The sequence below is a fragment of the Panthera tigris genome, chromosome A3 (genome assembly GCF_018350195.1).
Source record: "Panthera tigris isolate Pti1 chromosome A3, P.tigris_Pti1_mat1.1, whole genome shotgun sequence".
In the NCBI taxonomy this organism is placed as follows: domain Eukaryota; kingdom Metazoa; phylum Chordata; class Mammalia; order Carnivora; family Felidae; genus Panthera; species Panthera tigris.
Genome location: NC_056662.1, coordinates 112,162,217 through 112,306,395, shown reverse-complemented (window position 1 = coordinate 112,306,395; position 144,179 = coordinate 112,162,217). Strand labels below are relative to the sequence as shown.

The 144,179-nt window shown below is 40.2% G+C and overlaps 1 protein-coding gene across 8 annotated transcripts; it reads left to right on the top strand.

The window, feature by feature from the left end:
* Window positions 1-28,231: 28,231 nt before the first annotated feature.
* On the top strand, window positions 28,232-134,941 carry RASGRP3 (RAS guanyl releasing protein 3). Of its 8 annotated transcripts, XM_042982182.1 has the most exons (20): window positions 59,221-59,479; window positions 71,380-71,462; window positions 84,040-84,199; window positions 89,915-90,047; window positions 93,861-94,055; window positions 95,040-95,142; window positions 96,339-96,401; window positions 96,966-97,097; window positions 98,349-98,496; window positions 99,943-100,116; window positions 100,498-100,614; window positions 102,616-102,891; window positions 109,233-109,310; window positions 113,111-113,227; window positions 117,505-117,620; window positions 120,700-120,847; window positions 123,788-123,824; window positions 126,778-126,903; window positions 127,229-127,593; window positions 130,942-134,941. In XM_042982182.1, the coding sequence occupies exons 5-20, from the start codon at window positions 93,986-93,988 to the stop codon at window positions 130,948-130,950; spliced, it is 2,079 nt and encodes a 692-aa protein (XP_042838116.1). In that variant the 5' UTR covers window positions 59,221-59,479; window positions 71,380-71,462; window positions 84,040-84,199; window positions 89,915-90,047; window positions 93,861-93,985; the 3' UTR covers window positions 130,951-134,941. The 8 variants fall into 8 exon arrangements, with proteins under 8 accessions (XP_007082490.1, XP_007082493.1, XP_042838116.1 ...); XM_007082428.3 differs by lacking the exons at window positions 59,221-59,479; window positions 84,040-84,199 and adding an exon at window positions 28,232-28,387; XM_042982183.1 differs by lacking the exon at window positions 84,040-84,199 and having other exon boundaries at window positions 89,915-90,043.
* The last annotated feature ends 9,238 nt before the right edge of the window (window positions 134,942-144,179 follow it).

The window sequence follows — 144,179 nt, the reverse complement described above, 5'->3', positions numbered from 1 at the left end:
AATATTTAATTTGTGCTTGCTACTCCCTATTTTATTTTTCTTAAAATTATTAGATAACATAAAGAAATTTTGATTAATTTTTCCATCAAGCTCTACCTAGAAGCCTCACATCCCCTCCCTTTTACCCTAGGATGCCAAATGAATCATATGAAATAAGCATTTTGCAACATTTGAAAAGCACTGGGAAGCATTATTTCAGGGTGTATCCCTCTGGGTGGAACTGATTTTTTTTTAAATTTGTTTTAATGTTTATTTATTTTTGAGAGAGACAGAGCCCGATCGGGGGAGGGGCAGAGAGAGAGGGAGACACAGAATTAGAAGCAGCTCCAGGCTCTGAGCTGTCAGCACGGAGCCCGACACGGGGCTCAAACCCACAGACTGTGAGATCATGACCTGAGCTGAAGTTGGATGCTCAACTGACTGAGCCACCCAGGTACCCCTGGAACTGATTGTTTTATTTAATACTCATGCTTTCCCCCACTGATCTGCACAGGTAGCTCTGTCATAGATCAAGTCTCTTCCTACACAGGGGTCTATCTCTGAGCTCTCTGCTCAATTCTATCACTTCTGATCTCTCTCTGCATCAGTATCACGTTATTATTAGCCTTTTCTTAATCCGTCATGTCTGATATCAGGTAAATTCTTCCACATTTCTTTTTTGGGAATATATTCACCTTTTGGGGGGGATATATTCACCTTTTTTTTTTTAATGTTTATTTATTTTTGAGACAGAGAGAGACAGAGCATGAATGGGGGAGGGGCAGAGAGAGAAGGAGACATAGAATCGGAAGCAGGCTCCAGGCTCCGAGCCACCAGCCCAGAGCCCGACGCGGGGCTTGAACTCACGAACCGTGAGATCGTGAACTGAGCTGAAGTCAGACGCTCAACCGACTGAGCCACCCAGGCGCCCCTCACCTTTTTTTAAGAAAACAGTAGCCTTTATTTTTTGAGCAGCTTCACATTTATTGAAAAATTGAGGGAAAGTTTGGAGAGTTCCCATAATACACCCTGACTTCCACCCCTACCCCAGAGTTTCCCCTTTAACACCTAGCATTAGTGTAATACATTTGTTACAGTTGATGAGCCACTGTTGACACCTTAAGTCACTTAGTTTCATTAGAGTATCCCCTTTGTGTTATGCTTCCTAGGAGTTTCGACCAATGTATGATGACTTGTATCCTCTATTACAGTATCATGCAGAATAGTTTCACTGCCCTAAAACCCCACTGTGCTCCACGTATCCATCCCTCTGTCTTTCCCCCTTAAAACCCTTGGAAACCACTGATCTTTCTACTATCTCTGTAGTGTTGCCTTTTCCAGAGTGTCTAGTTGGAATCATACAGTGTGTAGACTTTTAAGATTGGCTTCTTTGACTTACTAACACGCATTTAAGTTTTGTGGCTTGGCAACTTATTTCTTTTTAGTGCTGAATAATATTCCATTTTATGGGTACACCACAGTTTGTTTATCCATTCACTTACTGAAGGATATCTTGATTGCTTCCAGGTTTTGCCAGCTATGAATAAAATTTCTGTAAACTTTCTTATAAAGGTTTTTGGGTAGATAGTAAGTTTTCAACTCATGTGGGTGAATATTTATCTGATTTCTCTTAAGAAGTGCAATTACTAGATTATATAGTAACAATGTTTAATTTTGTAAGAAACTGCCAAAGTGTCTTCCAAAGTGGCTATACTATTTTGTATTCCCACCAGCAGTGAACGAGAGTTCCTGCTGTTCCACATTCTTGCCACAATAAGGTATTGTCAGTGTTTGGGATTTTCCACATCCCAACAGGTGTGCAGTGGTATTTTGTTGTTTTATTTTGCAATTCTCTGATGACATATGTTATTGAACATTTTTTTCATATGCTTATTTGTGATCGATATATCTTCCTATGTATTCTTCTTTAGAATTTTTATCCATTTTTAATTGGGTTGGTTGTTTTTTTATTGTTTGCTTTAAAGATTTCTTTGTGTGTGTGTGTGTATATATATATATATATATACATATATATATACACACACACACAAAGAAATCTTATATATAAATGTATATAATATTACATTATTATATATTATATTATGTATATATTATATTATTATATATATTGATGTTTATTTTGAGAGAGAGAGTGTATGAGCAGAAGAAAGAGAGAGAGAGAGAGAGAGAGAGAGAGAGAGAGAGAGAGAGAATCCCAAGCAGGCTCCACGCTGTCAGCTCAGAGCCTGACGTGGGGCTCTGGGATCATGACTTGAGATGAAACCAAAAGTCAGATGCTTAACCTACTGAGCCACTGAGGCACCCCTGTATATTTTGGATATGTGTTGTCAAAGATTTGCTCCCAGTCTGTAGCTTTCTTTTCATTCTCTTAAAATCATTTTGTCAAGTTAAAACAAAAACAAAAACACCTTGTTAGGATTTTAATTTAGAATTACATTGATTCTATAGATCATTTTGGGGAGAAATGGCAGCTTTGCTGTATTGAATCTTCTGGTCCATGACATTTATTTAGATTTTTTTTAATGTCTGTCAATAAAATTGTATAATTTCCTTCATTCAGGCTTTACAAACATTTTGGTAGATTTTCCTTAAGTATCTTATTTTTTGTTGGTATTTTTCTGGAAATGTTCTATTTTTTAAAAGTTTATGTTTAGTAGTTTGTTTCTGATGTCTAGAAATATAGCTGACTTTTATATATTGATGATAACCTTGCTAAATTGTCTTCTTAATTCAAACAATTGATCCTTAGATTATTTTAGGATTTTCTTGAATCTTCTACGAATAATTATTGTTTTGTTTCTTCCTTTCCAGTCTATATTTTTAATTTTCTTGTCTGAATGGTGATGGTGATAGCAGGCATCGTGGGTTTTAAGAAAATCTTTTTATTGTTGCCATATTAAATACGATACTTATGATACTTAAGTGTTTTTATTATTTTTTAAACTATTTTTTTAAAGTTTATTTATTTGTTTTGAGAGAAAGAGAGAGAGAGAGCCCACAAGCAGGGAAGGGGCAGAGAGAGAGCGAGAGAGGGAGAATCCCAAGCAGACTCTGCACTGTCAGTGTGGAGCCAGACGCTGGCCTTGAACTAACAAATTGTGAGATCATGACCTGAGCTGAAATCAGGAGTCAGACTCTTAACAGACTGAGCCACTCAGGTGCCCACTTATTATTATTATTTTTTAAGTTTTTTATTTAGTTAAGCATTCTCCAAACCCAGCGTGGGGCTTGAACTCTTGACCCCTAGGTGAAAAATCACAAGCTCTTCTGACTGAGCCAGCCAGGCACCCCAATGCTAAAGTGTCTTTATGTATGCTTTTATCTGCTGAAGGATATTCCTTCCTGTTCCTGATTTGCTAGTGGGCCTAATATGAAAATAAATATTGAATTTTATTGAATTATTTGCAGCTAAAGACAAATTTTTTAGTTTTGTTGCCTGCAGAAATCTCATGTAACTCAAGAGTAAACCTCTAAGCTGAAATATGCCTGAAATGGCCTCTGTTGGGGTGGAATACTCAGTGCATCATCCAAGAAACCCAGGTCACTTAGGATTATTAAAAAAAAAAAAAGTTCATTGATTGATTGAGATAAAATCTTTGATTATCCCCCCTTTAAGCAGGCAGTTAGCCAATTACTGGAAATCATAACTTATCTTAAACAGTATACAACTTCAAGCGCATTCCTTGGTACAAAATTAAAACCACAAGTATATTGTATTTCCAGAAGGTTTGTCTAGGAAATATTTGGTTCAAAGGCATAGAACAGCCAAATGCAGTACCCTCAAATTTAGAAAGGACAGTTACTTTATCTGCTCTGGCAGGATATATCCCCCCTACCCCACCCACCAGTGTACCCATATTAAAGATGCAAGTCCCAACAATATGGAGAGAGGGTAAGGAAGAGAAAACAGGAAGACAGTGCCAATTATGAGATCCCCTAGTGATAGAGCATAGTGTCACCCAACATCAAAGCAAAGTGAATGTTATCTGTGAGCCATTGGAGGCATTGTTATAATCTTAGAATCAGATTTGTTTGTATTAGAATCCTTTCGTTTTCTTTTTGTTGTTTACCGTATGCTACATTCACTGAAATAGTAGCTTCACTCTTTGTATGAGTATAAAATAGGTATTCCTTCACATTTATTTCCTTGTAAGGTTTATACCAAGTTTTTCCTGACTCCTTTGGCTACTGTATAGGAAATTGTTCTTAGGCATTTTGTTTTGCTAGTTGATTTGCATTAGTTTTTGTAAAACATAGTCGGCATCATTTCGCGTTGTGACTTACTTTTGGCTTCTGGGATTCATTGGAAGTGGTGTTGATATTAATTTATACAGTATTCCGTGTGGGATGTGGGATTTCATTTACCAGTAAATTTGTTTTGTTTTGTAGCCTACTTGGTACCAAAAGTCACTAATGTGTTTCTTTTTAACCATCTGATTTTTTTTTCAGGATTAGTAGAATATTATTGTATAACTATAACCAATGATTTTCATCTGGACTCCTGTATATAGCATACTGTATCTACAGAACCACATTAAAATCTCTTTAAAACAAGTGAAATGAGGGGGTGGCTGGGTGGCTCCATCAGTTAAGCTGTGCTGACAGCTCAGAGCCCGGAGCCTGATTCGGATCCTGTGGCTCCTTCTCTCTCTCTCCCCTCCCCTGCTCGTGCCCTGTCTCGCTCTCAAAAATGAATAAACATTAAACAGACTATCTTTAAAAAACAAACAAGTGAGATGAAAACTATTTCAATTTTTTCCTCTACATTTCCCTCCAAAATTTGCTTGTAAAATTGGCCTCTTAGCTACCAGTGAATACAATATTTATTGACATTTCATTGGATGCCAGCTTTGTGCTTTGGTCTTCATATCCTTATGAACGGTTTAAGCAGAGCTTGTATAGCATTCTCAGGAAATGTTTTTTTGGTCTGGGCCAGTCCTCGGAAGCCAGTTGCTGAAGCCAGGGGGCACAAGCAAAAACCCTGTGGTCTCCTGATCCCCTGCCCATCAGCACCTCTACAATGGACAATGAACCTACAGGGGAAAGGAAACAGAAATCTGGGTAGTGTTTGTTTTCAGTGTCAGGGAATGACATCACTACCAGAGATTATGACAAGATTATTGGAGAAGCTGGTGGGTGGGCTTGGATTTACAGCACAGAAAGGTCAGACCTTGGTTAACAGGCCACATCATTAGAGCACAGAGAACACTATATGTATGTTTTAAAAGTAGGAAATATTAACACTTTTATGAGCTTCATGTGAACTTCGTAATGTGTGTCAAGGCCAAAAAGTGTGCTTTCTATAAAATTTACATGATGTGCTAGGGCCAATTTTTTCTTTTATTCTAAATCATGATAATATTCTCCCCGCCACCGCCCCCCCCCCCCCCCCCCCGCAGTGGGTTGGCCCAGGCTCTTCCTTGGTTAAAATCATCAGTGAGTTGGGGTTTGGCCAGTTTTTTCTTTTGTTTCCACGGACTCTAAACAGTCTGTCATTCCTGGATCTCACAATTATAAGAGCACAGATAACAAATGACTTGGAAATGTCTAGTATGGACTAAAAGGTGAATCAGTGATGATCACTCTCCATAAGGGTCTGTATACAGGGTGGGCTAGGGAGAACAGGGCAGGGGCTTGGTGTGTCATCAAGGCAGGGGCTCTGGAGCACCTGGGTGACTCTTTGAGTTAAACGTCCAACTCTTGATATTGGCTGAGGTTCATGAGATTGAGCCCCAGGTCCGGCTCTGCACTGACAGTGCAGAGCCTGCTTGGGATTCTCTCTCTCCCTCTCTCCCACTTGTGCACTCTCTCTCTCTCTCTCTCTCTCAACATAAATAAATTAACATTAAAAATATAAAAATATGAGGGCTTTAATGAGCCAGATTCTCCCCACATTGAGTATATTCTCAAAGTAAACTGGTTGTTAAGGATCCTCTGATCTTCTTCAGGACCGCAAGAGACCAATTGAAGTTATTACTTTGAAAGCAGGAAAATATAATACGATTTTCATGGCAAGCTAGCACTATTGGTTAATTCCTATGCTAGAATGAATGGCATTTGGGACTTTGTGCAAAACAGAGATTAACCATGGGTTTAGTACCATATTTGTCTGAGATACCACCACTGGATGGCAGTAAAAATCCTTGGATTTCTCTCTATTCTTTTTCTTTCTTTTCTTTCTTTTTTCCCCCTTCTCATTAACTAGTCCTGCTTGTCCACTTAAAAATGCCATGCTTTTAGAATTAACTTTTGCCAGAACACCTTAATATGAAATGGCTATGACATGTTGTGCACAAGTTCAAGGTGAAAAAAAAAAAAAAAAAAAAAAGAAGGAAAAACAATTATGTGTATTGTGATCAAAACAGGATAAGGAAATTTGTATGACCACAAAGTCAGGCAATTTCCCCCATTAGTTAAGGTCAATATTTAGTCATTATGTCATTTTAAAATCAAATTAGGTCCAAAGTGATGAGATATTGATTAAACAAAGTCTCATGGGGACTTCAGACTTCTAAATACTAGGGAGAATGATGGTCTCAAAATAAAGATACAGGAGTTATCTTTCCACTGTTTACCTTCAGAATTAAATGAAAGGTTATATAGTCCCCAGAGTGGGCTTTCAAAAGAGGACTCACAGAGACACATCTACAGAGTAGGGCTGAGTGTTGGGAATATAACAGCACCCACTATGGACAAGGCCCCTGCTTCCATGGAGCTCAGATGTTCCCTGACTTATCTGGTTGTCCAACCTACAATCTGAAAGGCACCCTTCCCTCCCCCGCACCCCATCCCCCACAGTCAGTCATTAGCAGGTATTATTAAACTTTTTTTTTTTAAGGTTTGTTTATTTTTGAAAGAGAGACAGACAGAGTGTGAGCAGGCGAGGGGTAGAGAGGGAGGGAGACACAGAATCCAAAGCAGGCTCCAGGCTCCGAGCTGTCAGCAGAGAGCCCATGACAAGGCTCAAATTCGCTAACTGTGAGATCATGACCTGAGCCAAAGTCAGAGGCCCAGCCACATGAGCCACCCAGGCACCCCAGTAGCAGGTATTATTGATTCCACATCCTACCTATCTCTGGATTCCATCCACTTCCCATCTCTGTCATTTGCACTGCTATGGTCTAAGCCATCTCCCCGTCTTCACAGTCCACCTGACTGGTCTGCCTGCTCCTATGCTCGCCACCCTGCAATCATTCTCTGCCTGGTAGCCAGAGAGATGTTTCAAAAATATAAACCTGATCAAGTCAGTCCCCTGCTGAAAACCATTCAGTGACCTGACTTTGTCTTCCAGTTAAATCTCCACGTGTCCTCCGCTGACCTCCTCAGGCTCACCTCATGCCATCTCCAGTCAGCAGTTACCCGCTCCCACTTAACTTATTTTAATTCCATGATGGTAACTCCCTCTTTCTTCCTTTAGGACTTTCCCATAGCCTGTTCTTCTTGCTTGGAATACTCCCTCCTTCTTATCAATACTTCTTCATCTAAGTGGTCCTTCAGGTGTCAGCTGTCACTTTTCTAAGGATACCTTCCTTGACCCAGCTAACTAGGTTAGGCCCTCTTTGCATGTTTTCTTTTGATACTCTGTACTTCCTCTCTCATTAACACTCATCACATTTTATTTTATTGAAATTATTTGTTTCATGTTGACCTTTCCCATGATGGTAATAGTTCTAAACCCTGGGGAGTTAAAACAACAATAACCGAAAAACAAACAAAACAAAAAACAAAAACAAAAACAAAAAACTGAAACCACTAATACCAATACCCTACCAAGCAAATCAACTACTAGGACTTAGGTAAGGTCTGGTCATCCTATTTTTGTAACTTTTCATTTTGATATAAAACAAACTTACAGAAAAGAAGGATATAAATAACTCCCCTGTATTTTCTACCCACATTTCCCAATGTTACATTTTACCCTGTTTTCTTTAATCTTTAACTCTCTCTGACCTTCCACCTCTTCATGTACAATTTTTTCTAAATTATTTCAAATTAAGTCATAGATATCTTATATCTTTACCCCTATTTACTTCAGTGTGTTTCCTAAGAACAAGGACATTATCTTATATAAACTCAGTATGTGGTCAAAACTCAGGAAATTTAACATTGACACAGTCCTATTATCAAAGGAGTTCATATTCACATTTCATCAGGTATCCCAATGATGTTGTTGAGGGATGGGTATCCCAGGAAACAGACTCTGGGATGGAGAGTAGCGTGCAGGAATTTTACAGCGAGCGCTCTTAGGATCAACACTGTAGAAGGGAAGAGAAGGAAGCAGTCAATATTGGAGAGAGGAAGAAATTGATGCAGTCTCAGAAAAGATGAGGCCAACTTTGGGAAGCCCTGAAGCTCTGCTGAGCTCTCAGTGTTGTCCTGAGATAAGATGAGGGATCTGACTTAGTAATACACTGACCAGTTATTGGATCTGAGCCGCTCTGGGGAAGGAGGCATGTCTTTGCACAAGGCAGAACTCTCCAGCCTAGGGTCATTTCTGAGGACTGTCAGCCAGTCACACTCTCAGTGGGTGAAGGAATAAGCCCTTCGTTTCAGTCTTAAAGCAGTCAGAATGGCACATCACAGCTTCTGCTCTGATCTACCATTTGTGCTACTTTGACCCAATTCTCCCTGTCAGTTCTGGGAAGAGTTCCTCCAGGATCCTGTTGGACCTCTTTTCCTAGAAGAAACAGATAAGAAGGTTAGCAGGGTAAATGGCAGCCCCAGGTAGAAGCAGTTGGAGCGCAAGCAACTGGGGCTACAGTCGCTCTCCACCGTCTACCACCAATTCTAGATTGCCTCCTTCTCAGCCACCATCCTTGCTGAGTAGATGGCTTGCTTACTTGTTGGCCTCTGAGCTCCTGATCTCCATGCCCTTCTTCAACACAACTGTTGTGTTTGTTCATTTATCATCAAGATGAGCAAGGAAATATCAAGAGGCATCCCATTGGATCACCAGGATGCCATCGTTTTCTTTTCTGTCCCATCATGTAACAGCAACCCTCCTCCTTCTGATGATCAGGATCCTCACTGCAAGCTGGCCTGTGGGTGGCAGATTCAGAATCCCATGTGAATGTCTGTTTTGTTGGACCTGCCAGGGTTACAAGTTGCGTTTCCCAGGAAGCCGACTCTGAGATGGAGATCGGCATACAGGAACTAGGTTAGGGAGTGTTCTTGGGACCAGTGCCTATGGAAGGGAAGGGAAGGAAGCAGAACTGGGCAGAAGAAGAAAGTGAGTCATAATGCAGTCTCAACAGACTCGCTGTCTCATTATGATCTTGTAAAGTTCTGTTTTTAAAAGTTTTCGTTAAAACTAACATCAGTGACATCAGGTGGCATGATGTGTGGCTCCCATATCAGTTTCTTTGCTGCCCTGCCTGGAGAATGAAGCATCGGGTAAAATCACGGAGAGGAGCATCCCTATCAAGGTTTCCCAAAGTCTTCCTTTATTTCCTCTGCAGGAATACCTTTCATTCTTCTGACTTCAGTGGTTATACTTCAACAGTTTTCCCAGAAATCATTGCTTTTATTTATGAAATCATTTATCATTGGGATAGTCTTTGGTAGGATTTTTCTTTAAAAAGCCTCAGGGGAAGCAGTTCTTCGGGAATGTAACCATCAAAAAAAACAAAACAACAAAAAAAACAAAAACCAGAATCTAACAAATCCCATAAGCTGAGACATGTTACAAACATTTGCACTTTCACCCAAATGCATGGCCAATACTAAGGAATCTGTTTTAATATTTGTTTCTTCATATCTTCAGCAGTGTTTTATATGTGACTTTCCAGAAAATTTGCTGACAAAGGAATGCCTTTTAGTTTGTTAGTCTTTTGTTTTACAATTATTTCAGCATTTTTTTTTTCTTAAACTCCTGCAGGATGAACTAGGGACCCTGAGGGTTTGTGGCTTTTTTGTTCCTCATTACAAAGTGAAAAACCTCAAAAGAAGCTTCTTTAGAAAAGCAATTATCTGTATATTTTGTGAGCTTTGTCAAGAACTGGGTTTGTGCCACATTATTTTATTTTTTATTTTTGCAATTCTGTGAAAAGCCTTAATGATTTTAAGATTTAATATAATGTTAATTATATATCAGAGTTCCAAGTTACTTTCAACGTCTCTGAAAAACTAAAGTTTGTCTTCCTGTTCTGGATGCTTAGCTTTTAGTTGTCTTGCTCATCACCAAACTTCCTGTTATTACTCGGTATCTCAAGACATAATATGCTAGCCAATTAAGAGAGAGTTTTACCATTAATGGCAGTGGATGTAAATCCGTATTTCAAATGGCCTTCTTGATAGTTTTGTAATTGAAGGCGTTATTTACCCATAGTGTGGCTGATGAAGTCTTTGTAGTCCGAGTAGACGGGTTTGCTCTGCCATTTTCTTTACATTCATTTTGATTTTATCTTTCTTTCGCCTGCAGGAATCTTTTTAAAACATTTTTCTCCAATATGAATGTTGCCTTAGGTAAAATGAGAGAATTTCTAAAATCTTTCTGGGCACACATTAATGGAAATGTCTGAAGACATTCTAGAAGCAATCAATTGACTAAGCCAGCATGGGCATCCCTTTGGAACTTTTTCCTCCATAGAATATTTTAAAACCACAGAGGCTGGGGAACTGTAATTATAGCAATTAGCTTATCCTGATTGACATAACATCAGTAAAAAGTTTGAAGAGTATGAGCTCCTGTTAAGTTGGAGCTCTCCTTTCTGAACTTGTGCAAGTGGTTGTTTTGGACGATGCATTTACGTTGGCTCCAATTAACTTCACCTCTCCCATTAGTCCCTTTACTTTAGCCTGTCAAGATCTTTTGAGATTCTGATTCTGTCATCCAGTATGATTGCTGTCTCTTTCAAGTTTGCATACCTTCTACATCTTTAGTCAAGGCCTTAACACAAATTTTAAGAAGGATATCTCTTTAAGACAAAACCAAAACAAAACAATAAAACAACTTCCTTTTGCTCCCGTTGCTCAGCCCCTCTTGGGGCTGACAATGGCAGGATGGGTTAGTCTGTAGTCTCCACAGGGTTTCCTGCCAGGGGACTTCTGCACTTCAGAATCAGGCAAAAATCAAACAGCGGCATAGAGTACTTTGTTCTCATAGGCCTCCTGCAGATAAGAGCTGGAGATCTTGAGATTTCTCTCCCCCCATGTTCCTAATCATCAGTCCTGCTCCCATTTTATCACTTGCTCATGACTCCCTTCTATAAGAGACATTTGAATAAAAAGTCTTCCTCATATTTATCTTTTACTGATTCTCTTCCCCCCCCTCCCCCCCGCCCCGCCCTGCCCAACTAGGCAACAAGACTTCATCTTTTTCACTGATATGTCAAACACATTTTCCAAATGGTCTGAAACCAGGAAGAGAGAAGGAAGAAAGAAAGATTCTAGGATGATGCTAGATTTCTGGTTTGGGTGGCTGTGTCGAAGGGAGCTAGTGCTTCGTACCTACGTCCCATGGGGAAAATTAAAAAGAAATGGAATCCAATCTTGGACGTGGTGAGTTTGAGATGCCTGGGAACAGTCACATGGAGATGTTGAGATTCCATGATATAGACCAGTCTGAAGCTGAGAAGCCTCTGTGATGAGTACCTGACAATGTTCAGATAGCAATTCTGAGTACACACTGATCAAGTGCTCTCACGACTTTGGCCTCAAGGCAGTTTTTGTCCTTGGAGTAGATGTGGTGGGCTAGGGAAGAGCCATGAGACCAAAAGGACTATTTTCCATGTCTCTCTGATACTATGATCATAGACAAAACACACTAGGAATCGTTTTGCAAACTTCCCTTGGAAGTTACCAACCCCAAATCTAGACAATTTATGTCCACTTTGCTGGGATTTTTAAGCCAGTCCAACAGCCTACCCCCTGATAATGAGTTATGCCCCATAGCAATGTAGTCCTTTGGGGGTGGAGTGGGTTAATAATCAATCATCTTCATAGCAATTACCCTGAACCTTCTATCTTGTTCCTGCCTTACTGTTATTTTGATTCTGTCTCTGCCCAGTTTCAACCTTCTGGTGTTTTATTATTACTTCTCCAAAGCCTGTATCTTGTCCTCACATTTGGTATTTGTGCTTAGTCTCCCTGGTATTTAAACCTCAGTTAAGTTACTATCACAGATTATTTTTGAAAGGAACACTTCTATATCAGCCAAGATCCATTGAGGAGGCAAAAACCACACCAGATATGTGACCAGGGGAATTTTAATATAAAGAATTGCCTGCATCTATACTTTGGCTCATGTAAATAATGCTGCTATAAACATAAGCATGCATGTATCCCTTTGAATTACTGTTTTCATTTTCTTTGGATAAATACCCAGTAGTGCAATTGTTGGATTATATGGCAGTTTTATTTCTAACTTTCTGAGAAACCTCCATACTGTTTTCCAGAGTGGTGGCCCTAGTTGGCATTCCCACCAACAGTGTTAAGAGGGTTCCCCTCTCTCCACATCCTTGCCAACACGTGTTGTTTATAATGTTTTTGATTTTAGCCATTCTGATAGGTGTGAGGTGATATCTCACTGTAGTTCTGTTTTGCATTTCTCTGATGATAAGTGATCATGGGCATCTTTTCATGTGTCTGTTAGCCATCTGGATGTCTTCTTTGGAGAAATGTCTGTTCATGTCTTCTGTCCATTTTTTAATTGGATTATTTGATTTTTTGGTGTTGAGTTTTATAAATTCCTTATAGATTTTGGATACTCACCCTTTATCCGATATGACATTTATAAATATCTTCTCCCATTGTGTAGGTTACCTCTTAGTTTTGTTGATTGTTTCCTTCTCTGTACAGAAGCTTTCTATTTTGATGTAGTCCCAATAATTTATTTTTGCTTCTGTTTCCCTTGCTTCAGGAGACATATCTAGAATAAAGTTGCTATGGCCAATGTCAAAGAGGCTGCTCCCTGTGTTTTCCTCTAGGATTTTGATGGTTTCCTGTCTCACATTTGGGTGTTTCATCCATTTTGAATTTATTTTTGTGTATGGTGTAAGAAAATGGTCCAGTACCATTCTTCTGCATATTGCTGCCCAGTTTTCCCAGCACCATTTGTTGAAGAGACTGTCTTTTTCCTATTAGATGTTCTTTCCTGCTTTGTTGAAGATTAATTGACCATATAGTTGTGGGGTTATGTCTGGGTTTTCTTTCCTGTTCTGTTCATCTATTTGTCTACTTTTGAGACTGTACATACTGTTTTGATTACTATAGCTTTTTGTAATGTGACTTGAAGTAAGTCAGAGAATGACAAATACCATATGATTTCACTCATATGTAGAATTTAAGAGACAAAGCAAGCGGGCAAAGGGTAATAAAGAGAGAGAGAGAAAGAGAGAAACCAAGTCTTTTTTTTTTAAATGTTTATTTATTTTTGAGAGAGAGAGAGAGAGAGAGACAGACAGACAGACAGCATGAGTGGGGCAGGGGCAGAGAGAGAGAAGGAGACACAGAATCTGAAACAGGCTCCAGGTTCTGAGCTGTCAGCACAGAGCCAGACGCGGGGCTCGAACTTGGGAACGGCAAGATCATGACCTAGGCCGAAGTCAGACACTTAACCGACTGAGCCACCCAGGCGCCCCAAAACAGAGTCTTAACTATAGGGGACAAACTGGTGATTATGAGAGGGGAGGTGGGCAGGGGGGATGGTTTAAACAGGTGATGGGAATCAAGGAGTACACATGTTATGAGGAGGACTGGGTGTTATACAGAACAGTGACTCACTGTTTTGTATACCAGGAACTAGTATTGCACTGTATGTTAAGTAACTGGAATTAAAATAAAAACTTAAAAGATAAAATAAAAAAAAAAGAATCACCTGTAGAGTTAAAACAATCTCTGAGGATGTGGTATTGGTCCACAGGGGCTGGTGTCTCTGAAGGGGTATGGTTATGTACCCTGGTTATGGAAGTGGGACGTAATTAAAAAGTGGATTCAGCTGTTGCTGGGGGAGGTGGTGCCTCTGGTGGGGTGAGAAGCTCTGCTGAGGTGACATCACAGGGGTAGGGACAGGAAGCAGCGAGTCCTCGCAGGCTCCTTTGAGTGCCCCCTACAGACCATCAAAGGAATCCAGCTGGAAAAACAGAAATGCCTTTTGTAGTTTCATTGCCAGCAGCACAAAGCAGGGTATGGAAGAGCGTTTGGACTTAAAAGATAAAAACTTAAGATTGTACACCCTCACTCTACAACCCTAGCCCTAACCCTGACCACTTGGCCAGCTCCTCCTCCTCCTCCGCTAACCCCTCCCCACCACTATCACCAGTGGCAAATGACATTTTTAACATTTCCCGCTTCGGTTCTCAGAGACTCTGCCCTTGTCCGGGCAGTGGTGAGCAAACTGTTAGCATCACCCCCGTTCCCGGTGCCGTGATGCTGCAGGAGTAACTTACAGAGTCTTCAGACAGGAACCCTCCTAGCTCGTATCAGCATGGTGATGGCAGACACTAGCTCTCTGCTACTGCATCTTTTACCCACCTCCATGCCCTTCTTCAGAAAAACTTGTTTTTTTCCCGGAATCTTGGGGGTTTTCTTAAGCAGTTTGTTATTCTCAGGCTCTGGTCTGGTTATCGAATGCTGCATAATAAATCACCCCAAAACTGAGTGGCTTAAAATAACAAGCACTTGTTGTCCCTCATGGCTTCAGTGGGTCAGAAGTAGAAGCAGCTTGGCTGAGCATTCTGGATTGGGGTGTCTCCTGACCCTGTCATCAGGTGGTGGCTGAGGCTGGTATCATCTTGAAAGATTCTGGCACCTGGACTGGGGAGACTCAAATAGTTGGGGGCAGGAACAGTTGGAACTCCTTAGGTCTCTCTCTGTCTCTCTTTGTCTCTGTGTGTGTGTGTGTGTGTGTGTGTGTGTGTCTCCATGTGGTTCTTCCACATGGTGGTCTTAGAGTATCTAGATTTGTTATATGGTAGCTGAAGATTTCTAGAGCAATTTCTAAGAAGCCAGCAGAAAAGGTCCTTCCTTTTTTAAATTTCACCTGGGAGGTCATGCATTGTTACTTTTGCCACATTCTGTTTTATCAAGGCAATCTTAGCCACTCAGACCTCCATGTATCTCCCTGCCTACCCTATGCTTCTCAACCTTTGGATCCTAACCACATCTAGTTCTTACCAGGATGCTTTCATGCTCACGAGGAGAAACGGCCTTACTCTCACAGAGCATCTTCACTGTGTTACACAGTACAGGACCCATGCCCTTGCCCAATGGCTCTGCTGGGTTTCTGAGTCTCCACTGACACAAACTTGTGTTGAGAATTCTTCGGACCCTCCACCTCCCGAGCAGAAGAACCAATGCCCTTTTTAATGAAGAAGAATGCTAGCTCCTCCCTGCTGACTACTGCCTCTAGAGAATTCCTCTCCAGACCCGTATCCATTTTCTAATCAGTGACGCTGAGACCTACTCTCTGGCTGAATCTCCATAAAATTATACGTTTAGAAAGTAGGGAACATTGTCTGGGTCTTGGAGAGCATTAACTCAATTATATCTCTGTGCCAAGTAATGGTTGTGGTCTTTGCATTTCCCCAAGCATTTCCCTAGGCATTTCCTGAACGTTGGTAAGCAGGATACTAGACGAACTCATGGGCCTGCATGATGCCATGCTTCCAGACAAGTATTTCATGGAGCTTCCAACACTTTTCACATGTCTGTACATTAAAAATATTCTTTGAAAAATAATAATGCTTGTGGCCTACTGGGGCAAACAGAAGATCCTGCTCTTCTAGGAGACAGCCGACCTCAAACCCCACCCAGCTTCCTGTCCAGAGGGCTGAGGGCATCTCTTGCTTGGTAACCTGAAAGCCATTCTTGGTGCACTTGATAGAAACTGGCATTGGGCTGGGCCAGCTGTAACAAATTACCACACACTGGGTACCTTAATGTAACGGAAGTTTATTCTCTTTGTTTTGGAGGCTAGACATCTGAAATCAAAGTGTTGGCAGGGCTGTGCTTCCTCTGAAGGTTCTACAGGAGAATGCTTCCTTACCTCTTCCTACCTTCTGGAGGCTCCAGACGTTTCTTGGTGTTCATTGAGTTGTTTCTTGCTACATTACACCAGTCTCTGCCTTCATCTTCATAGAGAGTTTATCTCTGTGTGTTCTCTTCTCTTCTTAGAAGGACACCAGTCATTGGATGTAGGTCCAGTCTTAAATCCAGGATGATTTCATCTTGAGATTCCCAAAAATTACATCTGCAAAGACCCTATTTTTAAATACGGTCATTCTGAGGTTATTAAACCTATTAAAATAAGGTTTATTTTTAAATAACCTCATTCTGAGGTTCTGGGTGAACATAAATTTTGTGAGTATATGATTCAGACTCAGATCAGTAGATCAGAAATGGGATTCTCAAGCTAATTTCTGTTTAGCTAATGCAGTTCATGATTTTAGTCTTGGTAGAAACTCCCTGTTCAGGCCATCAGGTAATTCCCAGATTTTTCTAGACCTAGAACTTCATTCCTGAGCTTTCTTACTCTTCATGTCCTGTTAACCAACCCAAGAAGGAGAAGAGTTATCTTTGCTTAGATTCCAGCCATCAGGCCTGAATTCTGAGAACTGAAAATTTGTCATCTTTATTTTGGTCTACTTTGATCTAGAGTTTCCCCCAGGCTTTGGGGCCAATGCCTTTGGTACTGAATGGGAATGAATGGCAGGCTCTGGATCCCCACTGTTTTGCCTGTCAAGATCCCTCCCCACTTTCCTCTCCAGCAGTCAACCTCTCTGACTCTAGGGATGGTCATGAGACAGCCTGGGCCAGTCCTATGACCTCATCTGTGGTCACAGTGATTTTTATAAGAAGTGGGCTTGGTACTCAAGCCAGTCAGAGTGCTGCCACAGAAGTTCTCTCATGAGAAGTGCAAGAAGGGAGCCCCTTTTCTCTCTGGTCACTGTGAAGATATGAGCCCAGAAGCACCACATTTCTAGTCTCAAGGAGAACCCAATCTGAGAGTTTGAAGTAAAGATTTTAGCCAAAGAAAGAGCCATGGTGATGCTCCAGGGTTGGTTTCCAGACACTCTAAAGGCCCCTGGTATTGCAGAGGTCTGACAATGTTTATTGTAATGTACATGCCTGACATTAGGCTTTTGATTGCAGAGCCATCTACTTCAAAAACAGCCAATTCCAGTAAACATACTGCTAGCAAGACAACTGGAAAAAGAGGCCATCCCACCCATGAAGTTTCCTTTTTTCAGAACCCTTAACTCCAATAAAAGCAGAACCCCAGGTCTTTGCATGCTCTCTCTCTACCCATAATCTTGCTCTGTGGCCCCAGGTTTGGCATGAACTCTCCAGACCTTGTGAGTAGTAAACGTTGTTGTTGTTGTTGTTGTTGTTTTTCCAGAACTCCCTAATGGTCATTGCTAAGGTGTGTCTTGCAATCATAATAAGAACCACATGGGCCAGTCCAGCCACAACATTGACTCCAAAATGGGAAATGTCTATGGGGCGTCTGGGTGGCTCAGTCAGTTGAGCATCTGACTTTGGCTCAGGTACTGATTTCACAGTTTGTGAGTTAGAGCACCACATCAGGCTTTGTGCTGATAGCATGGAGCCTGCTTCAGATTCTCTCTCTCCCTCTCTCTGTGCCTCTCCCCCACTAGTTCTCTCTCTTTCTCTCTCTCTCCCTCTCTCAAAAATAAATAAATATTTTTTAAAAATGGGAAATGTCTATGGGGGCTTGCCTTGGCCCAGGCAGTGCACCCAGGCATTACATCATTAGACTTGCTATATCAAGACACACCTGGATTTTTTTTTTTCACTTGCAAGGGCACAGAAGATAATAAAACAGATTTAATGGAATATTCTAATACTTAAAAAATCATGTTTAAGATATAAATATGTCACCTTTAAGGGCCAGACTTCCTGTGATGAAAAATCTGGTGGTTGGGGTCTACATCATTTAAGACAAAGCAAAAATGAGCCTGTCTGCCTTCCTTCCTTCCTTCCTTCATTTCTTCCTCCTCCCTCCCTCTCACACTCTCCCTTTCTCCCTTTCCCTCATACCCTCTCCACCCCATTTTTTTCTCTCTCTCCCTCTTCCTTCCTTCCCTCCTCCATTCTTCTTCCTTCCTTCTTCCTTTCCTTTCCTTTCCTTTCCTTTCCTTTCCTTTCCTTTCCTTTCCTTTCCTTTCCTTTCCTTTCCTTTCCTTCCCTTCCCTTCCCTTCCCTTCCCTTCCCTTCCCTTCCCTTCATTCCCTTTCTTTCTTTCTTTCTTTCTTTCTTTCTTTCTTTCTTTCTTTCTTTCTTTCTTTCTTTCAATTCCACCTATATTACGGGCAAGACAGCCAAACTAGCTGAGGAAAATTTCCTATCCTGCACATTTAAATAATAGGGGGTGGCAGAAACCACTTTGCAGGCATTCTGATAACAAAAGCAAGGACACAACTTGTCACAATTGTTAATAGCAATAACCATTACAACCATTTATTGACTGCTCTTGGGCCAGGTATCGTGCTAGTATATTGCATAATTACTCTTACTTCTAAAAAGTAGGTATTTCTCTACTTTGAGGTATACATGAGGAAATGAATATTGACAGGGTTTAAAGGTCATCCAGATGTTAAGAGGCAGTCAAATTTGAAGCCGGGTGTGTCTGACTATAAAATCTAGGTTCTTTCTACTTTTTCCATGCTTCTTTGGATGAGATTAGGAGCCATCCAGCATACACAGTAAAAGAGGTGTCTAGTCCCTCAGATTAATGCATTGGGGAACACCTTCATCTAAGTCCTTGACTTGCCTCAGGCCAACTCCCCAACTCTGTTAGATCATTAAGGCCTATTAAAGCATTAACCATGGCCCTCCAGAACTTCTGATGGCTCTGCATTTGGAATGGTGCCTTTTGACACATAATACTTATGACAACTGTGCCCAGATCAGAGAGACCACAATGCCCCAAGGGCATTCTACCACTCCAAACCTAGCAAACCATCACAATGGGTTTTACCACTGATCTGACCATCTCCTAAGTCTGCAGCAAATTTTCAAAGTGGAAAATATTCTTTATAATCCCCAATCTTCATTACCTGACCTCCCTCCCACCTATTTTAGTCATATTCATTTGTTCGCCAAATGTAGGGGGAGTATCTGATAGCTGACAGTGACTTACAGTTCATGTGGCTTCAAAGAGCATGTTTCCATGGCACCCAACACCCATAGCCAGAAGGCCAAACTGGATCAACTCAGTTCTGGAAAATGCCTCTGGTTCCACGTCGGTCTGTCCGCTTTGCTTCTTCCTTCTGCTTTATGATCTCATTTCTTAAATGTAACCCCTGATTTTGATGTTTGGACTCAGCTCTCCTTGCTCAGATCTGGTACTTTGTCTTAGGATTGGGTTTCAAAAATGGTCCTCCCATCATAGAAACAGAAAGTAGAATTGTGGTTACCAAGGGTTTGGGGGAGGGTGAAAAGGGAAAGTTGCTGTTCTGGGGTATAGAATTTTAGTTTTGCAAGAAAAAGTTCTGGAGATCTGATTCACAACAATACGAATACACTTAACTGCACTGTGCACTTAAAAATTGTTAAGATGGGAAATTTTATGTTAGGTATTTTTTTACCACAATAGAAAAAAATACCAAAAAAATTTTTTAGTGCCCAGAAAAAGAAGTTCCCTCCATTCAGGTATTTTCCTAAGAGCTGCAAACTGACCTTGCTACCATTATGCACAAATTAGAGCTGACTTTAAAGGACGTTTACTCCTTAACATGTGTTCCAGTTTGGAACCTTGATGTTGGCTCCAGCTATAATAACAATTCACTCAGTACTTGTACTAGTAAGAATGTATGTTAAGATTGTATGTTTTAGGGGTGCCTGGGTGGCTCAGTTGGTTAAGCGTCCAACTTCAGCTCAGGTCATGATCTCAAGGTCTTTGAGTTTGAACTCCACTTCAGGTTCTGTGCTGACAGCTCAGAGCCTGGAGCCTGCGTCGGATTCTCTGTCTCACTCTCTCTCTACCCCTCCCCCACTCATGCTTTGTCTCTGTTTCTCTCTCAAAAATAAATAAACATTAAAAAAAAAAAGAATGTATGTTTTAAACATGGGATCCATGGTTCTCAAACTTCAGTATGCAGTTAACAATCACAGGCTTATTATAAATGTATATTCCAAGGCTTACTCCAGGCTTACTAAATTGGAAATCTTCCAAGGCTGAGGCCCAGCAGTCTGCATATTCAGTCAACTCTATGTTATTCTGATACAGGCTGTCCTTGTACCGTGATTTGAGAAATTCTGCTTTGGAAGGTATGCTGCTTTTAGGGCAAAGGCCAAATGTTTAATTTTATTTTCTCTTCTATGGCTCAAGCTCAGAGCTTTGTACTTAGTAGGGACTTACTTGTGGTTGAAAAAAACACAATAAAAAAAGTATCTGCTACCCTTGTCCAAATAAAATATAATCTGTAGCATGTGGTTTCTTTCAGAATTAATCGTGCATTAATACTTGGTATTTGAGCAAGCCATATAAGAAGGAGCTATAATATGATGCAAGTTCAAAATATGTGGCTTTAGTGTTTAGTGTTTTGAAATCCAGGCTCTCAGATCCTCTGATCTCATATAACTCTAAAAAGTCATTTCCTTCTTGAACTTTTTATCCCTCTTCAGCCTTTAAATGAAAATGAAGCATTCATTCCTGGTTTCAACCTGACTTACAGCTTTTTTTTTTTTTTTTTAATTTTTTTTTTTTAACCTTTGTTTATTTTTGAGAGAGAGACAGAGCATGAATGGGGGAGGGTCAGAGAGAGGGAGATACAGAATCTGAAACAGGCTCCAGGCTCTGAGCTGTCAGCACAGAGCCCGACGCGGGGCTCGAACTCACGGACCGCGAGATCATGACCTGAGCCGAAGTCGGACGCTTAACCGACTGAGCCACCCAGGCGCCCCTTACAGCTTTTAATCTATGTTGTTAATGAAGTATTAGACAGCATTATGATGTATTTCGTTGTGTAGTCTGTCCACACAAGAATAACTGTGAATATGTGTTTAAAGTTCCATGTACTTGAGAATTTAATTTTTTGTCTGAAGAAAAAGAAGTTCATTTATCTAGTGAGCAAAGCAATTTGGAATTGCCTCATTTAGATAAAATTCATAATTTTGTTTCTAGTGGAACATTTACATATATGATATCACAAAAATGTTCAATGGCAGCTTTTTACTTGGAAATTAATAAGGTAATTTGTTCTTCATGCTTGAGAGGAATTTTGCCTATGAGATGGGCGGTGGTCTGTGAAGGCTTTCTGACCCTGAGAGTCTGTGAATTTATGCTGCCAGAGTAATTTCTTGATGCACTCAATATTACTTGGATGTAATATGAAATGTAATTTGTTCCCCACAGAGGACAGAGTTTGTAGCTCAAAATTTGCCTATGCAAAGTGAATTTCATAATGGTTTTATCTCCATGTATTTTTAGAATGACATCATGCGGCAGAACTATAAACATTCAAATGGAGAATCAAAAGTTGGGTCAGATAGTAACACCCCAGTCGATTTGGCTTTTAACTTTTCTGAGGGACTAATATACATTCTCTTTCTTCCCTGTATCATTTTATTATGATGTCCACAGTAGCACAGAGGTCACCAAATGCTTGGTATGAATATAACCAGGATTTGTGGCATTCTGAAACATCTTGAGAGACTTGGAGGGTCAGGTCGAAAGTCACAGAAGCTTAGAACTAAAAGGACCTCAAGGATAGATCCTAAGGACATTCAAGTAACTGAGTTGCTCACAAGTGCATGATGGTAGAGAGATGCCTTGCTTCTTTCTCAAGGCCGTACACTTCCCACTGCTTTGAATGAAGAAAAATTAAGAAGTTGTTTTGTCTATTCTGTCTTTGGGTAACATTGTCCTAACTATTCTTTAGTAACATACCACACATTACATGTATTTGTTTCTTCTTTCTGTGTCTTTTATTCATTGTGGCAGACAGACTCTAGGGCAGCTGCCATGATCCCCTACCTCTTGATATTCACGCCCTTTGATCTCCACCCTCTGAGTTTGGGCAAGACCTGTAACTTGCTTCTAACCAACTGAATGCACCAAAGGTAATGGAATATACATGGTTATATGTATATGAGATTACCTTACATATGACTGTAAACCATCTTGATAGGAGACTCTTCCATAGCCTGCCTGGCCAGAGATGGCTTAGCTGGGTCCACTTCCTCAGAGTCTTATAAGGCTTCAGTCAAGGTACTGGCTAGAGCTGTGGTTTTATCTGAGGCTCAACTGGGGAAGGAACTGCTTCCAAACACATGTGATTGTTTGCAGTATCCATTCCTTGCATGCTGTTGGTTTGAGGGCCTCAGTTTCTTGCTGGTCAGTAGAAGGAGGCTACCCCCATGTCCTTGCCATGTGGTGCTCTTCAGAGGCAGCTCACAACAGGGCAGCTTGCTTTTTCAAAGCCAGCAAGGAAGAGACAGACTCTTTGTCATATTGGATATGGTCAGAAGACTCACTTATTTTAATTTTTTTAATATTTATTTATTTTTGAGAGAGACAGAGAGAGAGAGAGAGCAAACAGGGGAGGGACAGAGATAGAGGGAGACACAGAATCTGAAGCAGGCTCCAGGCTCTGAGCTGTCAGCACAGAGCCCGACGCGGGGCTCAAACTCACGGACCGCGAGATCATGACTGAGCCAGAGCTGGACACTTAACCGACTGAGCCACCCAGGTGCCCCAGAAGACTCACTTATTTTAAATTGCTGTATCTATTTGGGGTGAATTTGCACCCCATGATTTATGTTAAATTCTAAGGCTTGTGATCATGTTCACCTTGACCATATCAATGTAAACCCATTCTGAACCTTTTTCATTAGTTATATAATGATACGGTTCAGGAGATTGTGGAGCATATTGACTGTATTGTGAATTCAAACAAATGTACTATGTTTTTTTAAGTTTATGTATTTATTTTGAGGTGGGTAGAAGCAGAGAAAGAGGGAGAAAGAGAACATCCCAAGCAGGCTCCGTGCCCTCAGCGCGGAGCCCAACTCGGGGCTCAATCCTACGAGTGGTGAGATCATGACCTGAGTTGAAATCAAGAGTTGGACACTTAACCAAGTGAGTCACCCAGGCCAAACATACTGTATTTTAAGCAAGGAAATTGTATGCACTATTAAATTATCAACCAACCTACCACTTGGCCTTTACTAGACCAGAGTGACTATCAAAGCAATAAATTTTAATTTTTGCTTGGCAAATCAATTTCACTGCCATGTTCTTTCCCCTCCTTCCTTCCTTCCTTCTCTCCAAATGTTACACAAAAATAAGGTAATATTTGGGCACCAATGCTCTTGGAATTTATGGTAATCTCTTATCCCACCCCCCCCACCCCGCTGCTTCAGAAGTATGTCATGCTCTGTCCCTACAGTCATCTGTTTTCTTTTCTGCATATTTCTTCCCAGTGACAGCTTTGCTTCTCCCTGCTTCCAACAGTGATTAGCTCACAAACTACCTTATGGTTGAGTCCAAAGGCTTTGCCCAAAGGGACACACAACTGGCAGAAACAGCAAAAAGAAAGTGTCCCTGTTTCAACATTAATAGGAAAACTTTTACCACAGCACCAATTACAACTTCTTTAGTTACTATGACATCAGATTTTAGTCTTGACAAAACTGATAAAGCTCTAGGCATTTATTATTGGATAGTCTCGGGATCCTTTATTTCCCCCTTCATTACATGGAAACTAGCACTGTTTTATTTTAGGTGCTTGGCAGTGACAAAATACCAATAGAGGTCAAAGCCAAATCCAGTGAAGGAAGGCAATCTGGTTTAGATTTTCCCACTGAACTTCACCAAGGCTGGGCTTCTCCTGCGAGATAGTCTGAACTGTTTGATTTCTGCCAGCATTATTGTAATTTCGCAAAGTAACTCTAATATTATTGTTTACTGACAATAGTCTAAGTAAAAATAAACTACTGGTGAACACAATTCAATTTTAATGACCTTAATGGGAAAGTTTTATTTCTATCCCACTAAGTATTCTTGTTCCTTCAAAGAATGGTTAACTTTTATGTCTTATTTTTATAATGTAGAACTCCTTCCTAAACTTCAACCATCTTTTCAGTGTTTCAACTAGAATTTAATGTTAAAGTTTATTTTATTATTTATTTTTGTGGCAGGGAGAGGCAGAGAGAGAGGGAGACAGAGAATAAAAGTAGGCTCTGTGCTGTCAGCACAGAACCCGACACAGGGCTTGATCCCACGAACCATGAGATCATGACCTGAGCTGAAATAGTCAGACACTTAACCAACTGAGTCACCCAGGCACCCCATCCTACTACAGTCAGAGGTCCATCCTTTACCTGCGTCCTTTCAATTCATTCTTCCAGGAGTTCTCATTCATTTTCATTAGTATGATACAATTCAAGTCCAAGGAACACAGTTCCCCACCGTGTGGTCGTCACCTAGCACTTCTACACGTTGTGAACAAAGCCAGGCTTTTATTAAAGGTATCTATAAGGCATTTAGGTGCAGTACATTCAGCTTGAACAAAAATATGCAGATCTTTGTTGCATTTTGTTTGACGACTTTGGCTTGGGATTCCTCTGTATTGTATACACTGAAATTCTTTGTAGGTGACTACAATAAAAAAAATGTATTTTCTTCTACTTGCAAAACCCAAATAGTGGAAGAAAGCTGCACATTACCTTTCCCCATGAGGACTTTGACTTTTTCCCCTAATGCCTTTTGAGAGAATCTATCATTAATTTTAGATTAGGAGCACAGAGCCTCTCTGTTCCCATAAAATGTTTTAATGCTTCATTTCTAGAGATGGGCTATATGGGGAGCTCTGTGAAGCTGTTCTTTGTGAGAAGTAAAATACTTCCTCACAAAAAGAAAAGTAACGTTTCTGGTGAACAATGGAAGCCTGGCAGATGTACTTGGTGTTTGAATCAGAGTTCTTGCTTTGCACATGGGAGCATGGTTTGCTCCTAGAAACATACTACCCTGTGTCTGGCCATTTCTTGCCAACGTCAGCCTGTGTCCCCTTTAGCCGCTTCACTACACTGCAGCTGTTATATCCTGACCACCATGGACTTCTTTCATCCTTTCTGCCATTACAACAGGGCCATTCACTCCTCACTTTCTGTCTCTTTTTTAAAGAAATCTTTTCCTCCCCCTCTCTGCCTGGGAATGTATATGCTCTTGCTTTTCCCTCACCAGATCTTGCTGAGCTCATTGTTTAGCCTATTCTTTCTAATATACAGGACTTTGCATTAAGGCTACAAATGAACAAGAAATGGCTGGGTCCAAAAACAACAAATCACTAAACAAAAGCAGGGAATGGGACTTTTTTTTTTTTCATCTAGAGACTTAATTTCTTCACGTTTTCTTTGGTTTCATCTTTTTTTTTTTAATGGTTATTTATTTAGTTTGAAGTGGGGAGGGGCAGAGAGAGAGAGAGAGAGAGAGAGAGAATCCCAAGCAGCCTCCGCGCTGTCATCGCAGAGACCAATGCAGGGCTCGATCTCACAGACTGTGAGATCATGACCTGAGCCAAAATCAAGAGTCAGATGCTTAACTGACTGACTGAGCCACCCACATGCCCCTGGTTTCACCTTATTGCAGGCAACTTGTAATTTTCAAACATTCATATTAGTAAAGTTGGCTTTGACTTGATCCATTTTTATCAAGACTACCCCAAATGAGAGAGAGCTTTTGTCTCTCCCTTAAATACCATCAGCTTGTTTTTTCACTGCTTTTGCTTCTTCAGCTGGCTTCTCCACAGCAATAGGGAAATTAATGTGTCTTCTTAACATTGTATGTAAAAACTCTTCGAGTCTTCTAAAAGTTTTTTAAATGTTTATTTTTAAGAGAGAGTGCATGCACGTGTGCACAAGCAGGGGAGGGGCAGAGAGAGAGAGAGAGAGAGAAAGGGAGACACAGAATCTGAAGCAGGCTCCAACCTCCAGGCTGTCAGTGCACAGCCCAATGTGGGGCTCAAACCCCCAAACCATGAGATCATGACCTGAGCCGAAGTCTGACGCTTTGGCACTCCATCTTCTAGTCTTCTAAATAGGAGTCACCAGCATAAAAAGGATTTAGAAGTTTTCCTTATTCTTAGGTAAAACAAAATCAGTTGTCTAATCCTGTTCATTTTTATTTTTTTAATCAAAGTATAATGGACCAGTTTCAGGTTACCACATAATGATTCAATATTTGTATACATTATGCAATGATCACCACAGTAAGTCGAGTTAACGTCTGCCATCAAACATATTTGTAAAATTTTAGTTTTTATTCTGCTAAAACTCCCGAGTTCTACTCTTTTAGCAACTTTCAAATACACATCACAGGGGCGCCTGGATGGCTTAGGCAGGTGAGCATCTGACTTCGGCTCAGGTCATGACCTTGCAGTTTGTGGGTTCAAACCCCGCATCCAGCTCTGAGCTGACAACTCAGCTTCAGATTCTGTGTCTCCCTCTCTCTCTGCCCTTGCCCACTTGCACTCTGTCTCTCAAAAATGAATAAATGTTCAAAAATTTTTTTTCAAATACACATTACAGTGTCATTAACTATAGTCACCAAATCCTTTTTAGAAGGTGGGATATTAGTAAGGAGAATAATTTTATAGGCCACTGCTTCTCATACTTCAGTGAGCACCAGAATCACCTGGGGTTAAGACAGTTGCTGGGCCCTGCCCCTGAGAGTCTGATCCCTGTGCTACTGAGTCTACTGGTCATTAGACAGCACGTGCAGCACGCCGAGTAGCCCCTCCTATCAAGAGATTCTCTAGCTTCTCCTGGATTGCTTCTCAAAGTGTTCCCCTAACACAAAGAACAAATTGTTGATAGTAAGTGTGGAACGACTGACAGAAAATGATAGATAATCAATAGGTAACTAATAGAATCATGTGATGGATCTTAAGTAATAGCAGTTTTTAAAATTTTGTCGTTGGGGAGCCTGGATGGCTCAGTCGATTAAGCGTCTGACTTTGGCTCGGGTCGTGATCTCACGATTCGTGGGTTCAAGCCCTGCATCAGGCTCTGTGCTGACAGCTCGGAGCCTGGAGCCTGCTTCGGATTCTGTGTCTCCTTCTCACTCTCTGCCCTGCCCTTGCTCATGCTCTCTCAAAAATAATAATAAAATAAACATTAAAAAATTAAAAAACAATAAAGTTCTGTTGTTAAAATTAATAAGTTTTTACAGCAGGGGTGCACACTACAAAAAATAAAAGGGCACTAAATATGTATATCACAAACTGATCTGTCCCCACATTCCAGATCCACACTCCCACTTTGCCAAATCAACCGTGTTTAAGTATCTTGTTTGAGTATCTGAATTTCACATTTTGAAAGAAGTTGAGAACTGCCCTCCACATAGTTTGTGCCAGTTTATACTTCCATCAGCTGTTATGGGGATGCTTATTCCTCCACACTTGAATGGTATTAGGCAATACCAAAATTTTGACCTGTCCGTCTGATATGTGAAAAGCAATATCTAATTTTTATCTTATGTTGTATGTAATCATGAGAGAAGTTAAACATCTTTCAGTTGCAAAACCGTGGATAATCTTTAATACAGATGGGCGACCAGTCTATAAACTCAACTTCATAATTTCTTTTAAGCAAAAGTGTGTGCTTTTCTTGTTCACCTGTTGATAACTTCCTTTTGTTGAACCTTGCCTCCAAAAGTATTTCAACTACTTTTGAATAAAAAGAAATAAGTTTGGTGACCCCTGTGGTCTGCCCTATCCCTCATTTCCCCCAGGAAATTCTATTTATAAGCCATTCCTTTGGGAAATGAACGAGGTGACACATGTTTGCTGATGGTATTTTATACAGAAAATGATACATCTCCAAACCCAAGCTTTCCTTATGGAAAATGTCAATTTAGCGAAGTGTAGATGATAGGAAATTAAACTTTGACTCTGGTACCATTACGAACGCTGAATTTTCCTCAGCTTGTTTATTGGTATTCACTTGAAAGAAACACATACACACACACACACACACACACACACACACACACACACACCTCAGACTTTTTGAAATCAAATGCATTTCCTGCCTTCTTCTTTCCTCAGTGCTCTTACGACCAGCCTATTTATAGCCCAGAAAAGGAAAAAGCTCCACTGGAGGCAGGAAAACTAAGTTCAGAAAGAATAGGAGGAAGTGTGCCTGCCATTTAGCCAAACAACCTTTAATTCATTGAGCTCAAAGCCCAGCAGCTTCACTGTCGTTGTTAGGCGTAAACAGCTTGCAAATTTGAATTTTTTTTCTCTCCCCACTTTTGACCAGCACTGGGGCATTGAAGGTGATGGCAGTGTTTCAGAAGCCAGAACAGAAATCTCTAGGTGTTTGCACACAGGGAAGAGAAACTTGTTAGGGGTTGGTGAAGTGGAAAGAGAAAATTCAAGAGAGGAATGAGCTTGATATGATTCCACGTCTGTGAGTTAAGGTAAGTGTCATTTTTAAGACTGTCCATTGTTATGTCTATAAGGGATATCATAAGCAATGGAAGTAGCCAGAGACAGTATATATGCTTTGAAGGCAGGTCCTCATGAAAAGCTCATAAGCTTATTTATATTTCTGAAGAAATATAGAAATCAGTCTCAGTTATGACATATTCAGTCTTTAACAATGATATATATTTTTTTGAAATAGTATTTGTTTCCTTAAGATAGCTTTATCTCCATTAAGCTTTCTTCAGTTTCGTGATCACCAGGGGATTAAATAGTATAAATACTTTTGCTGAAGATCATTTTTGAAAAATGATTTCTAGGATTTGTCTGTTTATTCTCTTCAAAGTGCTGATTAATGATCATGTACCATTTCTTTGATCAATACTGGTTTAGAATATATTTAAATCAGCTCTCAAACTTGAGAAAAGTTACTTAACTAAAAGTTAAATTTTGTAGAAAAGTAAGTGAAGATAAAGTTGTTGTTGTTGTTGTTGTTGTTGTTGTTGTTGTTGTTGTTTTCAACACAAAGCTTCTTCTCTGGGACATTCATTTTCAGACAAAGGAGGACTTTCTAGAAGCACCAAAACAACACTGAACAGCTATGGTGATAGAAACTGTTCACCATAATTTATTTACATTTAAGTTAGGATTTCAAAACATTCAATTAGCAGGCATTTTCTGAGTGACCTGAAAAATGCCACTAGCTTTGGAAGTGGAAAGGTGGAAAGGTTAAATCCAAGAACAGTTGATGCTGCCCACAAAAACTTGGAAAGCTCCTAGGGACATTCCGAATTCTTTTAACATTCCTTGCCATCAGACAAGCACATTTGTTGAAATGATGCACCATATTTGCATCCACCACTGATAACTACCCCCCATTTGTGTCCTGCAGTAACTTGATTGATGTCACAATGACAACAAAGGGATACGTCTCTAGTGGTCTGTTGAAAAGAAAGAGCAGAAGGAAACGTTGGCTGTTATTTTGGCTTATCCCAGTTCGAGACTGGTATGTTTAGAATCTGTTGCAAGAAGATAGCAAAGCTGGAAGCCAGAAAAAGCTGAGCCAGCCAGATTGTAACTGGTGCAAGGAGCCAAGACGTGGCTGTGGCTCCTTGTGGGCTTGACTGGCTGTTCTCCTTCCTAGGAGAGTTTAAGCGTTATTAGTATTTTTTTTTTCTGTTTAGAAAAATTACAATCCATTCCTTGGAAACTGTAGCAAAGTGTAGTATTCTTGAATAGAGAGAACCAGTTTTCTTAGTTGCTCTGAAACCATAAAAATAAAGACAGAAATAACATAAATCTGGGTAAATATGATCGATCTGAAGAAACAAGTAAAACAAACTCTTAGCACTTGTTTCCAAGACACTCCAGTGCCACATAGTCAGTTCTGCATCCATTGTATTTTTTGCACCAAGTGAAATCCAGGGTAATCTGATTAATTTCCACTCCACGTGAGACTAGTGATAGAGGTGCTGCTTACAGTGGTCCTGGTTTCTGTGAGTGTTGAACTCCCTGCCCTTACAGTTTCAAAACAACTTTTTCATTTGAAAAATGTATATTTTTCTTTTTTTAAAACATATTTTTAATGTTTATTTATTCTTAAAGAGAGAGAGACAGCACAAGCAGGGGAGGGGCAGCGAGAGAGACACACAGAATCTGAAGTAGGGTCCAGGCTCTGAGCTGTCAGCACAGAGCCCAATGCGGGGCTCAAGCTCATGAACCGGGAGATGATGAAACTGAGTCGAAGTCGGTCGCTCAACCGACTGAGCCACCTAGGCACTCCCAAAATGTGTATTTTTCACTTGTATATTTACATTTTGAGAATAGAAATGTTTTAAATACGATCGAAGATTTAACTAATAGAGACAATTAGGAGTTATGTGTTTTATTCTAAGAACATATTTTTTTTTCACTTTGAGAAGTCTTATGCTTGGTCATTGGTTTCTGGATGCCCGCAGATGGTCATAAATGTGTTCCTGCAATGCCAGTTATTTAAAATAGATTTGGGGGGGACTGTTTAATAGTTTCACCAGTTTCTTGATTTTTTTTCAAGCTCCTGAGTGTATTTTATGTTAGAGTTAGCTAATTTTGAAAACAAAATTAGGAGCTTTTTTTTTTTTTTTTTTTTTTTTAGCTTTTCTATTAATCAAATAGAAATCCGTTGCTTGGTTTCCAGCATGACTCTTATTTACTGTGTGTTAATAGGTGACGTTATCAAGCCACCTCTGGCCCTCACATTTAAATATAAGTGAAATCAGATTACTGAAGAGATAGTGTGAAGTGGTGACAAATTGACATGTCACCATGTGTAACCCATGACTTGTAGGATGCGTTGAAATGGAGTGTGGGGCGAAGCATGCCAAGGTCAGGCAGCTGGACCCACCTGGCCTGATGCTGTGGGGATGGGGGGGTTGCATATTGGTTTTAGTGTGTCTGGGAGCACCTCAAATCCAGGTAAGTGGCCTCTGGAGGTTTTCTTTCTCCTCTGCCCTCATCCCTTCATGCCCTATGTTACAGGTTTACAGCAGCCCCACACCACACAAGCATATTTATGAAGTTTTCCTACTTGCACTGCAAACTTTACCTTTGATAACTCAACATTTACTCAGAGAAATGGAATTCTATAGGACACAAAGCATCTTATACCAAATTAATGATTAATATTAACCAAATTAGGGGCGCCTGGGTGGCTCAGTCGGTTGAGCGTCCGACTTCGGCTCAGGTCATGATCTCGCGGTCCATGGGTTCGAGCCCCGCGTCGGGCTCTGTGCTGACCGCTCAGAGCCTGGAGCCTGTTTCAGATTCTGTGTCTCCCTCTTTCTCTGACCCTCCCTTGTTCATGCTCTCTCTCTCTGTCTCAAAAATAAATAAATGTTAAAAAAAAATTAACCAAATTAGTGATGTACATAGTGGGTACCAGTAAGGAGGTTCTCCTGACTCAGGCAGGTTTCACGGAGGTATGAGGTTGAGCTGACCTCGCAGGCAGAAGATCTGATGTACTGTGAGAAATAAGTGTCCGAGACGAGATTGGAACTGTGTACGTGGGCAGGGATGGGAATATTCTTGGTGTGCCCAAGGAATAGGGTTGTCAGATGAAAAACAGGATTCCCAGTTACATGTGAATTTCAGACAAACAACAAACTTTTTTTGAGTGTAAGTATCTCCGATTGCACTGGTGTGTATGAAGCCTACTGCATGGGACTTACTTATTCAAAAATATTGTTTGTTGTTTATCTAACATTCACAAGTAACTGGGTGTCCTCTGTTTTCATTTCCTAAATCTGGCAACCATACCAGGGAGCTGTGTGTCAACAGCTTGACATAAGCAGGGGCAATAAGCATAAGGGGCAAGAGAGAAGCGTCTGGAGGAGGTTGGGGTCAGACTGTGGTGGGACTGTAATGCCAGACAGAGGGGTGCAGAATCTAATTTGAATCCCCTGGGAAGCCAGTGAGGGGCTTTGAAGAAGGAAATGACATCAGTGAGATCTGCCCATTCAAGGCAGGACCTGGTGGGTCAAACAGAGCAGGTTTCTGATGCCTGGTGACAACAGAGAGAAGGAAACCAGATGGAGACACATTAGAGAACAAATCAACATGTTTTGTAAACTAATTGGCTATGGTTATAGGAAGAGAGGAAGTGTTACAGAGGATGTTATGTTTTACTGTCTATTCTAAGAAATAGCCAATCAGAGAGGTAGCAGCAGGTCAGGGAGTTAGCGGGGAAGATGAGGATTTTGGTTTCAGGCCTATTAAATTTGATGCTGTGATGGCATAGTCAGGTGGAAAGAGTAAGTGAACAGCTGGAAATGGGAAACAGCTTAAGAGGGAGGTGAGAAGCAGAAGAGATAACGGCCAGCATTTCCTTTTCTGCTAAGCCTTTCATGTCCAGTGTCTTGTTGAATGCTTACAACCACCCATGGGCAGGTTGTATCACTGGCCTCATTTTATGAATGAGGAAACTGCAGCTCAGAAAGGTTAAGTAACACGTTCACCACCAGCTAGCTAGTGAGAGACAGGTAGAGAATGGAACGCAAGTGTGTAAGAGGCCAAAGCCCACATGCCTGCTAATTCCCATGGAGAACAAGGAGGATCTGCTCTGGATTCATTTTTTGCATCTGCAGAGATCTAAAGGAACCAACTTTCCATGCTGTTATCTGATTATTATTATTTTTTTTTTTTTTTTGAGAGGGAGAGAGAATGCATGAAGAGGGGAGAGGGGTAGAGGGAGAGAGAGAATCTTAATCAGCTTCCACACTCAGTGTGGAGCCCTCCGCAGAGCTCTGTCCCACAGCCCAGGGTCATGACCTGAGCTGAAATCAAGAGTTGAATGTTCAACCAACTGAGCCACCCAGACGCCCCACTGTCACCTGAGTTTTAACTGGATTCCTGGTCTTCAATTTTTTCTAAGTGTGGTAGCTCTCAGAGTTATGCACCTTTTAGTTAATCTCCCCGAGGAAAAGGGAGGAGGTTATACTCAGATTTTTGTGTTTATTTATTTGCACATTTATTTCCAAAATTGGTTTTCCCTTCAGTGCCTCATTTTTTACTTTTCGTCACCTACCTGGTGAATTAAAGATTATGCTGCAAACAGGCCAGAGAATGTTGAACTCCTTACTCTATCCTGGGTTGCCCTCTAGTGGCTGCCTTAGGTAACGACGCTCAGGCCAGGCAGGGACCACGCAGGCAGCCCCTGCTCCTTAGGAAACTAATAGTTGAGAGAATCACTGCAGAATCATCTGTGGGTTCCTCAGTGGTTTGGAGGCTAGTTGTGCTAGGAGGTTCTGGAAAAGGACTTCGTGGCATTACGTACCCCCTTCCAGCTGGCTGGCCTGAAGGGCATTTTGAATAGACCAGTGTTACATTTATCTTAAACTTTGTAATCATTAAAAAAAAAATCACTTTTTTATCTTGTTAGGAAGGCACATATTATCAAGTTTGGCTATTAAATAGCTTTGAATGCACCTATGTGATTTTGTTGTTAATAAATTTTCCTTTTATTCCAAATATTTACTTCAAGATACACAATATAGTTTTTAGTCAAAAGTGAATAATCTGTCTTTGAGGAATACAGCCTAAGGAAATATTCATAGATCCAGACAAAACTGAATATAAAAGAATGCTTACCTATTTGTAATGGACAAATTTTGGACAAATATACAGTAAAACCTTGGCTTGCAAGCATAATTTGTTCCGGAAACATGCTTGTAGTGCAAAGCGATTGTTTATCAAAGCGAATTTCAAGAACCGTTGGCACAGTTGTGATCATGTGATGTTTGGCGTCCCATACTACTCGTATTTCGAGACATCATTTGTTTATCAAGTTAAACTTATTAGAAATGTTGGCTCGTCTTGCGGAACACTCGCAGAAAAAGTTACTCGCATTCCAAGGTTTTATTGTACAAAAAAAAAAATAAGGAAATTGTTGAGTAGTATTCCACAATGTGGAATTTCATATAGGCATCAAATTACATTAAAATATTTAATGTTTATACTAAATGCTAAGTGAAAAAGAGAAGGCAAAAAAAGTATATACATGGTATGATCTCACTTTCTTAAGAAATATATATGTTTACATGAAAAAGCTGAGAGCTGAGCATTTATATACCAAAATATTAACAATAGAAGTCTCTAGTTGGTGGGATAATGGGGATTTTTATTTTCTACTTGTTTCCAGGATAAGCATGTTCCCCAAGATAAGCATGTACTACTCTTATAATCGGGAACAAAAAAACAGTTGTGTTTTGAAAAAGCGGAGAGCTGAGTGCCAGTGTTCTGATTTCTTGCTGTCATGGCTGACAATCATGTAGGTGCTAATTCAGCTCCATTTACGGCCTCTCTGCCCAGTCAAGAGCTGTATCCTGTTTGGGACAGCATAATTCATTGTAATGGAAAAGATGATGATGCACTAGCCTGGTCTATGACTTCACTATATTCATCAGCAACAGGAAACAAAGACACACACTTTTTTTTCATAATTGTTTTAGTAATAATTGACAATTGGAGGAAATGAATGGCAGAAAACAATTATGGGCAGACAAGATGGTCAGCAGATCAGACTGGGAAATGCAAAGGGGCCAGTCTCAGTTTTGTTCCTACAACGATTTCAGAACATTACAAAGATATTATTGTTTTGTTTTCAATCCACTCCTGAAATCACTGTTGTTTTTACCAGCAGTTACACAATTCTTTGCTGGCAGCAGTGACCCCCCCCCAATATGTTTTTGATTCAGTAATCCGGTAATCACACATCAAGGATTTGGAACTGAATTTTTTATGTATATCGATACTCAGGGCCAGTGTGAACTTCTCCCTGTGTGTGTCCACTAATAACGCTCCTTTTTAATAAGCTGGCCATTTGTGGCCCATACATGAAATTTTAAACACTTCATTTTCTATTAAACTTTAAAATATCAAATCCATATTTCTCTTTTCCGTGAAATGATCCCTAGTCTTCATTTGAACAGCAGGGGGTTGGGGGTGGGGGTGGGGAACAAACAACCAAAACTCAAAATAAGTGAATTCATGATTCACTCTCTGGTGGAATGAGCACAATTAGTAACCGCTGAGCTGAAAATGAAGGCTGCATTCTCAACTAGGAAAGAGCTAAGTAAGGCAGGTGTTACATACACTGTGGTAACATTTCTCCACCCTAGTGGCTTCTGTCTGTGAGCATAACTTAACTGTCCTGCTGGGCACTGTTAAAATTCTTAGCATGGGGGAACTACACATGCAGGGCGTGCTTTAACCTGTACTCCAAGTCATATTCTTCTCAGATTAGCCTGATTTGGAGTAAAATTCTGCAGCAGCTCTCGCTTCCAATCTTAAAAACCTCTCACTGGTCATGCTCTTTGTTGTGGAGACCTCTAGACCGGTGCTGCCCCATAGGAATATAATGTGAGCCACAACTGTCATGCTATGTTTTCCAGTTGCCACATTACAAAGATAAAAAGAAACGGAATTAATTTTTTAAATATAGTTTATTTTACCCAATATACCAAAACATTATCATTTTGACACGCAATCAATATAAAAGGCTATTACTGAGGTAGTCTACATTTTCTTTTTTCGGTACTAAGTCCTTGACATCCAGTGTGTACTTTGCATGTGTCTCAGTTCAGACAAGGCTCATCTTACATGCTGAATGGAGTCAGGTGCCTGGTGGCCACTGTAGTAGACAGTGGGAATCTAAACAGAAGACCTATAGTGCAGCCACAGTAATGTAAATGGCATCTGAAATTTGGGCTGTGAGATCCCACTGTCTGTCCAGGACTCAGCCTTCTCCTCTGTGATGTACTAGCAAGCCACTCGAACAGGGATCATCTGCAACGGAATAGTTGAATAACTGAAGAGCAAGAAAAGATGGCCAGTTTTTGACTTTTTGCCTATTAGATCCAACTATTTTCCCTGTTAGAACAATCCAGCTGTTCGTTTAGACTGTGTCTGTAATGGATTCCTCAGTTGAGGGTAGATAGGGGTAATAGAGGTTTTTAAAAACTCCCAATTTTTGAAATCTGGACTATGTAATTGTTAAGAAACTTTATTTTATAACAATGTTTTCAAGTGAAGTTAGGCATAGGAATAGATTCCATTACACAGCCTAAAACTAACTTCCAGAAAGCATTATGAACATCGTGTTTCTAATAATGCATGCAACTTAGCACAAAGAAAGAAATCTTTAGTAATACACACACATACACACACACACACACACGCACATACGCACTCACACACACACACTCCTAACATTGTGATTGCTTGCTGATGTCTATTGTGCATTCTGCCTTGTCTTATTTGAAGAGAAGGAAGTATGCTTCAACAATCTTGTATAACTACTATGCCCTGGGGACTCTCATGCCAGTCAGCTGGAGCGATAAAGATAGCTCTGTGTGCTAAATGTAGGGATCCAAAAATAGAACTAGTGGAAGTGGATAAAACTACAAGACATTGTAGGTTCTTGTGGCCCCACCAATGGCAGGAACCTGGACACAAGAGCCCCAGAAGTCCTGGCGGCAAGTTCCAGCTCCCTAGAACGATCGTCGTTTGGGTTCATTGCTTATTCCGGGAGGGTTTGTTTAGGAAAGCCAGATTTAAAGCAGTCAGAAAACTCTAAAATCAAATGTACATGATGACCATCCATCGATTTACAAATTGGTAGTGCTCCAAAAGCTTGTTTGTAAGAATTTTCTTGGCCTTCGGAAGTAACTTTCCATTTTCCCCATAGAAACAAAGTCATAAATAGTGACTGGGTATGTGCACCTAAAATAACATATATTCTCAATGAAATCGTTGCAATGTATTTACTATATATTTGCAATGTATTACATTAAGTAATTCTTCTTTATTAATCATTATTATTTTATGAATACATGTTAGTTCAATTATTACAAGGCATTACAATTTTTTTTGAATGCTTATTTATTTTTGAGAGAGACAGAGCACAAGCAGGGAAGGGTCAGAGAGAGAGGGAGACACAGAATCCGAAACTGGCTCCAGACTCTGAGCTGTCAGCACAGAGCCCATGGCAGGGCTCGAACTCGTGAACCGTGGGATCATGACCTGAGCCGAAGTCGGACACTTAACCGAGTGAGACACCCAGGCTCCCCTATTCCTATGCATTTTAGTGAAATAAAATTATTGTATCACTTCTACGTTACTATATCATACATTAATAATATGTTAATAATTACACTACATTAATCCATAAATAGTATATGAATAATTAAAACAAAAAATATGCTGAATTAACTCAGAGTCACCTTACATCCAAAACACTGAGCACTGGAAGAGGAGCTAGCAAATGTCTGGTGTTGCACCAGGCTCGGGAACAAGCATCAAAGATATATCCTACTTATTTTGTCCCTTAATGTTGGTAGGAAAGCAAATTCACCAAGGAAGAATGAGGAAATAGATGGAATTCTTTACTAAGGAGCGTGCCTTACCTATGAGACTCTTAGGGGGAGAAAGCCTTTACATTTGTATGTCTAAACTTAGGATTTGTCTTCTCCTTAAGGAAGAAGTACCCCTAGCAATGCTTTTAGTGCGGAGCCATAATTAGGATCCTTTCTCACTCCCAAATAGGGTGAGATTTTCCTGAGTAACATTTGGCCAAGAGGGAAGGTGGAGAGGAAGGCCACAGTGAAAGAGAATATGTGGGCACATGATACAGAGATTCGTGCACAAATGCCCCGTTCTCCTGCAGGGAAAGAAAGGCAGAGAAGGATGGACTCAACTTTGGATGGTTCTCTGTGCTTTTCCATGAAGCCTTCAGGGTGGGAAACAGGAGGGGAGGGAGGGGTGTGCAGGTGGTCTTTGCGTATTGGGTACGATTTCCAACTCAGTTTTTTGTATCTTCGTGAGTGCCATGAACTCTTGGATTCTGTGGATACCATTCTCTTTCTAATCACCAGTAAATGAAGAGCAGGTGGTGAAGTCAGGCATTAACTGGCCTTTAGGCAAGGTCAAGAAGTCTGGGCTGAATGGGGCCACTAGTTGGCTTGACAAATCAGCAAGAGAATTCAAGGGCATGTGGGTCAGTTGACATTATGTATGTAGCTCAAGAACAGGAGTCTGGGCCAGGAGAACAATGGATTCCTATGACTTCTCTCTTTCGGAACACCTTCCAATAATTCCTTCTGGCTGCGAACTGGGGCTGTCTCTCTGGTAACGGAAGGCAACTAACAGAGATCAAGGCATGTTGTGCCACAGGCTGCTCAAAGAGGCATGCTACATCTGGGGCACGCACATCTGTGTTCTCTGTATCCCAAACTATCCCTACCCCTCCCGACGGATGAGCCCATCCTTCTTCGAAATCCTTTCTCTCAATTTATTTTGCTTCTAGGACATTTTCTTTAAAACATCCATGATTTGGGGGCACCTGGGTGGCTCAGTTGGTTAAATGTCTGACTCTTGATTTCCAGCCTTAGGTCATGATCTCACGATTTTGTGAGTTCTAGCCCCACGCTGGGCTTTGTACTGACAATGCAGAGCCTGCTTGGGATTCTCTGTCTGCCTCTCTCTCTGTCCCTCCCCTGCTCATGCTTTCTCTCTTTCTCTCTCAATAAATAAATAAACAAACAAATAAATAAAGCAAGCAAGCAAGCAAGCATCTATGATTTTTCTTTGCTCTGAGAACTACGACTCAGACTACCTAAATCCACTGCCCACACTAGGTACTCATTTGAACTCTCAAATTCCACTGCTGAAATTCTCAGCATGTATTCTGGCACATACCACCTTCGTTTTCTCATTTCTCTTTCAAAGTTTTAAACACATAAAATCAGATACTCTGTCCTCAATCCCATTACACTGAAAATATAATGTCAGAAACTTTCTGACTGATGTGGGAAATGATCTCTTCCCATTTTTATTCCTCTTGATCCCTGTACCATTTAATATCCTACGATTTTCCTCTGTTGAAATCTGAGATGCCACATTGTTCCCGATTTCTTCCAATCTTGATAAGGGTTTTTTTTTTTTTTTCTGCCCTCCATTGTAGCTGTTTACCAGGGGTCCTTGTCATCTGTGTTTGTCTAAATCCTTTCTCCCTCAGAGATCTTATTCATGGCTTCCATCTGTAAATAACTCTGAACTTGCTTATCTAACTCTGAGGGAATTTTAGCCTCCATTCTAGGTGCAGGTCTCTGTCTGTCTGTTTCTACTTGATGTTCCATCATCGTTTCAAACTTAGCACGTCCAAAACAAAAACCCTACCCTGTTTCCCTTATCTACCCGGCCTCCCTGTGTTCTTTCCTTTGATGGTGACATCATCCCATCTGGGTTGGAACCATTTTTCCTCTAACTTGTTCTTCACCTCCAGGTAACCCCATAAGTAGATCATCCTTCCTGTTAAATGTGTCTCATATTCCATTCCTCCCTTCCTGTCACTACTGCTTCCATTCTTGTTTGTTTGTTTGTTTGTTTGTTTTTACCTCAATCAAGGACTCTGTGAGCAGCCATCCAGCTGATTTCCTTCCCTCAGGCTCTCCCCTTCCCTCACACCCACCTCTCCATACTCCTGGGAGAATACTCTGTCTTGGAGAGTGTTAGGACTTTGTTAACAATTGTTAAGTAGACCCCTGTTGCTGGATGGTGAACAAAACGGAAGTCCATACCAGAAACTGAAATAGATTTACTACTCACAGGTCCTGGAGGAGGCACTCTGCATACCTTGAGGGTCTACACGGGGAGGTCAAGGTAGGGTACAGGTACAGGACGAGGGCACATGCCTTTATTAGAGTCTGTGAGTGGAATGCTTTGGGGTTCCTGGGCTATGGCCAGATTGGTCGATTCAAACCAAAAAGAGTTTGGTAAGCTCCACCGGGGTCTTACCTAAGGGTAGCACGAGGGAAGGCCCTGGGAGGCTGGGGGGACTGTTTATCACAAGGGTCATTAGGGAAGTCCTGTTAGGAACTTACATGTACCTGTGACTCTGCAGGATATTATCCCCTCACATGAGGGGCTAGTGCCTGTGTAAGGTCCGCAGGCCACTTGGCCAAACAAAATGGATGCTGAGGCAGCAACACCGTGGAGTAACTTAGCTAAATTCCTGACAGAAGCCTGCAAACTGCCTGTGGTCTTAGACAAGCTTCAGTGAATGGAAATTCACTCAACGTAGCTATACTGGTTTTAAGAAAAATATGTCCTGGAAGCACCAGAAGTGAAGTTGAGAACGGCAAGGACCTCCCTCCAGAAACCAGGTGATCAGGGCCTGAGGCCGTGACTGCTGGAACCTGATGGGTTTTGCCATTCCTCAGAGGCTCTGCTCTCCTGGCCCTCTTGCTTTTCCTGTCTCACTGAGCACAGGAGGAAGGAGGATGTCCATCACCTCCTCAGTTTGAAGGTCCTTTTTGTTCAAGCACCGATAGAAATGGATAGATCTCCTGCTTTGAATTCCCAATTCTCTTGAGAAAGAATCTAATAATCAGACTGACCTAAACCTGCTTCAGGTGTATCAGTTCCTTGTCTGGTCATTTATGACCTTGAGAGAGGAGGCACGGTAGTAGTCCTGAGGACGGGGACAGTTTTCAGAAGAGAGGCTTGTGCTATGTAAACCATCTCTTACACATCTGGCCTTCGGATGTAATAGAGCATTTTATTTTATTATTTTACTTCTCTCTGCCAGGTCCTAACCAATAATGTGTCTCCTAACTTTGCCTAAACATGTCGTGTGTTTTCCCTCTCTGCAGATTTCCCTGTGCTGATCTAGGCAGCTCAGGTTCCACCACATCCCTTTTTTTCTCTCAATCCAAATCCTGCAGGCTTCCAGATGTGGTACCCATCTGCCATTTTTAACAAAGCCATCAGCAGTCTTCAGGGACCTTGACCTCTTCAGAAATGCTATAACACACTGTCTATCTAATATATTGAATCACAGGATGTTTGGTATATTTGGGATATTTCATTTTTTCAGTCATTTTATGCCTCCCTAGTTAATTTTCCAGGAGTTTCTCCTCTCATCAATTTAATTATAAATTCCATGAGGTATAAGTCATATGAGGGTCACTGGATACCATCTTTCTGCAGGTTATCACACATGTACATGAAAAGGAAGTTTAAGAATGGTGTGATGACAGTCGATCTTATTTTTCTTTGTGCTTTTCTGTACTTTGCAAATTGTTTGTGGTGAACATACATGAGTTTTGAAATCACACACGTACAAAGAACATAAGTCACTTTTTGAAAACTGCAACTATTCCAAATAGGATCAAGTCAACCCCCTGTGATACCTTGACATAAACTTGGGTTATCGTACTTTTCTAAGTTGGGTTGTATAAATAATCCTGTGAATTAAGGAAGTTGCCTGGGAAGAAGAATAGTTTTGAAATCTGGAGCATAAGACTGGGAAGGGTGGCCAAGGTAGAGAGCCTGGGGTGGGCCTGGCCCCCAGGGACCACCAAAGAGGGTTGCATATTATAGAGTGATGAGTGTATTATAAAGACCCTGAGCTTTTGGCTAAAGAAGGGTGTAACACAAAACTTTAAGTCTGAGATCCCATTCAAATGAGATCAGTGGGTTTTTTTTAAGTCACAAATGCACAGTGACAATATTTTGAAAGGTGGAAAATAGCTGACTAGTAACTCAACAATAGAAATCAGAAAATCAATCCAGTTTGCCCTGGAGAACCCAGGAATTCCCCTGAAACTGTAGGTGAAGATGAGGCTAACATCAGGAAGACTGGTTGAAAGTCTTCCTAATAAACAGATTCCCAGATCCCTTCCCTTACTTTACATAGTTGGGAGTTGCCCCCTCCCTTGGTGTAGCAGGACTCTGGAGGTTTTTTTCTCTCAAGAAGTTAAAACATGGGGTGTGTAGACTGGGGACCCTGGTCTTTGGATGGGGTCCAGCTGAAAGCATGGATTTTATATTTAAAACTAGAGGGGTACCTGGGTGGCTCAGTCAGTTAAGTGTCCGGCTTTGGCTCTGGTCAGACTTCGGCTCCAGTCATGATCTCACGGTTTGTGGGTTCGAGCCCCGCATGGGGTTCTCTGCTGTCAGCACTGAGCCTGCTTTGGATCCTCTGTCCTCCTCTCTCTCTGCCCTTTCTGTGCTTGCCCTCTCTCTCTCAAAAATAAATGCTTAAAATTTTTTTAGTAACTAGAGGTTAATTGAAGTTTGACACCAGATTTCTACTCCCACTTAGATCCTAGAATGTTATGGGCAGAACAGAAAATGTGATTGCTAATAAGTTCTAGGTTTTGTATCCTAAGACTTAGCGACAGAAAAAAGATGTTCTGGCTCCATGTCTGAAAAGCATGGGGAAGTGACTCATAGGTTAGGGAATCATCTGCCTGAATCAGATGTTCACCCCTGAAACACTCGAATGTGGCCAAAGCAAGAGAGGTACTAAGACTACAGCAGTTTGGATCACATGCCTCTCCCTGGACAATGAACTTTGCCCCAAATACCAAAGAGTTTCTCAAGGTGGGAGGGGTAGATGAGCTTGCCCTTGAGAGTGGGCATGTAGGCAGACATCACTGGAGATGTCAGCTGAAACTCCTCAGCCTCCCCTGTAGGCAATGCTATGATGGAAGCAAAGGTCCTATGAAGGCTTAAAGCTGTCTTACCAGTGTAAGAAATGAGTACACTTTGCATTTCTACAATATATTATGGGGTTTCAAAGTACTTCATTTCATTAGCTTTCCAGAAAAACCTGTGAGATGGATATTGTCATTCCTACTTTATTGATGATTATGGTGGACTCCTTATGGTAATGTGGCCGACTCACTCACTATCCCTCAACTAGATTGAGCAGAGCTGGTAGCAGAAATCCTGTCTTTTGCTTCTTAGTCTGATTGGGTTTGTATGTTAGCACCCCAGTGATCAGGCCCAAATCACAGATTCCTGGATAACTGGGCAGGGGAGGACATGTGGAGGTGCCATTCACAGCCAGGGGACTATATGACTGATTGTCCCCTAGTCACCTAGGGTCTCCCCCACGACTGCCTGCACAGCAACCCCAACCCGTGTCAAACCAGTAGAGGCTTGGAGGGCGCTTCTAAGCGCACACAGCCAGAGGAGCCACGTGGCCTCCTTTTGGAATAAGACTAAAGAATTAACTTCTGGGAAGAATTTTCCATCTGTTTTCCAGATAAGATTGATTAGAACCATCTACTCAGTTTTGCAGATTCCATGAAAGAATGGATGAATTGTCCCGTCTGGCCTGGCTATGTTTAGTCCGCATTTCTCAGAAGAGTGCTAACTCCTCCAGGCAGGGACGGCCTCTTTACCTTCAGACCTCTCGAGAAGAGGAGTTAGATGTCCCGGATGTGTGCTCCACGCTGGCCAGAGGGGAGCATGTAGGCTGGAAGGGTGGCCCCATCTGGTGTCAGCTAGACAGCTCCCTGTGCGTTTTATTCACCCTCTGGTGAGGTTATGGTGGGGAAACACTCTGTATTTGCCAGTCCTCTCTGCGTCCCTTACACCTCCCCCACCCTCTCCCCTCCCAACCAAGTCAGTTCTCTTTGTTATTTTTGGTGTAAAGAACTTTCCTCCCATTAATTTCAAGGCTTCAGAAAAGCAGTTAAAAGAGATTGAGTTGAAGGAAGCTATCTGATCCTGCTTTCTCTACACACACACACACACACACACACACACCCTCCCTCCCTACACCTGTGAAGCTGAACTAATTAAAAACGGATCCATCCTTTTGCTTGTTATTTAATAATAGTCTTTGCATTTTAATGGTGAGTCCAGACAGTCTATACTGGTTGTGGTTATCGAGGAATTAATAATGCTGTTTTTTATTCCCTGTTTACCGCTCTTTTTCTCTCCTCTCCTGCTTCTTTTGGATCTTTCAAGTTTTCCTTATTCCAGTTTCTCTCCTCTAGGGCTTTGGAAGTTAGGTCCTCTGTGTCTGTTCTTGTAACTGGGTGCACGTAAAAGACATTATTTGATGTAACAGAGTCTAAAGTTAAGATCTCCATATTGACATCTTCTGCATAGCGCATAGATCTTGCAAACCTTTCGTTTTGATCGCATTCTCCCATCTGCCGTCTTATCACTGAGGAAAATTTTAGCTCCGCAGTTTTTCTCTTTTAAGCAGTTTTGTCAAGGGATAATTGACACAGAATAAAAGGTGCGTGTCACAAGTATACAGTTTGATGTCTTGACACGTGCATACACCCGTGAAGCCATCACCACCACCAAGATCATGCGTGGCCTCTTAAAAAATAGATTCAGTTCACACTTGAGCTTAACAGGCTGCATGTTACCAACGTCTGCTAGTTTTCAGGGGCTTTGTTTTGCTTAAATGTTCTGTGGCTTCTGGACAGAAGTAACTGTGATAATTACCGTTCCTCAAAGCCCACTGGGCATTGTGCCAAGTGCTTTACAGTAATTACTTCTCATTGCTTTCTTTATTGCCTTTAATTTTTAATTATAAAAACAGTACAGGTTTATTGTAAATAAATGTGCTTGTCAAAAATGGATAGTGTAACAAAGGAAAGACTGGCAATTCTTGAAACCCTTTGTTTTCTTCAGAGTGGATATACGTTTATTACTTGTCACTGCAGATGTTTTCTATTGAAAGCATATATGATTGTGGTAAAAATGGAACTAAATACATAGTGGAGGGGTTTGGGGGCTTAAAATAATAATCATTTATGCACAGTGCTTTCTGCAGCTTGCTTTTTTCACTTCTTACTACCACACCATCTGCCCATCTCATCTTTTTCACGGCCGTATGACATATGTAGCATTGAATTAATGGCATTGTGATTGTTTTTATTAACCTCTCTTTACTTTTAGGCTATTTTTTTTCTTTTTTTTTTGTTGTTGTGATTACAGGTGTCTCATGGAGTTTGTCTTAACATATGTCTTTGTGCACTTGTTGAATATTTTTATAGGATAAAATCCTGAAATACAGTGCATTATTCCCAGCTCATATAGCCATCTTTCGACTTGGGTATTATCATTTCCTTTTCACAATTGAGGAATTTTATGCTTAAAGGGTTAAGCTTACTCAGCTGGTGAGTGGCTGATAAGGGCATGAGAGCCCTGATTTCCCAGGGCTCCAATGTGTCAACATCCTCAACCCTCAACTCACTGCTTCTCCTACTAGTTTGGAAAAATGGTCAAAAAAGAAAAACGTTATTAATGTTGGAATTGTCAGAAGGATTAGCAGGGATTTTCAGCTAATGGTAGTTCTATGGAATTAGAATGCAGGACGTATTTCAAGCAATTTATATTTTCACCTGGCCCTTCAGCTGAGGACACTAATGTGAGAGCTGAGGGGCTATTTTTAGCAGGTTGCTTTAAGCCCTTTTTGGGGGGGGGGAGTTGTGAAATAGCCTGTCCATCACAGGCAGCTAGGAATTGCTTGCCCACTTTTTTGTTCCGAAGGAAAGGACACACACCATCTGGGCCAGTAAGTGAGGTCCAAAATTGGACTCATGTTTATTTTACTTAATAAATGTGCTCTTGAATAATATGAGTTGAGTTTAGGTTGGTTGAATGCCATTTTTAATGCAGCAAGAGTGCACACATTTCTTGTAATCCTGCAGTGAGTGGCTTTCTAAAATAAAGAATGCTTTGGCAATGTGAACAAATTCCCTGAATTTATGTTGATTATAACTTATTTTTTCTTTTCTTAAGGCAGGGAACTCTATGCTTGGTTGCTTGTGTCTTAGAGTGTGTTGGATGGTATGGTGATACTCGTTAACTATAATGTGGAGTACATGTGCTGTTATTAGGAACGTAGAAAAATATAGTTCAACTTCTCACTCTCAAGTCCCAAATCAAATGACATGACAAAACCACATAATTTTGAAGAGGTGGTTTTAGAAAACCAACTTCCGCCGGGAGGAGTGTGGCTGTAGACCGTGGGCACTCCTATCCTTGTGTGTGGACTGTGGGCCCTATTCCTGTCTCATGGTGGAGCCGTAGGGAAGAGCTGGCTCTTCGCTTACTCAGGCCACAGTCCAGAGAATAAAACAGAAACGAGTGAGGTTTTGACTGATCCTCTTTCACACTAGCACCATCGCATTCTTTGAAAGTACACTGAAATATTTTTGGTCCAATGTGAACATTTTTGTTCTTCATAACTTATTCACATTTGCTCATGTATTTTTTAATGTTTATTTATTTTTGAGAGAGAGAGAGAGAGAGAGAGAGAGAGAGAGAGAGAGAAAGAAAGAAAGGAAGAGGGGCAGAGAGAGAGGGAGACACAGAATCCAAAGCAGGCTCCAGGCTTCGAGCTGTCAGCCCAGAGCCCGACACGGGGCTTGAACTCATGAACCATGAGATCATGACCTGAGCCGAAGTCGGACGTTTAACGGACTGAGCCACCTAGGAGCCCTGCTCATATATTTTTTAATTAATCAGTAGTTGATTCTACAACTGGAATGGCCTTTAGAGTTTATGGAATTTTTGGTGTGTGAAGACAATAAGGACTAGGCTCTAACTTTTAACTTTGACCCATTTTAGTTGATTTAAGACAATTTTGGTTTAAAATTTTTTTAAGTTTTATTTATTTTTGAGAGAGAGAGAAAGAGAGAGAGAGAGAGAGAGAGAGAGAGAGAGGCAGAACTTGAGCAAGGGAGGGGCTTAGAGAGAGGGAGACACAGAACCTGAAGCAGGCTCTAGGCTCCGAGCTGTCAGCACAGAGCCCGATGCAGGGCTCGAACCCACGGATCACGAGATCATGACCTAAGCTGAAGTCTGATGCTTAACTGACTGAGCCACCCAGGCTCCCCAAGACATTTTTGGTTTTAAAAAATAGTATTATTCGTGAAAAGGAAGCATCTTCAAAATAAATAATTTAGTTAATATACCTGGTGGAATATAATTCTGAGAGAAATTTTTAGTGCTTTTAATATAAAAATCTTGATCCTCTAAGTTGACATTTATCAGGTCTATTTTAAGGCCTTCTTAAGGCCATAGACCTTTGTATTGATTTTAGGTCAGGTTTGGGAAAATGACTGAAAATGTATAGTAAAATGAATAATTTTCCAAACCCAATAATCCCAGTTTTGGATATCTATACTTTGGAATTAAAAGCACTAGAAGCTAAAGGTAAACATGCAAGGATGTTTAGTGCAACATTGCTTAGAGAAGCACAGAACTGGGAGCATCTAGAATGTTCATTAATAGGGTGAATAAAGTATGATATACACTGTGGAGAAGTATGCAGCTATTGAAGAGTACAAATTAAATTATATTATTGACCTTGGAGCCAATATATGTGTTCATGATACATTAAGGGGAAAAATCAAATACAGATTCTTTTTTTAATGGAAAGAATAGAACCCCATACATCTATGTATGTAGCAATACATTTTTTGTAGGTGTGTATTATCTTGGCAAGATGGGAGTGGATAGGAGAGAGAGGTTACTAAAATTTTCTTTATGTCTATCTCTATATCATTTGATTTGGTACAATGAGCAAATTTCTTTCTAAACTTAAATATTTTGGAAAGTAAAAAAGAAACATAGGAGTCTTGCTCTTCCAATTTTGCAAAAGGAAACAAGACTATTCTTCTATGTGATAATGCAGTTATTCTGACCATTAGAATAGAAATTGAAGAAGAATTTATAGGCATTCAAATACCTATCAAAGCATCATCACGTAGGCTGGTATTTTTCAGCTGTTTTAGCTTGAGCTCCCCTGCATTTGACTGCGCCCTCCCATGTGTTTATCTCCAGGAGCCAAGAAGTTTTCCAGAGTTCTTACTTCCTATAGTTATAAAGAAGCAACACCCACCTCTCAGTTCTGACCTCTCCCCTTCACCTGCCTCTCAATCAGAGTTTTAGTACAGCGTTTTTGGTCTATTGCTTTTCGCTAATAAGAGTGGCAATCACAAAGATGAGCCCTGAGAACAAAAACTTCCTGTTTAATTAAAACATGAAGGAAAACTGGAAATTTTCATACCACTTTTTTTTATGTGCTTCTTAGAGTGCTTTCTTAGTTTACCCCCTCTGATCTACAAATGAGAAAATCTGGTTGCAGTAATATTAGATTCTCATTACTCAGTGGGTTCCTGCTCTGTCTGTGGTCACCTTGTGTGCTCCCAGGCAGTCATGATGAAGAACATCTTATCCAAAGGCTTTCTATACACAAAGGGTGTGAGTAACCCCAAGACTGCAGCCAAGAGTTTGAGCAAACACAGTGTAAGAAAATCATGGCGATGTTTAGTGGAGCGTGTGATAAAAGGAATGAAACTTTAGGAAAGGATATGGAAATGAGGTTAGAAGCTCAGTCCTCACAGATTTATAACCTAGAGGTGGTGATGGTTGGATTAAAACGTGAGCAAGTAGTTTGGCACAAAGGACTGGAAAACAGGACTTGCAGTTAGCTAGCTGGGTTTGGATAATGTGATAAAGCGAAGAGCGGAAGCGATTACATAGAACACTGACATTGTTTAGAATTATAGGTTTCCCCAGCTATTCAAAAGGAGAGCATTCCTATGAAACCTTTTGTAAGCCAAAAATGGCGTAAAGCAATGAAGCACTTACCACTAACGTATATGGAAAACTTTTCCAACGTTCCCACACTCCAAAAATAACCTCTCTTAGGCTTTTCTGATACCACATCTTACTAATGGATGCACAAAATAAATAGAGAAAAAACAGAGGCTCACGGAGGCAGTTCAAAACTGCGGCAGCAGCTTGATACTGAGATGCTGGAGGCAGCTCCCGGGGAAGGAGCTGGGCAGTGCAATCTTACGCGCTGCGCTGCCTCTGTAAAGGCAATGTGCCAAATGCTGAACACCGTTTTCGCTTCTCACTTTTTTTGGATTTCTGTTGGTAAGCAAAAGGAGGTGCTAATGTAGCTCTTTTGTAAAAGTGAAGTGGCATAACCTGAACTTTCAAAACGTTGGAGGCTCGCACGCACAATGTTAGCGGATGGATTTAGTATCAAAATAATATGGCTGTTTTATAATTACAACCATGGTGTAGCAATTCCTTCCTTCATACACTGAGCATCATCTTCCAGCCAAGGCTCGTGGGCTTTGGTATGAACCCAGTACAGTTCAGCAGACTCAGTGGAGGATGGGGAGAGGGAGGCAAGGGGGTGCCTCGAGTTCACAAATGAGAAAAAGAGGATTTGGAGCTCCTAACTGTGCTTTTCCTCTGATGCCTGCAAAGATCAAATTGTGCCCGCCCCGTGTATTTCGTTATCACATATTTCGAGAAGAAAAATTTTAATTTTTTTTTTGGTCTCATTTTCCCTGAATCAGCTTTGTATTTTCTGCTTTGAAATAGCAACGATGCTGAAACTTGGATAGAAAGGAAATTATAAATCTGAAACTGCCTTTCTATTATTTTCTGTACACTAAATGATTCTCAGAAAAAATGCACAGAGGCAGGCTTAGGAAATTGTTTTTCTCCTCTAAGCAACTTCTTCAAGAAGTAAAGCAGTCCTGGAAGCAGCAGTGGCATTGTGGAAGATTTAGATTCAGATTGACCACTAGTCTGTGGTTGATGGGGGTGCGATCCTCAAATCTGAATGCCAGTTGGTGTCAAATCAGGGTTTAGAAATAAAACTACTGGAAAAGTTTGTTATGGAAGCAATTATGCTAAGTAAGGTGATTTGTGTTGAGGGTGCTAACCTTTCCTTCTTGTGTTTACTGAATCCAGCTTCAGCTGGAAAGCTAGCCTAGTTTAAGAAGGTGATTCGATGCAGGGAAAAAAAAATCTGCCATAAAGGTAAATTTAAATTAATTAGATTAAGTGAACACAACTTTACCAATATGTAATATGGTTTTAAAAACACAAATGAAATTTTACAAAAAGGGAGAGAGAAGAGAGATAAAATATAGGAAAAAGAAAGAGACCAAAAGTAGAAGTCCATTTTTAACCTGGGCTGGTTTGTCCAGAAATTTGGGGATTCTCCAGAGATGCTGAAGAGGGGAGGCAGGGTGCTGAGACTGGGCTGTGGGAGCAGTTTCTGGTGGAGGCTGTCCCCTTTTTTCAATCTCCTTTTTATTTCTATGCAGCTGGTCTCCAGTTTCTGAATGGCTTGTGTTCAAAAGGTTCCCTTGTAAATCTATAAATTACAACTACTGTTGTAATGCCAATAATTAGACCCCAAAGTGCATTACAGTTGACTTGGCTATTGCACATGAGTGTAAGCAGGTTTAATTAGAGAAGGATGGGCCAGTCTATGAAAATTTTTGTGGCCCCTAAATCATTTGGTGGGTGGGAGGTGGTGTTAAATGTGGAGGGTTTGGAGTCAGATGGACCTGGGTTCTTTTACATCCACATTTCTCTCTCTTTCTTTCTCTGCTGCTCACGGGTTGTGGGCAGGCTAGTTAATCTCATTAAAGGTCATCATCAGGGGTGATAATAGCATCTCCTTAGAGCTTTGTTGTCAGAATTCAATGAGTATTGTGCACAGATGTTAGCTTGTTATATATTAATACTACATTAGTATAAAATGTTACAGTATTAATAGATACTAATTGTTATGATATATGATCGTTATTATTCCTTTTATATGGCTTTCTGCATACTCCCCTTTTCTCCCAGAGAGATTATAACCTTTGAGAGTAGAGAGTTTCGTTGTGTATTTTGGTGAGTCTTAAATGCAATGCACTTTGAACATAGACCCTAGATGTGTTCATTTGTTGACAATGATTTGCTTTGTTCAAGGGCTTTAGAGACTAAAACTCTCCACTTTGATTTTTCCACATTTTCTTTCTCTTTGTTACAGGCATGTAGTGAACACAATTCTTATGATAACTCATTGTGCCTGGGTATTTATTTTGGCTCATGGGAAAGAAAAGGGGAAGAACAAGAGTGAGAGAGAAAATTCCCCATGATACCTAGACAGATGTTAGAAGAAAAAAGAAGAGAGAAGGAATCCAAAAAATGTATGTATTTAAGAAAGAGAAGACTGGGTAGAATTTGCTAAACTTGAGAAGTAAGAAAGTAATGTTGTGTAGGCGGTCCCCTGAAAGGAAATGGAGGTGGGGTGGAGATACAATATAGCCTTAGTACCTCAATTGACCAGCAGGTGGTGTGTCCCCAACTCGGAGCAGCTTGTTTGGAATTTGGCACAAGGCGGACAGATAGATGGGCCTCTTCGGCAGGGGGCAGCTGGCAGAAGAGGTTCCTGCTCTCTGAGCATGTGTACATGGGATGGGTACCATTTAGGAATTTCTACCTAAGGGAATGCCTCATGTAGGCATAGAGGCCCATCAGGGCATCTCTGAGAGACGGAATCCAGCTGCTCAAGCAACACCATACTTCTTTCCTCTTCCCGCATCCTTTGAACCTGGTGGTTCCACTACTTTCAGTGATTTGCTATTGAATATTGGGTCCAGGACCAGAAGGGTAGAGAATTGAGACTCGGTTGGGCAGATATGTGTAGTTTTATTAATGGATGGTGAGACTTTGCTGCTCTTGGTCCTTTTTTCTTGATCATATTTCTTGACAATGGCTTTCTCCTCTTTGTGGAGATAATTAAAACATTTAAGGATGATTGCATGTCTCTTTATATAAAAAAGATGTCATTTAGGGGTGCCTGGGTGGCTCAGTCGGTTGGGCGGCCGACTTCGGCTCAGGTCATGATCTTGCAGTCCATGAGTTCTAGCCCCGCGTCGGGCTCTGTGCTGACAGCTCAGAACCTGGAGACTGCTTCACATTCTGTGTTTCCCTCTCTCTGACCCTCCCCTGTTCATGCTCTGTCTCTCCCTGTCTCAAAAATAAATAAACATTAAAAAAAAAAAATTAAAAAAAAAAAAGATGTCATTTAAAAATGAACAACTGGGAGTGCCTCGGTGACTTAGTCAGTTGAGTGTCCGAGTTCGGCTCAGGTTCCGTGGATTCCAGCCCCACGTCAGGCTCTGTGCTGATGGCTCAGAGCCTGGAACCAGCTTCGGATTCTGTGTCTCCCTCTCTCTCTGAGCCTCCCCCCTCGTGCTGTCTCTCTCTCTCTCTCTGTAAATAATGAATAAATGTTAAAAAAAATTAAAAATGAATAACTGATACACATTTATAACAGAAACAGTAGAAAAAAGGTGATAAGTGCAAAGGGCTTGGAAAACACTGACCCCAGTTCCCAAAGATAATCACTATTAAAAACTTGATATATAGTTGACCCTTGAACAACACAGGTTTGAACCTACTTGCATGTGGATTTTTATCAATAAATACAGCACTCTAAATGTATTTTCTTTATTATTTTCTTAATAGCATTTTCTTTTCTCTAGCTTACTTTATGGTAAGAATACAGTATATAATGCATCTACAATGCAAAATATGTGTTAATTGGCTGTTTATGTTATGAGAAAGGCTTCCAGTCAACAGAAGTCTATTAGTCATAAGGTTTGGGGCAGTCAAAAGTTAAATAAGGATTTTCGACTGCATGGGGGGTCGGCACCCCTCACCCCTGTGTGGTTCAAATGTCCACTGTATAACATTTCAGACTTTTACATATGTTCACATGGTTTTTTTTAGAAAAATGAGGTCATACTGAATAAACTGTTTTATACCATGTGTTTTCCGCTTAATCTATGCTGAATATTTTTCTGTGTTAATATACTGCAACAACATTACTTTATAATGATTGTGTAGTGCTAAACCTTACAAATGTATAGTAATTTATTCAACTATTTTTGGTACACAGATTGTTTCTAATTTTTCACTAGTATAAACAATGCTGTGAGAAACATTCCTGCACATATGAAAATCAATATTATTTTCTAGGGATATATTTCTAGGACAGGAACTGATGAATTAAAGGGTATACATATTTTAAAAAGCTTTTGCTACATATCACAAAGTTATCTTTCTTACAGCTGGTACCAATTTATACTCTTGCCCCCAGAGTATAAAGGTGCCATTTTCCAAAACCTCCTGCCAGCATTGGGAATTATCAATTTTTTTATCTTTGTTATGATTAGAAATACTAAATAGTATCCTATCACTTATTTAATTTGTACTCCATTTTAGGAAGCTGATTTTTATTTATACTGGTCATTTATATTTCTTTACTTGAAAAGAGATCCTTTTTTAAAAATTTATTTATTTTGAGAGAGAAAGAAACTGAAAGTGGGGGAGGGCAGAAAGGAGAGAAAGAGAGAGAGAATCTCGAATAGGCTCTGAGCTGTCAGCACAGAGCCCAGTGCAGGGCTCAAACCCATGAACAGAGAAATCATGACCTGAGCTGAAATCGGATGCTTAACCGACTGAGCCACCCAGGTGCCCCAATATATTTCTTTACTTGTAAAGTCTTTTTTTTTTTTTTTTTTAATTTTTTATTTTTGGGACAGAGAGAGACAGAGCATGAACGGGGGAGGGTCAGAGAGAGAGGGAGACACAGAATTGGAAACAGGCTCCAGGCTCCGAGCCATCAGCCCAGAGCCTGACGCAGGGCTCGAACTCACGGACCGCGAGATCGTGACCCGGCTGAAGTCGGACGCTTAACCGACTGTGCCACCCAGGCGCCCCGAAAGTCTTTTTTTTTAATGTTTATTTATTTTTGCGAGAGAGAGAGACAGAGCATGAGCAGGAGAGGGACAGAGAGAGAGAGGGAGACACAGAATCCGAAGCAGGCTCCAGGCCCCGAGCTGTCAGCACAGTGCCTGACGGGGCTCAAACTCACAAACCGTGAGATCATGACCTGAGCCGAAGTCGAACACTCAATGGACTGACCCACCCAGGCGCCCCACTTGTAAAGTCTTTATCATATTCTTTGCCAAGTTGTTAATTATAAACACTACTTATATGTTAAGGCCATTAACCCTTTACCATACAGGTTTCATGTTTTAATCTCATTCTGTCATTTGTGATTTAATTTTGTTTATAGTAGGGTTATTTTTGACATACATAAATTTTACATTTTAGTTATTTAAATATTTAAAACTTTTTTAATTGGCTTCAGCTTTTGTGATCATAATTAAAATAAAACAATTTTCATGATAAAAGTATTTAACCATGATTAAAATAATTTTCAGATTATAAAAACAATCACATGATTTTGTTCAAATCTGTGTGTGGTCTTATTTTCACATTTAGCTCTTTCGCCCACTAGGCATTTACTTTGTATATGGTGTGAGGTAATAATTGCATCTTTAATTTTTCCTAATACTTAATTATTCAACCAGCTATTAAATAATCCATTCTTTTCCCACTGGGTTTAAATATCATATTTAACAAATAAACATTTTATTTTTTTAATATTTTTTTTTTTTCATTTTTGAGAGAGAGAGAGAGAGAACGTGAGCAGGGGAGGGGCAGCGAGAGGGGGAGACATAGAATCTGAAGCAGGCTCCAGGCTCCAAGCTGTCAGCACAGAGCCCAATGAGGAGTTGAACTCATGAACTGAGATCATGACCTGAGCCAAAGTCAGACACCTAACCGATTGAGTCATCCAGGCACCCCAACAAACATTTTAATATAGTACTTGTATTTATATTTTCTGGCTTTCTGTTCTGTTTCATTGCTCTGCCTCTTTTAGCAACAGAATCAAATCTTTAATCCTTTTTTTTTTTAGTTTATTTATTTATTTTGAGAGAGAGAGTGCACACAAGTGGGAGAGGGGCAGAGAGAGAGAGAGAGAGAGAGAGAGAGAGAGAGAGAGAGAGAATTCCAAGCAGGCTCCTCACTGTCAGTGCAGAGTCCCACATGGGGCTCAAACCCACTAATCATGAGATCATGACCTGAGCGGAGATCATGACCTGAGCTGAAATCAAGAGTGGGACACTTAACTGACTGAGCTGCGCAGGTGTGCCCAAACTTCTAATTCTTGATGTTTTCAGCCTACTTAATACCCAGTACCCCCCACTCACTGTTGTTTTATAAACTTCTCTTTTAAAAAAAATTTTCAGGTTTTTTTCTTTCAAATAAACTTCAGGATTTCTTTTTGATCTGTTTTTTTTTTTCAAATTTCTGGCATTTTAATCTAACTGTAATTACATTTATAAATTAAATAGAGGAGAATCGACATCCGTACAATGTTGAGTCTTCCAGTCTTGGAAAATCGTATAATGATCCATTTATTGAAATGTTTTTTTATTTTTTCAGTAGAGTTTCATACATTTCTTTATATATTCTTCATTTTTCTTGTTTTTCCTAGAAATTCTGTTATTATTGTTGCTATTGTGAATAAGATTTTTTTTTCCTGATGTTTTCTAACAGTTTTAGGCTATTATGTGGGGCACTCAATTAATTTTATTTTGTGACTGTTCACCTCACTGACATTTCTAGTTATTTAAAACAGTTTTAGAAGTTGAATCTATTAAGGGATTATAACATATGCAAGTTAGATAATTTTGTCTCTTGCTTTCTCATAGTTCTTTAGTTTTGTTGTTGTTGTTGTTGTCTAGTTGCCTTGGCTTGAATGTCCAGAATAGTGCTAAATGATACTAGTGACAATGAACATCGTTTTTTGTTCCTGATTTTAACGTTAATACCTCTAGGACTACACCATGAGGTATGATGCCTGTGTTTGGTTTGGGGTAATCTTGATCATGCCAGGAAAAATTGTCCTAACTCCATTTCATTAATTAAAAAAAAAAAACTGATATTGAATTTTATCAAAAGTCTTTTCAAGAGTACCTACTGTGCTAATTCTAAGACTGTTTCCTATCATGGTATCTTAACTATTGAGATTATTCACATCTCTATGGTAAACTATGTTTATATGTGAGGTTCGTCTGTGGTTTCCATTATTAATCAGTTTGTTTGTTTTTACATCAGGGGTATTATGTTAGATTTCTGTTACTTTTGCACATTTGAACATTTTATACAGCCAGGAAATTATCTGTGGCTTGAAACTCAGGGAGAACTTGATTGTGTAAGTAATTTGGACTAAAAACTTTCCTCGGGAACAATTTCTCAATACCTTTTACATTGTTCCATGATTATTGATCTGTTGTTTTTCAGCTTTTTGAGTTAGTTTTCTTCTAATTAACTCTTTTGGCTCTACTTACAATATTTGGTGTGTGGTGTTCTCATTACTGAAAACTTCTAAGCATTTGATAATTGCCTTTTTGATTTTTTCTCAATCGATGATTTTTCCATTTTTTTAATGTTTATTTATCTTTGGGAGAGAGAGAGAGAGAGAGTAAGCAGGAGAGGGGCAGAGAGAGAGACACACACAGCATCTGGAGTAGGCTTCAGGCTCTGGGCTGTCAGCACAGAGCCCTACTAGGGGCTCGAACCCACCAACCACGAGATTGTGACCTGAGCCAAAGTTGGATGCTTAACCAACTGAGCCACCCAGGCACCCCCCAATGCATTATTTTTTAAAAGAAGAGTTATATAATTTTTCCAAGAGCTTTGCTCTTTTTTGACTTATACTTTTGCAATTATATTATAGTTTTATTCCAGTCTGGTCATAGATTGTGGTGAAAATAATTTCTTTTGGGCGCAAATCACTTACAATTTTTGGGTGGCCTAATATAAAATTGGTTTTTGTAAACTTTTCTCATATCTTTTCTGAGCGGAATAAACAGAAGACCTTTCTCTTTAATCATTCATTTATTCAGTCAGCATTGTTTCAGCTATGTGTCTCCTGCAAGAGTCAGGCATGGTATTAGGCACTGCAGGATATAAAATGAACAAGTCACAAGCTTTCTTTAAGGTTGTCAAAGTTTGGATGGGACATAGATACATTAAGACCTAATTTGACACAAAGAAATGCAATGGTAGCAGAATTTACAAAAGAAGGGCTTGAACCCTATCACAGCTTCTGGGAATGCAAAGATGCCTACGATTTTACCATGGTTTTGGGGAAGCTTTCAGCATGAAAGTGTAAAAAAATAAATGAATTAGTTAAGGTCAGAGGCAGACTTTTGGAGGCCAGACAATTAACTAGGAAACCACTGTAATCATTCAGTAATAAATTAAGACATGTAAAAACTGTTAGGAAACAGGAAGAAAAGGGGGGATTTTCACACGTGAGGGCGGCAGGTATTAGAAGAGTCCACACAGGAGGCTGAAGGAGGTGGAAGTGAAATGTTGCAGAAGCCACAAGAGGACACATTTGGGAATTCTTGGCCACTTAGGTTAAGTGCAGCTGAGAGGTCAAGTAAGATAAAAGCAACAATGTGTCCAGTAGCATCAGTCTTTGGTGACTTGGGGAAAGCAGTTTCGGTAAAGTTGGGAGAAAGAAGCCAGACTATAAGCAGATCTCAATGTAAATGGCTTGTGAAGATGACGGAGGCATGAGGTGTTTCTCCAGAAGCTTAGCTGTGAAGGGAATGAGCGGGTTAGGGCAACAATGAAAGGAGCAAAGGATCAAAACAAATGGCTTTTAAGACGTAAAAATAATGTGAGCATATTTGGATAATGAGGAAGGTGAGTGGACAGGGAGAGAAGGCATGATTGTTGGCCAAAGGATCCTGAACAGGTAGGGGTCCCAGGGTGAGACACAAAGTCCAAGGGCTGATGGCCTTTGATGGAAGGAGGGCTCTTTTTTTTGAGTTGAAGGAGATGATTGGTACCCATAGGCATTTGGGACAGAGAGGTGGGGTCTCCCCATTTCTTTGCAAGGCTGAGTGTGTTTGTGGAACCTCAGTTACACTGCTGGATATTGTCAGAAGGGTCCAGGGTCTTGTTCTGCACTGACAGTTCACTTTATATGTACGATTTGGGGTCCGTCCCTTCTTCTCATAGAAATGAGAGAACTTTTATGCTTGCCTTTCTTGAGGCTGTTTCTCTCTCTCTCTCTCTCTTAATGTTTTATTTATTTTTGAGAGAGAGAGCAGGAGTAAGGGTGAGACAGAGAGAGGGGAGATAGAGGATCTGAAGCTGGCTCTGTGCTGACAGCAGCCGGCTCGATGAGGGGCTTGAACTCATGAAGCGTGAGATCATGACCTGAGCTGAGTGGTATGCTCAACTGACTGAGCCATCTCGGCACCCTGAGACTGTTTTTTGAAGGATTTTCCAGAAGTCTCTGTCTCATTAACTATGTGGTATGCAATAGACCATCAGAATAACACTGTTAGTTGTAAATAAAGTGATTGATGGATGCCATAAGATCACAAAAGTTTCCAATAAATAAATCAAAATAACATTTCACATCTTCAATATGCCTCCTTTTCTGTGTCTGATTAATGATTGTCACACGAGGAGAAAGTTTTATGAAGGTGACATATTTTAGCACACTGTATTTTGATATCTGTAGTTTATTACTAACTTTGAACTACAGGGGATTGTTTTGAAGCTTGCAAAAAATTTCTGGATTTACACTTTGGGCATTCACATGTTGGTAGCAAATTAGTCCCCTGAAAAATTGGCAAGCCTGAGGAGTTTTGGTCTTTGTTATTCTGGAAAAACACTCTATCCTCTGTATGGAGGGAACTGCTGGTTTAATTCTGTAAATAATTATGAGACAAAACCCGCATATGAAAGATTTCCCACATAAACTCCTCTATTGAGTAAGAGCTCACTTATTAAAAATCAAGGTTGACAGTTTAACAGGCTCATTATGGTTCAGAAATCCCCTGGGGCATTTTAACCTTTTAAAATCTTTTTTGGATGTTCATTTTGCCAAATGAGCTGACTCCCTGCCATATCTCCATTCTGCCCTGCTTGGGCTCTGATCTTAGAAAGTGTCACTCTTACTATAGCAGTAAGTCAGGTGCTACCCAAAGTCAGATAGTCCGCAGGCTTTCCTTGGAGAGGAAGATGAAGAGGACGGGGTGGGGAAATCTGCTAAGGTGAGAGGTCTGTATTCAACTAGGTGCCCAGATGGTCTGGCACCTTCGTGAGCAGCACAGGAAACAGCACGTTGGTTCAACTTCCTTGCGCCAAAGGGGGCAGCAGCACATCTATAAAATGGCTTGTACATTTTGTGATCGTTTCTGTTTCCACTCTGATTCCCTGGCTGATCATCTCAATGGCTCTGCTGTGCCCCGAACGTTGATACAATCCAACAGGTAACTAGAGTGTGTGGAGGTTTGGTCTTAAGCTACCTGCAGTCGTTTCCAATGGCTGTCTAGACGAAGCTGTTTCTGATATTCTCCATTAACCCTCACACGTCTGCCCCTCAGCATCACTTGGCACAGCAGCCCTGGCCTTTGCAGTTAAACTTAAGCATTCTTAGACAGTCTGCTTTCCTCAGAACAGGCTGCCTTGTTAACAGCTCTACCACCAAAGTGAGCCCAGGATGTGGAGAAAACGAAACCAAGATGGAGCACTGCTTTGCTGTACTCCCGGGGGCACCTGGGATGCAGCACTGTTTCCACCTGCTGGGCCGTTCTGTGCTTCCTTCCTTGCTGTTCTAGAGCCCCAGTGAAGACCTGAGTGAGAGGGCAGAGCACAGGGACTGCCAGCCTCCCCACCCCACGCCCTACCCCACCCCCATCAACTTTCCACTTGCAGTGACCTGCCCTCCAGGGTGACTTATCAGATGTTTGGGGTTTGCCACTAAAAGAAAACAAACGGTGGAATGTCCTGCCCTGCGTGCTAATGAAACGGCTGAGCCAGCTCAGGGGTTACGAGGTTTGCGAATTAGGAGAATAATGATCTTCAGTTTCTGACCTCCTGGCGCAGGCGGTAGTATTTATCAGGAGGCGCATGTGACTGGTTAAGAGACAGAGCCCCAGCTTGGAGGAAACAGCTGCTTGCGGCATGCTCCTGCATTTGGCAGCTGGACAGGCAGGGTGCTGATGTGAGGACTAGGCGACAGAACCGCCCCAGTAAGTAACTGGAGAACTTGTGTGTGTGTGTGTGTGTGTGTGTGTGTGTGTGTGTGTGTGTGTGCATTTTGTAAGGCACTGACAATTTTTAATTTTGATTTTGGTTTCCCTCTGGCACTAAAGGAGGTATATTATTTGTGTTACTTGTGTTGTCTGTTGGCAATAGCCATTTGTATTTTTACTGATTTTTTTTTTTTTTAGAACCTGTCATTTGCAGCAATGTTTTCTGACTTAAAGTGTGAATGAGGCATACTGCTTGATTCCTATCTAGGAAAACAACAAGTTGATTTCCTGGTGCCTGGGATGTTCATGATCCGTGGTGTTTAGGTTCAAAGTCAAGTTTGAGATTATGAAGTGGAGAGTGTATTAAAGTGAATTGATGACTAGGTTTGATTTTAATCAATTTTTACCATTGAAGCTTGCAAAATAGTGTTTTGAGAAATTTGTATGTCTGACTTGACCATTTCTACTCAACTTTGAAAACTCTTTCATTTAACAATGCATAACAATCTGCAATATAGAAAACTAACAAAATAATATTGAGATTTAGATTAGAAAGCATGTTTGGGTTTCAGGCAAGCTTCATAACTCATCAAAGACATATTTTCTAGCTCTTCTCTTGAACGAGCTTTTTCAACTTCGTTGCTTTGACGCTGAAGTTTTTAGTCACCCCTGGTCTTCCTTACTTTAGATAAAGGAAAGTTAGTGTTTTGATGATGCTCAGTGTCCTACCTCTTGCCTGGATTATTAAAAAATGTTACCTGAAGTTGATTATCAACCCTGGGGGCGGAGGGGAGGGCTTCCAAATAGCTGAGATCTCTTCTTTCTCGGGTTCATTCAGTGGTGCTGGGGCTTGCTCTTAGGAGAGCACAGAGCAGGCATTATGCTGGAATTGATGTGTTGTTTGGAGACTTTTGTCCTTCTGGGGTAGTTACCAGCCAGAATGTTTCAGAAAGGAAAAGGGGAAAGGGAGAGGACAGCACCCGTAATGGATGAGGTAAACCTCTGGAAGTGACAGGTCTCTGAATCAGAGCATTGAGCGAGATAACCAAATCAGTTCCTTTTTCTGGATTGCCTGGACATTAAGGAAGGTGGGGGGAGGGGGAGTAGGTTGTTTTGATTTGAATTCTTACCAAACAGTTATTTTGCTTGTGACGAGCACAGGGCACCCTGAAGTGTGTTTGCTTCTCCAGGTGACGGATGGATTGTCAGCTATGCTCAGGCTGTCCGGTTTTCTTGCAATTTCTGCCCCCTGCCTGGATGGAACACAGCTCTCCCCGCCCCACCTCCCTGCCCTGGTATGTGGAGGGCAGACTGGAAATGACCTGGGGCACGCTGGTCCCGCTGCAGTTTTCCTCAACACACTTGGTCTGGAGTAGCACACTGGCCAAAGATCTGGGGTGGAAGCACTTTCGGATGACCCTCCGAGAAAGTGGCTAGTCTGGCGCTGGGAAGTTTCTCCCCTTCTTTCCCATAAAATGGAAAAGATTCGACCAGACTCAGAGTGTTCAATGAGACAAAAAGTTATTTCTAACTCCGCCATTTCTTTTTATGACGTTTGTGTGAAGTCCTTGATTTAGCCTGTGGCCACATGGCCCAGTGACTTCCCTATTTGACTACAGGGCCCTAGCTACCCACTGGGCCACTTTTTTAGGGAGTTTGCTGCTGCTGTAGTTTCACTTTTACTGCGAGTCTATTGGAAAAGAACTATGAGGTGAAGTTGATTTCTCCAGAATAATAGAGACACCTTCAGTAAAATGGAGGGTCTCACTGGCTATCTCTAGAACAGCCTTCGGAATTATTCAAGTGCCGATATTTTGAAGGCCCACAGACTATTTTGAAAAATCCAATGATATCTTGACTTTCAAAATATCAACAGAATAATAAATAATTATTTTACATGTAGGTAGTATGTCCATAGGGTCAAAGACTTTCAGATCTGGATAGGAATTTTAGAGTGTGCAATTGAGCACATTTCAGAGTTGAGAAAATTCTAACCAATGTGTCTGGGTCAAAGTGTTAGTCGCAGAGCCAGGAAAGAGGGCTAGAGGCTTCTGCCAGGATTATTATATTATTATTATAACATTAACACTGATAATTATAACTTGAATTTATTGAGCACTTTGCCAAATGACGTGCTAAGCAAATGTATTTATTTTCTTATAATCTTCAGAGTAAGTCTATGTGCTATATATTATTATTCCAGTTTTATAGGCAAAGAAACTGAAGCTCGGGGACCCCCTTAGCTGGGCAATATGTAGCACAGACCCAATTGGCTCCTGGAATGGACACCGGAAACTGCACACATTAAAAGACTTAACGTGGAACACATACACTAATTCCACACATTTAAACTTAAAAGCTTAATGCTTAATGACATGCTTAACGGGATGCAAATGAGAATATTTCAGTGCAATACAATTAGACACACAACGTGTGTTAAGGCTCTTTCGAACGGTCCCTGGCAGGAAGGGCGAGGTTTCCCCTTGTGACAGTCCAAGCCCAGGCTGTGCAGGGTCACTGACCTGCAGCCTGTTTTTCTCGCTGAGAGTAGTTCAGTGATGGCTCCCGCATTGGTCAGAACAGCAAGTTTGAGCTTTATGATTACCCTGGAATACACCACTCTTGTTGCCCTTTCTGGCCTTTTCTCTCAGCTTTTCCTGTCACTCCTTTCCTTTGGAGGACAGCCACTCCACCTGTACCCCACACCAAATAGCTGGCTTGGTGGTGATAAAACTATGAGGCAGACCTGTACATTGTTGTTCAACCTGGAACGTTGGTTGTCCAAGTAGGGGGTGGTTGTTCATGAACAGAAGCAATGTACACCTTTTGTTTGCTCCATTTGTTCTGAGCTGTGAGGGGAGACGGTAGGCTGGGGCACTGAGGTGAGGGAGGAGAGGTGTGCTTTTCTCTGCACACTTCCCCGACCTGCATATGGTCGCCATGCTTGCAGGCCATGAACCTGCAGCTTCTCTGGCTCATCAGCCAGAGACCAAGCTTTAAAGAAATCTTAAAAAAATCTCAAAATTTCATTTGGCTCTCCATATTCCTCCATGTGGTTCAATGTCAAAATTAGGACTGGCAATAAGAAAGAGCACTGAGTAATGCACATGTAGCAGAAGGGTCCTTTGCTTAATCAGGAGGAGAATTAAGTATGTAGACCAGTCATGGATGTCTTTGAGAAAGTGGTCAATGTTTTTTCAAGGCTGTTATATGACAAAATTACACATTCTGAAGATCAAGCTCCATATAGCAAGGAGGGGGAATTTTTAATCGACTTCTCACCTACTGATGCTTCTAAAACTAAGCCCAACTCCAGAGAAATCAGCAATATAGTCTGCTAAAACAGAACCACTGGAAATTACCTCCAGTCCTTGGTGGGAATGGCTTATTTTCATGGCAGTTGGCATAGTCCAGTGGGTTATTTATACAAGAGACACATGAGACAGACTCAGAATCACTGCAGAGTCTGTAAGGTATACTCCAGAGCTGGTTTAAAGCAAGATAAAGTGTTTGGTTATCTTCTTGGGACCTTTTAGGATGAGGAAACAAAATTTGTGATGCCATGTCGGCTGCCTTTGTTTCTTTGTCTTTTCCAGACTGTGTATTCCAAAGAACCTGTTCCGGAAGAGTTAACTCCCTTGGGTCTCATTTTCCCTTTGCAGTGATCGCTCATTTACAAGCCGTAGAGTTGTTCAGCTGTTTGCATGTCACATTCCCTTTGTTTTAGGGATTTGAAAATCTGGGTTTTGTGGGGTGTTGTTGCATTTTCAGATGATCACAGCAGTCTCTCTGGAGTCCGTGGCGTAGGTTCACTGTGTTGGATCTTGAGCCCTTTTGTAGTATCGAGAAGATAGATTCCTGCATTTATGTAGGAATTTTCTGGTGTAAGGCGCTTCCTTGCACTTTGCCACAATTCTACGGAATGAGGGAGGACATCATCACCATCACCACTGTTTACAGTGAGGAAACTTAGAATGAGGGAAGGTGAGTGAACTTGTCTGTGGTCATGGGACCAGTAACTGGGAGCACTCACCTAAGTCCTCTGTCTTCTGACTCTGAATAATACCTGTAGAATTGTCCTCTGTGATCAAAAGTGCTGTAATTTGTATTATTTTCTGATGGGCAAAAGTTAAATGAGAGACTGATTTGTGATGTACCATCCCATGCATGTCAGTGATGGTATTTCCAAAGCCTACAGATATTTGGCCTCAGAAACAAGGTCAGCCTTAGTGATAGACATGGTAGTATTTGCTTGGGGTGGTATTTCTAAACAAACTTGGTAATCTTCCTCCCTGTAGATCCAACGTAAGTTGGAGTCATACTAACTACGGTATGATGTAATATTCAACTTTTATAAGGTATCTGGGTTTTTTGTTTGTTTTAGATATAAAAAACGCAGTCTGTTGTCCAGCATGCACTCCATTATCCCACAAAAATCATTATTGGAACAAAATCATGGAACAAAAGCGTTATTAGAAGTTCTGCCTGGTTACATTACCCTTATTCACATGGGAAATAGTATACTCTGACTACTAGCAACAGTGTCCCCTGTGACCATTTCCCTCTGCAAAGTTATCTGCCCACTACTGAGAGAGTCCTAGCTCTCTAGAATAATTGAGACTCTTCACTACTAGTCAGTTTTCTGGTATGGTAACCCAGTTCATTGTATAACAGTGCTATCTGTATGTTGGTAAGGTCATAAAAATGACAGCACAAGTGCCTGATGATTTTATGATGCAGCTGCACATTTTAATGGCTATGGCTTTGAGGTGGGGGTGTGGGGGGACAAGGGACAGCTCTTTGACCGTAACAGCTATTACAGTGTTGTTGTTTCTTTAAAGTAGCTTTTTTTTTAGTATGAATGTGAAAGGTAGCCTTCTTTTAATTTAAAAAATCCTGAACAACATTTAATTCATGAGTTGACACAAAGAGCATTTTTCCTTAGCAACTACTGTAGTAATCAGAACTTTCTGCACCTTTCAAGAAGACAAAGGGGGAAAAAAATTAGAAAGAAAGAAAGAAAGAAAGAAAGAAAGAAAGAAAGAAAGAAAGAAAGAAAGAAAGAAAGAAAAAGAAAGAAAAAATAAGATGGTACGTTAAAGGCTTAGCTTCCTGGATTCCAGCCTGTAGAATAGGAAGTAGCCCCTATTGTAAGTTGAGAGTTCAACTCAATATATGAATGATTTGCGTGCCTGCACATACCCTAACATCTTGGAAGTTTCTATGTGATCAAACCAGTCATTTTATTTCTTGAAGACTCGTCTATTCAAACTGCTGCTCTATCTTTACTCGTAACTTTGTGCTGCTTTAGGAGGATCTGTCCCCACCCCACAGAATATTCCAAGAGCCTTGCCTAGATCATTATGCCATTGATTTGCTTTTGCATTGTAAGTGTTGTAAGTGAATGTGTTCCAGGTACAGTCTTTGACAGAAAACTAGTGATGGGAAAAATAATGTGGAAAAAAGTTTGTCATTAGTTCCAGAACTTCACTTTAGTCACTTTGCTGCTGCTTCATTGTTTCAAAAATCACAGACAAGGGGGGTACCTGGGGAGGGGTGGGGCTCATTTGGCTATGCATCCGGGGTTAAGCATCCGGCTCTTGGTTTCAGCTCAGGTCATGATCTCATGGTTGGTTTGTGAGTTCAAGCCCCATGTTGGGCTCTGTGCTGACAGTGTGGAGCCTGCTTGGGATTCTCTGTCTCCCTCTCTCTCTCTGTCCTTCTCCCACTCATGCTCTCTCTCCCTCTCTCTTAAAAATAAATAAATAAACATTTTTTAAAAAGTGTCTTAAAAAAATCACAGACAAGTAACTACATTTGAATGTGTTTACATGATTTTAATTGCTTTTCTTTTTCCCTTCTGAAATATTTGTACTGTGATTGAGACCTTAGCAACTGATGAACTAGGAAGGCAAGGGGCTGGAGAAGAACTTAGGCAAAGAGGCCATCAATTTGCCATGGAATCAGACTCCAAATTAAGAAAGAGCGAGAGAGAGAGAGAGAGAGAGAGAGAGAGAGAGAGAATGGGGTATAGGAGAAAGAAAGAAAGAAAGAAAGAAAGAAAGAAAGAAAGAAAGAAAGAAAGGTGAAAAAAAGTCTGTTCAGTCATGCCTCTGTTTTGTTTTGAGAAAATAATTATTTTTCATTTCATTTAACAATTCAAAATGAGCAGAATCAATTTTCCTTGGAGACTTTTATATAAGTTCACTTTAGGAAGGTACCAGCTAGAGGTTCCTATTCAGGAACTGACACACTGGTTTGATAGAACTCTTTGGACCCAGAATCGAGGAGCTTGGAAAGACAAACAGCCTCATCTAGCCACACCCTGTCAACTTGCCTATGACTATCAAGGAGGCATGTTCTCAAATATCAAGTTAACATAGAATTCTGGAGCTCAAAAAGTACTCAAGAATTTAAAACTTTTTTAAAATGGAAGAACTGAGTATAATTTCTGGAAAAATCTGGAAAAATCATACCCTGGTTTCAATTTGACTGAACTTTGGATTCTGTCTTACTTTCAGTTCTGCTTTCTAAACGTAGAAAGTATTTCGTGTATACATGGAATGCTTGCCATTCAAAATCATATGAGTTGACAGGATGTTTTGCAGATCACTGTTTATGGCAAGGACAGTGCTCAACTGAATGGTGGTGCTCTAGGTTTCTCTGTTATCTCTTTCTCTCCCTACTCATTCAGATTCTAAGATGAATCTGTCTCTCTTTTCCTTCTGTAGTTGGCATTTATTTTTTTTTAAGTTTATTTTGAGAGAGAGAGAGAGAGAGAGAGCGAGAATGAGTGGGGGAGGGGCAGAGAGAGAGAGAGGGAGAGAGAGAATCCAAAGCAAGCTCCATACTGTCAGCAGAGCCCAACATGGGGCTCGAACCCACAAACTGTGAGATCATGACCTGAGCCGAAATCAGGAGTTGGACACTCTACTGACTGAACCACCCAGGTGCCCCTGTAGTTGGCATTTAAACAGAATCTGCTGCTGGGAGAGGAAAGAAACTGATGTTTATTTTCACAACGTCCAGAGGTAGACATTATCATTGACATTCTTACAGAAGAGAAAACTAAATTTCAGAGAGGTTGAGTATCTTGCACATGGTCACAAGCCAGGGAGTAGTGAAGCCAGGGTTCTGGTCCTAGTCTGCCTGTAAACAAAGTGTGTGCCTTTTCTACTCAACCACACTTGTCTCTCACTATGTTTATGTTAAAATCTGGTGCTCACTATGGAAAGGGCAGCCATTCTGTGGAGTCTGGATTCTGCTGGCCTTGTCATGTAACCAACATTACATCATGCCCAATACCTAGCCATTTCCATTAGAGGAGTGCCATAGCACAAAGAGACTTCCTAGGAATCTGTGGATTTATGACTGCATCCCGCAGTCTCCTTGTAGCCTGCACCCAGAAAACACTCATCCTGCTTGCATTGTTGAGGTGTTCTCTCAGCTGTGGCATTCTGCACCGTGGGCAGGGTTCTCTTGCAGAGCCTAGCCTCTGGCTACACTCAAAAATCATTACACGATCTCAGATGATGACAAGTATAAAGAAGATCATGACTGGAGGACCTGGCTGATTAACAAGCAGTGACCGTTTGCTTTAAGTTATATTTGGTTTTTATGAGAAGTGACATAATGTTGGCATCAAAAGAAGCAATCATACTCGCTTAATAAATTGTTTCTTGGGGCCATGATTACAAATAGATAAAAGGGCAAGCAGACCTTGAAGCAGGACCAGTGGAACATATCTCATGCTATTTTAATTCTCTATGTTTTAGAAGAAATACTTCCTTCACACTCTCTTGGAAGCTGCAGGAACTGTGGTCGACTTAAGCCAGTGATGGTGGTTTTACTGTGTAAGAATTGAGGTTTTATCTTTTCAGCTATCACGATGACTGAGAAATATATCACACATAGAATTCTGCAACTCTTTGGAATTTTCTCTCACATCAAGCTTGTGTAAGAGAGGCTAATACGTTCAAAAAATTGTTTTGAGTTTTAATTCTCAGATACGGAGATTTTACTCAACCAAAAGTTATTAAAACATCAGTAAGTACAGTCTAGTTTATGGGACTTCTTATGTGGAAGCTGGAGTTTACATTTAGGTAACAAAAGTTAAAGAAAAAAAAGCCCCAAATATATTTTCCTACAATTAATTTGGCAAGTATTTTTAAACATATGCTTTCTGTTGCCTATTGCACTAACCTGAATAATGGCACAAACTTTACCCTGTAGGATATTACCACCTATATTAAGCATACCAATATATTTTTTAAAATCACAATAATCATAACACACAAATATCTGGTCTATAACAAAGGCTTGTGTAGAGTTTTGTGGAAGCTGGGGAAGAGAAGATGACTATTTGTGTGAGTTAAGGAATGTTCCTTAGATTTGGTGACATTTGAACTAGGTTCAAAAGGACAAGTAGCCATTGTTCAAGAAGAAAAAACTGTATTTTAAAAGTCTTCTTTCCACAAATAACATGTAGCTTGGTAGAGCTGAATCAGAGGGTACATGTTGGAAGAGGAACTGGAGAAAAGGCTCAAAGATAAGGGTATTCTGATGGCTGAGGTAGTGTTTGCCCTTCTGCAGCATTTAGATATTTTTGAGGATGATTTAAAATTAAAAAAAATCTTTTTATTATAAAACATTTCCAACATATACACAAGTAGACAGAGTAATATAATGAACCCCCATGTATTCATTACCTGACTTCAACAATTTTTGATGACGAATCTTGTTTCATTTCTATCCCCATGCATGTTCTCTTGTTCCCATATTAGTTTTGACACAAATCTCAAACATTTAATCATTCCACTCATAAATATTTTAGTATGTATTCAGTATGTATTTCTAAAATATAAGTTTTCTTTTGAAAAATCCATAATGTAATTAATACATCTAAAATAATTAACAATTTGGGTGCCTGGGTAGCTCAGTTAGTTAAACTTCCAACTCTTGATTATGGCTCAGGTCATGATCTCACAGTTCATGATATTAAGCCCTGCATCTGGCTCTGCACTGACAGTGTGGAGCCTGCTGGGGATTCTCTCTCTCCCTCTCTCTCTGCTCTTCCTATGCTTTTGCCCTGTCTCAAAACAAAGAGACAAACTTAAAAAATAATAATTCATAACTATTATTTTGGCTTGTCAAGTAAGGAAGTGATAGGAATATATTTGTAATCTAGAAAGAAAACTCTAGAGGCAATGAGGGGAATAGGTTGAATAGAAAAAAGACCAAACCAATAGAAGACTCCAGAGATGGATTTGAACCAAGCCAATAGTGATGGAGAAGGTGGAAGAATTTTCAGAATACTTAAAAAGTAAATTGATAGTTTGTGAGATCAATTAGATACAGGGGTGAAGGTGAGAATGGAGTTAAGGAAAATTTGGACATTTTAACTTGCATAACCAGCATATGAATATGCCAATAACTGATACAGTGTAGGGATTCCTTGAAAAGCAATTTAGCCTGGTTTTTCATTAGCCAGAGATGTTTGGAAACAAATCCAAAAATATCTTCCTATTACCCTCAAACAAAGCTTTCAGACCTGGAACATTTGGAGTAATTTTGATTGTTCCAACTTAAAAAGTCATTAACAAAAATTAAAACATCCAGAGTAGCATCTAAAATGCTCAAGGGTCTACAGGAGCCCCTTGGACAGCCTGATGACTGAGACCTCTTTAGTTAGCACACAATAATAGTTGTAAAATCACAAAGGCTAATAAACATGATTTATTCATCAAATCCCCGAACACTAAAGGTTTGAAAGATGTAAATTTAAAATAATTGAAAGAAGTTTTTCATACTGTATGATGAAAATGTTCAAACAAACAAAAAATCTTGGAAGAATTGTACAGTGTATGTCCATATACCACCAATTCAATTTTAACATTAACAATTTATCATGTTTTCTTTTTCACATCTATTCATTTATCTTCTATCCATCCGTTGTTTCATCTTTTTTTTTTTTCCATAATAAGTTGCAGACAGCAGTGCACTTCATTTATAAGTACTTCATCATACATATTATTAACTGGAGTTCAATATTTGTTTATTGAAAATTCATATTTTATACAAGAGTGATTGATCTTATACATTTATTTTGCCAAAAGGCTGGGACTCAAGAAGGATTAACACAATTCATGGCCGACTCTTACTGGGTTATTGATGAAAACAAGGAGCTGTTTGAGAACTTCTTGATCCTCAAAAGTTGTGGCCATATGGAGCAGCCATACTCGACCACCAAACGGTCTTTGAGGCAATGGCAAGAATTGACTTGGCAAAACTACATGCTTCCCAGTAAATGTTAACTGAATTTGAATGTGAAGAAACTGACCCCTAGAAGCATACACACTCTGCCAGTAAATGATTGGGCAGGTATGAGAACAGATCACCTCCAACAGTTTCACACTGAGCATCCCTGCCTGCCTGTAACAACTCTGCAGAACAGTGTAACAGAGTAGATGGTTTATTAGTCAAAACTGTAGTACAGGCGATGCATTCTATCTAGACCCATCCTGAGATTACTCAAGAGGAGCCAGTTCTTGGGCAATAGGAAAGAAGGTAACCTATTCTCACAAAACAGAACTCTTGATTCACATATTGAGAAAAAAAAAAAAAGTACTTGTGTTCATAAGTCCTCTGACATTCTCCAGAAAGACTTCATGTGGCTTATGGTAAACAGCAAAAATAAAATGAAGCTGAAAATGATTAACATAAGAATAAAACAAGGGCCAAAATATGTCAGTTAGTAGAATGATGGACAAACTTAGACTTAGAAAGCTTTGAAATGTTCTAAATTAAGTCAAGTTCTGACATTTTAAAACCTTCCAATTGGCTCCAGAATTAAAAATCAAGTGGAGATGATGTCTAGAAGATGCATTTGTTCAAATGCTTATTGTTGATGAAGATGTCTAGGATTCATTTGAAGACCGAAAAATTCAGTTACATAACCAGGCATTTGCTTACACAAAAGGCAGACATTCTGATACTAGGAAGAAATTTAGATGTTTGATTAACTTTTTCAGTTTCCAGTTTGATGTTCAGACAACAGCCTGTTTCAGTGGTTTTCAACTGGGGACAATTTTGCCCTCTGGGGACATTTGGCAATGTCTGGAGACATTTTGGGCTGTCCCTACTGGGGATGGGGGTGGGGTACTACTGGCACCTAGTGAATAGAGGCCAAGGATGCTGCTAACCAGCCTGCAGTGCATGGGATGGACCCTACAACAAAGAATTATCCAGCTGAAGTATCTGTAGTATTGAGGTTGAAACACCCCGATCCATATATGTCAGTTATAGATCTAACTCTAGTATGCCTTGAAAACACTGTAGATGATTTAATGTGCCATTTCATCTTGTGACTTGTTGAAGAGTATGTGGTGGTGACCTATATCCTTAAGAAATGCTACTGCATTGGCACCATGGCAAAAACGGGGATGTAAAATGAACAGTCCTTCAGAATAAGATCCACAGAAAGCTGAATTGAGTGGTTGACCATACAAGTCAAAAGCACTCTTTCGTATCTAAGAGCATCAAACGTTGGCAGGCAAGAATGTAGATATTTAATTACTAAAAAAATATTCAAAGGAATTGGGGCCCTGCTGTTTAAGAGAGCGGGGGAAGGGATCATTAGATCCTAAGTCATAGGACAGTTCATCCTGGGACTTCTCCCTCTGGGACTTGGAGAGCTCATTTCTCTGCTTCCTTCTTTCCTCTTCAAAATCTCAAGAAGGAGAACTGACTGTGTCAGAAGCAGGTGGATTAGATAAACTCCTTTTGGCAACCTGATGATTATGTCTCTGATTTATGTTCTTCTTCATCTTGCCCTTGGTAATTATATACTTTATGTTTACAACCACGTTCTCTTCCTTTCTTCATTCATGTTCCAACAGGTGCTCAGACCCTTGGTTAGTCCTTCCTCCTCCTGATTCCTTAACGTCTTCTTCTCTATAAGATCATCCCCATCAGGATACAGGTATGTTTCAGCAGCTCTCATCTTGTAAAAATGTCCCTTGATCTCCGCATCCACTGCCAATCTCGCTTCGATTCTAGACAGAGTTATTAAATTAATATTCTCCACAAGCTGTCTTTGTTTCTTGATCTGCCATTTACTCTTCAGCTCACAGCAACCTGGCTTCTGCCCACAGCTCCACTAAAGCTGCTCTTGTCAAGGTGACCACTAACCTCCTTGTAGCAAAAATTTAAAAAGCAGAGTTTCCCATCTCTCTTGTTTGACCTCTCTCAGTAGCATTCAACACAGTTAATGGTTTCAGCTTCCATAAGCATGTCCTTCTCTTGGCCTCATGGAGCAACTTGCTTGACATTTTCCTTCTGTCTCTCTGACAACTCCTCATGACGCTCTGCTGCTTTACCTCCTTTTTCTGACCTCTAGATGTTGGAATGCTCAAGGTGGAATGCTCTTGTCCTTTCTCTTTATACTTTCCTCCTAAGTGATCTGAATCATTTATGTAGCTTTAGATTCTGTTCATATGGGGACAATTCCCCAAATTAAATTCCATCTCAGATCTTTCCATGTTTGTTTAAATAACTACACCTTGAGACCTGCACCCAGGAGTTCCACAGGCATCTCAACCTTAACACATTCTTTTTTTGTTTTTAATTTATTTATTTTTTTATTTTAGAGAGAGTGTGAGTGGGGGAGAGGGGCAGAGAGAGAGAGAGGGAGAGAGAGAGAGAGAGAGAGAGAGAGAGAGAGAGAGAGAGAGGGAATCCCAAGCAGGCTCCATGCTCAGATCCATCCCACAACCCTGGGATCATGATCTGAGCCCAAATCAAGAGTCAGATGCTCAACCAACTGAGCCACCCAGGTGCCCCTCAACCATCGCACATCTTAAGCACTCCTGCCATCCTGCCAATCTTCTCTATCTCAGTTAATGGAGTTATAATTCTGACGGTTTTTCAGGCCTTTCAGTCTTTCACATCTCTTACTAACTTAATCTCCAAGTTCCAACTAACTCTTCAAAGAGATCTGTCCTTGCTACTTACCTAAAATAATTGCTCTTGTCATTCTCTATCTTAGCATACTGGGTGAGTTTTCATTCCTAGCTCTTATAACAGCTTGTAATTATATATCGGTTTGTCTACACCATTGGGCAGGGATCGGGTCTCTTTTGTTCACCAGATACCCAGGCCCTGGCATAATATCTGGAAGGTAGAGGTATTGTGTTCAGTCATTATTTTTTTAATCAGTAAAGAACTATTTGGATACTAAGCCTAAACAGACACTTACTTTTATCCTGATGAGATAAGAATCAGATCCTTTTGGGGCACCTGGGTAGCTCAGTCGGTTAAGGATCCTACTCTTGATTTCTGCTCAGGTCGTGATCTCACAATTCATGAGTTCAAGCCCTATGCTGGGCTCTGTGCTGACAGCACAGAGCCTGCTTAGGCTTCTCTCTTTCCCCTCTTTCTCTGCCCCTCCCCTGCTCATTCTCTCTCTTGCTCTCTCTCTCAAAATAAATAAACTTAAAAAAAAAAAAAGAGTCAGATCTTTTTTTTTCTGTTTGAATCACACTTTTAAGTGGATTAACAGATAATAGTTACACATCATTCAGAAATAAAAGAGAAAAAAGTTAATCTTTAATAAATGCTTGTTGATTGGTGAATTGATTGAGTAGCTAATCGAAAATTTACTTAATTTCTTTGTAATCCTATTTATTTACAACAAAGAAATAATACTACTAACTCTTTTTCAGAATTATTTTGTAGAGTGAAGTTAGATTATTGCCCTCTAATTCCTTTTGAAGAAAGACATTAAATAGGCACACAACCCCATTCGAGATGGTGCAGAGATTACATGTATTATCAATTTCCTTTGTCTGAGAACTGCAGTGCACTGATGTCTGAACTCTTGTGGTTTGTGGGTCAACAAAATGTCATCCTGCTTCTTTGTCATAAGCCCCAGAACTGCTTCAGATGCCCAGTACCCACCAACAAGGGATTTTAGCTTTTTACTAAAACCTCATTATCATCTTAGGCCCCTGAATATAAAAAATATTTTGACAAAGGGAGATGATTGGTTAGGAGTCATATTTGTACAAAGAGCCAAAGTCTCTTAAAATTAGATTGCTGAGTAGAAATTCCATGACAGACGGCAGATAGCTGCCTCATTTCTCCAAGTCTAAGTGGCCAAAGGCTGCTTCATGTTGGAAAAGTTATACTTTTTAAGACAGATGCATTAGTTCAAAATCAGCTTTCTGACACATGTACTTTTTATGTCCCAGGGACCCCAGTATGAGGCTGGATTCTCTGGAAGCTCACTGTGATGATGTGTTTCCCTTCCTTCCATGAACTCACTGTTTAAACTTGGGCAAATTATGTTATCTATTTGGCCTTGGGGCTCTCCTTTAGAAAGTGAGGTAGTTTACCTGGTGAATAAAAGGTCCCCTTGAAAAGTAGAAATGTTCTCTGTCTCTCCTGCACCACAATCTCTTTCTCTTTTTAGAACTACAGGGTTTCTTTGTAGTAGACAAAAAAGGCACTATCAGAAGACTTGAATGAGCACAATGATGAAATCAGGTGTTTAGAGACCAGGCCTTGCAGCTGCACTGACCCAGTAAATAACCCTTCCTTGGTTTCTGGTTTCTCCTTTTAGAGCAATAAACAACAACAAAGGAAGAATACCAGCTCAACTTGTATAGTCTCTAGTTACCCAAGTGACTCATTATCTAAGTGCCGGAAATTATCCACAGGAAGCTATCCTGAAAGCCCACAGTGATGAGTACCTGTGTATTACTCAAATCTGACATGGAGGAGTAAGCTGTTACTAGCTGTAGTCAATAGATCCAAAGCAACATAGGGAGGAAGTGGGAGAGAGTGAAACTAGATATTCACTATAATGTGAGGAATCTAAAAATGTATTCTCCACTAAGCATGGGTAGGTACATTTTTTTAAATATATAGACGTTCCAGTATACGTTCTATTTTCCCTTAATCTTTCCAGAATCTGCAAAGTAAAGCGTTGAGAGGGTATTGGCACCAAGTCCCATGCTGTTTGGGAATCATTAATGAACATCTATTTTACAAGAACTTTTCTACAAAAGGAAAACACAGAAATCTGAGGGAATTGCAAAACTTGGAAGTAATCTAGACATTATAAGCATATTATAAATGGAAATAAGTAATAATCTGCTAGCCAAAGCAAGCCTGACAAATGCTGTAGAAATTCTCAAACTTATTGCCTTGCTTGGGTGGGAGGTGAAGTTTGTCTTGCGATCTGAACCTACTTTTTGAATGAAAATATGCCAGAAGGCTTGGTAGCTGTGGTTCTTCTTTGTTTAATCCATGAGTAGTAACATTCTGAAGACCTGTACAATGAAGAATCCCCCTTAACCTTTGCTTAGCATCTGTAATGTCAAGAGGGAGCCTGATGTGTCTGAATTCGGGGCTCACAAATGCAAATATCTGCAGGCCAAGAAGACACTATAATGAGTGAAGTAGATTGGGATAAGAATCTTCTTTATAAATCTACTTCCTTATAAATCTGCTAAAAAGAAAAGGCACATAAATGGCAATGACCCTTGGCCTCAGCTGGGGAAACAATAGAGGGTAGTTGGAACTTTGGGGAACTGGAAGGCAGTCGCTACTCAGCTCCAGCCAGATGTTGCCTCATGGGGCAGATAAGATTTCTCCACAAGAATCTAGAAAACTGGATTTTTAAAAGGTAAAGTCTGGATTTGTACATTTTGCAAATAATGCAAAGATTTTGAAACTTTGTGAGGGCCTAACAAAAAAAATAACATTGATGGGCCAGACCTCTTCCAAAGGGTCACCATTCTATAATCTGTGAATGCTAAGTAAGAAAGAACTTAATTTGCACCATCTTCAATTTGGAGAAAAAATAAAACTGGGACTTGTGGTTCAGTATTTGCCTTTAAATAGGTGTGCTTAGATAAAGAGAAAAATTTTAAAAGGGCATTTGAGAACAATACAATGTTTAAGCAGCAGTGTACTTTTATACTTAACTGCTATAGCATCAGATCTAGGGTTCCTTAGATTTTGTGGGAAGTACGATTTTGTATCAGGACCCACAAGAACATCTTTGTATCGAGATGTTATTAATGTCCAATATATGGCATCTGTTCAGTCATCTTGCTATAAACAGGGTTATCATAAAAAACTCATTGGGATGATTCAGATTGCTTCATATAACCACAAAGATGTGGAGATTTGGATACTTCTAAATGGCAAAAACAATTTTCCAGTTTTTATAAATAGATGTTTGGTACCTTGTAGACAGCACATTATCAAAGGCAAGACTCCCTTATCCAAAAGCAAAACTGAATGTTGGAAAAAGCATTATAATGCCTGAGAACCAAAAACACTTGTACAAAACTTGGGCTCTGTTCACACTGCTTTAGATGCCTGAAGGTAACACATTGTGGGTCTTGAGTGTTCCTTCATTTTTCAGTCTAGACACTGTTTGAGGTATTCCAGTATTTTTCTTCCCAGTAATTGATGGCTTTATGGTGGCTTTTCCCCCTTTATCTCCCAAACCAGGTATTACTATGTAGTAATAAATTAATGAGAGTTTTAAACATTTTCTCTTTTTTTATTTATTTTTGAGAGAGTGAGAGAGTGTGGGAGGGGCAATGAGAGAGGGAAAGAGAGACTCCCAAGCAGACTTGCGCTGTCAACGAGGAGCCTAATGTGGGGCTCGATCCCACCAAACATGAGATCATGACCTGAGCCGAAATCAAGAGTTGGATGCTCAACTGACTGAGCCACCCAGGCACCTCTAAACATCTTCATTTATATTTTTCTGTTTTAAGAATGCAACAAATAATTAGCATTGCATTGAGTAGTGAGAAAATATCTCTTTACCCAAATGCTTGGTAAAAACTTTCAGGTTTTCTGTGATTAACGGTTGAAGAGTGCTAAGATAGTTAAATAAATAAATACGTGGCCTGGTTCCTGGACTAGAAATTAGAAGTGTTGAAAATATGAGATCTTGTGGCGAGATAAAGATTGGCGAGGGGTTAAAACTGTGTGAACATGGGGACTTGTGAAATCCCCACAAATTACCACAGAAGCCAACAAGGCTCTCATTCTATTTTTAGTGCCTGGCTCGGTTTCACTAACTATTTCAACTCTTCAACATCCTTATTGTGACCAGTATCTCCATCAGCAGAACTTTAGGTGGAAATGTTTTTGTGTTCTATCTAATCTCAAGAACATTTTTTTATGAGTTTTGATAACCTGACATGCATTTATTCCCATTCTGGAGAAGAATGAGTTCAATGTCAAGACTGGGGTCCTATTCATGACCCTTTGGTATATATGAAATACTACTGAGATTTCTATATGTATCTACTAAAATTTCCTGCTCTTTAACTTCTCTGGGGACATGTATGTGTCTGTGTATCCCTGTAAGGACCTATCTTACATGCTTGATAGATATTTCTTTGAAAAATAGATTGTAACTGATGGGTAAAAATATAAATAGGTGAATATGAATAGTTGGGTTGTATGTCTAGAGACAGCTACTTTATCCTCCCCAAATAATGAATACTACATAGTAATAACCTGATTATGGAATCTTTTTAAAGTTTATTTATTTTGATAGAGACAGAGAAAGCACGAATGGGGGAGGGGTGGAGAGAGAGAAGGAAAGAGGGGAGAACACCAAACAGGCTCCGCACATTCAGCGCACAGAGCCCCACAGGGCTCGAACTCACGAAACCATGAGATCACAGTCTGAGCTGAAATCAAGAGTCCAGTGGATGCTTAACTGATGGAGCCACGCTGGTGCTCCACTGATTATGGAATCTTTAAGAAAATATGGGACTACAGTACAATTAGTAGAAATGGGATTTAAACTAGCTCTCATTTCATAATTCAGATTTCTAGCCTATGCTGCCTTTTCTCCTCTTTCGCCAAATGAGTATGTGTCTATAAAATACATGTGGCTTATAACTTTGAGAGACATGATGTAAATAGGAATCATTTTATTCCATAGTTAGAGGGCACTTTTTGGTCATTTACCAGGGAAAAAACAATAGTAGCTAACACTGAGAATGTACTATATTACAGTTAATTCGCATTTAACCTGTATTAACTCATTGAATTCTCATAATAACCCTACAACATAGATACTATTACTCTCCAACTATATAGATAAAGGTACAGAGGCACCATAAAGCTTACATAATTTGCCCAAGGCCACATACTAGAAAGTACAGGAGTCAAATTTGGTGTCAGTGGTTTGTCTGTAGAGTCGGCTCTTAACCATCAATCAAGCCTACTCAGAACTCATTAAATGACTAAAGTGTGTAAAGCCTGCACGGACCCAGAAGAGGGCTGCATTGGATTATATCACATGGACCTTCACAGTGGCGTTTAGTTGTGATGCTTGGAACACGACAGTCTCTCTCTCCCTGTCTCAATGTTGATTGAGTGAAAGGAATGAACACATGTGAACTTTAAATCCAGTTTTAAGAGCCCCATTCTGTTAGTATTCCTGCTTCTCCACACCTCTCTGCCTTTTTCAGTGTTGTTTTCTTTGCATGCGGTTTCTCCTTCTTTCTCCACTCAGTGCAGCCCCCCTCATGCTTTAAGGCACCGCTCGATTCTGTGAGTCAGAAGTTATTACTTCTCTCGTGACTCTTTCATAATGCCCTGTATCATAATTTCTGTTCATTTCGTGGCTCCCTGTTTAGATTTTAAGTCCTCTGAGATTACAATCTATGCCTGATACAATCTTGTATCTCTGCCATGGTGTTAATCACAGTGTCTGGCACAGAAATAAGTGTTTATTAAATAAATGATAAAATGATTGGAAGAAGTTTTCCGTGTATTTTTATTCTCTATAACCTAAATCTGTAATAAAAAATCTAGAAGCATGTCTTGAAATTCCATCATGGGCATGTTAACGTAAGAGGAGTAAATTCACTGAATAAAAGAAGAAATTCAAGATGAAAATAAGATTAGAGAAAAACAGTGGAAAAGAAATCTGACGTTTGCAGATCATCTTGGAAGAAGAAGGTCGTAGAGAAAGATAACCATAGACAGATATCAGATACATTTCTGGGTTGAGGGCTAGAAAGACAAAAGACACAGTCTGGTTCTTAAGAAATTACTGGGGAGACAGAACCACTTCGTAACATAAATCATACAAAGCCTAAAGGAAGTCAGTAAGCTGAGTACCAAAGTCTGCCTGGAGGAGCTGGGAGGGAGGAGAAGAATTCAAATAGGCATTTCAGAAGTGAGTGTGTGATTGCCAAACAGACTTATTGAGGGGAAGGGAAACATTCTAAAAAAGAAACAGTATGGGCAAAGCATGATGTCCTGGTCAGTGCAGGCTGCTGTAACAAAAATACCATAGACTGGGTGGCTTAACAAACCATTTTCATGATCTAATTATCTCCCAAAGGCCCCGTCCCCAAATACCATCACACTGAGAATTAGGGGTTCAACATATAAATTTGGGCAGGGGCACAAACATTCAGTCCATAATACATAGAAAAGAAGTTCATTTTATGGTAATATAACATCCTAGAATAACTGAGGGTCAATCTAGAAAACTTTCAACAGTGCACACTGCCATGGAGCAGGGGAAAGGTAATGGCAACCTGAACCCGAGAGTGGAAGTGGAGAGGAACTGCGATGGGAGCAGATGAGAAGCATTTGGGAGGTACATGATCAGACCTGCCTGTGGAGGGAGGGGGAAAGGAGGAGCTGGGAAATCTGGGATGAGTCCTCAGTGTCCAGCATGGAATGCCGGGGCAGATGAAGCCGTACATCAAGGAAGGAAATAAAACAGTTTAGTAGGAGGGTGAAGAGGACATAATTTTTAATTAATTAATAAATTATAATTGAAATATAATTAATATACTACTAGAATCTATCCTTTTTAGTTGTATAGTTTCATGATTTTTCATATATTCACAAGGTTATAAAGCAACCACTGTTATCAAACTTCAGAACATTTTCATCACCCCAGAAAGAAACCCTGAACTCATTAGAGTCACTCTTTATGCTTCCATTCCCTTAGCCCCTGGAAGCCCTAATTTACTTTCTGTCTCTATGAATTTGCCTATTTTGGCCATTTCATCTCAATGGAATTATACAATATATGGCTTGTTTTGTGGTCTGGCATTTTATTTTATCTTTATTTTATTTCATTTCATTTCATTTTATTTGTATGTTTTTCTTCACGTGGCATCATGTTTTCAAGGTATATCCACGTAGCAGCATGTATCAGTATTTTATTCCTTTTTGTGGCTGAATAAAATTCCATCACGTAGATACACTTCCTTTTGTTGGTCTATTTAGCTGTTCATAGTCATTTGGGTTGTTTGAACATTTGGGTTATTATGATTACTACTGCTGAGCATTTGTGAATAAACTTTTGTGTGGACATAGTTGTTTTTTCTTTTAAATGTTCATTTATTTATTTTGTGAGAGAAAATGAGAGAGAGAGAGAGAGAGAGAGAGAGATCATGCACACATGCTAGCAGGGGAGGAGTGGAGAGAGACAGAGAATCCCAAGCAGGCTTTGTGTTGTCAGTGCAGAGGCGGATGTGGGGTTCAATCTCACGAACCATGGGATCATGACCTGAGCTGAAATCCAGAGTCGGATACTTAACTGAGCCACCCAGGCGCCTCTGAACATAAGTTTTCAATTCTTTCAGGTATATACCTAGGAATGAATTTGCTGAATCATATGGTAACTCTCTGTTTAAGTTTTTCAGAAACTGCCAAATTGTTTTCCAAAGCTGTATCATTTCATATCTTCACTAGCAATGTGCGATGGTAAGGTATGAAAACGTACCCACGAGCTAAGTAAAACTTTCTCAAAGGCACCCCCAGTTAAGTGCCAGAGCTGGGATGTGATCCCAGGTCTGCCCATCTGCAGCCTCCACTCGCTGACCTCTACAGTATACCATGCATCTGGCCTCAGTTTCTTTTGGAGTTACCAACATGGAGTGGTAGTTGAAGCCATGGTTGTGGATGAGTTTGTCATGGAGAGTCTGAGGTGAGAAGAAAAGTCCAGGCATGGACACCTGTGGACCCCCAGCAGTAAGAAAGGAGTCTGTGTGTGTCTGAGGTGTGACCAGAGGCACAGGAGTAAAACCAGGGAAGAGAAGTTGCCAGGAAAACCATCCAAGGGGAGAATTTCAGGGGGAGTGTGGTCAAGAGGCAACGCAAGGCTGCTGAGCCTTGGGGTGAATGTGGTGTCTTCTGCCAGAGTAGTTTTGGTGAAGTGTGGGAGTAGGGAGTGAAGGGAGAAGTGGACAGAATTTGATTTGGGTGTTCTGAAGAGGGCATGGAATCAATCCAGCAAATTCTACCTGACTGTGAAGGATGAGAGCGATAGGAGAGGAGGCCAATAGGGAGCTGATGTTCTTTGTTTGTTTCTGGTTTTGGTCAGGAAAGATACCTCATATTTACTTAAACTGCTAGTACTTTAGCTCCAATTCATTAATGCTCCCTTTTTATAAGAATATCAACAAAATCCTTGTTTCCAGTCTTTTGCCTCCTCCAACTCTTTAATAGTGACTTTGTGAAAAGCTGTCTTCCTCTCCCTCTGTCTTTTTCCCCTCTTCCTGTGTCTCTCTAGATCCACTAATAAGAGAAAAATACCCATCTGAATCTGATTCATGTTTCTAGGAGTTACAAAATTTCCAAAGGGTAATTTGGTATATTCACAAAGTAGTACTATCAACCTCTATAGTCCATGAGAATTCTAAAAGTTCTTTTCGGCATTGATAGATACCCCAACCTCCTTATCTTCTGTATGTAATATGCTATTAATCCATTTATAATGTTGTTCTAATAGGGAAATGCACTCTAAATTCCAAAATCACTTTTCAAATATAGTTGGGAACATTTCATAATTTCCTTTTTTATTTTCCATTGTGTTTTATGCTCTTAAAGCCTTTTTTTAAGTGGGCTTTTTTTGTTCTGATGAGGAAGGCACAGTAATATTGTTTCTCTCGTGTTAGGGATGATGAAAGCAAGCCTTAGAGAAATTAAAGGGGACCTCAGACACCACTGACATTTATTAGTCACTAATATTTTCTCTTTTGTTGGTATACACAGTGAATTCCTTGTAGGGGTAAGGTGAAATTAGTTAATGCCTCAAATGAGAAGAAGAGAGATGTCACCACCTCTTGAGATATGTCTTCCTTTTAGAGAAAGGAAGAAACGTTTGCTGGAGGAGAAACACCTGAAATCATAGAAAATGACAAAGTCATTAAGTGGAGCCTTCTAATTATGGCCTTCAAGCTATATACGTTTAATGGAGGATGCAGAACTAATTTTAAAAATGTTTTTTGTTCCTATACTTTACCTTTAATTGGTTTCAATAAAAGGTCTCGCTCCAAATCAGAAGTAATCGCAAACTGAGACTTTACCATTTCTCAAAAGAGTACTATGAGCATACCGGTTTCTGAACAGGAGCAAAATGTTTTCATTTAGATGATAACATAGCACAGTTTCACTTACAAAGGAGAAATTAATATTACCTCTTCAAATGGGTCTGCATGTGTATACAGGAGTTAGCATTAGAATAGTGTAAGAAATTTAGTTTTTAAAGCTTATCACTGTCCATAGTAAAATTGGATAACAAAATTAATAACACTACTAATAAAGCAGCATTGTACAACCTCCGTTCTTCTTTTAGTATATCCATTTACTTATGCTTTTTGAAAAATCCAATGACAGTTCAGAACTCAGTGCATCCCTGAGTAAAATCATTTTACTGTCATCAGCTCTTGTTCTAAGTATTGTCGTGTGTCTGTGTGTGGGGGTGTTTCCTGTGAGAGAAAGTTTCTTTTTTTTTTTTTAATTTTTTAAATTTATTCGGAGAGAAAGAGCAAGCACATGAGTGGGGTACGGGCAGAGAGAGAGGGGAAGAGAGAATCTCAAGCAGGCTCTGCACTATCAGCACAGAGCCTGACATGGAGCTTGAACTAAGGAACCACAAGATCATGCCCAAAGCTGAAGCCAAGAGTCAGAAGCTCTGACTGAGCCACCCAGTTGCTCTGAGGGTAACTTTCTTGGTAACAGGTTGATGATATCAATGTCCTGCCCAATTCTGGAATTAAGCTCAGATATTTCCGGCTACTTTGCTGATACCACTGAATTTAGCTGGTATTTTCTGTTCTAGTTTTGTGACCCATAAAACTTAATAATCCCAGAAGTGTCCTTGTTCAGGAAGCCTTCTCAGATCTCTTTGGTTAAATTTGATCCCGTATTTGTGCTCCCAGAATGCCCTGGGCATGTTTCCCTGACACTGGGTGTAATGGGATCCTTATTATATAATAACCAGTTTATGGAGTGCCTGGGTAGCTCAGTGGGTTGAGTGTCAGACTCTTGATTTTGGCTCAGGTCATGATCCCAGGCTCATGGGATCAAGCCCTATGTCAGGCTCCACACTCAGTTTTAAGCCTGCTTAAAATTCTCTCTCTGTCTCTGTCTCTGTCTCTGTCTCTGTCTCTGTCTCTCTCTCTCTCTCTCCCCCTCTGCCTTTCCCTCTCCCCCTCTGCCCCTTTCCCCTGCTCATGCTCTCTCTAAAAACAAACAAACAGGGGCACCTGGGTGGCTCAGTCAGTTGAGTGTCCAGCTCTTGGTTTCAGCTCAGGTCATGATCTCATGGTTTGTAGGTTTGAGTCCCATGTCTGGCTCTGTGATTCTGCTTGGGATTCTCTCTCTGTCCCTCTCTCTCTGCCGCCACCCCCCCCCCCCATCTATCAAAAATAAATAAATAAAAACTTAAAAAAAATTGAAAAACAAAAAACAATAGCAACAAAAAACAGTTTGTAATCTGTATCCTGCAGGGGAAGTAGGCCCTTCAAATGGACTCTTTAGGGGAGCCTGGGTGGTTCATTTGGTTAAGCATCTGACTTCGGCTCAGGTCATTATCTCGTGGTCCATGGGCTCGAGCCCCACAGTGGACTCTGTGCTGACAGCTCAGAGCCTGGAGCCTGCTTCAGATTCTGTGTCGCCCTCTCTCTTTCTCTCTCTTAATCTCTCTCCCCTCCCCACCCCCCCTCAAAAACGAATAAACTTTAAAAAATGGGCTCTTTACACCTCCAGTGCTTAATGTTTAACAGATACTTAATCATTGGCCTTATTTTTGCTCAGCCAAACAAATGCCTTTCTGTAAGCATGGACATACTTTTTAAGTCAGCCTTCCAGTATGTTGGTGGTTCTTACTGCATTCCTGTGAAACAGATTATACTGCTGGCTGCATTCCTGTGAAACAGATTATACTGCTGGCTGTGCCTTCCGTTCACATTCTTTTGCTTCTTAGAGGCTTTCTGTGTAGTACCTTCATTCTCTTTTGTGTAGATGCTAACCCCTGAGATTGTCATCTGGGCCCAGTGGCTGGTTCCCTAAGAGTTGTATTTAGCCATGCCAGTTACTGAAAATCTCTTCCTGCTCCTGGTGGGCACAGAGGCATGAGCCTGTTAGTGCTGGTACCAAGTACTGAACCAGCTCAGAGCTCATCTCACACGGCCTTTTTTTGGTAACAATTTTGGTAACAATTAAGGAACAATGTTTAGCTGTGTTTTATTTATTGCTAGGTTACTGGGGAGAATACTGGCCTCCCACAGTTCAATGGGTAAAGCACTCAGCACAATGAGGACCCAGGTAGCATTCAAAACAATGACTTCCTCCTCCTCCACCAACATCATCATCATCATCATCATCAAGCTCAATCTGGAGTAAATGAACAGTCAAAGGGTAAGGGATAGTGACTTTACTTGAGGGGATTTGGAATCAGGTCCTTCCAGAGCATTAGTGCCACAGATGAGATTCTTATGAATATAATGCTGGCATCTTGAGGAGAAAACATTGATCTTCATAAAAGCTGTTTTCCCAAAGTTTAAAATTTTAACTTCTAGGCTAAACATTTTCTTGTTCTGAATCTTCTTTTGGGATCCTATTTACAATTTGAACACTAGAGTTGCCATGGTAGGTCATAACCTTTCCAAGGAGTTGAATGTGTTCATCTGGAAACCATCTGATTGCAAATGTCTAATATGTGTATATATCAGTTCTCTTCTGTGTTTAGCTTCAGCCAAATGCTAGGAAAATACCTGCTTGGTTGGACTTTAGAATTTCGTATTTATTGCTAAAGCTTCTTCAAGATTCTCATTTCTCATTTAACTCCTGTTAAATGTAAATATATTCGTTTGATTGCCAATAGTAAATACCAGTAACCAAGAAAAAATAAACAAAATTCCGCTTAGCCTTGTTACTTAATTGTTGACTGGAGCTACAAGGGGGGCCTTGTGGAATGAGCTCTGAGCTGGTTATTGACTTCCGTTCAGTATTTGGTACCAGTGAGTCCCTGAATTGCCAAACTGCTGTAATAATGATGGTTATTCATCTTGAGACAATAGAGCCAGTGATTGAATGCTTAGAAGCTAAACACAGGGCATAGTACACATTTGTTCTAGGCAATGCCTAGAAATTGATCTAATAGGCAAGTCTTAACAACAGCTAAAATTTGTGTGGGTAGTAGAAAAAATACAAATTTTCAGAGTCGGACAGACCTGACTTTGCCACTTAACTAGTAATATGACATGGACAAGTAATTTAACCTTTCTGGAGCTCAATTTCTTCATCTATGAAATGGGGAGAATGATATTTTGCTTTAACAAAATGATATTCTAAGATTTAACTATAAGTAATTTTCCCAACATTATGTGTATCATATTATATGCCACCAACAAGTAGTATTTGAAGAAACTATTATTACTTTGTTTTCTAAAACCCACAACATTGATTATTTATTTATTTTTAAAAAAATTTTTAACGTTTTTATTTATTTTGAGAGACAAAGCAGGAGTGGGGTGAGGAACAGAGAGAGAGACGCACACAGAATCTGAAGCAGGCTCCAGACTCTGAGCTGTCAGCACAGATCCCAACGCAGGGCTTGAACCCACAAACTGTGAGATCATGACCTGAGCCAAAGTCAGATGCTCAACCGACTGAGCCACCCAGGCACCCCACAACAACACTGATTATCAATGCCCTATCGATTTAGAAAAAGCTCTTTTCAAGAGAAAAACAAAAAAACAATAACAACAACAATTTAAAACTCAGGAAAACCTTATTATCACATTAGGTAAACCCATCCAAGACAAGAATGAAAAAAATTACTTTTAGAGTTGAGAAAAACACCGTTTTCCAGGGCTGCTTATCCTGTATGTCATTTGTTCAATTACCTTTGGGGTTATTACTCCACTGTCTGTAAACGTGGGATACTTTATTCTCTGGGTCACCATGGCCCATTTAAAATGTTGTAACTTTGGTCTAAGCACTGGGCTCATTTCCTTAGTACACACTATCTGGGTTGGTTTGTGATAGAATCAACTTTGACAGTGATGACAGGAGGTTGTGACAGAGTATGATGAGAAAGAGTAATCAATTGGAGGAAATAAGGTAGAAAGAGAAATTCAAAGAGTTGAGAGGTAATGTTGAAAACAATGAGAAGGAAAATTAAAGTTAAAAGAAGACCAATGCAGAAAAAAGCAAAGGATGCCAAATATGAAGAGTGAACTGAGAAGAAACAGTAATGTATCTTGTTATTTGTGATCTTTTTAAAGATAATAGATAATGAGGAGATTGGTGTGTGTACGTGGTAGGGCAGAGATACAGAAATCCCGACTGGGAAGATAGAGGACATGGGAATGGTGGCTGAGCTATAGTTGCCCAGAATGCAGTGTTCTGGATCAAGTCAAAGGGTGAGAGACAATTTCTTTATTATATCACATCCAATAGTATCTGTCTTCTTCCTCACCATTTGAAGCGAAGCTGGGTAAAATGGGAGAAGGAAGGAATGCCCTTGTGTGGAAACTACCTAGCAAATGCCAGCCGTGCTTTAGCTCTGAGTTATGGAAACCACATGTGACTGGACTATAATGGCATTAACTCAGAATTGCCTGCTCCATAAAGAAGAAACTTGCCATATAAGTTGTTCCAGAAAAGTTAAATACTTTCAGAAACGTGGCACGAATGATGTCACCCACAGAACAAGGAACACTAAACTCTCAAAACAAACTCCAGAAAAGAAACATCAGCCTTCTCAATGGAAATAATGGGAAATAGCCCAATAATTCTGTTTCTTTCTTCTGTGCTTTTTACCACATCTGTTGCATATTTTTTCCTCTTGATAAACGTCAGACCTTCTAGCAGATGACCTTGTCTCCTTCTTTTTAGAGTAAATAAAAGTGATTAGACAGAACCTTCCTTGACTTCCTGCTATCAAAAAGACAAATCTACATATATCTCTACCTATTTTGCCCTCTTTCCTGCTGTTACAATGAGAAAGCTGACCTGCTACATTATCCAAAGTAAATCCCTCCACCTATACATGGCTCCATCACTTCTGTCCTCTCGGGATCCTTGTTATGTAGGTTAAATTCTTCTCCTGTTCCTTAAATTTTCCTTTCCAACTGATTAGCACTTAAATATGCTGAGGTGTCAAATCAGAAGTCTGTAATGGGTATCCAGAAGCTAACTCAGCATTTCCCTTTGGACGTCTCAGACAGTTCTAACTCAACACATCTAAAAGTGAACTCATCTTTTGTCCACCATGAATTTCCTACTCCTTCCCCTTCCCCTCAATTTCTCAATCTCAAGGGAATGGCTCCATAACCCAACCGAATGTTTAGCTAGAAACCTGGGAATTATCCCTGATTCCTTCTTTCTGCTCATTCCCCAAAGCCATCGGATCAGCAAATCTTGTGTCTATCTTCAAATTATATTCTGTAACAAACCACCCCCCTCCATCTCTGTTGCCACACACTGGTTTAGATAGCAATCATCTCTTGCTTGGATGGTTATAATTGACTACTGTTTTCCACATCATCAGTGTAGGTGTCTACTAATCTCTTTTCCACACTGCAGCTGGAGGGATCTTTAAAAAATCTAGGGGTGCCAGGGTGGCTCTATCAGCTCATATCAGGTGAATGTACAACTTCAGCTCAGATCATGATCTCACAGTTCGTGGGTTCCAGTCCCGTGTTGGGCTCTGTGCTGACAGTTCAGACCCTAGAACCTGCTTTGGATTCTCTCTGCCCGTCTCCCGCTCATGCTCTGTCTCTCTCTCCCTCTCATCTCTCTCTCAAAAATAAATAAATGTTAAATTTTTTTTTAAAATCTAGGTAGGATCACACCGCTCTCTTATTCATCTCTGAAACAATGGTTTCCCATTGCCTTTCAGATAAAGCCCATACACCTTCATATAACTTACAATACTGTTCATGAGCTACCCCTATGGACTCTTTAGTCTCATGTCTTGCCATATTCAATACTTCAGTCATTCTAAATGTCTTTCAGCTTTTCATAATTGCAATATTCCCATCCACTCTTTGCCTAGCTAAAACTCGTTTCGCTCCTATACTAAAGTAGTGCCCCTCCCCTTCAGGGGATACTTTATTGTAATTATTTGTTTAATTCTTTGCTAGAGTATAAGATAAGAATTATGTCTTTCTCATTTACCCATTTATCCTCTTCTCTGCTTGCCCCCAATCTTGTCTACCAGCCATTCCAGTACCTTACTTAGTATCTGGTGTCTAATAAATCCCCAGTAAATATTTGTCAAATAAATTCATTATTTTTCAGGGCTTTATTAACCTTTCTCTTACTGAACTTAATATTCTTGATTCTCCTTAGTCTTAGGGAATATAATCATAACACCTTTTGAATCTCGTGTCTGTGGAGAGAAAGGGAGATTCAGCTTGAATGTGGCCAGGACAACAAATGCTAGGATGAATTAGTTGTTAATCCTTAAGGTTTAAAGGCTTGTAATAATTACCACTCATTTTCACTAAGGTTTTAGGCATTTAGAGAAACCCCCTTATTTCCATATGAAGGTCTTATAAAAGCCAAGACATATTTGTGGTCATTTATATATAAAGACAATATCTGCCATTAGGAGGGAAGAGTCTTTAAGGGTTTTTGTTAGTTTTTTATTGCAATAGAGATAATGCTATAGACAAGACTATCTTTCGAAGTTCTAACATGGCCAACATCATTTCAAAACTGTTTGTTGAATTTTTACTAGATATAATATTTCAACTTACAAATTCTGTAATCCTGGAGCCAGGAGCAACCTTTGCTGTCATTTTGGCATGCTTCCTAGACACCTCCTGGGAATTAAGCCCACAACATCTCTGACAGTCATTACTTTACTTTGGCTCAAGAACTTTCAGGAATGGGATTCCATTGCTGATGAGGCCATCTGCCCCACTCTTAGAAGCTCTAGTGTCACAATGTTTTTTCTATTTCTTTTTTTCTTCTCTAACTTAACATCTCTCTTCCTGTCACTTCAATCATATTGGTCCTGTACTTCACCTAAGTCCTCAACTTAAAGACCTTTAAATATTGGAAGGGAAGAGATACTGTGGGTGAAGGGAAGCACATTCTCTTGAGCACCCAGTATTTTACAGGACATATGGTGGGTGTATTTTATGTTACTTCTGTAACTCCTTCAACAATCCAGTAAAGTAGGCAGCAATATTGGCATTTTACTCAGACGTAAGTAAAACTCCCCCACATTTGCTTATCTAGGACTGAAATCCAATTTTCAAAGACTCTAAAGGTTCTGAGTCAAGAGGCTGGGGTGCTAATTTATGTCCGTTAATGCTAGCTGCATGGAGCTGACTCCTTTTTACTATTTCTAAAATTGGGAGCATAGTTCTTTTTGTCCTAGGCAACCTCACAAGGATTTTTTGAAGACAGAGGCTTTCATGTTAATGAAAGACTTTTTGCTGCAGGCAGACATCATGGCCTTTGGAATCACACCCAACAGAACTCTATTGCCCTTTTGAAGTGAGAACTTTTCTCATAGAAGTAATTCAAGCCCTGGGGAAATTTTGGCTTTATTGTGTCCTTTTCAGACTTGTGAGAAAATGTGTATGCTGGGGAGCAATAATTCTCATTTCAGCCAGAGAGTACCTATCAACACTAAAGCAAGTCCCAAACCATTGGGAGACTAAACAACCTGGACTAAAATAACATTGACACTCACATTGAGACAGTCAGGAATGATTTAGAGTCAGAGTTTGATGATCACCACAACAAACTGTTTTAGAGATTTACTAACATTCCAAGGTCAGTGTTTGGAAATTCGTAATGAGTACTCCAATGGTACAAGTGTATTTGGACTAAAATAGTATTTTACACTATGTGTATAAATTTTGGTTTTTGCCACATTTACAGCACTTTAATAGGCTGATCTTTAAAATAGCTATTTGATTTAAAAAATACCATGTCACCAAATAACTATTTCGAATATTTTTCTTTATTTAATTGACTTTGAGATGGACAAAATTTCGAAAACCACCTATAACTCAAGGGTTTTGGAAATGTTTTAACACAACATGGATTCTTTGGGGTTTCTATTATTTAACTCTGTCTGGGGATTTCTTTATGTTCTTTTATCAGGTTCTGCAAAGTACTTATTATTCAAGTTGGATAAACCAGTTCTGCAGACTGCATCCCCAGTGCATTTTCCAAGAATGACAACTGCCCTTAACATTCTTGCAGACCTGGATACCTATCTGTGTGAAACCAGTAGGTAAGTATTTATTTAAACCATTGTAGATTACATACGAAACTTGCCAAAATAAATATGCCTAGGAAAACTGAAAGAAACGTGCTATGATATTAACAAGAGTTATCTTTGGATGGTGAGATTGCAGGCAACTTTTTTTCCTTCCTGTCCTATTTTAAATGATGAATATGTGTTGCTTTTATAATAAAGAAGCTTTACTTTTGAAAAAGCCGTTGCAGACACAATAATAGCCACACAAATAAAATGAGATCTCAGGAGCATGTGCAGGTGACAGAATGCTAAGTGGGGACACAGACACATCTACTGGTTGCAGAAACAGATTGTAACTGGAGAGCCTGGCCTGCCTGGCTCTCATGTGCTGCCTTCCTTGCAGATCACAAATATAATCCCAAACATAGTGACAGGTCTTTGGTACCACATTATTTCTTGCTAACCCCTTATGGAAGGGTAATACCTTCCTCAAGAAGATCAGCTGAATAGAGGTGCCTGGGTGGATCAATCCGTTAAGCATCTGACTTCAGCTCAGGTCATGACCTCGCAGTTTGTGAGTTCAAGCCTCACGTTGGGCTCTGTGCTGACAGCTCAGAGGCCTGGAGCCTGTTTCTTGTTCTGTGTCTCCCTCTCTCTCTCTCTCTCTCTCTGTTCCTCCACTGCTCACTCTCTGTCTCTCTCTCAAAAATAAATAAACACTTAAACAATTTAAAAAAAAGTAGACCAACTGGATAATTATAGATTTGACCTGAGAAACTAGTTTAGTTAATGTAGGCCATTTGGTTCTAAGCAATATATTTACCATTCAGTAACAAGAGTTCACAAGATAAAAAGTGTCTATATATACATGAAGGGTAATCAAACTTGTCAATTGTCCAGTCTTGACTTTTAATGGGATTGACAGAATTTACATTAAGGAAATAAGAGAAGTGTTTCCCGCAAAATGTCCTGGAAGAGGTACCAAGTTCTTATTATGAATATAGACAGATCCTATTAAATCTAGAAAGCTGGAAGGAACCTCTATCCCAGGCTGTTTACTAAAAGCTGATTTAAAGTAACTAAAACAAACTAAAAATATTATAGTACATATTCATATAAATATGTACATATTCAAAGATAAACTTTTTACAATTTTTATTTTATCATTTCTTCATCCATTCATCCACTCGTTCATTAATTCATCAAATGCTTTTTTTTAGCATCTTGTCTATGAGAGACAACATCTTAGGAGTTGGGGAGTATGCCAGAGAACAAACACAAAAATCCTGCGTTCATAGAGCTTATGTTTATAGTGCCAGAAAGATTTAAAAACAAATAAACAAGTAAAATATATAGTACTTCAAATGGGGACGAGTGTTATGAAGAAAAATAAAGCTGGGAGGTGAGGTAGGGCATGCCAAGTGGGAGGTGGGTGTGAGGAGAGAGGTCTTGTTGTTTTAAATAGGGTGGTCAGGAAAGGCCTCACCAATAAGGTAAGTTGGTTAAGAGACGTAAAAGAATTGCTTCCAGACATCTTTAATATTTCCCTTTCACAAATCGTTTGAGCAGCAGAAGTGGGATAGCATTGATCCTGTGTTTCTGTTATTTTTACTGCACATATGAAATAATCCTACTTTTTAGTCTCTAAATGTGGCACCGTCAGCACAAGAATATGGTTTTACACAGAAATAATACACGGTAAAAAATTTCCTTTGGAGTTATATGCCTACTGCACAAACCCACTCATATGTCACTCTTTGGTGGTCCCGTTGAACTAACACAACCATACACATGGAAGTTAGCTTTTTTCCCCTATTCATTCATGTGTCTGCTTTCTGAAGTTGACTTTGAGCCTACTAAAGGCAGGGATGGGACAATGATTTGTTCGTCTCGGCAGCCTCAATGCTTAGCCCAGTGCCTGGCATCTGTCAGGTTCTTGATGATTGCCTGTTAAATAAATAAATTTCGAAAGTAGAAAAGACACTGACTTCAAACAGTTTAAGAGATTAATTCCCAGTGGGCACATTAACCTATTAAACTGCCCAAAGTGGATAACTGTCTTACATCATGATGAGCTCTCACCTTCTCTAAGCACTATATGGAGCTCGCATCAAGGACTCTGAAATAAAATGATGGTGCCTCCAACAGCAATGCTTTCAGTATAAGGAACTCTCAGAGGTGGTTTCCAATCCCATTTCCCCTATGACAGTGATGTAAAATGAGAAAGCTGTCATCCCCACATTTTTTCTACCTATGTGACAGATCATTTGGCTATGTCAACTTTCTGATATGGTGTGGAGGAGTGATATTCCTCATACTGGATTAGGGGGCAAAATAATGACAATGTATGATATCCATACTTGGGAGAGCAATGAAAGGGGAAAAAGGAAACTAAAAGCTTCATTTTACAATGGAGTCCTGATTCTAGGCCTTAATAATTGTGTAGTTTTAGACCAGTTGCTGAATCTCTGCAAATCCCATGACCTCATCTGTAAATTGGGAATAATAATTACTATTTTTATGAAGCAATGTTATGAAATATTATTTTGTTGGTCATAACAGTATTATTATGAAGGTCAAGTTGGATAATATCTAGAAAGTGGTATGGCGATTGATCTATAATGTGGATGTTCAACAGATTATTGTTAATACTTTTATTACTATTCCCACTAGTACTAAGGTCACTATTAGAGAAATCATGCAAATAAGACTTTTTAAATCAATTGTTGAATGTTTATATGATCATTGAGGATAATTATCACAAATATATTTGCACTTTACAATTTACCTCCTTTGGGGTACCTGGGTAGCTCAGTCACTTAAGCCTCTGTCTCTTGATTTTTGGCTCAGGTCCTGATCTCACAGTTCATGAGAGCGAGCCCCACATCAGGCTTTGCTGACAGCTCAGATCTTGCTTGTGATTCTGTCACTCCCTCTTTCTGTGCCCCTCCCCTACTCATGTGCATGCTCTCTCTCTCTCTTTCTCTCTCTCTCTCTCAAAATAAAATAAACATTTAAAAAAATTTACCTCCTTCTATATACTTATAATAATATTTTCAACATTTTTTTTTTTTTTTTTTTTTTTTTTGGGGACAGAGAGAGACAGAGCATGAACGGGGGAGGGGCAGAGAGAGAGGGAGACACAGAATCGGAAACAGGCTCCAGGCTCCGAGCCATCAGCCCAGAGCCTGACGCGGGGCTCGAACTCACGGACCGCGAGATCGTGACCTGGCTGAAGTCGGACGCTTAACCGACTGCGCCATCCAGGCGCCCCTACTTATAATAATATTAAACCAAGTAACATTTATAATATTCTTGAATGTCTCTCTTATCTCTTAAGAATATGAAGAAAGTTGGGGCACCTGTGTGGCTCAGTCAGTTAAGTGTCTGACTCTTGGTTTTGGCTCAGGTCATCATTTCACAGTTTATGAGTTCAAGCCCTGCATCAGGCTGTATGCTGATGGCGCAGAACCTCCTTGGGATTCTCTCTTCCCCCCTCTCTCTCTGCCCCTCCCCTGATCATGCGCATGGTCTCTCTCTCAAAATAAATAAAAACTTAAAAAAAAGAATATGAAGAAAGTTAAGATATTGTATCAAGACAATGTCGGCTGCAAAATGGGCTGGTATTTAACAGAACATTTCTGTGGTCCTGGGGCACCTGCAGGCGAAGGAACAGGTCAGCAGGCATTTTGCCATCATGGTGGTTGACATATTATCTCTGTCACTTTGATACTTTTCTGGTCGAAAGATGCAGTCAATGGAAGTCATTATCTTTTTTGGTAGGAAAGTAATGCTATAATGAGGTCTGAACTCTAGTCTAATAACTTTCTTTTCTTGTTTCTTTAGAGTCTTGGAGTATAACTAAGGACAGACACCAGTACTAGCACAAACGTTACCAAGTTGCATGATTATGGAGATGGTCTACCTATTGCTGAAAATGTATCTAGTTTTTTGACAACGGCTTAATAACCATGGGGTCAAGTGGACTTGGAAAAGCAGCAACACTAGATGAACTGCTGAGCACTTGCATTGAGATGTTTGGTATGAGGGTTTTCTCTCTTTTACGTATCTTGATGCTCTGACATCCCCCTTTTCACGTGCAAGTGTTGCTGTGAAACAGAATTCAATCTCCACCTCTAGATTTGAGTCCTTTGTGATTGACCCCAGTCTGTCTCCCCCAGGATCACTGCCCTCTCTGCATCTTCTTCACTTTACTTCCCACAGCTAATATGCCAGCCACATGGTCCACTTAATGTTTCTGGGACATCCTTGCATCTTTCTATGCCTACACCTTTATTACACTCCTTCACTAAAATTTGCTTCAGGGACCATCTCAGTTGCCATTTCAGGTGTTCATATTACCATTCCTAATCCCCGCTGTCAGCAGTGTGGATTGCTTCCTCCCACAGCCCTTTGGGACTTTCTTATGGTACTTGGTATATGGGGCTATGGTTATTCCTCAGTCTTTTGTCTCAGACAAGCATGGGTAGCACAATCTGCTGCATTCTATATTTGTTTATATGACTTGTACCTTCTACTAAGCTACATGCTTTTTATGTTGTTTATGTATCCACTTCAGCATTTCAGGATATTCTTTGCACAAATGGAATCACAAAGGGGTTGTTTTTTAATTGTTTTTTTTTAATTTATTATTATAGGAAGTGTTAGACCAGAGTCGGGTGGCCAGATAAAATATGGGATGATTAGTTAAATTTGAATTTCATATAAGGTACATTTTTAGTGTAAGTACATCCTAAATAATGCATTGGATATACTTATGCTAAAAAATCTAGTTTTGGTTTACCTTAATTGAGATTAACTAAGTGTTCTGTATTTCTATTTGCTAAATCTGGCAATCTAACACCAGAGGGAGGGTGAGACCTACCTATTCACTCAACTTGCAAGGAAGACCCAAACAATAATTGGGTCTATGAGACGTTTTGACACTAATGTTTCTCTACTGATATTAGAAAAAGAGTAATACTGTTGTCTCCTCACTCCCACTTTATTTTATTTTTTTAACAGATGACAATGGAGAGCTGAACAATAGTTATTTGCCAAGAATAGTTCTACTGATGCACCGATGGTATTTATCTTCCACTGAATTGGCAGAAAAACTTCTCTGCATATATCCTTTCAACTACTGCATAATTTTTACAATCATAAATCAAGTTCTGTATTTAGTAGAGTGTCTAACAAAAGCTGGTGAATTAAGATGAATAAACAGTCTTCAGTCAGTTATCCAGCTCTTTTGTGGATATATATATATAGATGTCTACACAAGGCATCTGCGTGATGGACCAAAGAGTTGACTATCCATCTGGGTGTTTTGGCTGTACTTGAAAATAATCACTAGATATACAATGAAACGGAAGCTTAGGCTGATTGTTTCTAATTTGTCTTAAACATTTCTGCTGTTAGTATAATGAAAGAATAGTCAACACTTATTTAAGACCTAATTTATTCCTTTTAGGATGGCAAAATGATGGACACAGAGGATATGGTTTAGACATATGGAAATGCCAACCAAAATAAGGCACAAATCAGGCACACATGCCACCTAAGTTTTCACATTTTCCCTTGTTGACAAGACACAAAGAACATTCTAACAGGTTTATTGCAGTCGGTTGGTTGATATTAATTTCAGATTTCCTTCTGATACAAAAGCAAGCAAAGAAACAAACAAAAAGACCCAGAAACCCCATTCTAGTAAGAGCTTTTAGCAATCTACCACTTTTATACACCGTACAGTCCCAAAAGGTGATTGAAAGCCAAATGACACAAAATGACAAAATAGCCTCACATGTATAAGGAGGTTTTATTCCTGGAGATCTAATGTTTATTATCAGCCTGCTTCCAGCCCCAGGGGCCTCCACATGACTGGGAAACCTTACGGGGTAGGAGCCTGATAGGCAGAGGGTCTGTCAAGTATTAGGGCCATGTGGGCTTCCATTGGCTCATTGCAAGCTTCCTCCACTTTCTACTTTTCCTCTCCATCCTTTCTACAGCCTCAGGATAGAAGGGAATATTGGAGAGGGTAAGGGGACATTTACCCTGAGCAGAGGTTCTTGAAAGCGAGCAATATCCCAGTCTTCAGTGTAGTCTGAGAGTCTCTAGGACTCAATATGGGGGTGTAATAGTGCATAGGTTACAATTATTCAGTGCTGATATCATCAGAGCTTGTTGTCTCCCCATTTGAACATCCATATAACTCACATGTCCCTGGTATGGACTTCTTATTAGGAATTCATCTAAATTGGTCAAACAGCTGCAGGTGTGGGCAAAGGAAACAAGGTACAAGGATTTTTTCTTTAACTAGTGTACGTATCGAGATGCCAGTGGAGAAAACTGTGATGAATTTCGGTTAAAGATCTGCTACTTCATGAGGTAAATATACTTATACATGTAATTTGTCTTCTCCTTTATGGTTCTGGAATTGTTGATAATTTCTTTTTTCCCAAGCGGCAGACCTAGTTTGGCAATAGAATGGACTCCGATCCCTCTTTTACTGATTTTGATTAAATTGGCTCTCCTCTGTTCCTGGGAGTTGAATTTATCTTTCTTTTAGAGGTCAAGCCATAGCAAATGTGATTAGAGAATGAAACTAGCTGTTGGAAAGAGTAAATTCATTTCTTTTCTATTTCCCCACCATATACTTTCCCATGTAGTTGCCATGAACTGGGAGAAGAGTTTCCTGCACTTAGATGAGAGTAGAGACACTCAGGACTTAGGGTCAGAAAGAGAGACTCAGAGAGGGAGTGGTAGACTTGGGTCCTTGATTGAAGGAGGGAAAAGTGAGAGCTGGTATCATGCGGAGGGGAATAGGAGATTGCTCATTTGGGGTATGGTCCTGGGTTTATGGTGAAATGTAATCTGTAAAATGATACAATAATTTCCATAAAGGTCTAGCTTGAAATCTTCTCATCGTCAAAAATATTTGATGCCTTTCAGGTACTGGATTCTTAAGTTTCCTGCAGAGTTTAATTTGGACCTTGGTTTGATCCGTATGACTGAAGAGTTCCGAGAAGTAGCTAGCCAACTAGGGTATGAAAAACACATCAGCCTCATCGACATATCCAGCATGTAAGAGTGGCACAAGCTTCTTTCAAACATGATGAGTCATGATGAGGGGATGGAATAGTGATGGTCCCGCTTGACCTCAGTCCATACTATTTCAGAATCAAGGTGTGCTCTTGTGAAGAAAGTCTTGGTGCAAAATGAGCACAGCCCCACTGGACATAGTTCATCTTTCCAAGCCTCAATTTCTTTATGTATAAAATGGGGATAGTACCTTGGTCATGGGGCTACTATGAGCATCCATTAAATGCATAGTAAGATAGCATTTGGCATGTAATAGATGCTGAGTACTTAGTTACTAAGTCTAGTTCCTGTCTCCTAAGTCCTTGCCACTCATAGTGTGGCCTGTAGATCAGTAGCACTGGCATCACATGGGAGCTCAGTAGAAATTCAGAATCTCAGGCCCCACCCTAAACCTGAATTGGAAACTGCATTTTAATAAGAGAGCACTAGCTGATTCATGTGCACATTCAAGTTTGAGAAGCCCTGTGCTATGTGCTTCTGAGATCAGCCTGAGGCTTTACAAATGTTGACCATTGTTTTGCCATGAACTGGTTAGCTCATTTACTAGGAACTCAGTGCTAATTAGATTCGTATTTTATATCTACTAGTTAACTTTGTACAGAGAAAACTATGCAATGGCCCTAAGTATGGTTATCCATCTTGCAAATATATGTTTTTGTGTCCTGGGCTTTCATACTCTGGTCCATTTTCCTAGAATACTTCTTTAAGAGTCTTGATCAACAGTGCATGATCCAGGAATCATTAGGGATGTTGTTAAAAATACAGATTATTCAGGTTCATTCCTAGTAAATCAGAATCTCTGGCAGTGAGGTCAGTCCTCTGTCTTTATAACGAATTTTTCAGATAATCCATATGTTGCTGAAGTGTAAGAACCCAACTTCAGGTGGTTTTCATGTGCCTTCAATCACCATCGTATATATTGATAATCTGCCAAATTTATATACCTAACCCTGACCTCTCCCCTGTGATCCAAACCTTACTGGTCACAAGAAAGAGCAAGTAAGAAATTCTGGATGGATCGGTGCAAACCCACCCTGTCTGGAAAAACAACTCAAAGTTTATGTTCTATTGGCAGTGGGTCAGTGGTTTTCTCTTCAAATATGAAGGACAGGGCGTGTATTTTGCGCAAGCTCCTGGAAGCAGGCCAAGAGTTACAGAGTCAGTAGGTTAATAACTTCCATTGAGTGAAATGGCCTTTCAGCACATTGACCAGACTCACTGTTTCTTTTATAGTCCTTCCTATGACTGGATGAGAAGAGTCACACAGAGGAAAAAAGTATCCAAGAAGGGAAAAGCCTGTCTGCTGTTTGACCATCTGGAGCCCATTGAATTGGCTGAGCACCTCACTTTTCTGGAGCATAAATCTTTTAGAAGGATCTCAGTAAGAAACTGACATTTATTCTTCCAAGGATAACAACCACCATGCCAACTTTCCCAAGAGCTGCGTTTTCATATTGGCAGCCTCTGTCATTGTGCTCCACTGGAAAAGTGCCCTTAATTCACAGGAACAATCCCTTTTAACCAAAGATAAATATTATCCTGCCTTTATTTTATGGCTTAGGAGCTATATATCTGTCGCTATTTTCAATGTCTCCTTTCATACGATTAAAGCATGATTTTCTAAATACTCAGTGGAGATTTAACCATTCAAGGTTTATTTAGCTCCATTGACTTCTCCCAAGTGAACATGTTTTGCTAGGCCCTCCATTTGAGAGAAGACATATTTATTTAGGTTGGGATTTGTATAAATGCCTAATTACGGGCATAGGTTGAGAATAAGAATTGTAGGCTTTGATGAGACTCTCACATCAGGTTGTTTATTTCCAGATATAGAGAGCCGGAATTAAACTTTTCTTTCCTACTCCATCTTAATAGTGTTCCTTCTCCACCTCCTTTCTCTTCCTCTTGACTGTGGTCTCTTCCTAGCCACCTACTCTCTATTTACTTGTTATGAGACTATTTCCACAATGGCTCACGATCAGGCTTTGTCTCACCAAGCTCTGGGGCAATCACTCCTCTTTCTTTTCCAAGGTTCCAGGAAATTAATTACATTATTACTTGCAAAGAAGAACATGAGGTTAGAAGTATGGATTTCTGAAAGACTGATTCTTTTCACAAAATAATCCTATTTGGAGAGGACCTTAATGATCCCTTCCTGGCAGGCCATGAGAGGGAACCCCCTGCATTGTTTACATGATAGAAGGCTCACATGTATTTGGTGGCATCCATGCTGACTCCCCCAAAAGGTTTCTGTTTTGCTAAGGAGCTGGCTTACTTCAATTATTGTTTTCTTCTTCTTTTCTCTTAAAAAACTGTACAAAAGTATTCTGACTTGAAATCATTATATTTGTATTCATTTCCTTTTCTTTAATGTATGCCATTGTATCTCAGACTTGCCTGGCTGTTGGAATCACAAGTAGTGGGTGAAAAATGAAGATTCTTGGGTTCTTTCTTTGGAGATATTGATCCTTTAGGTCTGAAGTGTCCCCAGAAACCAGTATGTTATAATGCAAATGCATCAGGTGGATCTTATGATCCAGCAAATTTGAGATTCACTGGAATGTGACTTAGACTCTTGTCCCTCCCCGCCCTGTCCAACACTGTGATGTGTAAGCATGTATCTGTGTATGGCGGAGTGAAACACAGCAAAATAATATGTTAAGGGTACGTGTATATTCAAATGTGTAAGATACCATCATAAATGTTAAATGAAAGAAATCATTATGTTGTTATGAAACAGCGTCTCACATCTTCCACACAACGTTCTAATTTCTGATTTTACAAAGACTCCATTATAATTCAGAGTCTCTGAATCTTCCTTTACTAGTTCACTGATTACCAAAGCTATGTCATCCATGGCTGCCTGGAGAATAACCCAACCTTGGAGAGATCTATTGCTTTATTTAATGGAATCTCTAAGTGGGTCCAGTTGATGGTTCTTAGCAAACCAACCCCCCAGCAAAGGGCGGAAGTCATTACAAAGTTTATCAATGTCGCCAAGGTATGTATGTCTGGGCATTAGCCTGGGGTTCTTAAAGGATTCTAGATGTTTGTTCCCTCTAGAGAAAAGTCATCAAAGAAATTTGGGGTTCACACCATAAAGGACAATTAAAGTATTCATAATATCTGGTGGTGAACATCATACTTCTCTCATGCACGAAGACTGCCTTTAATTGGCAGTACTTGGAAGCATTCGTTGTAACATTTTCTGTAAAATGATGGATATATTTTCCTGGTGGATTGCATTTGTGCTTCATGGTAAATTGATATTATTTGTCCTAGATCCTTGTTATTAAAATAGTGCATTCACCTGTACTTCAGAGAGGCTAGAATAGTTGAAAAATTCTTACAAAGTATTGATGGTAATTTTTTTTTATTGCAGAAGCTCCTTCAGCTCAAAAATTTTAACACTCTGATGGCAGTGGTGGGAGGCCTTAGTCATAGTTCTATCTCACGCCTCAAGGAGACCCATTCTCATCTTTCTTCAGAAGTTACGAAGGTATGGTGGATTAAATTCCAATCCTGAGTACAAAAGTCATTTGTAAATTGTTTAGGGATAGGATGCTCCTATCAGAAGGGGAAAGTTCTCTTCCTAGACAATGGTTGATTACACATGGGGAATTAAAAGGAAGGTAATAGGCACACCACTGGCAAAAACAGGTTGGAAGTGGTGGCAAGTGTCCCAATAAGAAGGCCTTTAAGAATACCAAGTGTACCAACAAGAATACCATTAACATATGGCAGTTGTGAGTACTCCACAAATATGCACTTGGTGCTAACTATGTGATATGCACTGTGACACACACAGGGCGTACAAGGCAAATAAGACAAATCATTCCTACCCTACCCTCCTCAAATCAAGTCAATGAACACCTGCTCTATTTATAGCACTGTGTTAAACACAGTGGACAGATACAAAGGAAGAGAAAGATGTTGACCTTGTCTAAAAATCCCTCAGATTTATAGCTGAGTTCTCAGGGAAAAAAAAAAAAAAAAATATATATATATATATATATTTAAAAAAAACAATGATCTTTGTCTTTTTAAACTGAGCTTTTTCTGCCATATTTGTTTCCAGACCACAGTAATATTTTTCCTTTGTCAGTGAAAAAGAACATTTCATCTTTAGGAAAAGATTTCTTTGTAAGCATGTAGTGTGCTGTACCAGTAAGGACACGTTCAGCTATAAGTTTTAAAAAATCTTGAAATTGCTTAGACAGTAAGGCAATAGGTCATCTCACATACCTGGAAGTACAAAAAGCAGGGCCAACTCCAGGCATAATCTGATTAGAGCTCTGGCTCAGTAGTTCTGCCTACCTTTCAGTATCAGTTGTTTGTTTCCTTAGACCGGCCTTTCTCCTGATTGGGCTGTCTGCAAGTTGGAGACAGGGAAAGCTTCTGCCTTCAGCCCTGCCCCCATGGAATGAAAGACGTTGTTTTTAGGCAGATTGGACCATCTCAGGTCACATTTTCACCCCTGGACCAATAACAATTGCTAGAAGAATATAATGTACCGATTGGCTTATAGGTAATATAATGTACCTCTGTGTTCTTGAACCAATCACAAACAAGAAGGATGGAATTATAATGACGGTAAATCAGACCCAAACTTGGGCCTAGGAATGGAAACAGCTCCATCTGAGTCACAGGGCTGCTTTCAGAAAGTTGTAGACTGATCATAATTGAGGAAGGTCTGGTTGCTCTTAGGCAACCAGCGGTAAACAGGAGGTTGTAAGCCAAGAAGCATTGCTCTCTGACCTAAAACATATCACTCGTTCTAAGCATACTGGGGTTCATTATGTAAGTGTCTTACTTTCCTTGAGCTTCGTACTGAATTTCAAGTAAAGAGCAAAACACATTTTACACATTGTGATGAGTAAGAATTCAGTGGAGGCTCTTAGAGGCTTGGAACCACCAGTGGATCTTCAAAAATTATTTGAATTCTTCTTCCTTACAAAAAAGGAAACTGAGGCCCCTCAAAATGAAGTTACTTTCCAAAGGTCACCTGTCTAGTTAGTGGCAGAGTCCCAAACCACAGCTATCTCATACCTCGGTGTGGCTTTTCCTACCCTATCCCATTCCAGGTTAACCTTTAAGTAATATCTTGAATGCAACTTTCTTAGAACAACAACTGTACTATACTACATACTGTATTTTAATACAATACATGCTTATGTTTGTGGACTGTAGTATTTCCATGAATTGCCAAATACTTCTAGATGATTGATGCTTTTTAACACCCTATCAGCCCTAGTAGGTAGGCAGAGGTGCGGGCAGTTTCTGTTTTGCAGTAGAATAGAACACACTGTCTAGCTCATATAGCCAGGCCCAGGACATTTTTCTAATTTTCTTTTTCTAGGTTAATAATTTCCCTGCATCAGTGTTCGTGCAATTGATACTTCTCTCAGTGGCTGAGGAATTTCCTAGCCACACACGGCAGGGCCTGGGGGTGGGTAGGAGGGAAGACTGTTTGAAAATCCTACTTTTCCATCTGTTCCAGAACTGGAACGAAATGACAGAGCTGGTCTCCTCCAATGGCAATTACTGCAATTACCGCAAGGCCTTTGCCGACTGCGAGGGCTTCAAGATTCCCATCCTTGGCGTCCACTTGAAAGACTTGATAGCAGTCCATGTCATTTTCCCAGACTGGATGGAGGACAACAAAGTTAACATTGTAAAAATGCACCAGCTCTCCGTTACCCTCAGCGAACTGGTGTCTCTGCAGAATGCCTCCCACCACTTAGAACCCAACATGGATTTGATCAACTTGCTCACGGTGAGTTGAGGGGACAGGAGTTTGTGCTGAGAGCTCTTCTCACTTCCCAGGGGATGTGGGAAAGTCCTTGAAGGTCATTCACCAGGTTGCATGCAGGGCTGGTAGATGGGGCAGGATCTGAAAGGGTGGGTGAGGGGAGGGGAGCCCAGCCCCATATCCGGCATGAGCTGAGACTATAATCACGGGGCAGAGAAATTTTCCTTTGTCCTGAGGAGCCTAGGTACCACCCCTATAGCTCTGCTTCTAGAGCTCTTGGAGAGGCCCTCCGCCCTCAGCCCCTCACTCTCCTTCGTCACACCAGTCTAGCTCATCACCACCTTCTACGTGGCCTCACCTCATCCATTTCCCTTTGCCCTCCCGCACAGCATAGCTGAAGCCTGGGATAATACCTGGTCCTCCTCCATGATCTCCCTGTCCCCACTGCCACCCTCCCCTTGCCAGCCTGGCCTTTGAGGCCCTTCTAGACTTGTTGTCTATGTATCCTGAGTTGTCATCACTTGATGCCACATCACACTTGCCATTGAGGAACACTGGGCTTTCCACCACGAACTGCTGCCTTCTGCTTCCTGGCCTTTGCACTTTCTTGGAAAATCCCTTCCCTATCCACCCCTGTGACTAGCTCAAATTCAAAACCTTCTGTCTTTCTGGAGCATTCTCTGTTCCTCTCCAGAGCAGTAAGTGTCTGCTTCATGTGTGGCTCTTGACCTTTATACTTTCTTAACCATAGGGAGGTATCATTTTGTATTAGATTTTTTTTTTCCTGTTTACCTGCCGTATATATCCCATATCCCCACTGCCTCTCATGATACCTGGCATATGTAGGAGCTCAACAGATGAACGAATGCTGTATTTAGGAATGTTGTGGGTCAGACAGATGAAATTCGACTAGCATTCATATTTTTTGTCATTTGTGGCTGATCTCTAGGTCCCGGCGCTTTTAGACACAACAGGTGTATGGGAGAGAACCTACCCCATTGATGGCTGCCTTGTCAGGGGGAAGAGGCATAACCAAATTCTTTCACCCTTGTTTAACAAATGGAGAAGCAACTTCCCTGTTTGGGTTTATAATACGGAAGCTTCAGACACTTGACTGCAATACTGAATTGACTCTTTTCCATTCGTGGCCATGGAAAATGAAAACAATTTCCTTCTGAAGCTCTGAGGGCCTAAATCCTTTGGGACCACTGCACTGGCATAGGAGTGGTTCCTAGACCTTCTCACACACTGTTCCTAGAACACATGATTGTTTACCAAGGCATAGAACCCCTGAAGTGCATGGAGTAATACCAGCTGTACCTTAGCATAAAGCAGAAGTGGCTGACACACACAAAAACAAATCTCTTGGGACTGAGTTTGTATGACAAACAGTAAACACACAGACGTTCTCTACTGGGGGGGAAAAACCCTCTCAATAATCCAGGCACCTGCGCTTATGAATCATTTGCCATGTAAATCTGTTTCCACGAATAAGTGACCAGAGTTGCAGCCCCAATCAGACAGCAAAGCCACAGGCACAGGTGATGTCTGCAGACCAGCTGAAGTTCCACCTGTCTGTGTCCAGGCTACCTTCACTACGTGGAGGAGAGTGTCATAGAGCAGGTGCCTATGCTTGGGCATTTTCTTATCCCAACAAAAGATGATGATGGAGTAGGGGAATTAATTTTGAGTTATGAATGAAGCAACATAATGACAGATATTTAGAGAAGTATCAAAAGACTTTGAATGAAATTTTTGGGTGCAAATGGAAAATTTGAACCCTAGAAATAAAGGCTAAGAAATATATTTTTTTTTTCTGCCTGGGAAGGAAAGAAAAAAGAAAAAGGATGACAACACAATCAATCCCCGCCCCACCCCCCCTCGGGTATTAAAATATAGAAGCCACCAAGCACTGTATTTAGGACAACAATGTTATCTAGTGTAGTACAGTGGCAAGAATCCTGGGCAGGAGATCAAGCTTTTAGCTGTGTGTGTGCAGTTACTTAGTTTTGTCTCCTTGTTAGCTAGACCTGCCCTTGGTCTTTTCATAAGGGATTTTGTGCTCATTTGTGAGATCTCTTCCAGCTCTAAACTTCTGTGATTCTACATATAAGGACTGGTGGCCCCTTGAGAATAAGGAGCCTGGTGTCAATCTGATACTGTGGTTCCAGCCCAGTGGCTCCTCAGATAGCACAGTCCCACATATGGACATCGATCAAGGCAGTTTCTATTTAAAGCCAAGACCCCTCCTCCTTCCCTACAACCAAGAAGGTTCATTGCCCAGGAATATACATTCATTCTTCCTGGCCACAAGCAGATTAATCTCTTCAATGCAGATAAAGGAGATTCCCATCAGGTGTTCACTAGAGCCCAGTGGCCATCTCATGAAGCAGGTATGTGTTAGGATTAGAACCATTTGACTGACAGAAGCTGTGAGGGCATCCATACGTGCAGCATTTCTCCATTCATTTTTCCCCAAGATTCTAGGTCAGGTTTTTACCTGAAGTGATTATTTGCCTCTAAACATGGCTCCAGGTGAGAAAGCCAATACATGATTGAGAGCCCTGAAAGATGGAAAATGAGAGCTCTTAAATAAATCAAAAATTACGGAATGTCCGCTCCATGTGGTAGGCTGCATAGCAACCTTGGGACTTTACAGAAATAACTGATTGCATTTTTCATAGCATTTTCACATATATTTCATATACACAGACACCCTGTCAGGGACCTTGGGAAGGGCAGAGAGTGTAACATCACCCCTGTCCCTTTGTATTTTACAAAGGAAGAAACAGATTTCTAAAGGACAAAAGGCTTGCAAAGGGAGAACTTCTGAATCCCAGCTTGGGGTGGGGGTATCTCTCTCTCTCTCTCTCTCTCTCTCTCTCTCTCTCTCTCTGTCTCTCAGTGATGGGCATTTACTCTGATTTATTTTACATCTATTTTATATATATTTTATTTTGCATCTGTAAAAATTAAGTAATCTCTCCTTCCCTCTTCATGGGTGGCTAAAGAAGGAATTAATTACAGAACAAAATCTATGAGTCAGAGACTCTGTGTGCCATTTTTATCATTGTAAATTTAGCCCCTGAACAGCCCTGGGCACATGAAGGAAGGGAGACCCCAGCACTAAACATATGGATTTTGGATTGTTCCTCTTTTCAGGGACAATCTAGAGAAGGCATTTTCCACTGTGATCCTAATCCTGGAACCAGAAGCTTTAAAAGCTGATGCTTCTTACTTTATGGTATACAAAATCATCTGATTCTTTTCATAGTATTTTTAGATCTATCAGTTACTTTTACCATTCTGAGTATATGCAAATAACTGGAAAGCCCCCTGTATTTTTACAGTTTCAAAAAAAAGAAGAAGAAGAAGACGAAGAATTGCAAAAATGGTCAATAAGATAGTTTGATGACCAAGTGTGTTTTATTTTACAGTTCTCTAGTCAGGGCGACATAGGTCTTAATGTGCAGACTAAATCCACAACCATCTTTGCTGATAGGCTTGGGTATAAATGCAGCAACATGAAACAGTGATTCAGACCATTCTCCAAGCTCAAAATATGTTAGACACAAGCAAGCATTCTTAAGATTCCATTGACAAGTTGCCTCTAATTATTTAAAAAAAAATTGTGGAAGAAGTAAAACATGTTGCTCTGCACAGGGCTGTAAAATCCAGAGGAGATGAGAGAATGCATGTAGGTAGGATCATGGCTGGGAAAGCAGAAGATGGCAGGAGTAATACATTCACTGATGAGCACAGTGGCATTTGACTGGAAGCCAACCATGCAATGCCCATCTCTATGGCCCGCTACACAAACCCCACTGAATGCATGTTAGCTCATTTAATCTTCACAGAAGTCCTGGGAAGGAGCTATTATTTATGCCTCCCATTTTAAAGACCAAAAGACTGAGTCCCACAAAGGCTAATAACTTGCTCAGGATCAAATCACCACTAATAAATTAAGGGCAAACATTTGGAGAAGACATTTCCATCATAGGATCTGGTATCTGTCCATCTGATATATGAAAATACCACAGATGTTCTGTGTCTTTCGAGAGAGCATCTCCCCTACTCAGTGTGTGGTTTATTTGGATTTCTGGTCAGATGTTCTGGCACTGTTGTCATCCCTTTCCCAGCAGGTGCCACTGCCATTCATTATTAAAGGCCGAATCAGTTGGACAGGGTCATGCTCATCGAAGTCCAGATCAACTCCTGATAACAAGGAATCCAGAAGGAAACAGTGACTTGATTTTCTCCCTATGGAACATTCACAATGCAAGGCAGCAAACTGTGGCTGGGATTATAGAGGCAGAAAAGATGGCAATGGATGCACTGCCTGCTTCTGTGAGGCTTAGAAGCCGGTAGAGTTTTCCATCGTGGAATTTATAAAATAGCAGGCAACTGCCATTGGCAAGATGTGTTTTATTTGGCCTACACAGAATCATAAAAATTTTATGTTGGTTGCCAGGATTTAAAAATTGAGATATTTCATGTAAAACTCCAGATTTCTGGCTTCACTTGACAAATGAGAAGATATGTCAATTGTCAAGCTGACAAAAATTGGCTGTACCTGAGCAGTGGCTGTCTCCCATTCATCAGGGACCCCACCTCTCCCTGTCACCTCCCTAACCCAGAGATCCAGTGTCACATTCTACTTATCACACATTTTTATTATTGTTGAGCTCAGAGGAAAGGTCCCAAGGTAATTACATCTGCGAAGACGGTTTTGGCAAATAAGACATTATTATACCAGTGTTTCTACCAAAAGATCTTTTTCATGCATTTCACTTCATTCTTTTATATAATGAGCTGCCTTGTAAAGGCATTTGTTTGTAAAGGCACTAGGGGATGGTTCCTCTCCTCCCTGGAGGTAGGAATGACTGTTTAATGGAAGATGGATATAGTGTCTGTTCTTTGTGGGTAGGATTTTCAAGATCTGAAATGATGATGGGGCAGTTTTATAGTCAAGTCAATTTCATTATGTTTAGAAAAAATCTTTAGGTGACAAAGTCTAGATAAAGCAGTATATGACCTGATGTGTGCAATCCTTAATTTAAATGTTGTAGGGGCGTCTGGGTAGCTCAGTTGGTGAAGTGTCCAACTCGAGTTCAGCTCAGGTCATGATCTCATGGTTATGAAATGGAGCTCCACGTCAGGCTTGGTGCTGGGCTTGGAGTCTGCTTAAGATCCTTTCTCTCCCTCACCTGCCTCTCTCTCTCTCTCTCTCTCTCTCTCTCTCTCTCTCTCTCTCTCAAAAAAAATAATGAAAGCAAGATAAATCCTTGAAAGACATCTTTTGCCTCTGAGTTTTCTCCCACTTCATCCTTCTTGTGCTTCTCCCTCACTCTACACCCATACACATTAAGTTTTTATTTTTAGGCCAAATATGTTAAATAGAATTTTTCATCCCCAATGGTCGAAGAAAGGACAGGGCACCTGGTTATGTTCACTGCTGATGAAATGGCATGATTCATCTGGCATCTTAACATTAAAGGGTGTGGGTGAGACTCATCCAGGCTGATTTTAAGTCTCATGCCTTCTATTTTAGATGAATGGGACCATGCATTTTAGTTTTTACTGATTTCATTCATGCACTCCAATCTTGGTCTAAGTTGTTGTCCCTGCCTGTCCTGATCTTTCTCTCCTTCTTTCTCTGTCCGAATAGTCCCAGTTAGGTCCTAGTTCACAAGGTCCTCTGTGACTCTGTCCTGATCATTTCTGTTTTCAGTGATCTCCCTTCGCCCCCCCCCCCCACATGATAATAATATTAGTAGTAACAGCTGTCATAATAATAGTAACATCAACAACACCAAATAACATTTCTTGGCATTTTACTGTCTACCAGGTTGTGTGTGTGGTACTTCACATGAAGTATTCCATTTTATCTTGATCAAAATTCAATTCAGTAGGGATTTTTGTGATAATTTCCATTTTACAGTTGTGGCAAATGAGTGTCAGAGAAGATATAACTGGCTCAAGGTGCCAGGCTAACCAGTGGCAGGCTTAGGACTTGAACTCAGGCCCAACTGACTCCAGAACCTTCCTTCATGCTTTATATGCTGCCTCTCTGAGCAATTCCTGTAGCATTGAGAGTGGGGGCATCTTACTTCATAGCTCAACTATGTTGCCTTTTGTTGATATAAACACATCTGATATAGCACATAGGATGCTGATGACCATGCTAAAGTGTTTGGTTTTAAAATTTCATGTTCTGCCTCTGCATGCTATCTTTTTAATGTTCTGCATTCTCTCAAATTATTAGACACTGAGCTTCAACATTTGGTTTGAAAATATTTCAGCAATGTAAATAAATAAGTAAATGTGATCCAACATCATCATTTATCCTTTCTAATTTGTTGTAGCTCTCTCTGGACCTCTATCACACAGAAGATGATATTTACAAATTGTCACTGGTGCTGGAGCCTAGAAATTCTAAATCGGTAGGTGGATTTTTTCTAAGGATCAGTGCCAAACACCATTGATTGTCATTTACAGTAATTGGCTATGACAGTGATGCTTTGTGATCTGAAGACTGAAGAATTTAAAAAACCTGTATTCCATTTTGCCAGTGGAACAGCTTAGCTCTGACAGTTTGAGTATGATTTCTTCATCAGAGGCTAACAAAGAAGACCATTATTTCCAATCACTCTGTTTTCTTGTTATCATCTATGTGTTGTGTCTCCTCTGAGAGACTGCCTACCTATAGGTCCTCCCCCTCAACAAAAGAGAATGCATCTTAATGTGAAACAGTGTTTTAGATTCTTCAACATAAAATCCCATTCAGCATAAAATGAAGTTTAATCAATTTTAAATACCCTGATCATAATTCACAAATTTCTCTGCTAATGATCGACTCAACTCATAATTTCAGTATCACATTGGATAGTGTCTCAATTAATGGCTGACTCTTAGCAAAGAAACATTATATGATAAGATTGAGGAAATTGCATTACTGAATGTACACTGATTATTAGTTTTAGTGAGCGGACTGTATCTTAGATCTGTTTTGCACTCATAAAAGAATACCTGGGTAAATTTGAAATTTGCGGCGAGAATGAGGTTTGCATGTTCAAGGAAAACATGTCTGTACTTGCCTCTTGGACTCGTATCCTCAGATCAGGTTTCTGATAAAGATCTCATGACTTACCTCCTTACCAGTTGAACTCTGTGGGATGTTGCCAGTGACTTGGACCTTCAATCTGTCCCTGTATTCTGACTCTGCAGCATCAGCCCCAAAGAGGCAGGGCTGTTCTCTGGTACAGGGAGGGTGTGCACTTGAGTCTGAGTTAGTTGACCTGGTAACGTCTGTTCTTAAAATTGTGAGTGTGGTGGCTCCATCAGCATTTTCAGCTCCCCTACTAGAGGCCCATCTCCTGGGGACACTGAAGAACAGACCCATGTGGGAAAATACAGCAGAGGTAAATGGAGGCATGAAGGCTAGCCTCTGAAAAGTTAGCATGAGTAAGAGCTAGAGAGAAAGGTAAAGTTACTGGAAAAAAGCAACTTCTGAGCTCCTCATTCCTTTGCTTTGTTGTGAAGAGGCTGAGCATGGTGTGGCAAGCTATGTGTGTGCCCATGGCATTTCCACCTGCCCACACCTTCCTTTACCTGGAGCAGGGCACTTTAATTGCTACCAGTTGGTTGTTGGGCACCTGGTGGGGCATCATATCCATGTTATCTCATTAACTCTGTTAAGGAAACTGAGTCTGGTGAGCATAGGTGTCTCACACGGAGCACTAATAGCCAGTAGGTGGGAGAACTGGGATGTGGCTTCAGGCCTGTCTGTCTTCAACACCTGTGCTTTTTTCTTTTAAATGTGTATCTATTTATTTTGAAAGAGAGAAAGAGAGAGAGAGAGTGTGTGCGCGTGTGCACAAGTGGGGGAGGGGCAGAGAGAGAGAGTGAGACAGAGAATCCCAAGCAGGGTCCACACTGTCAGTGCAGAGCCCAACGTGGAGTTCAATCTCATGAACCGTAAGATCATGACCTGAGCCAAAATCAAGAGTTGGACGCCTAACTGACTGAGACACCCAAGTGCCCCAATGCCTAGGCTTTTCTACTGCGTGAGGTTGCCTGTCCTTTTCCTGCCACATCTTATATGGGAACATGGTAAGAACAAGGCACACTTGCCTGAGTTGTGCCTTTTACATTTGTTTTCAGGATAGATTTTGGCCAATTTCAGAAGATGTTTCCATCAAATACAGAAAAATCTTTTTATCTTTTGTAAAGCAAAATCTTTGAAAGTCCCTTCCAAGTGCTAAAATCCTATGAATCTATGAAAACACATTTCCCAATCCCTTACTGTCTCTTATCTTAAGTGGCTTGTTACCCTGTTTTGCGCTTAGGTTTGACACATGCTGCCACTGGAGAACAAGCTCCTGTCAGGATGATGGTACCAAGAGCCTGTAACTTCAGTGTGCTTACCATTGGTGCTGGTGGACCTCACCAAAGTCCCACCATGAACCTTTTTCTCTTCACAGGGCACGCTCGTGTCTCACTGGTTCTTTGTGTTTTATTTGGTGTCTCAGTTTTTTCACTCTACCTCTAGGTCAAAAGAAATACCTCACAATTCCACGTATAGAATAGTTAGGTCCAAACAGCTTAATATATATTAATGTTCTAATGACTTAGAACCCACTTTAAAAAACAATACATATATGTTGAAATCAAAATAATATTTTAGGGGCACCTGGGTGGCTCAGTCAGTTAAGTGGCTGACTTTGGCTCAGGTCATAATCTCATAGTTTGTGAGTTGGAGCCCCGCATTGGGCTCTGTGCTGACAGCTCAGAGCCTGGTGCCCGCTTCAGATTCTGTGTGTATGTGTCTCTCTCTGCCCCTCCCCTTCTTGCACTCTGTCTCTTCCTCACTGTCTCAAGAATAAATAAACATTAAAAAAAATTAAAAAATATTTTAATTCTTTAAAAACCACAATTACTTACTAATGGATGTGTGTGCCTGTTGGGCATGAAACAATATCTTAAATTTTGTCATCAGATTGAATATGGCTACCTTTTTTCTTGTTCCACATTGATTTTTTTTGCTTTGGAAATATTTGATACCATTGAAAGAAATACAGCATGATCTAATGGGTGAACTGTAAACCATTTCAAGCTGGTAGTTTACATGGTGTCTAACAAATACTGAGTACTGCTGTATTTCCCTTGGGAGTTTGAAATATCTTTTGGTATCCCTGAGAGTCCACTGCAGTGTTCTGGATGGACACCTCGTTATACAGTTTGGGAACCGTGGCTTTATCCTTCATCAGATGAACAAAATGAAAAGCTTGATAGAAAGAGTCATGATGTGTGAGTGAGCCTATGTGTTGGTGATCATATCCAGATGGCAAGTACTTTCTGGTCCTGTTGGTAGCCCAAAGGATACCAGCAACACCCACCTCAAAACATTGCAAAGGGTTTAAATCTAGTACAGTCACTCTTGCAAACATGTTTGTCCCCAATTTAGTATCAAATAAACACCTGTTAAAACAGATTTGCATGTATGCACCAGCAAAAATATTTACATTTAATGAAGGTCCTGGGGAGAGGAATAAAGTACATTGCACTCTTGGCTTGTCTCCCGATAGGATTGTGTTTTGCCTCTGTGTTGTGTAAACACGTTATGCATTATTGCTACCATCTTGGCCACATTATTTAGTGAAAATGTCTTGCAGGAAAGTGGGAAAACATATGGAGGAAGCAAGTTCACAAAAGAGGCTAGAAAGATCTAATTAGCCAAATAGTGAGAAGCGATTAAGCATATTGAAAGAGATGCCAGCATGAGAACATAAACTTGGCCATTCACATGGGCCCATTTACTGCAAACATCTACTAGTTTATTATCAACACCAGGTATTAAGGAACTAGATAACAGGTGTTTTATATATTTTGCATTATACAAAAAGCTGTATGGATTATTATATAGGTTTTAAGGATGTTTTAGTAATATTTGGGGAACTTGGATAGAATTTTGGAGTGGGATGAGAGAACAGTGTCTTTTTCCCACTTAAAAAAATGGAATCTAGACTACTGCTAAACAAAATACACTCTCCAAATATGTATTTAGTTATAGATTAGATTCTATTGACAAAACATGTTTGTTTTCAGAACATTTAAGTGATACATATGTAAGTTTTTACTGTATTATTAACATAAAAATGTGTATGTGTATGTCTTTCTCAGTGTTCCCTAATTACTTAAGGTCTAAGATAAAGTTGAAAAGTGTGTTTTTCCCCCCTGTCAGCAGCCTACCTCCCCGACAACACCCACCAAGCCTGTGGTGCCCCTGGAGTGGGCATCAGGAGTGATGCCAAAGCCAGACCCCACAGTCATCAACAAGCACATAAGGAAATTAGTTGAGGTAAGTGATTGAGAGAGAGTAGAGAGCACTGGAAGGCCCTTTTCTCTTCCCAGAATATTCTACAGTTGCCCAAGAATCAAGTGAAGTCAATGAAAACAGCCCTCTTGCAGGTAGGATCAATTTAGCAGACACTGAGCTCTACGTGGCATTGGCTTATGGGGGAGATTCCCCCAGAATGGCCTTTTTCCCCTTCCTGTCATTCTGTTCTCATTTACCCAAATACCCTCAGCTACTCCCAACTTTCTTTCACCAGCATTTGATGCCTCCATCATTGCCCCTGCAATTTGAGGGACTGTTTGGGGATTAGAATCTACTCATTAAAAACCTATATGGGTCCCAATAAAATGCCCAATAAATTGATTACCTGAAGGTAAGAAAAGATCCTGTAGGATGCATAGTTTCTCTTGCTGTTTATATTGAGGTCTGTGACACACCTGCACAGAGCCATTTACGTCAGAAACATTACTTAATTATGGGAAAGTGTCTATCAGAGTTTTCATGTAGAAAGAAGAGTAGAAGCACCATTGTGGGGAAAATGGAAACAGATTTGGCAATAAAAACTATGACATCTGATTAAACACTCTGCTTTAATGGATTGGTATGATACAATAGAATCATATCTTTGGGATAAAATAAACTTTTTTTCTGGGGGGTGGATGTTTAAAGAAAAAGAGGGGGTGCTTGGGTGGCTTAGTCGATTAAACATCCAACTCTTGATCTCAGCTTGGATCTTGATCTCAGGGTCATGAGATTAGGGCCTGCATTGAGCTTCATGCTGGGTGTGAAGCCTACTTTAAACACACACACACACACACACACACACACACACACACACACACACACACAAACCTAAAGAAAAAGAAAGAATTTTCTACATCTTGGATCATCAAGGAAACCATGATGCATTGGAAGAAAACTACTACGCAGCATGTGAGGCAGCAAGGAAAGTTCAGAAAGGGTGAGGAAAAGGTCTGAGAAGGCCATAAGATTCAGTGGAGGCCTTGTGTTGATGTTGTGTAACAGACCCAGCTTGGAGCCAGGGAAGGTGGGGAAGGAATCCAGCTCCAAGGGTTGCAGCTCAGGAAGGTCTAGAACCGGGAAATGAAAAGACACAACTGTTTTCTTTTCCACTCTCTTCTCTGCTTTTCTCTGAATGCTCATTCCATTATCTGCAGACAGACTTTCTTTGCTACACAAGGGGAGTCTGTATCTCCCTCTCCCCCTTCCTCTCTCTCTCTCTCTCTCTCTTCCCTTTTACCTTCTCCCTTATTTTCTCTCCAGTTCCAATTTTATGGTGGAAGATTGGTCCAATTTGGATAAATTGCCTACTGTTGGTTCAATCAAATGAAAGATTGGATTTTATTATGCATTTCCACATTAAATTTTATTCTACAAAAAGAATTGCATCCTTAATATGGATATAAATATGGATATTAGATTATAAAAGTAGGTACAAGTAGTTAATTTTAAGCAACTTTGATTGTAGGTAAGTATTGGTATTGGGACTTGCAAAAAGACTGTATATTTTGTGATTTTGCACAATTCAGTTTTCTATAAATAAACTTACAATGGGTTCTAAGCAGTCATGTTTTTAAGTAATCTGTTCATTTATACCTTGTTCATCTCCCAAAGTACCCCTGAAGCAGCTTGCAACATAGGGCAATATGGATCAAATAGAATAGAGAGAAAGCATTGGGAAAAGGGAGAAAGATTCATTATAATCTGTTTGCATACATCTGCTTCTAGGGAGAACTTAACAAACCTTTTGGAAAACCCAATTTAGCAGAGGGCAATGGAAAAATCCTTTTATTTTTCAATTATAAAGAAAGTCAGAATCATTGTAAATATGCAAGCTTTTCATAAAATACGGAGAATACAAGTTTTACTTTTAGGCCTTGGGAATTCTGCTCTCGAAGGGGAACCACTGATAATTTGTAAACTATCTTGTATGACTTTATTCCCCCATAAACACATACACCCACGTATGTCTTTGAGCAGCATTGTTCAATTATTTTCCTAGAACAGATTCCCATCAGTGGAATTGCTGGGTCAGAGAGTAAGCACTGACTATCTTCCAGAAAGATTGTGGCTATTTACTTCATCAACTAATATGAGAGTGCCTATTTTCTCATTCCCTAGGAAATTGCCCATTATTTTAATGTTTTCCAATCTGAGAGGTTTAAAAACGTTTTGTTTGTGTTTCTGTAATTACTAGCAGAATCGAGCATTTCCCATGAATGTATTGGCCACGTGTAATTTTACTTTGGTGGTCTCCTTTTCTCCTGAGCTCTCCTGAGCTGCAACAGGTCTCCTCCTGTTTTCCTTTTCTGTCTTTGCTCTCAGGTATATTGCAAATAATCTTCTCTGACATTTATCTTTACATTTGTCAGCTGAGTTTTTTGATTCAATTATTTTGCGTTTTACGTAATAAAATATTTTTGTAGGGGCTCCTGTGTGACTCAGTTAGTTAAGCATCTGACTCAGTTTTGGCTCAGGTCATGATCCCAGGATTATTTGATCAAGTCTGCATTGGGCTCTGTGCTGAGTATGGAGCTTGCTTGAGATTCTCTCTCTCTCTCTCTCTCTCTCTCTCTCTCTCTCATTCTCTCTCTCTCCCTTTGCCCCTCTCCCCTGCTCAGGCTCTCTCTCTCTCTCTCTCTCTCTCCTTTTGCCCCTCTCCCATGCTCAGACTCGCTCTCTCTCTCTCTCTCTCTCTCTGTAAAATAAAAATTTTTTAAATTGCTTACAGCTTCTGACTTTGATGTAATGTTAAGGAAGGCCTTTCCCACTCAGAGATTACAAAACATAAAAATTATTTTTATCTATTTATCTTTCATACTTTTACAGCTTTCTTATTATTAAAATTGTTTTAATGTTTATTTTTGAGAGGGAGACAGAGCACGAGTGGGGGAGGGGCAGAGAGAGAGGGAGACACAGAATCAGAAGCAGGCTCCAGGCTCTGAGCTGTCAGCACAGAGCCCAAAGCAGGGCTCAAACTCATGAACTATGAGACCATGACCTGGGTTGAAGTCGGATGCTTAACCACCCACGCATCCCTATAGCTTTATTTTTGACATTAAAATATTTAATGCATCTAGAATTTAGTTTTGGGCAATTGATTTTGTAAGATTATTAGCCACTTAACTCAACAGCACTTATTGGATAATCTTTAGTTTCTCTGTGGATTTGAGAAGGTACTTTTTGATACTCTAAATGCCTATATATACATAGATCTATTTCTGGACTCTGCTCTCTATAGTAAGTTGTAGTACCATGTTGTTTTGATTCATGTAGCTTTGTGGAATATTTGATTTCTGATGGGGCACGTTCTCTCTCATTTCTTCTTATCTTAAACAATATTAGGCTATTCTCAACATGTTTACTTTAATTTGAACTTTAGAATCAATTTGTTCACTTAAAACAAATTGCCACTGGAATTCTGATTGTAATTGTGTTAAAAGTATATTTGAATTTTTTAGGAGCACCTGGGTGGCTCAGTCAGTTAAGTGTCTGGCTCTTGATTTTGGCTCAAGTCATGATCTCATGATGGTGAGATAGAACCCCTCTTCCTGGAGCCTGCTTAATGTTCTCTCCATCTCCCTCTCCCCCTCCCCTGCTCATTCTCTCTCTGTCTCTCTCTCTCTCTCTCTCTCTCTCTTTCTCTCTCTCCCTCCCTCCCTCCCTTTCTCTCTCTCAAAAAAAAAGTATACTTGAATTTTTTTTAGATAATTTAACATTTTAAAGCTTCATTGTCTATTGTTATGGTTTTGGCATTTGTGAGTTCACCAAACTTAACTTTTACCGAAACTGAGGTCTCAGTTTAGACCTCACTTTCTCCAGGAAATGTTTTTTTTTTAATATTTATTTATTTTGGGGAGAGTGCAGCTAGGGGAGGGGCAGAGAGAGGGGGACAGAGGATCCAAAGTGGACTCTTCACTGAAAGGCTGACAGCAGTGAACCCAATGTGGGGCTCAAACTCAGGAACCGTGAGATTTTGACCCAAGCCAAAGTTGGACGCTTAAGCGACTGAGCCACCCAGGTGCCCCTCCAGGAAACCTTTTAAAATCTCCCTTAAAATTCTCCCACAGCAGCCTATTTTTATCCTCAGCATTGCACTTATCTTGTTATACCATAAAGGCTTCTTGATTTCATTATTTCCCACTGGATTCCAAGCTCCTTGATAGAACAATATACTAGTTATCACTGCTTTCCCAATAACAAGTTCAGAGCCTGACTCATACCCAGTTATTCAGTAAATATTTGTATTTCCTTTGCAGTCTGTGTTTAGAAACTATGACCATGACCATGATGGGTACATCTCCCAAGAGGACTTTGAAAGTATAGCTGCCAATTTTCCCTTTTTGGATTCCTTCTGTGTCCTGGACAAAGATCAGTAAGTTTTAATTTTGTTATGTTTTAATGCAGCTATCCTGAAACAGAAAATTAGTGTCAGAGGAGAACAGGGATACCTTTATTTTTATTTTTATTTTTAAGTTTATTTATTTATTTTGAAAGAGAGAGAGAGAGAGAGCATGAGCAGGGGAAGGGGAGAGAGAGAGAGAATCCCAAGCAAGCTCTGCACTGTCAGCACAGAGCCTGATGTGGGGCTTGAACTCACAAACCATGAGATCATGACCTGAACTGACATGAACAGCCAGAAGCTAACTGATTGAGCCACACAGGTACCCCAGAGATACCTTTAATTTGCATCTTGACAGCTTCAATCCTAGTGTGTTGATGAGACAAGTGTAATGTTTCACTGATTTTTTTCTTGGTGTTCACAAACCTGACTGGCTGGATGAGATTATAGGGCAGGCTACATCATCAGTACTGAGTGTAAGTGCCCATTTGCAAATGAGCCCAACTCTCCATATTACTTCTACTTAGCTCTATTTCATCAACCCCAAAACCTCCATGAAGAAAAAATGGAGGAGAAATATAGTTACATCTAGGCTGGTAGAGTCCTCAGCATCAGTGGACCTGAGGGCAATATTAAAACTAAGGAAGGAAAATTATTTTAAATTACTTACAGCTTTCAGAAGAGCAGGTGATGTCTGCAGATAGCCAAGAAGGGTCCTTGCTTTGTTTTTCTCTCCACTAGCTCAAAAGTTATTTTGGTTAATGAAGTAAAAATATATTTCTATTGAGCTTCAAATGATTCCTGGAAAAGTAGATGACTTTGGAAGCTAATATCCAGCTCACTGGAAAATAATGATATGAAATATATATTGCAGAGAAACACTGACATTAGTAATTTGATTGCTTCATTTAAAAAAAAAATTTTAATGTTTATTTATTTTTGACAGAGAGAGAGAGAGCAAGCAGGGGAGGAGCAGAGAGAAAGGGAGACAGAATCTGAAGCAGGCACCAGGTTCTGAGTTGTCAGCACAGAGCCAGATGCGGGGCTCGAACTCATGAGCTGTGAGATCATGACCTGAGCCGAAGTCAGCTGCCCAACTGACTGAGCCACCCAGGCTCCCCAATTGCTTCATTTTTAATTATGTGAGATTAGTTCTTAGTTTAAAAATCATCTATAATGAGATGCTAGATTTTATACTGGTGGAATGTCCAAATTATATCACTTTAAAATTCTATAATAATTTTGTTGGTGTGTGAAGTTTGTTTTTTTTTTTTTTAATTAAATCTGTAGGTAATTCAGTACACTAAGGCTTTCCTTGGTACTGTATCATAAACATCTTAAAACTTTAATTCATCTTCATTGTATTTCTGGAAAAAGGAATCCTTTAAAATAAGTTAAATTATTAGAAATAAACTTCTTTTACAAAATGAAATTTAAGTTACCTGCTAACTGCCCACCTCCCTTAGTATGTTTCTGTCAGTGATGTGTAACCTAAATTCAGTAGGGCATGAATTTAAAATCACTTCCTACTCTTCATTTCTTTTTGTTTTTTCAGCTGATTCTTTAGATGGACCTTACACTGTGCCAGCAAAGATATAAATACAATACAAAGATATAATATATCTTTGTATATAAATACAAAGATATAAAAAAATTTTTTCCCTAAAAATGCAGGTTTGAAATATTCATACTGTATATGATTTCTTCTTTAGATATGTTGATTTTGCAAGGCCAGTAGACCATCCAGGAAGAGATTCTAGCAAGCTCTAGATGTGGTACCAAGATTCAGGAGAACAGTTTTGGAGACATAGATTGCTAGGTCTTCAGCCCAGCCTCGTGGGCTGGAGTCCTGGGTGTGGGAGCAAATTCAAAGTTTAAAGGAAGATGAGCTTGGGCCCTGAGGAATGTAGCTTCAGGGGCTCTTCTCCCTACATGCAGCTGAAAGAAAGAAGTAGATCCCGCAGGAGAAGCATGGGAGGAAGGAGAGAAACTGGCTACTTAGAATCACAGGGTCACATGGAAGAGAGAGTGTCAAAAAAGGAAAAACCCTGTCCCCAAGTCATGTGCAGCCAGGAGGTCAGCAACATCAAGGAGTGAGAAAAGGCCACTGAGGATGTCCTTGTGACAGTTTCAGCAGAGAGGTAGGGTCAGAAGCCTGGTTATATGGAGTGAGGAGTAATCAAAGGAAATGAGAAAAAAAAAAGAAAAACCTCTAATGAACATTCTTTTTGAAAAGCTTGGGAGGAAGAAAGGGAAAGGGAAAGGGAAAGATAGGTGCTGGAGTTGGAAGCGAGGTTGAGGAAAGTCGTTTTCCAAGAGAGGAAGTCACGAGTGTGTTTGTACATAGAGGAAGGAGTGGGTGAAGAGACTGAGCAGAACCCAGAAGGAGCTGTGTCTTGGGAGGCTGGAGAGTGGGGGATGGGAGCATGACTTCCTCAGACCAGGAGGACCCAAGAGAGGACAGATGAGATACAAAGGAATTCTGAATTGGCACAGAAGGGTGTGGTCTCCAGCGTGTGCTGGTGTGGTGAGAAGGCAGCATGAAGATCACCTCTTATCAGGTGGATTTGATCTTGGTAAACAAGAAGTCTGATTATGTGTGGGTGGGTGCCACTGGCTGTGAAGATCTGGAAGAATCCCTCTGGTAAATGGTCTGTAAGCCAATAAGACCTGAATGAAAGATTACCACCACTGGCAGTGGCCTGGATGACAGCAGGCTGAATGAATTTGAGACTGGTGGGCCCAGTCATTACAGTTTTCTGCCTTTCTCCAGCAGCCTGATTCTTGTACACCCTATTGTTAGGTTAGGGCTAGAAAAGAGATGTCCTTCTGAAGCTACTATTTGGTAATGAAGGAGACTTTCTGTGCTACGACACACAGGACACACACACACACACACACACACACACACACACACACATCTTCTTACTCTGAAAGCCTCTGGCACTGAATGCTGTCTTTCGAGGTCCCCTCCTTTCAAATAGAACAGAAAAGTAAACACTGCCCACCTGCTTTTGGCCACAAAGGTTTGGGAGGTTGGGTGATTAAAGTGTGTCAGCCACTTAGCAACGTGGTCTTCAAAGATCGTTCCCTTTTTTGATTCTCTTTACAGGGATGGCCTAATTAGTAAAGATGAAATGATGGCTTACTTCCTGCGAGCTAAGTCCCAATTACACTGTAAAATGGGACCAGGATTTGTCCATAATTTTCAGGAGATGACCTATCTCAAGCCAACCTTCTGTGAACACTGTGCAGGATTTGTAAGTCTGTTTTCCATTATTTCTCTTGTGTGTAGTTATTTGTACAGCATCCTGAGAGTGTCGGAAAATAATACACCAACAGAATCCATTGTGTGCTTTAGATCAGAAGTAAAGTATGATGGCTCCCTGAAATTAAAAAATTAAGTTTAAAACAAAAGCAATATCTGCAGGTTTCACTATGTTCTTTCTAGGATTGTAGGGCTGGCAACAGGGGAGGATGGAGAGGCTTGTTAACTCAAGAGAGCAGTTTGTCTGTTAATCCCTGCCAGGGAAAGGTTCTGCCCAATGAGCCTTGGCATTCGTCACTAATACTCGTAGCAGGTGCAATTAAGGGGAGTATTTATCTTCACCAGTTCCTCCCAGTTCTTGTTTCATGTGGTAGCAGTCACCAGACATCCATCATGGCATGGCTCAATAATTCATAACTCAAAAAGTAAAAAAAAAAATCTTTTTGGAAGGAAGATGGTTGTAATAATAAGTAACGTCTATTTGGCACTTGACAGTAATGAAGTACTTCCATAGACGTTAGTATAATTGATCCTCGTAACTAGTTCATGACAAGGACATTTTATTCTCCCCATTTGCCTATCAAGACAGAGAGGTCCAGAGAGGATAAGTCCACTTTCCCAGGATCACACAGCCAGTAGTTACCAGAGCCAGGATTCAAACACGGGTGTTTTGACTCTGAATCTGGAACCAGGAAGCTGGTTCACTTCTTTTCCCCACATTTGATAATTCTTTGTCATCTAAAGGCAGCTTTGGCCTTGGTATTGAACAAAGACTCATGGGCTCTGAAAGTCTAGTTGATACCCAAGTTGTAGAAGATGAAAATGTGATCCTCTAGGACAAGATGGCCCTGCAGCCAGCATGCCTATTACTCTTTGGTCCAGATGCCAGAGCTCAGTTTTGTTAGCTTCATTCAGCCATCATGTTCCACTGGTTCCATAGTCTCTCCAAATCTTACGGCAACCTAAGGTCCGAAATCAAAGGACTGTGGGAAATATTGCTCTATGCCCATCTACATGAGGTCACTGTCTCCTGTCCTTGTCTGGCACCTGACCCAGAGCCTCTTCCTGCCTTGTGCTGTCTGCTAGTTATTAAAGAAGCATTAGCAAGTGATGCCCTGATTTGCCCTCCTGATAGGACTCATGCTTCACTTTATTTTTTCCAGCAGTTCCTGCAGCTATGCTAATAATGTGCCATATCTGGATATTAGAATGCTTCTTCTTAAATCTTATCCTTTCTTGTCCTAGATCAGTGGCTTTTGCTCACACACAAAACTCCCAGGAGCAGTGGCTTCCTGTCTTTCCCTCATGTGACACAGTCTTCTTTCTCTACTTATTAGTGACAAGACCTTGCCAAGTGACTTCCCCTCTCGCTAGCCCAGTCTATATATGTATAATGTTAATACATATAAAAAGCTTAAAACTGTGTCTTTTGCACAGCAAAAGTTCCATAAATGGTAGCTGTTAGGGTTATTATTATTAACATCACCAAGGTCTTGGGGAGGAAAAATTTCTTATCACTGCAAAGTCTCCATGTCTGGGACCTTGCAAATTATTTAAATTTTCTGGATCATCCCAGTCACCTTTTATAGAAGAGCCGCAAACTAGATTATCTTTAAGATCCCTGTAGCTCTGACATGATGTCATAGTCCTGACACCACTTCTGTTTTCTGGTTTTCTGTATGGACTGCTCTGTAGGGATTCCTCTTCCAATCATCCCAGGCACCTGAGGCCTTGCTTCCAGTTAGTTGTCTTAATAATCCTTCCTATCCCAGGGCACATTTGAATCTTAATAATATATTCTGAAGGACCCAATAACTTTTAAGACTCAAAGGAATCGCTCTCCACTGGTGGAATTTCCTTCTCAGAAAGGGGGTGAGAATCAGTCTTCCTGATGCCCTGAGTCACTGCACATTGGCAGCTATCTATTCTTCTCATAGGTGAACACTCAGGGCATTGTTCCCCTATAATACCTGTAAGTGATGCCCTCATCAGCCCCAGTAAGCCACTGGCCCTGTTTCTTTCAAAATCATTTTATTAAATAGGTATCAGTCACCTAACCTAACCACTACAAGGTTAAAAGTGGAGATTTTCCAGCTTGAGCGAAACCTGCTGAATTGAGCAAAACAATACCGATGCTCCTGTGTCCCTCGGCCGCACGTCTGATGCCGTGGGAGGCACGGGAAAGTATGTGGTGTATCAGGAGGGTGGACACACCACCACCAGAATGATCCCCTGAACGACCTGGGTGACCACCCCCTCCTTACACTGGAGGCCCTCACATCTCTCCTCAGACACTTGTCACTTCCTACATCCTCCTTCCTACTTGATTGGCAGAATCTGAACATTATTCTGCATCTCCCACAGCCTTGGCACAGACCAAACACTGAGCAGGCCGAGAATGAATACACGAACAAATAGATCTTTTCCTTTTCTGTATTCTTTTAAGTTACCAATGCTACTTGGAAAAGAACCTTGCACAGTGCAAATGCTTTAGTGGGATACGCACTGTGTAGGTTGCTTATTTCCCAGGGGGCGTGCCAAGAGGAGCTACTGCGATGAAAAAGAAGGCAGGGGGAGCTGGGGGCTTCCAGACACAGTGACAGCCTCCCCGTGGAATTTTGCTGAGAGCGCATTATACCAAAGTCCAGTAATTGTACCAACATCAGTTTCCCATCCCAGCTCCCATTTGGCTTTCAGAAAGAAAAGGGAAGCAAAACTGTTATCGCCCCAGCCCCCAGCTGGAGTGAGCTAGGAGCTGGTTCTTCTATCTGACAGGAAGGGTGTCAGGATCTGCTACATCCTGTTTGTGCGCCACCGAACATCATGCCTCCCAGGACTTCCTTCTTCTGGTCTTCTTTCCCACCCCCCCCCACCCCCCCACCCCGCCGATTTTAATTCAGATTCTCTGACATTCTTTTGTCTTTTGTTACAGCTCTGGGGCATAATCAAGCAAGGATACAAATGCAAAGGTAAATAAATGTAATGTTCCTAACATTTTTTAATGTGATATTTGGGGCAGGAATCAAATTTGACTGATGAAACCACAGAAACTCTTGGTGTCATGGAGAACTTGGGTCTTTGGCCACTGGCAGTTGAAGAGTTAATGTTTTTGGTGGGGCGGTGGGGGGGGGGGGGATCCATGGAGTTTTGGAGATCCCAGACTGGAATTTTATGGTTTGTTGCAAGAGCCAGCAAACCACCCCTATCAACCCACACACCTCTCGCCCCATCTCCAAGATGTCTTGTGAATCACACAGTCTTGTGAAGCACACAGTTAAGGTGGGACTTCTGAAGTGTGCTGAGTGTAACTAAAATACCGTATAAAGGAACTGCGTCCTTCATGGGAATAGAGCCCACACTCATTCCCGTAATACAGATGCCTTTCTTTCTACTCTCACATCTAAGCTGTTCCTTTCTCACTAAATCACAGATGCTGATGAGAAAAGAGAAGCCTTAAACAAATTATTTTTGTCCCTTTTCAATGAATTTGTTCATAAAGTGCCCCATTCAATAGGAATTTATAAACAAATAAATATATACTTGATGAATGCAATACACATGCATATTAATAGGCACTTAGGAATATGTTGCTCTTTGTACATATGATCATTACACATTCTTGGTGTTTAATTTCAGAAATTGCTGGATAATTTATGCAGACTATTTGTACTGATGGTTTTAAGAATCTGATAATGCTCTTGAAAGATATAACTACAAAAGGAAACATCTTAGTCACAGAATGGCTTTAGATTAACACTATTCCCTTAGAATGCCTTTTTTCCCCTGTAGCTATCTTTCAGGATTTGGCCCTTACTTTGCGTGAACAGAGAACTTCCCTGAACCTCAATGGGAGCCAGTCTCAAAAACCTTCCCTTTAGTTCTTGGTATCAGTTGTCTTAGTGTAACTTGGATTTCTACTTACAAGCAGTAAGCAACTGCAATATCTTACTGCCCAGCCATAGTTTTATTCTGGTTTCTGACCCTATCCCCTAAAGACACCCCCCCCCCACACACACACACATATACACACAATTTTATGAAGATTAAAATCAATTAAACCCTTGGATCATTTTTGTGCACATGGTATTTTCTCTTCTTTTTTTAAAAAAATTTTCTTATGTTTTTATTTTACTTTTGAGAGAGAGAAACACACAGAGTGCCAGCGGGGAAGGGGCAGAGAGGGAGGGAGACACAGAATCCAAAGCAGCCTCCAGGCTCTGAGCTGTCGGCACAGAGCCTGATGCGGTGCTCCAACTCCCAGAGTGAGATCATGACCTGAGCCGAAGTTGGACGCTTACCCAACTGAGCCACCCAGGCACCCCTGGTATTGTCTCTTAAAGGCACATAGAGTGAAAAGATTAATTGAAATAGACTGAACCTGTCATTATAATTTGGTCTTTCCATGATGTCATTAAAGGATCATTTGAAATAAGACCATTTGGGGGAGAAGTGAGTATTGGAAAGAATTAGAAAGTTCCTCTTTGATAGTGAGAGAGAAATATACTCTTTATTTATTAAAAAAATTTTTAATGTTTATTTATTTTTGAGACAGAGACAGAGTATGAACGGGGGAGGGGCAGAGAGAGAGGGAGACACAGCATCTGAAATAGGCTCCAGGCTCTGAGCTGTCAGCACAGAGCCCAATTCGGGACTGGAACCCATGAACTGTGAGATCATGACCTGAGCTGAAGTCGCTTACCCGGCTAAGCCACCCAGGTTCCCCAAGAGAACTATACTCTTTAAAATAATCATATTTGTTCAGTGATTCTAAGGGAAATGTAGGACCCTCTATAGGAAATAATTATGTTGGTCTCTTCCAAAGCAGCCCAAATTTTCTGCCCCAAGTAGCAATTAATATTCTACTCTTTTAAAAAATATTTTTAAAATGTTTATTTGTTTAGTTTTGAGAGAGACAGAGAGAGAAGAATCCCAAGCAGGCTCCACGCTGTCAGCACAGGGCCTGATGTGGGGCTTGATCTTAGGTAACATGAGATCATGACCTGAGCTGAAATCAAGAGTCAGGCGCTTAACTGACTGAGCCATCCAGGTGCCCTAATTCTACCTTCTTAATTAAAACATTCTAATGGGAGATTTCACAGAGTCTGCTGCCATTTCAAAGCCACAGTCAAGTCTGGAAAATGTTATTAGGCATAAGCCCACCTTGTTTTCTGTTTCTATGCAAAGAAAAGAAGGAGGAGATAAGATCATTTGTTCTCAAGAGGCACCTGGGTGACTCAGTCAAGTGTCTGACTCTTGATTTTGGCTCAGGTCATGATCTCACTGTGATGGTTGAGCCCAACATTTGGCTCTGTGCTGACAGTGTATGGTCTGCTTGGGGTTCTCTCTCTCTGTCTCTCTCTGTCTCTCTCTCTCTCTCTCAAAATAAATAAGTAGACTTAAGAAACTCAGTTGTTCTGGAAAAGATCTGGAGGAATGAAGAAGAATAAAAAGGTGTAGGCTAATACTGAATGAAGGGCCATCTCGCTGTAAATGATCAGAGGCAGCTGTTGGTCCTGGGAGACACTAGACGCTGGGGTTTCTTTCCCTCATTCTGGCTCAGGGAGCCTCTTGGTGGAAAATCCATCTTGGCCTGGGAGAGCCCCAGTCCCGTGGAACTGGCATTTAGTTTCAAGCAAAGGCAACTCTGCCTCGCCCCTACTTGTTTGCTTCCCAGCGCCTCAATGAATCGTGTAGTGGAAGAAGTTGAGCAAATGTGAGAGGAACCCCAGGAAGGCTAGTGAGTCCCACTGGCCCTTTTCTAGCCCCTGGACAGATCCTGTGGGCCTGAGCTGGACTCTGAGTCAACACGGGAAGGAGCATGGGGAGGACACGGCCCTGGCTCAGATGCCACCCTGGAAGCCCAGTCAGCACCAGGTACACATGATTCACACTAATCATCTGTGATATTTTGGGATTTTTCAGACTGTGGAGCCAATTGTCACAAACAGTGCAAAGACCTCCTGGTTCTGGCCTGCAGGAGATTTGCCCGGGCACCCTCCTTGGGCAGCAGTCATGGGTCGCTGCCTGGAAGTCCCTCATTGCCCCCAGGTAATGTCCTCTACTTTCTTACTTTTCTTTTCTACTTTCTTTCTTTTGGCTTGCCTTCCCATACCTAGACCTCCACTGGGTCCTGGATCTGAACCTGGTCGGAATCATTATAAACACCAAGGCCAACTTCAGGTGAGAGGCATGGCGACAGCCTTGACTCCTGCTTGCTTCTCTCTGCTTTCAGGTCTCACTTCTCTGCAACTCACCTGCAGCCAGCTTGGGTCTGCCTCTGGTCCGTCCCTCTAGGGCCTTGCCCGCCAGACTCCTGTTGTTTGCTGTGAAGCGATCAGATGTCACATAATCATGACAGTCTTCCCCCTTCCAGTGCAGGATGAAGTGTTCGAGTTCCCTGGCGTCACTGCAGGACACCGAGACCTGGACAGCAGAGCCATCACATTGGTCACAGGCTCTTCTCGCAAGATCTCTGTGAGGCTGCAGCGTGCCACCACCAGCCAGGCCACCCAGACCGAACCCGTATGGTCAGAAGCTGGCTGGGGGGACTCGGGGTCCCACACCTTCCCCAAAATGAAATCCAAGTTCCATGACAAAGCAGCAAAGGACAAAGGTTTTGCCAAGTGGGAAAATGAGAAGCCCAGGGTGCAGGCGGGTGTTGATGTTGTTGATCGGGCCACTGAGTTTGAGCCTGACCAGGATGAAGCAGATGCTGGTGAGACCAGACAGGATGGTGAGGTCAGTGCTGGGTCAAACCACAAATGAAATCACTAGAGGGAGGCTGAAAGGGGCCGACATGAGCATCATAGCGAGCCTGGGAGGCAGCCTATAGTTTTGGGGGCTGAATGGTTGGGCATTAACACATATCACTTTTTGTCTTGCTGTTGGCTAGGTACATGATCATGGGCATATTATTTCTTCTCTTTGCACCTGTTTCATCATGTATAAAATTAAACCAGATGGGGAGCACCTGGGTGGTGCAGTTGGTTAAGCATTTGACTCTTGATCTCGGTTCAGGTTATGATCTCATGGTTTGTGGGTTTGAGCCCCACATCGGACTCTGTGTTGATGGTGCACGGCCTGCTTGGGATTCTGTCCCTCCTTCTCTCTTTCCCTCACGCACTTGTGCTCTCTCTGTCTCTCTCTCCAGATAAATAAATAAACTTAAAACAAAATGGAACCAGATGGGTTCTAAAGCTAAGTGAAGTCTGCCATTTCTGTGTCCTAAAATGATGTCCTAGGGACCCATAACTTACTGTGTGTATCCAATAGACCAGTACTCTTTACCAATCAGCTTAGTTTTCCAAGCTAGAATCAGGGCCCAAACTTGGGGGAGGGGGACAGTGGAAACAAAAAACCTGCAGAAAGAGAAGAAGAGTTGGAAACTCTTGCCCACACACACACACACACACACACACAAAGCATTTGACAGCACTATGGAGAAGCGGGTGGTGAGAATCAGAGACATGGCAGACTCAAGGTTCTATAAGCCAGGCTCTGGCTCCGTGCAGAAATTATACTCACATCATCCGAAGCAGATTAGGAAGCATATGGAATTTGTTAGAATAAGCTGAAAATATAAATTGATTCAAGATAGACTTAGATAAATTTATTAGTCAACAGTCTATAGAGTATTCAGAAAAAAGATTTGGGGAAATTGGTGTCATATTCTTAACCTTTCAAGCTGTGCCATGGAGGGCAGCCATTGCGTCTCTACGGAATCATTCTCATAAACAGAATTATTGGGTTAGGCAGAGATCCTATTGGATCGAGCCAGTGTTCTTTATTCTTATGGGTGGTCCTCTACATTCCACTCTTTAGGAGACCTAAACACACTGTCTCCATAGTTCCCCCTGATGAGAAAATCTCCAGTGACCTTTAACCAAAATTCCTCTAGTTCCTTCCTCATTGAAGACAATTAATAAGGAGGCCACATATTATTTTCAGTCTTATGCAGTTTCTTGTAATTCCTGCTGAGCCATTTCTTTTCCTTTCTTTATAACACCAACTTTTAAAAACAGCTGTGTTGAGACCTAATTTATGTACTATAAAACATACTCATTTGAAGTGTATAATTCAGTGGTTTTTAGTAGTCACAGAGATGCACAACCATCACTGCAGTCTAATTACAGAACATTTATGTCATTCCCAAGTGTATCCATTAGCAGTCACTGCTCGTCTCCCCTATCTCATTCTGGCCCTAGGCAACCAACTAATTTACTTTCTGTCTCAATAGGTTTGCAATACCAACTGTATTTTTAACATTTCTTCATTGATCATCTTGGCAAATCTTTCAGTCCTATCCTTCCATTTCTTCAACTGGCCTAGCATAGTTCAAGGTGGGAATATAAAGGTGAATAAGAAAAAATTCCTGATACCAGGACAGAGGAAGATATCCTGGGGGAAGGGTCTTCACTTGGGGTCTAAAGAAGGGCCTCAAGGAGTTTACAAAAATGTATTACATTTTATGTGAAATTATATATGGACATATGCTCATTTCTGGGGAAAGGTCCACAGCATTGAGCAGATTCTCAAGGGGATCTAAAAAAAAAAGCCAGAAATCGTTATGCAAGATTTTTTGGATGAAGCCTGAAAATTGTGCTAGTCACCCCATTACCACCCCAGCCTGTGGAGGCTACTTCCATGAGTGCTGTGGCTATGATTGAAATCTCAGGAAAAACAAGAGCTTCAATGGGTAGGGTCATGGGATGCCTACCTAGAACTTTCTAGATGGTGCTCACCTCATGGACCATCTCTGAATTCAGAGGAGTACCTGCTTTTGCTTAATAATGGTGAAAGTAGCCATGAGCTCACTTCTGTTCACCTAGCACCGTTCAAATGACCTCAACCTTGCTCCTGGCTTACGAGAAATTCACAACCTGTTAGATGTAGGACAATTACTTACATGAGTAAGAGTTCTGGATCTTCAGCCTCTATAAGCAAATAGAGACAAAGATCTGCATTTTTTTAAATTTAATTTTATTCTTTGAAAATTGAATGTTTACATTCAGGGTTTGTCTTACCCCTTCAATTTTCTCATGTATAAGTCATAGAGACAGGTCACTGACTACTAGTATTGAATTTCATGTGTGCTAGTTGAAGAAGACAGTACGTTCATATATAAATAAAATGCATATGGCATACAGGCTCCTTCTCATCCAAATCAGTAACTAATGAAGACATTTACCCTTGTTTAGGGAAAAAAGGAAAAAGGAAAAAAAAAGGTGACAAAATTACGCCACAGTTGAGTATGTAGACAAAGGCGTTTCATACTTAGGATTTTTTTCTGCCCGGCAAGGTAATGAATGGGATTCAGAGAAATGATCTACACGCTTATTATTTAGAATCAGATGATGTTTATGAGCCCCAAGAGTAAAAAGGCCCACTGACAGAAAAGACAGTTGTGTTTGTGATGTGCATATTTCCTTTGGCTGAGTTGCAGGATTCACCCTCATTTTAAAATACAAGGGTGTGAATATTTTTTTGTGACCGTGGATATCATTTCACCAATGATCATTGAGCCCCTGGATCGCAGGGACAAGATGGCAGATCATAATTATTCTCTTGGCAGTAAGAACATGTATATTTTCTTTGTAATGCTTCTTTGTTTTCCATTATCTTCTGCTAGATTAGATCTAATCAACAAATTTATAAGGGCTAGGGATTGCTGGACTAAACAAAGTTTAATATGTTTATATCTTTTGCCTCTCTCTCTCTATCTCTCTGTATATATACTTATATAGATATATATCTTTTTCCCTTACAAGTGTTCTCAGTGCCCTTATGCATATTTACATTGTGGATTTCTAAGAGGGAAGCCTCGAGAAGAAGCATTTAACAGACCAGTGTTTTGTGGAGCACCCTTTAGGGAACATTAACATAAGCATCCTTGTTGGACTCTGTAAGATTTAAGATTTCATGTGCTATGGGACTATATGACCTTTTAATTCCCTCTAAATCTTGAGAGTCAAAGTACTGATCATCTGAGATGTTCCCTCAAATGTAACTGATAAACTGCTTTCTAGGAATATTCTTATTTTGTTAAATGCAACCCAGACATACAACAGGTTCTGATTTGTATTGCAGGATGGGTGACTTCAGGCCGAGGACACTGGAGGCAATCATATTGGCATTTGGAAGGAGCGAGATGAGAAACTCTGAAGAACGCTCCAACTCAGGAAGTTATCTGAAAAGATACCTTGGACTTTTATTGACTGGTGACACCATGGGATCTCCCTGATTGGACTATGGGACAGAGGATTTCCCCCGTGAACTATTTATTTCCTCCTTCCTGGGCTCTAGTTAGGTGTCACAAAGATTGGGTGATGTAGTTGGTAGTTTTCTCATCTATCTTTTTCTAGAGCCATTTATCTATGAGTGAAGTGAAAGCTTTTCTGCATGTACTTGATACTCCTTCTCTAAACTCAAACTTTAATTTTGTTGTGAGAATATTATTTCAGTATTTTTATAAACTTTTGGTGGGGGAGGAGTCAATTTAGAGGTCTTTTTTTTTCTTTTGTGCTTTTTGGAGGGGACCAGGACTTATTTTCTAGAAGGACACAGAAGCTCTTCAGATCCTGGAAGGTGATGGTTCTACCAACCCAAGGAGAAGATGTTTACATTGTTCTTACCATACAGTTGCTATTAGGATATGTAACGAGTCATACATTTATATTCAATAAGTCTTACCCATTCTGCATCATAAGGAAGCTATGAGACAGCCATGAAAACTCTCCTGATATTTATAATTGCCATGGGGGAAAATTAGGTATACTTGTCTCATCTGACTAGGTTTAGCTATCTTTCCTAAAACTCCTGTTAAGACTGCCAATAAGAAATGTGGATGGTGATTACAAAATCAATTAAAATTTTGGGGGATAAAATTTAGGAGAAAAACCACCAGAAAAGCAAACCACTTAGTGAAATGAAAAACACCCAGCAGTCTTTAAAAAGTCAATATAGTTTTGAGAATTTTATTTGTTACAAAAGAAAAGTTTGGGTTGTGACAGGGAACTTTTGTCCTCTTCTGAAGAAACCACCATCCATAATTAAATAGTCATAGAATCTGATCATCAGAAACCACCTTTGATTAATATTTTATTTCAGCTTTTCATGTATCAGTATTTTAAATATCTTCCTTTGACCTAAATAATTAGATGTGGGTCTGTTTTTTACATGATTAGAAGAGAGAGAACTTAGCTCAACATGTTCAAATATAGAGATTGGATTGAGCCAGTGGGCAAGGGGAATGACCTGGTGCCTCGTGACCAGAGAGAAGCTGGACCCACAGAGGTGCCCTGCTCTGCATTGGGAGTTGAAGTGTGTATACCACATAAGACTGAATCTGTTTCTGTGAGGGGCAGTCCCTTCAGCAAAGAAATGCCTTTCTTCTCTTTCTGTTAGGTAAAATTGAGGACAGTTCTATTCCGCAAACAGTTGACCACCTGCTCTGGGCAGGTCCTGTGCTAGATACACAAAGACAAGTAACACCTGATCTCTGCCCTCAGGAGCTGAGAGCCTGTGGGCGTTAAGGCAAGATGGTTCCATAAAGTACAGTTCCAGAATTGCTAGAACTAATTGTGCCAAACAGACTGAGAAATCAATGTGCAAATTAAATGAAGTTATTAGTTGAGGGAGCTTTGATTAAACTGTGTAATAAGAGAACTCACCATGTACAAAGCCCCTCAGAAAGCCAGCAGCCATCCCTATGTGTTGGCTCTATGTATATATACTATCTATTCCTATTCATAAATGCAATGAAATACATGTTCACAAAATTAAAAACAGAAAATGGCAATTTCAGTACATGAAACATTTCTTGTATATGTTTTTTTAATTTTAAGAAAATTCAGGAAGAAACTTGGACTCTTCTTTTTCTCCTCAAAGCAATTATTTCACTCATCACGGAGTTTGGGTTAGTTTTGAGTTTTCATATATAAGAAGAGTTTTATATTGTCAGCCTTCCTGTGACAAAGATACCAAATGTACCTTGAATAAAAAAACAAATACAAACAAGAAAGAAAATAAAACAAACATATTTGTGTGTGTGTGTATGTGTATTCATACACATACACATGCATACACTCACACACACACTACTATTCTTACTTTGCTGAAGAGGAATCTGTGTCCACAATGAAGCTACCTTATAATTTTGATTATATTATTTACTCACAACCACTGGTGACTCTGATGTTTCAATCTGTCAATTTCCCACAATCAGTAAAATGAGTAAATTAGGCAAACTCATGGAGAAGCAAAATAAACTATTATATCTGGTTTCTCCAGACCTTCCTTTTGTAGATTTGATGGTCACTATCACCTTTTAGGTGAAAGGCAAAAGCAAAACCAAACTCTTAACAGTGACTGGTATCAGGTACCAGGACAGAATATGTTATATGCTGCAATTCAGTCTTCCTAGAGGGATGTACAAATCGGACTGATGCTGTTTTAGGTCGGCCTCACCAGAGGGTGGCCCTAGTTGGTATTGAACAGTTTTTGTTGAGTGGCTGCCTCCTTAAGCAATGTCTCCCCCTGTCCATGGTAACAGTCTCTCCAAAGGTCCAAAGGGCTTGCTGTTTAACTTGCAAGGCAGGACTCCTGCAGAAGGGAGCGTCAAACTGTTACTGATGGTAGGAACCTTAGCATTTCTAAACTAAACACATTAATTTTTGACTGAGGAGGTAAATTCAGTCAAATGAAGAGAGTGCAGCCTGTCTCTGGCATGCGATCTGCAGTCAGATTTAAATCTTGTTTCTGCCAGTTGTAGTCATGAGACCCTGGGCAAGTCAGGTACCTCTATGTGAGCCTCAGTTTCTTTCCTCCTGTGAAAGGAGAGATTTCCCCACCTTCCTCATCAGACCTCATAGAGCTATTGTAAACATCAGGTTGAATAGTACATGCAAATATCAGGTTGAACAGTATATGTAAAGACCTTACAAGTAAGTTAATCTTACTCTGCAGTTAAGCAGGTTTCTTTTCTAAAATTGTCTGCAGGATCCCAGACTATATGTTTTCATGACTGTGTACTTTGGAGGCTCTAAACCCAACGTTTAACTAAATTCTGCATGATTTAAACAACATGAAACGCATATTCTTATTCCTGACATTATGTGTGTGGAGGGTTAATTCTGGTCTGTTTCCTAACACTGGCTGTTGTCTCTCTGTTTGAAAATAGGTAGACAACATAAAGAAACCAAATGCGTAAAATGTGAGTTTAGAGGAACATAGGTCAACGCATAACTACCCTTAAGAATTTAGTGTTAATAGAGGCAGACAAGAGAAAAACAATTAACTTTTAAAATAAAAAGTACACCATTTATTTGACAGCCAGAATGTATTTTACAACTACTGAAGGTGGTAATGAGTGGAAACTAGTTGGAATTTAAGACTCCTCAGGAAATAGCTTCATCCAAGTTGCATCCAAAACTTGCTTGCTGGAGTCTAGATGGTACTCAGACCTCAAACAAAAATATCTATTTTCTTTTAAAAATGTTAATAACAAGCACTTTGGAATTCACATCTATTCAGAAACTAAGTGGCTTGCAGTTTATACAAAATAGCAAAAGGAAGGCATTGCTGGGGGGCATTCTGTAAGGCAGCTGGCCTGAACACTTCAAAAAGAAACCTAAAAGGGACCAAGCAGTTCTGGATCAAAGGAAACACATTAACCAAATGAAATGCAACAAGCAAATGCAATGTTGTAAACCTTGATGGGACTTTTAAAGCAGACACTTTGCAGGCAGCGGTTAGGGAAATCTAAATACGAACGATAGCAGTCCCCTTTATCTGCAGCTCAGTTTCCAGAGTTTCAGTTACCTGCAGGTGATACCATTGAAGCAGGTGATTCTCCTTCTGACCAATTGTCAGGAGGTCATAGGTCGATAGTAGCCTAATGTGACCCCTGCCTCACAACATTCAACCTCACTAGCTTGCTTCACTCACCTCACTTCTCCTCATGCGGGCATTGTGTTACCTCACATCATCAGAAGATGAAAGGTGAGTACAGCCCTGTAAGAGGTTTTGAGAGACAGGGGCGCCCGGGTGGCTCAGTCGGTTAAGTTTCCGACTCCTGATTTTGGCTCAGGTCATGAGCTCAGGTATGTGGTTTTGAGCCCCGCGTCGGGTTCCATGCTGATAGTAGAGTCTGCTTGGGATTCTCTCACTCTCTGCCCCTCCCCCACTCATGCTCCCTCTCTCTCCCTCTCTAAATAAATAAGTAAATAAATAAATAAAAACTTAAAAAAGATGTTTTGGAAGAGAGATGATATTCACGTAACTTTCACTGCAGTATTTACATTCTGTTTTATTATTAGTTGTTAATCTCTTACTGTGCCTAATATATAAATTAAACTTTATCATAGGTATATTGTAGGAAAAAACAGCCTATATTGGGGTTCAATGTTAACCGCGGTTTCAGGCATTCGCTGGGGGTCTTGGAACATATACTTTGCTGATGGAAGGGGACTACCATATGTTAAATAACTTAAAGTTTATTCACTTCAGTATGAAAATGATTTCATGGTTCTATAAGAGAATGTCTTTATTTTTAGGAGGTGCCTGCTAACATAGGGATGAAGTATCAATATTGCTATTTACTTTAAAATGGTTCAGTGAGGGGCACCTGGGTGGCTCAGTCGGTTTAGTGTCTGACTTCTGATTTTGGCTTATGAACTCGGGGTTCGTGAGTTCGAGCCCCACATTGGGCTCTGCTGTGGTGGGATACCCTCTCTCTGCTCCTCCCCGACTCTATCTCAAAAAAAAAAATTAAAAAATAAATAAATAAATAAATCTTAAAATGGTTCAGTGAAAAGTTTTTGTGTAGAGAGAGAAAGTGAATGTGGCAAGATGTTAACAATTGTTAAATCTGTGTAAAGGGTATATGGATATTCATTGTACTATTCCTTAAGCGTTTCAGCAGTTTTGTAGTTTAAAAAAGCTGGGGGTGGGAAAAGAAATGATTAATTCTAATCTTGCTGGAAATCATTTAGAAGCAACAATGAGAAGAACAACAAAAAGCAAGTTCCATTTGCAGAGTGCCTAGGAGGGCCCAACAGGAAAGATGGCCAAAAGCATCAGAGATTGATCAGAGGCTTTCAGGGGAGATGTCCCCGTAGCAGAGGGATTATAAACAAACACAGGCAGCTACAAGCACCCTCTCAACACAGAGGCAAGTTCTGAAGTGTATCTCCTCAATCCTTTGTTCACAAGGGAAGGAATGCATGTACCAGCCCGGGTCAGGAGCCTCCCGAACCTGGTTTGGTTCTGAGAAACAGAGCAGAGCACACAGGGAACATTTGCAAGAACATGATCTGCTCTACCATAGCAGGCTGCTACAGTCTTGTGACAAAACAAAACCAAAAAAGATCCGCGGTTGCCAGTCCTTGCCAATTAGCCTTTACTAATTGAACTTAGTGCAAACCCCAGGATGGTGACAGATTTCACCTGGTCTGGACATTATCCTGGCTCCTTCCCTGCATGAACTTCCCATAGATTTTGGATAAAAGTTCAAAATTACAAACAGTTAAAACAAAAACCCAAGGCATACCAGAGGGGAAAAAAAAGGATATAGCTAAATAGGTATCAGAAGACCTCTCACCTGAAAGCAAGCCAACCAACCACACTGTTACAGAGCAGATGAAAATTGTTTCTGCACGTATTAAAGCCACTTCATGAATTCCTAGTCCACAGAAATCACGATAATAGTAAATGCTTAGCGTTGTTTTAAGCTACTAAGTTTTAGGGTATTTTGTCACACAGTAATAGAGAACTAACACAGTATCCTGCTGGACAGTTCAACGCTAAGGTTTAGATTATCTACTGTGCAAAAAGTTGTTTCCCTACCAGATAAAAATTGTTTGCATTCTTATTAAGTTTTCTTCAAGTGAGAATCTGGATCCTAATCCATAAAAAATAGTATAACAAACAAAGTTCTGTTCCCCTAGAAGAGAGTTTCTCAACCTCTGCTTGACTGACACTTGGTTCCAGATAATTTTTTGTTGGGACAGGGTGGGGGCTCTGCTGTGCATTGCAGGTCACACTGCTAGACGCCAGTGGCACATCCTCCTCTCCCTTAAGTTGTGACAACCAAAAATGTACCCAGACATTTGCACATGTTCTCTACGGGGCAAAAGTGCCCGTCTCTGAGAACTACTTCCCAGAATTATTTGGAGGTCTTGTTCAAACACATGGCTGGGGGCCATCCACACAGTTTGATTCTTTTGGTCTGGGGTAGGGCCTGAGAACTAGAATTTCTAACAAGTACCTAAGTGATACTGGTGCTGATCCTGCTAACTGGGTACTACACTTGAGAATCATTGCTCTAGAAAGTCAGATAACCTTTATGTACACTTGTTAGATACTACTTTAGAATGAAACCCAAAGGCCATGAAGCCCTCTTTGGCCTTAATTCCAGGTTTCCAATGACTTTTCTTAGTATTTCTAAAGATATAGAAGGTGAAGGCAATTCTGCATAGTTATAAAGGTAAACACTGGAACAGAACTCTAAATCCTTCTAAATACCAGAATACAAAAACCAAAGCAAAGAGACCTTGTAGCTTTTAAAAGTCTAAAAATGGAAAACACATCCTAAAATAAGAAGAGTTCAAATAAGTTCAAATATATCTGTCATATAAATGTAAACGGGCTAAATTCAACTATTAAAAAGATTCTCAGACTGGTAAAGAAAAACCCAGTCCTAGGCTGTGTATGAGAGGCTTGTCATAAGTGATTCAGACACTCAAAAGTTAAAAAAAATGGACAAAGATATATCAGGCAAATGAAAACAGAGGAAATATTGGTCATAGATATAGTATCACATAAAATTAAAGGCAAAAGGCACAAAAAGAGACAAAGGCGGGCCTATTTTAATGCTAAAGAGAACAATCCACAATGAAAATATAATTACAGACAGATGTTTTTCACCAAACTATAGAACATCAACATTTATAGGACAAAAGTGTAGGAGATTCAATGAGAAAAACACAAATAAATAAGTGGAATAAGACATTTATTTTCACCTTCTCAGCTCATGATATACCAAATACTGAGTACACAAAAAATAACTTGCCAGATGTGGACCATCCAAAATGGTAGGCACCAGCCAGTGTGCTGTTGAGTACTCAAAATGTGGCTAACCCAAATTAAAATGTGCTGTAGGTTGAAAACATGTCAGATTTCAAAGACAGTTCACAAAAAAGGTAAACTACATCCTTAAGAAATTTTGAGTATTGGTTACATGGTTGCAATGATAACATTTTTGATATAATGGGTTAAATAAAATATATAATTAAAAATAATTTTACCTTTTTTTACTTTCTTAACATGGCTGCCATAAGATTTACAATTGCATACATGGGGGTGCCTGGCTGGCTCAGTAGCAAGAGCATGTGGGTCTTGATCTCAGGGTCGTGAGTTCAAGAGCCATGTTGGGTGTAGAGATTACTTAAATAAACTTAAAGAAAAAAAAAGTTAAAAAATAAAATAAAGTGCTGCTGAGAGACATGAAAGAAGATTGAGATGAATGGAAAGCCACCAAATTTTTGGGTAAGAAGGAAACATCATAAAGATTTCAGTTGTCTTCGAATGAACCTTTGAATTTCTTACTTCAATTCCTAAAAAGTGCTAAGAGGCAATTTGTTTTTCATTAGCAAATCGATTTTAAAGTTCATGGTCGGGGAGAAACAAACATGAACAGCAAAGTAATATCTGAAAAATACTAATGAGTGAGTACTAATTAGCTCCATCAGATATTGAAGCACAATATTATAAAGGTATGAATTCATAGACATAGAATACCAAGTCCAGAAACTGAGGAAGCAGTAGGATAATTAAGTATATGATAAAGTGGTCATCTCATATCATTTCAGAAAATAAATATAATTCAGCAAAATAACGACCACTGGGAAGCAAGCTTAAAATAAATTTGGATTTACAGCTCAAAACTTACACCATGATAATTTACAAATGAACGAAAGATTTACATGGAAAAACATCAAACCGTACTATAAACTATGGGATAAATATTTTAAATTATTAGATAGGTCAAGCCTTTTTAAGTAGAATGCAGTACACAGAGCTACAAATTCATTAAGACAAATTTAACTTCTGGGTTTCAAATAAAATGGGCAAAGGAATTGAAAAGATAATTCACACCAAAAGAAATCCAGAGGACGCAATATGTTACCCTTCTCCCTAAAAAGAAATATAACTTAAAACTGTACTAGAGTAATAGTTTTCACTCCTCGGATTCAAAAAATTTGAACACTTTCTTGGCATGAGTGTGGGGAAGTAGACATTCCATTCGCATATCACTGTTGGGAATATAAATTTGTGGAACCTTGATGAAGACCATTTTGGCAACATCTGTCAAAATTCAACATGTATTTTCTTTTTGACCTAGTAGTTCTGTGTCTGGGAATTTATCCTAAAGATGATGATGATGATGATAACGTTAGCAGTAGTAGCAGCAGCTGAAACAGGATTTACTGTATGTCAGGCATTGCTCTAGGTAGTTTACACAGGGCCATTCATCGAATATCTGTAGTAACTCGAGTTCTTACCAACAATGAGAAACTTGAGGCACAGAGAACTTAAGTAACAGGCCCAAGGACACACAGCTAATAAGTGGTGAAGCTAGGCTTCAAACCCCAGCAGTATGGATCCAGAATCCCGGCTCTTACTTATGACCTCTCAAGATCTCCTGGGACACAAGAGAAATACAAAGTGAAAACGGCTTATCATAACATTATTGTTCAGGATAGGAAACCACTGTAAATAATCTAGTATCAATTAATAAAGCCCTGGTTAAACAAATAAACGCTTATATCTATCCATACAATGTAATGCCATTTAGACATTAAAAAAAAAAAAAAGGAAACTCTTCATGAATTGTTATAGAAAGGTCTGCAAAATAAATTTTAAAGAAAAATCAAGGTGAAAACAGTATGTATGGATGTATTGCATGCCATCATTCGTGTATAAGTGGAGGGAAAACATGAGCTTATTTATTCTCTTTATATGTGTAAAATATCTCTGAAAGAGGACACATCCACACACCAGTAACAAATTAAATATCTATGAGTGGGTAGGGGGAGGACTGTGTGGCAGAGGGACACAGAGACTTCAGTGAAAAACTTTCTATGTTTTGAATTTTGAGCCATGTAATAGCTATTCAAAATGCTATTCAAAAATGAAATAACTGGGTTTTGAATTCCCAATATAGCATTCTTTCCAGTGCCACATACCATCTCTTTTTCTATAGCTAAAACACCTTCAGAGGGGTTGTTCTACACACCCCAGTGCTAGTAAAGATCATACTCTCAAAAAGAGGCTTCTCTAGTATACGATATAGGCAGCTACTTCTGGTCTAGGACAGTGCATTATTAATGAAGTAAGTCCTCAGACATACATGAAGACATTTACCAGCTTATGGTCTTTAAGCCTTTCTGCTCACCTGCACATTTTTAAGTTTATGTACAAAATGTTTTATAAGTTTAAGTAAGTTTATTGCTTGCTGTAAGATGAAATGAGCATTGACTGTGATCGGAATAAATATCTCAGGACATGATTTGATAAAATAGGTTCTAGGTACCTTACTGAATAATGACCTCCAAGTCTGAAAGAAAGCATTTAACATTTTGTCTATGAGTTTTATCCAATGAATCGTAATAAGATTTGGTTTTTATAAAATAGTCTGGTGATATTTAAAATAATCCACATAACTAACCAATACTCGTTTGGTTTCTCTGAATTCAGAGTTTCCCTAGACAGGGCAATTTGATCCTTAAGGGAAATAAATATAAAGAGATTTAAGGGGTGGGAGTGCTTTGAATAGATAACCAATATATTTTAAGGTCTCTGTGTTTGGTACCCAGAGGATTTTACACCTGGTGCAATTCACAAGAGGAATATATCAGAAATATATTGTGGACTTTTTGTTTGCTTGTCTGTCTTTTGGTGAAGTGGGAAAAGTTATTTTCTCAGCTAGGTTTGGGAAAGAGTATTTGTGGAAGACGAGGATTGGGAATTTATTCCTTTACTTAGAGCAATCCATTCGAGCAGCGTATCCTTTGCAATGACTGCATGTTCTTGCTAATTCCATTTTGGAAAACTATGCTAAATCAGATGCATCATCCTACCTTCTTAGTTTACCTTTTTTTTTTTTATCATTAGGAAAAAAAAGTGCCCAACTAGAGGGAATATTTGATAGAAATGTAAAAACAAGGAGTCTCCTGATCTTCACCTCCGTCCCTTTGTTGTCCTTGATGCTGTTGCAAAGCTGTTCTGTTCTTTTAAATTTTTTTTTTAACGTTTATTTATTTTTGAGACAGAGGGAGACAGAGCATGAACAGGGGAGGGTCAGAGAGAGGGAGACACAGAATCCGAAACAGGCTCCAGGCTCTGAGCTGTCAGCACAGAGCCCGACGTGGGGCTCGAACTCACGGACCGCGAGATCATGACCTGAGCCGAAGTCGGACGCTTAACCGACTGAGCCACCCAGGCGCCCCAAAGCTGCTCTGTTCTACACACACACTGAATACACTGGAAAAGATTTCTCTTATTAGACAAAAACTAGAATTAAGAAGCATCATAGGTCTGTATGTAGGATATCAAGATAATTTAGGCTGTTTTGAAGTTGTAATAAGGAGAATTGAAACATTTATTCCAAACTTGAACCAGGAAGGGACGAGAGATATTCTCCCTTCGGTTCTGTTTAAGGTGTTCCTGAGTAGTAATTACTTATGTATTGATAGTAGCTAAACACTGAGTTTATACCATGTACTGTACATCATGGTGGACATTTTATACAGATTATCATACTTAATAATAGTGCACTCAAGTTCTGAATCCAGAACACCCATCTCCTGGTGCTCTAAATGAATTGTTAGGCAAATATTTGTTGTATCCACACATTGCTTTTCAATTTTAATACAGGTATACATTTCATTGCCCTAGTCTGTTACAGATGTGCCTCTAGGGGAGACATGCTTTCTATTACTCTTGTTTTTCCATGGGAAAGCACTTAAATAACAGGGAAAGAAGGTAACTGTTAGCAGTGCAATATTTAAAACTATTATCTCAGCATCATTGTAAATAAGATTACAAAAAAGCCCTCCCTTATCCCTTTCAGTTGGGATTTCTGAAAATTGAAGGTTAGAATAAAACAAATTTCTTTATAGTTTTGCACTAATGTAGTTGACTTTAAAAATAAATTTTTTTAAATGTTTATTTTTGAGAGAGAGAGACCGAGCATGAGCAGGGGAGGGGCAGAGAGAGAGAGGGAGACACAGAATCCAAAGAGGGCTCTGAGCTCCTAGCTGTCAGCACAGAGCCTGATGAGGGGCTTGAACTCATGAAACATGAGATCATGACCTGAGCTGAAGTTGGTTGCTTAACCCACTGGGCCACCCAAGCACCCCAATGTAGTTGACATCTGATTGGTCTTCAGTACCACTGGTACATTGAGTGAGAAAGGATTTTGTAGGAATCTAATGCAGGAGACATTAGAGCCAGTGCTGGTAAGGCTGTGTTAAGTGCTGGAAACTATGCTGGGAGTAAACCTTTTTGTCCTGAGGAACTGATTGTACTTTTCAAAACTTTCCCCAAGAAAATTTCTCAACTATCTTGTAAATGCCGCATTTTAAAAAATGGCATTAAGATACAGTCAGTAATAGGTTTGCTTTGAATTCACAGAGAATTCTGCTATATCTTGAAGATACTCACTTGAAAATTTCCTTGAAATTTCCTTGAAAATTTCCTTGGCTTTTTGTAACCTCTCAGGGCACACTTCATTCCATTAAATTTTACATTGTTATTTTACTTTCTCCTCTAGTGAAGATTCTAGAAACAGTCTAAATTTACTTTCATGTCTTTCCTTCCTCAAACTCCAGTAAGCTGGCTTTAGTTCTGGAAGTTCTATTGAAAAGGTCACAAGATATAATGGGTATTTTAAGCTCTGGTTCACTGAATCCCTGTAGTATATGGAATTGTTGGTTACTGAGCTCTGGAGCCTAGGTTTGATTCTAGCTCTCCTGCTTACTAGCTACATGAATGTTGGTAGTCTACTCAACAACCATCCTGGGCTTCATTCTTTGTGTGAAACTGGGGTAACACAATGCTCTTGATGAAGGGTAACAGACTACTGCCCTTACTACTAAACCTAGATTCCCATGCTGCTGCTGTTTTCCTCTTGCTTCTGTGACCTGAGATTCTGTCTAATCTAGAAAGATCTAATGCCCTTTCCCCCTCTTTGGTGATTTAATACAGACTCCTTATTCTGAATATCCCAATGCAAAGTCAGTGGATGTTGATCATTCCCAAGTCTGTCTCCTGACATTTCCCCAAGTTTCAGATTGAAATCATCCCCCTCCCTATTATTATGTGGGATATAATATATGCTTCTGATTCCAATCGTTGCCCTCTCCTTAAATCCATTCTCTTCTCCGGTCAGTGATTTATATAGAATCCAGATGTTGCATATTTTGGTATACTGAGGCATATAAACTAGGTCCAAATTACTTAGGAAGAGATGTAGAGCCGTCTATTAACTGGCTTCTACCATGTTTCTACTTCATAGGAGCAATACTAAACACTGTGTTATCCTAGTGCCCTGGTGTAACTTTCATTTTTATTATATTCTGTAATTACCTGTTTCTGGCTTTGCCACTGGACATTTTCCACGGCAGGACTAACTTACCTCCATATGTTTTTCAAGGTCTTCCCTCAAATTCTTAGGGAACATGTTTTAAAAAAAGTTTTATTCTAGTTCCACCCTAGGTTTCTTCATTTACATTTAGTGGGAAGTAAATGATTTACTGGGGAAGTTCTCATGCCAACAGCTGTGTTTATGCAACATCTTTACCAACATACTTTTATAGGTGACTAAAAGTACCCAAGGTGAGTGAGTTCAAACATTGACATGCGTACCTGCCTCCATCAGTGATTTGAACTGTAGGAACACATTAATGTATACAACTGTGGAAACGGAGCACTGAACAACAAAAAGAACATTTCTAGTGATTATAATTATGTTAGTGAGCAACGAGAAACAAGAATAGCAGGGAAAAAAGACATTTTATATAACATTAGGTACCCTGTGATGAGTGTATTTTGTAAGTAAACCCAATGGCCCTGTTAAAAAATAATGAATCAAATACCATCCAAAGTAGTTAAGACAGAGATGGTTAAGTATTATGAATATGTCTAAAACCTATTTTCAAAAGGATACAATATAGGTAAATAAAATATCCAGAAAGGTAGAATGGGCACAACATAAAAAAATCCAATAGAATGTAAGTGATTTGGGCAGTGGGAAAATAGGTTAG

Excerpts from the sequence above, each read along its gene's own strand:
- RASGRP3 (XM_007082431.3), top strand. The coding sequence starts at position 93,986 with ATGGGGTCAAGTGGACTTGGAAAAGCAGCAACACTAGATGAACTGCTG. Across the intron at positions 100,117-100,497 it reads AGTTTATCAATGTCGCCAAG|AAGCTCCTTCAGCTCAAAAA; the intron begins GTATGTATGTCT and ends TTTTTATTGCAG. Across the intron at positions 126,904-127,228 it reads AAGTCCCTCATTGCCCCCAG|TGCAGGATGAAGTGTTCGAG; the intron begins GTAATGTCCTCT and ends TCCCCCTTCCAG.